At 47.6% G+C, this 116,191-nt stretch overlaps 3 protein-coding genes and 1 long non-coding RNA gene across 12 annotated transcripts; 2 read left to right on the plus strand and 2 right to left on the minus strand.

Moving 5' to 3' along the window:
* Positions 1–242: 242 nt before the first annotated feature.
* NME9 (NME/NM23 family member 9) lies at positions 243–15,448 on the plus strand. The gene is made up of 11 exons (XM_041003802.1): positions 243–275; positions 2,807–2,864; positions 4,056–4,159; positions 4,471–4,542; positions 5,149–5,265; positions 6,092–6,167; positions 7,885–7,967; positions 8,232–8,324; positions 9,462–9,616; positions 10,970–11,100; positions 15,324–15,448. The coding sequence occupies exons 1-11, from the start codon at positions 243–245 to the stop codon at positions 15,446–15,448; spliced, it is 1,047 nt and encodes a 348-aa protein (XP_040859736.1).
* On the minus strand, positions 14,785–93,592 carry ARMC8 (armadillo repeat containing 8). 8 transcript variants are annotated; one of them, XM_041004409.1, is made up of 23 exons: positions 88,459–88,465; positions 76,970–76,974; positions 76,287–76,363; positions 75,503–75,574; positions 72,861–73,030; positions 72,681–72,778; positions 67,450–67,542; positions 65,309–65,389; positions 64,172–64,247; positions 63,983–64,073; positions 62,031–62,091; positions 59,686–59,886; positions 57,354–57,449; positions 42,997–43,079; positions 42,654–42,735; positions 37,699–37,785; positions 34,609–34,701; positions 31,155–31,304; positions 30,169–30,264; positions 27,024–27,119; positions 22,387–22,468; positions 20,609–20,702; positions 14,785–16,715 (listed from the first exon to the last, which is right to left on the minus strand). In XM_041004409.1, the coding sequence occupies exons 4-23, from the start codon at positions 75,568–75,570 to the stop codon at positions 16,682–16,684; spliced, it is 1,932 nt and encodes a 643-aa protein (XP_040860343.1). In that variant the 5' UTR covers positions 75,571–75,574; positions 76,287–76,363; positions 76,970–76,974; positions 88,459–88,465; the 3' UTR covers positions 14,785–16,681. The 8 variants fall into 8 exon arrangements, with proteins under 8 accessions (XP_040860343.1, XP_040860333.1, XP_040860322.1 ...); XM_041004399.1 differs by lacking the exons at positions 76,970–76,974; positions 88,459–88,465 and adding an exon at positions 93,294–93,592 and having other exon boundaries at positions 22,396–22,468; positions 72,861–73,003; XM_041004388.1 differs by lacking the exons at positions 76,970–76,974; positions 88,459–88,465 and adding an exon at positions 93,294–93,568 and having other exon boundaries at positions 72,861–73,003.
* Positions 39,213–39,561, minus strand: LOC121172462. Its single transcript, XR_005886220.1, has 2 exons — positions 39,518–39,561; positions 39,213–39,433 (listed from the first exon to the last, which is right to left on the minus strand). It is a non-coding gene; the product is annotated as an uncharacterized LOC121172462 (long non-coding RNA).
* A 7,408-nt stretch (positions 93,593–101,000) lies between the features above and the next one.
* On the plus strand, positions 101,001–109,407 carry DBR1 (debranching RNA lariats 1). Of its 2 annotated transcripts, XM_041004460.1 has the most exons (8): positions 101,001–101,273; positions 101,708–101,832; positions 102,842–102,922; positions 104,364–104,449; positions 105,454–105,678; positions 107,259–107,339; positions 107,584–107,729; positions 108,527–109,407. In XM_041004460.1, the coding sequence occupies exons 1-8, from the start codon at positions 101,077–101,079 to the stop codon at positions 109,227–109,229; spliced, it is 1,644 nt and encodes a 547-aa protein (XP_040860394.1). In that variant the 5' UTR covers positions 101,001–101,076; the 3' UTR covers positions 109,230–109,407. The 2 variants fall into 2 exon arrangements, with proteins under 2 accessions (XP_040860394.1, XP_040860403.1); XM_041004469.1 differs by lacking the exon at positions 102,842–102,922.
* Positions 109,408–116,191: the final 6,784 nt, after the last annotated feature.

Raw genomic sequence — 116,191 nt, forward strand, 5'->3', positions numbered from 1 at the left:
AGATGTGGGAATGGCAGGGTTTATTGGGTCTCCTGGGCACGCAGGGCTGCTCTGGCCTGCACGCACCCTAGGAGACCACGCGGGGAGCCACGAGCTCACGGGCTTTGCACGCTTCACCATGCGCCGTGGGGTGTTCATTCTGTGGCAGAACAATGGGGGTGGGGGAGGGAGTTGGTGGGCGCCAGGCCGCGGGAGCGAGGGCGCAGGCTGCGTGATCAGGGCTTTGGTTCCCTTGCAGAGCCATGGGCAGCAAGAAGAAGGACGCTGGCCTGCAGGTAAGCCTCCCGAGGCGCCCCTATCCCCCCGCCTCTCCGGAGGAGCCCGCAGTGTGTGCGAGTCCTCCTCGCGCGCTTCTCTTGGTGTATGTGCTGCCGAAGCGAGCGCGTGCCCTTCTGTTTCAAAGGCAGAATGCATCCAGGACCTCTAGGGAGCTCGGAAAAGAAGTGCCTGCTGCCTGGATTATAGAACCATGTCACCTAGCTGTGCATGAGAATAAAGTAAAACGGAGTGTTGGGGGCAGGGCCACGAAGGCAAGAAAGCCCCAACTCAGCCAAAGCGGCTGCCTTTTGGGGTTGAAGCACGGAGCTTGGGGGCAGATCTGCAAGTGCTCCGTTATGCTCGGATCCTTGCTGAAAGCAAGGCTGACCCAAAGGTGCCACAGGCCCCGCTCACACCTTCTGCCCGGTAGGGCGTGGCGTAGTCCAGCGTTTGCAGTGCTGGTCCACCACCGTGCTTAGGGCCCCGGACCCCGCACCCCGCTGCCCGGCTTGCCTGTTACGTTCCTCACAAGGAGGGTGTGCGTCCGGATGACAACACACTCCGTACATCCTGGAAGGCGATGTGAAGACTTTCCCACTTCTGAGAGAGAGAGAAAGTGCTTGCCTTCTTACAAAGAGGGGTTGCAACTGTCGTAGGTTTGTTACAGATGCACTATCGTCTTAAAGGGATACAAACCTTACAACCTTAGAAGACCCGAATTAGGAGCAAGCCATTTTCCTAGTCTTTTTTGAAAGACTTTTAGAATTTTTATTGGAAAGTCAAATATACAGAGGAGGAGGAGAGACAGAGAGGAAGATATTCCATCTGTTGATTCACTCCCCAAGCGACTGCAATGGCTGGGTCAGGAACTTCCTCCAGGTCTCCCACACGGGTGCAGGTCCCAAGGCTTTGGGCCTTCCTCCACTGCTTTCCCAGGCCACAGGCAGGGAGCTGGAAGGGAAGATGGAGCCGCTGGGATACAAACCAGAGCCCATGTGGGATCCTGGTGGATGCAAGGCAAGGACTTTAGCCGCTAGCTTACCGTGCTGGGCCCTTCCTAGTATTTTGAGGGTCATAGTTCCAAACCAGTTTCTCCTGTAAAATAAATAAATAAAAATAAAAATAAACAAAGGAGCATATTAATTAGACAGGTGCAGAGGGTTTGCAGTGCGGCTGCCTGCCAAGTGCCCAGATGCAGGGCTCGGAGGGCCCTTGTCAGCCGTGAGCAGGTGGGATTTGCATGTCAGCTGATGGGATGTGATGGGAGGAGGTCTTAAGGCGCCATCTGGATCTCCTGGGAGGAAATGCCACACGCAGCCACGGGGGCGTTCCCCAGAGTGACCAGCGTGTAGTCTGGGCAAGTGTTAAGGACACAGAAGTAGCTGAAAACTAACCTGATCCACACTGGGCAGACCGCGGGGCTGCGGGGTCCACACTGGGCAGACCGCGGGGCTGCGGGGTCCACACTGGGCAGATCGCGGGGCTCCGAGGAGACCCACACTGGGCAGACCGCGGGGCTGCGGGGTCCACACTGGGCAGACCGCGGGGCTCCGCCCAGAAATCCAGCCCGTGGTCCAGGCTGCTCTGTGACCCAGGCTGGCCTGGTTGGCAGGTTGGCCACGATCTAAGAATTGAGCAGTCAGAATGTCAGTGACTGTAGCTATGTGGAATAATGTACGCAGGTGTCATGGGATAGCAGGTTGGTAAATTACTTTGGATTAACAAAAAAACATCCTTTAGGCTTACAAGTTTTCCACATATTTTAAGTTGTTTCAAAGTAAAAGAAATTACAGAAAATAGAGTGTTTTAAAACTTTTTTGCCTTTATTGAGAGTTAGAGCTTCAGAGAAAGAGGAGAGATATATAGAGAGAGTTTTGCATTGTTGTTCACTCCCTAAATGGCCAGAATGGCAGGGCTGGACCACGCTGAAGCCAGGAGCCAGGAGGCTTCTCTGCTCTCCCGCAGGGCGAGACGAGGGCCTGTCACTTCAGCCATCCTCTGCTGCTTACACAGGCACATTTGGGAGCCAGCCTGGACTCAAAGCAGCATCCTCACGGCATGCTGGCATTGCAGGCAAGGCCTTAGCCTAACACAGAGAGCGGTAATAAGCATTTCTTCCTGTATGTCATATCCAGTACAAACTAGAACTCTTCACAGATAAGAGGAAAAATGAAAAAAAGAAAAAAAGATTTCATTCAACTCATTTCTAATACTGAGTGAAAACACGAATGGTAAAAGGAAACCTACAGCGTAATATCACTTATGTACTTCAAGGACACAAAGCAATTATACACTTTTTCTGGCTAAATAACAGGTAAAATGAGCTTTTCAATGCCTGAAGATAGTTGATATTGACCTTAGGAGGGGAGGTGTTCCTGGGGGTCGGTGGGGGGCAGCAGGAATAAAGAGAAGGCAGAGGAATGTGGAGGGGAAGGACCAGCTGAGCTGTTTGTCTTCGAGAAAGGCAGCGGGAGAGAGATCGTGGGCGGGCGTATCCCTGTGCACGCGTGCGTCCACTGACACAGCCTTTGGTCCTCTGTGGCTCCAGGTGAGCGTCAGCAGCCAGGAGCTCTGGGAGGAGCTGCTCAGTGCCCGGGGACTGACTGGTAAGTGAGAGGGGGGCGTTTTGCAGAGCCGTTCTTTTAAAGCTGTCTTGTGTTGTGCTGACACACGGAGAGGGCCTGAGCAGGTGGTCCTGTGTGTGAGCAGTCACCTTGCTTATCCGTGCTCCTACCGTCCAGTCTCCATCATCTGCAGCTGGTCATGTTCCAAACATACCATGTGAAACTGTCCAGAAAGAGACAACTTGTGAGTCATACATGGCGGCACCCCGAGGCCCATGAGATCTCGCACTGCCTGTCCAGCATCTCACGCCGTGTCTGCTGCCTGCCTGAGGCTCGCGCACCGCCGCATCGGCCCTTCACACGGTGCTGTGCGCGCTGCCGTCCTCACTCCCTGGGGGCCCCCAGAGGTGACCTCCACAGATGAGGTCTGGCTTGAGCTCAGGAAATGGTGATTTGTAATTTAAGTCAGAGCGCTGTTTCCAAAGCTGGTGGCTGTGTAATTCCCCAGGGGTAAAGGCAGAGGCTGTGCTGGAGCAGACCTTATGATGTGTGCGCCTTCAGTGGCCTCGTGCAGGCTCAGTCCTGTTCAAAAACCCACACAGAACAATCTCGGCCCCAGGCCAGACCTTGTGTGTGGCTTGGAAAACCTTTCAAGAAAAGAAAGCATGTGAAGAAAGTGAGTTTGGGGCCCTGTGTGGTGGTTTAACAGGCTATTCCTCTGCCTGCAATTGCCAGCATTCTATATAGGCTTTGGTTTATGTCCTGGCTGCTCCACCTTCCATCCAGCTCCCTTCTTGTGGCCTGGGAAGGTGGTGGAAGACGTTCCAGGGCCCTGGAACCCTGTAACCATGTGGGAGACCCGGAAGAGGCTTCTGGCTCCTGGCTTCAGATCAGCTTAACTCCGGCCATTGTGGTCATTTTGGGAGGGAACCAGTGGAAAGAAGATCTTTCTCTGTCTCTCCTCTCTGTATGTCTGCCTTTCAAATGAAAATAAATCTTAGAACAATAGTAAAGTGGTTTTTTGCTGTATTCACGCCATTGTATTTAGAACTCACAACAGAGAGTTTGTACCATTAAAGGGCGACTGTCTCTGTGCTCAAACATCAGCTGCTGGGCTCCGAGACCCCTGCAGCTGTCACAGACCTCTGGTGGGGGCAGCAGGGCAGGAGCAGGTGCGGGCCCGTGTGGGCGGCTCAGGGCTCTGCTGCCCATATCTCGTTTGCTTCCCTGCAGTGGTGGAAGTCTATCAAGGCTGGTGCGGCCCCTGCAGGCCTGTGGTGAGCCTTTTTCAGAAGCTGAGGCTGCAGCTCGGCCCCGACCTCCTGCACTTCGTGTTGGTAAGGTCCCGTGGTGCTGCTGAACACATTTGAAGATTGAAAACAGTGAGGACCAGGCAGGGCGAGCTGATTTTTGCAGATTGTTGCAAAAGCATCGACTGTGGTGTTTGTTCAGATCCATCAGGACACTGTGCCAGGTTTGGGCAGTGGCTCCAGGTGAGGATGTGAGAGACACCAAGGGCAAGAGGCTCCCAGGCCACAAGCAGAGATGCTGAGACTTGACCGCCCAGTCCAAGGGACTACAGGGGGGACTACAGAGCTTGCTCTGGAAAAGCTGTCCCAAGCACCTGCTAACACCTTATTTTCTGTAGGCTGAGGCCGACTGTCTTGATGTCCTGGAAAAATACCGAGGAAAGTGTGAGCCCACCTTTCTGTTTTATGCAGTAAGTACCTTTCCTGAAGGCAGCTGTCAGACACACATCATTCTAGTCCAGACGCCTCTCGCCAGGGGATCTGCACGGGCCTCCCTCTGATGCCCACGGGGGAGGCTGCGGCTGGGACCCCTCCCTCTGACGCCCACGGGGGAGGCTGCGGCTGGGACCCTCCTCCTGCACTGTTTGCTCCATGAGCTGCAACAGGCCCTCCCTAAGAGGTGCTGCAGCACCCTGCCCTGGATGGGCTCTTCCCTCTGGGAACGGAACTGGGTCCCCTCTTAGCAGACACCAGGGATTCCATTCGTTGTCCTTGCCTTAGTGCTGGGCTTAGCTCATGCTCTAAGTGTGTGTTGAGTGAATAAGCTAACCACAAGCCACACTTGGCCACTCATGCATTGCTTCGCCACTAACTGGTGGCTGCCCCAAGGGAATGTTTGCAAGAAGGGTCTGGTTAGCATGAAGAGCAGAGCTGAGGGCACACTGCCATGGGTGAGACCCTGGCAGGCGGCAGCAGAGGTGCGCCCCACAGAACAGGCTGGTGGAGGCTTTGGGCCACTCCTCCCAGCTGGCTGTTTCCTGCAAGGGGTTAACGTGTGTGCTTGTGCCACATCCCAGGGAGGAGAGCTGGTGGCTGTGGTTCGGGGGGCTGATGCCCCACTGCTGCAGAAAACCATCCTGGACCAGCTGGAGGCAGAGAAGAAGGTTCTGGCTGGAGGCGCAGCCCGGAAAGTGGTAACCAGGGAGGGCACTGCATATGGCAGCCCGCTCACCTGCACTCTGCCCAGTCCCTCAGTCCCCCTCACCAGTGCCCTGCCCGGACCAGGCCGTTGCTCCAGAAGCCGTCCTGCTGCGGGGAGGCATCCCCTCCCCCAGCGTCCTGTAGCTCCTTTATCCACTTCTGTTCCAGTCCCTGTGTCAGCTTTTTTCCACACAGTTGAAGCCGAAGCAAAGCCACAGTATCTGAAGGGGTGGGGTCAGCCCTGGGCTCCCTGCGGCCTCTGGGGGAGGGTCTCATTAGGATGACAACAGGCCCATTCCTGTCATCCTTGTCATCCTGAGAAAGAGCCAGGCTCTAGGCTCTTCCAGGCAAGCAGTAGTTGCTTGCAAGTCCACACCCGCAGCTGGACGGCAGCATCTCCAGGGCCTTGCGTATCTTAACCCTGCTCACTGTACGGACACTCAGATTCAAGGCCAGTAGCCAAGCCCTCTCTCTTTACAATGGAGTATTATCAATTTTTCTTTTTCAAGAAAACTAGAAGTTCCTTCCCATATGAGAAACACCTATTAGAAACACTAACACTTCCTAGCCCTCTGTGATATCTGCGCTGTACGGCTGAGCAGTGTCTTGATTTCACCTCTGTCTTCCTGCCCCTTGCCATGTCTTCTTACTCCTTTCCCAAGGAGGTGGGATCCGAAACAGATTCTCTTCCTCCTTGCCCTCCCTCCCACTTTTTCTGGTGGACTCTGGTCTTTCCCACTTAGTTTCTGCAGGATTGCAAGGTCGTGGTGGTCACTTTGAGCCACTAACTGCACTCTTGTTCATGACCGTTTGTCCTAGATTCAAGATGAGGCTGTTTCTGATGAAGCTGGGGGTTCTCGCCGTGACAAGGACAGTGATGGAGACAAGGACGTGGGTGAGTGCAGACGCGGCCAGCAGGCCGTGAAGGCCAGGCCACCTGAGCGCTCCGGTGTGGTGGCTGCGTCAGTCAGCAGCGTGTTGACAATCTGCAAGGCTGGCAGCTGAGCGTCAGCTGTTCTGTCTGCACTTGGAGACACGCTGCAGCCCCAGCTTGGGCACGTTCCACTGACCAGGCTCAGAACCGGGTGGCTCTTTCACGGCAGTTACCACGCAGCAGGGAAAGCTCCCCTAGCACAACAGAAGGTGGTCACAGTAATGACTTAAAGCAGTGATACTGGCCTTGCCTTGTCCTTAGTGGAGCTAACAAAGCAAGTTGTTCAAGAACTCAGTATTTGGTGTATCATTCAGGTGCCTCTTGGGATGCCTGCACCTGCAGTGGAGTGCTCTGATCCAGGGTTCATTCTGGAAGGCAGACATCAGACTTCCTACAGGGAAGGAGCACCAGCAGTCTGCCTGTTGCTGGAGCCATCCATGGTGTCCCTTGCCATCATGGCCTCTCTTCCCTCTTTCATCACTTCCTGCCAAGCCAAGTCTCCTGCCTGGCAAGCAATAGGAACTCCCTCCCTTGGCCTTGGCTCCGGGAAATTGGCCCTGTGCTGGATGGCTCCTCATCCGTGGTCCATGACCCGCTCTGCTGCAGCCCGGCTGCTGCCCACTGATGTGTGCTCCCTGGTGCCATCTGACCTTTCTGGTGCCCAGGCCAGTGGTTCCAGTTCCTGGCCTGTGGCACAGTTTGACTGAAGATGATGATGTCATGTGTCCCTTCTCAAAACCCCCTGCTGCTCCTTTCTCTCTCCCTGGCTTCTCCTTTTTAAGTTGGAGCTCTGCAGTTCCCTGCTTTGGCCTTTTTTCCTCCATGAACCCACTAAGCAGTACATTAATAATGGGATTTACTGCAACCATCTCTTAAACTCTAAGTGGTAGCAGCATGTTCAAAATCATCATCCCAGGAAAATTTACAGGTTTGTTGCTTAAAATGTTTTATGATCTTGCATGCCTTGGGGGTTGTGAGTGTGTAGGTGTGAGAAAAATGCTCCTTCCATGCTCATAATGTCTTGTTTCATTGCAACACAACCAACACAGAAGGTGAGAAGCAGCAAGCAGGTGCTGGCTCCGGGGGTGGACTGGCCAGGGAGGCATGACCACTACCTTGGCTAGAAATGAGCTGGTCAGCCACACCTTGTCCTAGGACTGAGACAGCAAGGGCTGGGGCTGAAAAGTCGTGTGGACTCAGGGCCTGAGGCAGCCAGCATTGGCCACCTGGCAGGAATTAAGTGAATGGCAGCAGAGGCAGGGAAGCCAAAGAGGGGAGATGGCCCAGGCAGTCGGTTAGGCTGCGCAGTGTGGGAGTGAAGGCAGAGGAGGGCAGCTCAGTGCAGCTACCAGCTCAGCCTCGCCCATCGCCAGCTAGTTCGTGGCTGTGCTCCTCACTTCCTGTTCTTGAGCAGCCTTCAGCAAGCCCCCCTCAGGTGTTTCCCTTCGGCCCCTGTTTGCGGGACTGGTCTCTGTTCCTTGCAGCCAGCTTGAGGTTGGGGTGTGGAGCCAGACTGGGGCATGCTCCAGGTTTGCAGAGGCACAGCGAAAGGGCTGGGGAGAGCAGCCCGGTGCCCAGTGTGCTGGCACCTTGTGTAGCAGTGCACAGTCCCTGCAGATGTCCCCATGCAATCCCCCAACACCAGCACCTCGCAGCTCCATCCTTCGGCTTATTTCAGTGTCGTCAGAGAAGAACTGCACCTTGGCCATCATTAAGCCAGACGCGGTGGTCCATGGCAAGGCAGAGGAGATCGTGATAAAGGTAAGAGGGCACCCACGCCATCGTCCTCGCATCCTGTCTGGGGCACAGACGGGGATCAGACATCCTCCTGATGAAAGAAGGCTGCTGAGAAGCCAGCACTCGAGTTCCGTTCCACTGAGTGATACACATTGGATCTGCTGCAGACGGGAGCTGTGGGGAGCAGCACCCCATGGCACCGTGTTTAGCTGTTACATGTTAGCCACCGATGGGACCTGGGCTTCATGTTCTCTTTCAGAGTATTATATACACGACTATGTCCTATAGATCCAGGAAGCCGGCTTTGACATCCTAACGAGCGAGGAGAGGACCCTGACAGAGGCAGAGATGAGGCTCTTCTATCAGCACCGAGCTGGAGAGGTCAGCCCCTCGCCGCCATGCGTCCTGCTCACTCCCTTCTCTTCCCCTGCCTCTGGCGCAGGCTCACCCAATGCTGGGAGGCTGGGGAGCAGCAAGAGCGTGAGCAGTGGGTCAGGAGTCTGCCCACACCGAGGACAGCTGCGGGCTTCTGTGGTCACGAGGAAATGGTACTGTCTCTAAGCAGTGAGGAGGGCGTTTGTGCATGGGCTCTGGGCACTGCCGAGCTGAGGGAACAGGCCTGCAGGAAGAGCGTCCCAACAGGACGAGGAACCCAGGGAGGCCTGGAGTGTCAGGAGCCAGGCAGCAGATAACAGCAGCCGGAGCCATGCTGCTGGCTAGCGCAAAGCATGCTCCGGCTGCTAGCATCTCACCTGCGGGGGTGGCCGCCACCGCTGCGTCATGGCCTCGGATCTCAGGTTAGGGACCTGTGTGTTGGAGGAAATATGTGTTGGTGTTTTCACACCAGGAACATGGGGGAAGGGCAGCGCGCTGTTTCGTGGAGGAGAAAGGTTGCAAGGTGTCACCAAAGAGAAAGCAAACCAACCAATACTTCCACTGTATTCCAGCCCTTAGTTAAACCATCCAGCAACCACACATCCCAGTGTCCACACACACGCTCTTTAAGGACTCATTTGATTTACTTAAGGAGAGGGTGGGTGAGGAGAGTGAGGAAGGGGGAGAAAGGAAGATTTGCCCATGGATTCGCTTACCAAATGTCTTGAACAGCTTGCTCTGGGGACAGGAACCAGGAGGGGACTGCAGGTCTCCCACGTGAGACACAGACCCACACACTTGAGGCATCACTGCTCTCCCTTGGGGTTCACATTAGCAGGAAGTCAGTTAGGAACTGGAGCTGGGAGTTGAAAGTATGGGACACAGATGTCTGCACTACGATGCTGAAAGCTCACTCCTCATGGATATTTATGGCCTTTGAAATGCCTCTACCTCTTAGAATTTTCTCATCTTTAGTCCCAAGTTGCCTCAAATTGCAGCCTTGCCTATTTGGATTCTGTGGGTGTGGTTGGTCACCAGCACACCTTCCTGACCCACGGCCCAGCTGGCAGAGGTGGCCAGGTGTGCTGCCCAGGGACACCAGAGGCCCCCTCCCTGGGTGACGGTCTCCCCTCTCTTGCCCAGGAGGCATTTGAGAAGCTGGTTTACCACATGTGTAGCGGACCGAGTCATCTGCTGATCCTCGCCGGGCCTGAGGGCAAGGAGGACGTGGTCACCGCCTGGAGAAACTTCATGGGGCCCAGTGACCCCCAGGTGGCCAGGAGGGAGCAGCCTGAAAGGTGACATCAGCAGCTGGAGACCTGACACCCATCTCCTGAATCCAGAAAACTCGGAATGCCCCAGGGTGCTCAGCCCAGAATTGCGGGTAACCAAGAAGAGGGATGGCCAAGTGGCCCCTCACTCCCCGAGGGACACAGCTCCCAGGGGCAGTGCCCAGCCTTGGCCAGGCACCTCCAGGGAGCTGCCTCTGCTGCCCTGTGCAGAGGGCGGCTGCTGCGTTTACCCTAGCTTCGTCAGGGAATCCCCAAGGCGCTCCTAGAAGATAGAAACGCACATGGGCAAGTCTGCTCGGCCTGTTCTGTGCTAGGCTGGGTGGCTGGCTCCTCGGCTGTTAGTATTTGACACACGCCAAATGCCAAACCCATTGAAGACCCACAGGAAGCAAACTGGCACAAAAGGCCATGGCACTGCAGTTGTACCCTGGTGGTTGTTTGGGGCCAGGGGCCTTCGTGAGGGAGGCAGCCCGCTCAGGGCTCAGCTTGCAGGCCACATTCTCTGCAAGTCCCTTCTCAGCCTCAGTTCTCAGTAAAATGGGCATGTGTCTGTTTATACACACATTCGAGTGTACGCACACACCAGCACATACACGTGCGTACTTGAAAAGGCTCATGGAAAACATGTAACATCCAAAAAATCCATGCATGGACTTAAATTTTTTTTTCACCCTAATAAACTTATCCACAAATTCCACTTCCTCCAAAAAATGCCTGAAGTTATATACATATACATACATATATATATGTACACACACGCACAGAGAGAGAGAGGGAGAGAGAGAGGGAGAGCAAGCACGTTTGTAGTGCTTAGAACGACACTTGATACACAGCCAACTCATGAGGCTGTATTAACAATGTTACTGTTGTACCGTTGACAGCAAAGATGACAAAATTGCATTTCCTGTTTGCCCAATTGTTGATACAGCTTTAAAATGGGGACAACAGTCTCCCTCACAGGGCAGTGACCCAAATGCAATGGGAGCACGTTGGAAAAGCACTGGGCTGCGCACACAGGCTGCTGCAGCGGCTGAGAACACACCAGCCCGCCCGCCCGCCCGCCCTCCCTCCTGCCCTGCCTGCCCACCTGCCCTCCCTCCCTGCCTGCCCACCCACCTGCCTGCCTGCCCACCCACCTGCCTGCCTGCCTGCCTTCCCTCCCTGCCTGCCCACCCACCTGCCTGCCTGGCGCGGGCAGTGGCACTGCTGGCCTTTCCCTGGTGTTTCCCACAAAAGAGAAAGCAACTGCTCGGGACTGCAGAGTGCTGATTGGTGGTCAGTGGTCATGTTGCCAGAAAGCAAGACATTTTTTTTTACAAATGAAACAATTGCTGCTTTTCATGTCGCCAATCCTTGCAGTCTCCGGGCCCAGTACGGCACAGAAACGCCCTTTAACGCCGTGCACGGGAGCCGGGACAGGGAGGAAGCTGACCGGGAGCTGGCCCTGCTCTTCCCCGGCCTTCACCTTCCAGACAGCGATGCCCCTCAGGGTAAGTCTCTCCTCTGGGTTCTTATTAAAAAGGCGTTTGTTTGTGTGCTCAGAAGTGGGGAAAGGGGAGGAGCCTTGGTGATCATTACCTGGCAATTAAATCCTCCAAGGCAGGAAGCCCCTTTCCTCAGGTCCCGGGGCTGCTGCTGCCTCTGTCCCGCCCCACTTTCACCTCAAAGGTCCTTCTTGCCACTTCCCTGGGGAAGCCCCATTGTCCAGAGGCTGCTTCAGGGCAAGTCCCCCGCCAGGCCCCTTGTGTCCCTGTGCCCACCTCTGACCTTCCTGGGGCAGCGCCCACAGCCCCTGGATCTGGGTAAGAAGCCCAGAGGATCCCGGCCTCAAAGGACCCAGGCCATCCCCTGACCAGCAGGCTGAGGCAAAGCCCAGAGCTGGACATGCCGGAGCAGCCCAAGCACAGCCCTGCGTGGGGTCTACACGCCTGCCTCAGCGCTGTGTGTGCTGTGGTCTCCAGGTGTGGCTGGGGAAAGGCGAAGGTAGACAGCAGCTGAGCTGTGCTGGCCTGCTGCAGCCCTGCTGCTGATGTGTGGTCTGTTCCCGCTGTCAGCTGAGGAACCAGCTGAGCTGAGCTGGCAGAGTTAGGAACTCCTGAGAAGTAGGGCTGGCAAAGCAGTCAGAGTCGGCACCCCCAGGTACCTGTGTTACGCTGCTGCCAGGCCTCACGTTGTGGCCCAGCAGCCCTGCCAGGGGCGGCTTTCCTCCTTGCCACCTGCCCTGACAGCACGGGTTCCAGTCCCAATGTTTTCAGGATCATAGGAGTCTTCATCCTTTTCAAGGGTGCTGCGCCCTGACTGCCAGCAGCCCCTCTGGGTGCTGACGCTCTGTTCCTGACACCTGCTTCGTGCTGGGCAGTGGCACGGATGTCCACCTAAGCAGGGCACAGTGGTCCATGGCTCTAGCAACTCACAGTCCTGGGTTTGATTCCTGACTCTGGCCTCTCCACCTGCTGAATAACCCCGTAACTTTTTTTTCCCCCGGGCCTCAGTTCATCTGTGAAATCACAGATGCAAGGTAACCTCATGCTGCTTCCTCAGCGCTCTCCACCTGCTGTCTGCCACACTTCAATCACCGAGAACAACATTCCTCCTCCCCAACCCCTACCTTCCCGAGCTCCCTTCCCCCGTCTCGCTCTGGGCCGGAAGTCCTGCAGAACCTGCTGTCCCACACGTGGTGAGGCCGGAGGAGCGGCAGGCACCCCCACGGCTTCACTTCCCTGAGGACGAGGCCTGAGCCGGCTCTGCTGCTCCTTGGAGGGGTGGGGGCACAGGTCGGGTGGGCCGCCAGAGCAGGGCTGAGGTCACTGTGCTGGGGCCTGCTGCACTTAAGGCACCCTCAGACCCACCACACTGTTGGGCACCTCCTGCTGCCCCGCTCCCTTGGGGGACGATGAAAGCCAGGCGTGTGCAACTGCCTGCAGTATTAAAGAGTACACGCGGGACACACAGATTCATGCTCTGTCTCTGGGATTTTACAAAGTAGCATGCTGTGGCCTTCTGCTGCGGCCTGGTGGCAGCCGAGGGGACAGGCATCATGTTGCAGCTGACCCTGGTAACCGGGAATGTGCACCAGTGCAGCTTGGTTGTGACCAACACCTCCAGGCCCTCTGGTGAGGAGGCCAAGGGGGTGGGCACGCAGCGCCTCCCTGCACTGCCTGCCCTGCTCTGCTGCCCTGCCCCACTTCCTGCTGCCATCTCTGCCCGTCGAAGCAGGGTATCAAGCCAGGGCAGGCTCACAAGCAATGCTTGGGTTACATCTGGAACCAGAATTCACCTGGTTTCACTGACCCTGCTCTCCTGCCTTTGGGTAGTGTCCAGTTTTGGAAGTGGAGAACTGGGGCCAGGAGGCTTGCAGCTTTCACTGAGTGGCCTGGCTTGGCAGCCCATGCTTCTTCCCTGGAGGGATACAAGGAGAAAGTGACGGCTCCAGCTCCCTCGGAGGCACGTCAGGCTCCCGGGCCCAGGAATACTGTCCTCTGATGAAGCAGGAAGAAGCCTTGCTCCTTACCTCTGTACTGAGCCCATGCTGGCAGCATGTGTCAGCAGAGCACCCTCACTGCTCCTTGGCCCCGGGTGCCCAGCTCACCTGTAGGCAGTGTCATTCCCTTTCCGAGTGGGTCTCATTTGGTCTGCCGAGTGATGGGCAGGAACCCCAGGCCCTCTGGAGTTGCCCTGCAGGCATGGAGTGTGGCTCTCAGTGAGCTACTTGGAGAAATGGGTGCGCCTAGCTTGCAGCTAGCTCATCTCTCCAGAGGCCAGAAAGGCAAGGATCCTCCTCCTGCCCCAGTCCCTGCAAGGTAAGAGCTGCAGTCAGGGCTCCAGAACGCACAGAGGAGGTTGGGGGAGAAGGGAGCCTGTGGCGGGCTGGGTGGGTGAGGCATGCAGGGCAGGGGGAAGCCGGAGCAGCACTCGGTGACAGAGTAGGAGGGGTAACAACAGCTGCCTCCTTTAGCACAGTGGGGTATCCAGAAGGCCCAGGGCAGAAGCACTGAGGAAAGGGGAGGGCTCCAGAGAGAGGTTCAAAGGTCGGTCCCTCCCAAAGGCTAGGCTAGCTTGGCAGAGCCCCTGCACCTGGCTTTCTACAGAGAAGCCAGCCAAGGCTGCAGGGACTGCCTGGCAGGAACAGGACAGGCTCAGCTCCAGGAAGCTGATGCAGGCAGCTCCACCATAATGCCAGTTTTGGCTGTCCACTGTGAGATGGCTGACCACGTGGTAAAGCCAAACCTAGGCGCTGGGAGCTGCAGCAATGATGCACAGAAGTGGCTCAGCAGCCCTCCACAGTCACTGGGAGTCCCCCACCTGAAGCCAGGCCCTGGGCCGGATGTGCCTCCTCCTGCCAGTGGGTGCGCCTCCGCACAGCACCCTGCTGGTCTCCACCAGCACATGGTGCAGCAAGGCTCTTTCCTCTCCATTCTCTTCGCTTCACCTTGGGTCAACTCACCATCGCCCCGCTCCCCTGCCTCCCCACCTGTGCCTGGTTTCTGTCTGCAGCCCTCAGGGAGGGAGCCGAGAGCCCCTGGGTGTCCTCAGAGGGCACAGCAGTTGCTTGTGTACCACTCGGGTCTGTGTTGGCAGCAGAGGTGTGGCACACCTCAGGGGAGAGAGGATGCAAGTGGACATGGTGACTGGGAGTGGCCACATGTAACGGGCCTCTGGGCTCCCAGCAGCCAGCAGGACAGCGTCCCCACACTGCTGCGGATGGCTGAGTCATGATCGCCAAGCTGTGCACACTGGGAAATGCGCGCCCACCTCCCTGCACTGCAGGTTCCAAAAGCCGGGACACATTATCGTCCAATGTTTCCTAATGTTCTAGACATCTGGAAAACAGACTCCTTTTTAGAAGTTGCCAGGATTTTTCTTGGCTTTTATTAACATGTGTTAAAATCAAATTATCCAAACACTACCAGAAGAACATGTATTGTTCTGAATAAAGTGCTTAAGGAAAAAAAATGCAACTTGTTAAACTGGACATTCTTTTCTAGTTTATAAGATTCTGGGTTACAATCAGGGCACAAAGGAGAAACAACCAGCAGCAGACAGCAGGAAGTCAGTTAAGCTTGGGTGCAGACACAGGCTGCGGCCCACTCCGCCCACCTGCTGACTGGCCACTGCCCCTGCAGAAAGCAGCAAATAGCTTTGTTTTCATAAATACATTTCTCTTCAATCAAATCAGTTCATTCTAGTGACGACTGTTCACACCCACTGAGCTGAAGTGTGAAGTGTGATCTCACTGGGCCTTCTAGTGCTGTGTGAGTTCAGGATTGTCTCAGCGATTCGTTACTGGTTTTTACTGACCAGTGTATTTCGATGCCAACACTATCTATGGTGTTCTGGGTTACAAGTGCCAACGAGGATATCTTCTCAGGAATAGAAACAACAATAAGTGGACCTAACTGAACAACACTTTATTCCAAATAAACTTTTTCTTTAAACTGGTCTTCCCATATTAGCATCCTCACATGTGCACAAAGTCCCTGCTGTGACAGATTTTTAAAATCAGTGATGTTCTGAAAAAATAACTTGGAAAACTCTGGGTTTGAATCTTGAGTTATCATATTGGAAAACAGGAACTGCAGTTAAATACATTTAAAAACGTTCATTCACAATCCAACACTGAAATCTTGTGAGGAAGTTGTGGCTGGTGGCAGGCCAGCCACGCTGCCAGCAGCCCCGTCAGGAGGGGCCCTGTCCGCGCACACTCACCCCAGAGCTCGCATCCTGGCCGAGGAGCCTCCGGCCTTCGTCAGCAAAGGGAAGAGGCGGGCTGCTCCTACCGTCACGCAGTCAGGAACCTTGGGCGAGTTCGTCCTGGAGCTGGAGCAGGTGCCACGCTAAGGGTTGAGCGAGGGCTGGGCAGTGCTCGCTGTGAGGAGTCCTCCGCGGTCAGCCTGGGCCCGATCTGTTCCTTCTCTCAGCCCGAGGGTTCCGCTCCAGCGGGAAGGACCTCGGCCACACTTTACAGGAGCACACCGACCTGCAGTCCTGAGGGCCTAGAGTCAGCTGAATGTAGCCAAGAGTTCTACACCGAGCTGTCCTTCACTTCTCTCCACAGGAGTGTCTGTAGACGTTTTTTGGTTTCACAGTGGTATGTGCCGTTTCAGGAAGCACAGTGATCTGACCAGGTTCCTAGGAGGGACGCCCTGCTTCTAGTCTGAGCACAGGGCTCCAGGCCTGGCTGAGGGCAGCGGGAGGCTCCGGGTGCCCAGGTCCTGCAGTGTCTGCAGTCAGTAGTTGTACTTCCCTCTCTCGTCTCAGTGAGGAGCTCTCACATTCCTGCACTCTGCCCTTCTCACTCACGGAGTTGGGCTGAACAAAGGCTCTGCACCTGCTAACGCTGACGGCAGTAAGATGCTAGCTTACAATGCTGCACAGCACCATGTATAACGCCTGTTATCCAGGCCAACGAGAGCCAACTTTTTTTTTGTTTTTGTTTTTATAAAGAAAATCTATGTAAGCTGAGGTTCAGAAATGCATATATATATATTTTTTTACTTACAAATATTCATCTGACCAAAATTCAACATAACTTTTATGGAACACTAAACAATTGTTTTGTCTTTAAAATAACATTTCATTCAAACTGTATATAATTCAGTAAAGTTTTTTACACAGCAAGCAATGCTTAAACCCTGGGAAGTCTGTAGAAAAGATCTTCACACAAAATAAGAAAAGAAAAATCTGAGGTATCCCTCACGCACATCCATTCACACACACACTCACACGCTCAGCCCTGCATGTCCCCCACTCATTCTCTCACAAAGTGGCTGCAGCATAGGCAAAAAATTGTAGGTCCAAAGAAAAACGATTGATTGTTCTAATAAAGAGTCCAGGTAGCTCAGAAAAAAACAAAACAAAACACAACAGAACACAACAGTCCTCTGAGGAAATTACTACCTCAAAAAATGTTCTCAAGATGAATCTGAGATCTAAGCCTATGAAATTGCTTTTGAAAAACAGCTCCCTGCAGTCCAAGGTGACGTGTGCAAATAGAAGGAATCAACTGAGGCTAGTTCCTGTATTTCCCTTACACAAGGGCGCGGGTGCTCGCAGGTGCCCAGGGTGTGCCCGTCATGCCAGGTACTGCTGCAGTGCCATCTTTGCCCTGGAATTACAAAGTTCCCGTTAGTCGGCATTTCAGAATTGTTGACAGCCAGGACTGGGGGACCAGTGTGGTCACTGAGGTCCACAAGGCAGATGCTCGAAGAACTGGGGGATCCCCTGAGGGACCAAGCTCCCGGCAGAGGAGCTTCAGCCCATGCTGCCTCTGCACCTGGAGTTCTCTTTTTTTTCCCTCCTCATTTTATTTGAAATGCAGAGAGAGACCGACCTCTGGTCACACCAGCTAGGGTTAGTCCAGGGTGAGATGAGGGCCCAGGGTCGCCTAAGTGGGTGCAGGGGCCCGAGCACCTGCACCACCCTCCCTGCCTTCCCAGGCACATGAGGAGCTGAGCAGGCCGAGGAGAAGCTCGACATGGGATACTGGCACAGCAGGCAGCAGCTTAGCTCCCGGAGCCACGTGTCAGTTCCCAGAGGGGCTGTGTTTGCGCCGCAGTCTGTGGCAGCTCACTGACGTGGCACTTTCCTTTGTAGGTGGTCATGTCTAGTTTTCCTTTGTCACTGGCACGCACTTGTGAGCAATCTGGAAATTTGGACTTTCTCTAACTGCCACGGAGGCTGTATGTACACATGAGCACATCACGAAGCAGGATTCAGGCTCTGGGAAGGCAGGACGGCGACTACGGAAAGGCAGTAAGGTACTGACGAGGAGGTGCAAGAACCCGTGGGGTTCCTGCCGCATGGACCACACCTTGGAGCTGTGCACGAAAGCTTGTATTTCCTCTCAGTTCTCACTGCACCTGACAGTAACAGCAGTGACCAACTGGGATGCATACTGTTAAGGTGACTGGGGAAGGAGGATGGTGTAATGAGGAGAGCGACTTAATCTCGCCTGATCTTTGGAAAGTGGCCTCCTTTTCTAAAAATAAAATTAATTTGGGAGGCAGAAAGATGGCTCTTGTCCACTGCTTCACTCTCCAAATGCCTGTAGTGACTGGGGAAACTGGAAGCCAGACCCTCATCTGTGCAGCAGGATCCAATCATCTGAACCATCGCCACTGCCTCAAGGGTCTAGACTGGCAGGAGGCTGCAGCCAGGAACTGCAGGTTAGCAACGAACCGATGTGTCCCACAGGAAGCGCAGGCATTTCTGCAGCCAGGCCAAATGCCTGCCCCAAAGCGACTTCCTTTGGGCAAGGCCTGAGGAGGCCACCTTCTTTAAAGACTTACTTATTTACTTGAAAGGTAGAGTTACAGCGAAAGAGATCTTCTATCTGCTGGTTCATCCCTCCGATGGCTGGGCCAGGCCAAAGCCAGGAATGGCTTCCCAGGTCTCCCAGGTGGTGGCGAGGGCCCAAATGCTTGGCAAATCTTCTGTTGTTTCTTGGGCCCACTAGTAGGGAACTGAGTAGGGAAGTGGAGTATCTGGGACATGAACTGGCACCCATGTTGGATCCTGGTGATGCTATTCCTCTTTGCCACAGTACCGGCCCGAGAGAAGGTCTGCACGACTCCCATCACAGCTTTCTGAAAAGCTCAGTTGTGGGAGTTAGAAACTCAGGGCTTATTGACGGGCTCTCCTTCCAAGTTAGAGAGAGGCTAAACTTCTTAGTTGTTACTAGCTGATGAAAGTTATAGCAAGGAAACTGGGCACGTGACAAGTTGGATTCCAGTGCAATCTACACAATCTATAATTACAGTGTTGAGAAGATGTATCAAGGTGCATTCTTACAGTTACAGAAAACTCCATAAAGTCTAATCCATCAAAAAGAAAGTTCTAGTCTGGATGTTCCAAACTGGGTTCCTGAGGGTATTCTGACACACAGGCTCCGGACGGCATCGTCCGTCTCACCCCGTCAGTCTACAGAGAGGCTGAGCCGAGCAGTGCTGACAGGGAGGGCGGTGTGTGGGGGGGTCCCGTCCCTGAACACCTGAAGCCCCCGGGCCCAGCAATGTCTCTTCTCCACTGAAGGGGCAATTAGAAATGGCCCCTCGTGAATGACAATCCCAGGTCTGTGGAGTCCAGAGACAGCACGGGCCTCTGCCACCCTGAAGCTTAGCATCTGAGGCTTGTGGAAGACGAGTCTCCAAAACACTGCTCTGGGCTGCTGATCTGTCAGTGGCTCTGCGCCAGAAAGATATGGCTGACAAATCAGTTATGCCAGCAGCTATGGGGCTGGAAACAGAAGTTCGAGTCCTCAAGGTACAAGCTCAAATCCAGCCTTCGGCCCATGGCTGCCCTTGATCTATGCTCCTCTCATCTGACCAGCAGCCCAGGGCAATGGAGACACTGCTGCCAGCCCACAGTGCCAGTGTGTCATGGATGCTGAGCACAGAAGGCACGGGTAGGAGAGGGGGTAAGGCGGCCTTTCACAGGAAGCAATGGCTGATAGGGATTTTGAAGGCTAACCAGCCACTGAGCAGGTACCTCGCTCCCCTGCTCACGGCCTTCGCATACCCGGGCCTTCCCCTCTATCCTGCTCACCGCCCTGGCCCTTTGCTGTCTGTATTAGCTGTCCCTGAACACTGAAGGCCCAGGGGGCTTCACCTAGTCCCACGGCTCTGACCACCATCTACATCTCTACCCCCTTCGTTGTTCCCCAGTCCCATGGTCCTCTGGCTGTTGCTTTAATCTGCCTGGGAGCCTCAGGACTCCCTGTTCCTGGGCCTCGAACACTCATCCTCGCAACACCAGCCGCCTCACTCCCTCTGGTCCTGATCAGACGTCACCTGCTCACAGAGGTGTTACTGACTACATGGAAAGTTACTCAGCTCTCCATCCTCACTTGCTTTTTCTTTACAGTGCCTCTTACTATGTTACATGCTCATTCGGCTATTGGCTATCTCTTGAGCTAGAGTGTTAAGTTCAAGGACTTCATTAATCTTATTCCTCATTATATCTCCAATGACTAACACGGGCCTGGTAGAAGGTAGGTCTGTCAAAAACCATCACTGAATGAATGTCTGTGAAAAGGACAGAGAACAGGGATGGCAATTCAGATGGAACAGAATATGTAAATACAGAAAAGCGTAAGGCTGTAAGTGAGCGGGTACGGTTGCAGTGCAGGCGAGGAGGGGTGTGTGTGTGTGTGTGTGTGTGTACACCAAGACGAGCAGGTCAGACGTGCAGACAGGAGCAGGGCACAGCGGGGAAGAGCTCCGCTCCTCCGAGGTCAGGGCATCTCTGAAACGGGGGCTCTCAGAGTACCTGCCACCTTATCACGGCTGGCACGTGGCAGGTGCGAGTGACAGTGAGGTGCTGAACTAAAGAAGGTTTCCCAATTGTTCCTTCAGTTTTCCAGAAGGCCAATTACCTAGGGGACGTAAGGGAGGAGTTTTCTGGTTCTAGCTAGATGTCCACTAGGGCAGCCCAGACTTAGGTTACTTCAGAGTGAAACAAGGCTCTAATAATTTCATAATTATCATGTTTTACTCCGATGTTATCAGTTGGCTTGCAAGAAATTAAAAAGAAAAATCTGAAACTCTAAATGTGAATCTAGGGCCCGGAGCAATAGCCTAGCAGCTAAGGTCCTTGTCTTGTGTGCACCCAGCATCCCCTATGGCACTGGTTCTAATCCCGGTGGCCCCGCTTCCCATCCAGCTCCCTGCCTGTGGCCTGGGAAAGCAGTCAAGGACGGCCCAAAGCCTTGGGACCCTACATCCACGTGGGAGACCTAGAAGAGGCTCCAGGCTCCTGGCTTTGGATCAGCACAGCTCCGGCTGTTGCAGCTGCTTGGGGAGTGAATCACCAGACAGAGGATCTTCTTCTCTGTCTCTCCTTCTCTCTGTAAATCTGACTTTACAATAAAAATAAAATAAATCTTTAAAACAATCTGAATCTAAATTTAGAAAGTTCGCTTTTTGGATTACTAATATTCAAACCTTTTACTAAAAGAATCCGACAGCAGCCACAGCAAGGCCTGTTTATGCTGATACTTACTTGTCACAAAGGTTTGAGTCTGGTGACTGACTCAGTTTGTGTAGAATATCTACAATGCCCATGTCTCGTAATTTATCTTGGCGTTCCTGTGAACCTAAAAGATAAAAGCCCAGCTGGTCACTGGGAATGTGAGCCGATGCGCAGTCTCCCAGCTACAGCCTGCCACCGTCCTCCACGGCTCAGCCGACTGTCCCTCCTGGCGCCTCTCCCCCAGTGCAGCTGAGGTTCGCTGACTGCCCTCGCTGCCCTCTGACTGCCCTCACTGCCTCCTGACTGCCCTCGCTGCCCTCCGACTGCCCTCGCTGCCTCCTGACTGCCCTCGCTGTCCTCCAACTGCCCTCGCTGCCCTCCTGACTGCCCTCGCTGCCCTCCTGACTGCCCTCACTGCCACCTGACTGCCCTCGCTGTCCTCCGACTGCCCTCGCTGTCCTCCGACTGCCCTCGCTGCCCTCTGACTGCCCTCACTGCCTCCTGACTGCCCTTGCTGCCCTCCGACTGCCCTCGCTGCCTCCTGACTGCCTTCGCTGCCCTCCTGACTGCCCTCGCTGCCCTCCTGACTGCCCTCGCTGCCCTCCTGACTGCCCTCACTGCCACCTGACTGCCCTCGCTGTCCTCCGACTGCCCTCGCTGTCCTCCGACTGCCCTCACTGCCTTCTGACTGCCCTCGCTGCCCTCCGACTGCCCTCACTGCCTTCTGACTGCCCTCGCTGCCCTCCGACTGCCCTCACTGCCCTCCGACTGCATCAGGGCTCTCCAATGGACTAAATCCTCCACAGATGATAGGGTCAAGGTCGCATTCTTTAGCCTGACACAAAGACCTTGTCCCTGGATGCAGATCTGTCCCATTTTCAGAACATGCCTACGGCCCTGGCCAGTCCAGTCCTTTCCCTGACCTCCCATACTTGTTAGTGCCTCCTGGCCGGCACAACTGCCAGTCGCAATTTTACAGGGCTCTGTCTTTCTACTGAATCGAGACTTGTTCAGGGTAGTGCCGTCCCCTGCCCGACAGAAGCAGGCAGCCAGGCTGTGGAGCTGAATCAGTCTCACCTTTGCTTTGCTCAGCACCCAGCTTCTAAGCACAGCAATCCTCCTGGAATCTCCCTCCACCGAAGGGCTTGGCTCATGCACTGAAACCTCTAAGCTCAGTGAAGACTCGAAGGATGGAGGCCACTGATCTGCAGTTAGAAAAGCTCCTCATGGCATTCTAACGCAGCCAATCAGCACTGACACCTAGTCCTCGCCTGAAGCTGCCGGCCACCTTGGCTGCACTTTGCCATCACCCGAGGGGCCTGTGGAACAGGCTTTGAGCCCATCCAGGCGGATTTTGCTGGCTCAGTGTCAGATCCCCACGGTGGAGAACCTCTGAGGGACCCTCCTGCGGCTGCCACTGATGGACTCCTGTTCCAAGGCCAACGCCCCTCTTTTCCATGTGCCTCTCTGTCTGGAGTCTTTACATATGCCACCTGCCCACCTGCCCGACCTACTCAAGTGCATCTCACCATCCTCCTTATCAGTTCTTTCAAGGGCTGGCACTGCCACTTCCTTCTCACACTGAGTGCCAAGTAATCTGGCATGTGTTGGTTTCCCGGAAAGAGGTGAGTGCTGACTGTCCAGGCAGCTCAGGCCGGTCCCACTAAGGCTCTTAGCAAGGCAGCTGTGTGGGGCACTTGGGGTCAGCAGTCCGACGAGTGGGCGCCTCTGCCTAGGACTCAAGGGCCACTTACTGCCTTCCCTGTGTGGGACTCTCGTCCCAGAATTTTCTTCACAACAAATCTCACCAATCTCACCTTCCTCTTCATTCCAAATGAGGTTTGATATACAAAACATGGCAGCAAGCTGTAGTTTGACATGTGAGTGACCCTAATGACGCAGAAAAGAAAGAAAAATCAAAATGGAGGTGATCCTATTTTTAGATCCAACAGCCTGAAAGTCTGAAAGTTAACATTAATGATGCAAGGCTTAGCTAAGACAACAGGAAGTGCCGGAAAATCGGGTAAATTGCGGAGTGCAAGTCTTGCCGAAAGACATTCAAACAAGAATTTCAAACCCATCTGACAAACCCAACAAAACTCCAGGACCATGAATACAGCACGGTCTCCAATTTATGACTGAGCCCTGCACACAGAGCTGCTGGCACATGGCAATTCTACGTTTCTGACTTAAGCTTTTACTTTCTAGAGGCCAATAAATTGGGTGGATATGCATCTGGTATTTTTCACTTCAGCTACTAATTTTCCTATTCAAATGGTGCAATAATTCCTTTAGAGAAGATAGAATCAAGGAATTCTACAACAATTGGATATTCACATACAAACAACTTTTTAAAACAGATTATTACTATTATAATTTTAATCAGAAAGACAGGTATCCAGAGAGAGGCAGAAAGGGGGATCTTCCATCTGCTGATTCACTCCCCAAGTAGCTGCAATGTGTGGAGCTGAGCTAATCTGAAGCCAGGAGATTCTTCGGGGTCTCCCACGCAGGTGCAAGGTCCCAAGGCTCTGTGCCATCCTCGACTACTTTCCCAGGCCACAAGCAGGGAGCTGGATGGGAAGCAAAGCACATGGGACACGAACCAGTGACCATATGGGATCCTGGTGCATGCAGGGCGAGGACTTTAGCCGCTAGGCCACCATGCCAGGCCCACAACCAACTTTTAAAATGATTTACTACTGATACAAATTCACCCTCAGAAATAAATTGCTTTTATTTCTACAGGAGTGAGTGAGTGTGTGTGTGTGTGTGTGTGTGTGTATATGTGTGCGCGTGTGTGTGTGTGTTTATATGCCCTGGATCAAATCTCCATTTGATTTTATAAAATGCCTCTACCACAGCTGAGGAACTTTCTAAAAAAACGTTTTGTTTTTTGAAAGAGTTACAGAGAGGGAGAGGGAAATTTTCGGTCTGTTAGTTCATTCTTTAGCTTGCCACCATGGCCAACGCTGGGCCAGGTCGTCTTCCACTGCTTTTACAGGCCATTAGCAATTAGCAGAGAGCAGGATCAGAAGTGGATTGTGGGCTCTGTAGAGTAGCCTAGTGGCTGCATCTTCACCTTGCATGCATTGGGATCCCATGTAGGCACCGGTTCACGTCGTGACTGCTCTACTTCTCATCCAGCTCCCTTCCCTGCTTGTGGCGTGGAAGGCGGTGGAGGATGGCCCAGGGCCTTGGGACCCTGCGCCCACATAGGAGACCTGGAAGAGGCTTCTGACTCCTGGCTTTGGATCGGCTCAGCTCCAGCCATTGCGTCCACTTGCGGAGTGAACCGGCAGTTGGGAGCTCCTTCTCTGTCTCTCCTCTCTGTAGGTCTGACTTGCCAATAAAAATAAAATGAATGCTTTAAAAAAAAAAAAAGCAGAGCCGTCACAACAGGACCAGCCTCTATATGGAATGAGGAGCTGCAGGGAGCAGCTTTTGACTGCGTGGTAACTGGACCTCAGGAATCTCCTTTTAAAAAACAACTGTTGTGGCTTTTTCTTTAGGTGCTGAAAGCACAACCACTTCTGCTCACTCTGGAGAGCTGATCCGTACAGTGTCTTCTCCTGAACGCCAGAAAACCTACTAGTAATAGAATCTTTATCAGCCAATCAAAAAGTATTCCCAGCACATTCAAATCGTTCACGCATAATGGCATGACAAGTTTAAAGGTTTCCCTCCAACGTATAAAAATGCAAATTTGAATGCTGAAACAGACTTATCTTTTCATGTAGGGCCATACCTGAACCAAACAGAAACAGAGATGGCCACAGCCTCTTCCATCAGAATCCTATGGTGTCACTCTTCCTCCTACCTTCAGCATTTTTAAGCAAATTCCCAAGGAGCCAGCATTATTGTTAAGGGGTAAAGCCATCACCTGCAATGTTAGCATCGCATCTGGGGGCCAGTTTACGTCCAAGCTGCTCTACTTCTGATCCAGCTCCCTGCTAATGACCTGGGAAAGCTGCAGAGGATGGACCAAATACTTGAAACCTTACACTCTCGGGGGAGACCCAGAAGAAGCTCCTGACTCCTGCCTTTGGCCTGGATCCATCCTGGGCGTTGTGGCCATCTGGGGAATGAACCAGGAGATGGCAGACTGTCTCTCCCTTTAGAACGCTGACTTTCACGGCCTCAGGTCATCAGGTAGTATCTGTAGACACTACAACAAATAAGCCTTTATCGTGCATATGCAGATGCGTCCAGTACCTTTAAAAAGTTATTTCTGGAAAGCAGAGCAATTGAGGGGGAGAGTGAAGTAGACAGCAGGAGGGGGAGCGGTCTTCATGTGCTGTTTCACCCCCAGAAGGCTACAATGCTCACGAGAGTGGCACAGCCCCACGCACTTGGCTTACCTTTTCTGTGGTGTGCTAGCAGGGAACTGGATTGGAAACAAGCAACCAGGACTGTTCTGAAACACCATTCCAATGTGGAATGCTGGTGTCACAAACACTGGTTTCATTTTCTATGTCACAACACTGAGCCCTATTAAATATATACATACTTTTTTTTTTTGATGAGCAGGACAAACTGCTATGATAGAAAAAACTGGAGGGCAGATGAGTTGCTATTTAGTTCTAGGAAAATGTCTGATGGAAGCAACATTTAAACAGACTTAAAGAATACAAAGTGCTCAGTGTGCAAGTGCAAAGAGCAAGGGGTCATGAGTTCCAAAAAGGAAAAAATCCTGGAAAGGTCTGAAATTAGATGTGCTTTGAAAGAGGTAGGCAGGGCCAAGTGCTGGGTCCTTGTGGGACAGAGTCAGTGGCCTGAACCTCATTATGAGTTGAAAGAAAGCCGCTGAAGGATGTAAGCATTTCAGAGGACCACTCATGCTTGCAGGGAGAGGGTAAAAGGACAGGAGCATCTAGGAAGGTATTCTATCACCCCACTTGTGGCTTGGGTTAGGGGGACAGTGGTGACAGAAAACAGTGAAGATTGTTGACATGGCAGCTCAACAGCTGCCAGCGTCAGAATCCCATGGGTGTGACTCTAGCTGCTCCATTTCTGATCCAGCTCCCCGATTAAGGCTTGGGAAAGCAATGGAGGACTGCTTAGATCATTAGGCCCCTGCACCCTTGTGGCAAACCAAAAGAGGATCCTGGCTTCAGATCAGCTCAGCTCTGGTCGTTGTAGCCATTTGGTGAATGAACTGACAGGTAGAGCATCTCTCTGTGTGCCTCTTATTCTCTCTGTAATCCGCCTTCCAACGAAAAGAAATAATCTTAAAAAAATGGTGAAAGACCGAAGACAAGTTTTGGAAGCAAAGGGACACAGGACACAGGCACCCCAAGGATCACACTGTAACCCACGGCAACACAATGTTGGCTGAGTTGGCAGGCAGCTACATGCAGACACTGAGCAGAGCAGGCTGCAGGATACATTCCCCAGCACTCCAAAGCCAAGTGTCGGCTGGAGCCATGCACTCAGGACCATGAGCACAGGGGGGATGATGAGACTCCTTTAGGCCTCAACCTCACGTAACAAACACCAATCAGTTGACAGCCCACACCTACTGACTCAGAGCCTTGGGAGGGGGCGAGAGACTTCCTCCAGCCAACTCCACCAGGCCAAGGGGGAGGTGTAAATGTGAGCCCTCAGCTCAGTTGTGTCTTTCCTGCAGCTGGTAACTAACTGGCAAGAAGACAGGTTAATGACAGAGGTGAGCAAGAGAGGGCTGCCCCATAAGCAGAACTCTGCTAAGACTGCATGGCACTGCCAGGATGAAGAGAGCTGTGTCTGATGCCCAGATTTGGTCTTGGTGATAAGACGCAGGCTGTGGCTATGACAGCAGGTGGCAGACTATATTTGGAAATGAACAAGTCCAGAAACCAGGACCCCAGAGGGCTAGCAGGCCTGTCCAGCCCGAGATGGAAACCTTAGAGGGAGACAGCATCAGCAGGCCGTGGAGCTGAGTGTCGCTGGTAATATTATCAAACAGCATAAGCTTCCAGGAGTTGGTCTTTTCTTCAACATTGTAGGAGTGGACCTGGCGTGATAGCCTAGTGGCTAAATCCTCGCCTTGCATGCACCAGGATCCCACAAGGACATGAGTTCATGTCTCGATCACCTCACTTCCCATCCAGCTCTCTGGGAAAGTAGTCAAGGATAGCGCCAGGCCTTGAGACCCTGCACCCATGTGGGAGACCTGGAAGAAGCTCCTGACTTCTGGCTTCGGATCGGCTCAGCTTATGGTCATTGTGGCCATTGTGGGGAATAAACCAGCAGATGGAAGATCTTTCTGTCTCTCCTTCTCTCTGTAAATCTGCCTTTCCAATCAAAATAAAATAAACGTTTAAAAAAAAAAATTGGAAAGTGTCCCTTGAATCTGTCACAAATGAGTTCATTCTCTTTTTTAAAAACTCCTTATAATTTGTGTTGAGCTAGAACGCTCCAGTCTGATTTCCAACACTGCACAGTGAGGGGGACAAAGGCTTACCATGTAATACTTGATTTTCTGCAGGATGTCGTCATTGGTCATGATAAGCTCCTTTGCTGTTGTTCCATCTGCTATGTTGGCTAGGATGCACAGTGTCTGCAAAAGAACAGAGGCAGCAGTCACAGGGACAGGGCACCCCAAAGTCCTGAGTCACGCTTCCTCACGCTGTCATCTCCCACCTGCAGGCGCGCAGCCCCCAAGCATCACGCTCAGTTCCTGACATCTGATACCATTAATCACACCCGAGCGAGATCTGCCTTGGAGAAGCCACTCTGGTGGTTTTGCAGGGCACAAAACCATAGCTAGGCAAAGGCAGCCATGATTTACAGGGGACACTATGACAAATCAAAAGGAAATGTGCTTTATTTGTGAAGTTTTGCAGAATTTCACCTTTATGGCAAGCTCTTGTAACTAATGCACAGGCTTATCAGACGTAGACTCAGTTCCGGAAGCTTGACCGCTAGAGCAAGTCCACTCCCTTCCCTGGCCTCCACTTGCCAACTCCCCGGCCATGATGTCCTGCTCACCAGCCTCACTGCACGTGTAGGTTGAACTGACTCATTTGGCAGGCAGAGAAAGGGGAGCACGTGTGTGAAGAGGCCTGGGACCTGGAAGGAGCCAGCGCCTCCGTGCCGATGAACACAGTCTGTTCTTGGTCAGCTGTTCCATGCTCAGGCTGAGGGCCAGAGGGCAAGGGCCAGGGGGCAAGGGCCAGGAGAAAGGAGGAAGCAGTGCGGGGCAGGGACGGCGAGCCAAGCCAGACCCAGCAATTTCGCACTTCCTGGGTACCTTTCATGGGCATGTTCTCTGTAGGGAAGCAGGACACGCGTCCTGATTTTGAGGTTAACTACCTCACTGTGGAGCGACTCTGAAAACAGAGAATGGGAAAGCACTAGAAGTATTGTTGGACACTGCAAGGATGTGAGCAGGGACCGAGCACAGACTCAATCTCCAATTTGTGAGAGTCAACCCATTTCTTTGTGAGTAACACTAATCAGTTAGATAAGGAAGCCCTTTGCTGTCCATGGCCCAACTTCCTAAATGCCCTAACAAGTGTGTGAGAATACTGCGTGTGAATCCTGAGGTGTGAACAGAAAACACTGCCTCAAGAGGAGGGGAAAAGGCCTAAACAGTGACTAGAAGACTCGATCCCAGGCCAGTTAGACCATAATGAGAAGAGAGCCCTAAAGTGGAGGAGTTGCCAAAGCAGGGCCACTGTAGTGGGGAAGGGGTAAAGTTGCTGTCTGCAGGGCTGGCATCCCATGTGGGCACCAGTTTGTGTCCCGGCTGCCCCACTTCCAATCCAGCTCCTGGAATGGCCTGGAAAGGCAGGGGAGACGGCCCACGTCCTTAAGCCCCTGCTATCCACGCGTGCAGACCTGGAAGAAGCCCAGGCCTCTGCAGCCATCCGGGAAGCGAGAGTGGATGGAGTCCCGTCTGCCTTTCTGTAACTCCTTCAAGGCAACAGATGAATTTTTAAAAATTTCTTTAAAATTTAATTTTTAGAAAAGATTTTATTTAAAAAAACAGAGCTTCAGAGAGCTGTCTTCCATCTGCCTGTTTACTTCCCAGTGGTCACAGCAGGAGAGCTGAAGCAACCAAAGGCAGGGACCGTTAGCTTCCCCTGGGCCTCCAGGACGGTGCAGACCCAAGAACTTGAGTGATCCTCGCTGTTTCTCAGGCCACAAGCAGGGAGCTAGATCGGCAGAAAGGCAGCTGGGACACAAACCGGCACCCACATGAGAAGAGTTGCCACAGATAGAGGCCAGCCAAATAAACGAATCCAAGAAAAAGGAGCTAGCAAAGCGATGCTTCACATAAACACTGGTACATGGTGACTCTATAACTCCTATTCATATGTTATAAAAAGTCCATACTCTTCTGGGTAGTCTCTAGTGGGAAAGATCCTACGCAGGGACAGACCGAAGCACGACAAATGTCATGAACAGTAGTGAACTGGTTTGGGAAGGAGTTGACAGCCAAGTTCAAGGTGACTACAATCATGTGAGCTTGTTCACCAGACGTGAAATGAGCACAATACCCAGAGCTGAGCCATCCGAGGCCAGGAGCCAGGAGCTTCTTCCTGATCTCCACATGCACACAGGGTCACAAGGTCTTGGCTCGTGCTCTGCTGCTGTCCCAGGCCGCAGACGGCAAGCTGGTCGGGAAACGGAGCAGCCAACAAGCCCTGCGGGATGCTGTGCTCAGACGGGAGGTTTAACCAGGCGAGTGATCTGCTTTTGGCACTACCAGCACAGACACACGCACAGCAGGCTTGAGAAGTACCAGAGAGCTACAGTCCGACACCCACACAAGTCTAATGTTTCTATGGAGACAAGTCACCAAATCTTAAAGAGATCAACCAATTTGTATGTTAAATCAATTAGCTCAACACCTGAAATTCAATCAATGAAACTGACCATACTAATCAGACTGAAGAAAGATTTCTACTGACACAGAAAATGTAACTGCCAAAAGTGTAATATATAATCATGATTAAAAATTCAATCATTGGGCCCAATGCAGTAGCCTAGTGGCTGAAGTCCTTGCCTTGCACGCAACAGGATTCTATGTGGGTGCCGGTTTGTGTCCAAGCTGTCTACTTCCCTTCCAGCTCCCTGCCTGTGGCCTGGGAAAGCAGTTGAGAACGGCCCAAAGCTTTGGGACCCTGCACCCGCATGGGAGACCTGAGGAGGCTCCTGGCTTCGGATCAGCTCAGCTCCACCTGTTGCAGCCACTTGATGAGTGAACCAGCGATTGAAGATCTTTCTGTCTTTCCTCCTCCCTGTAAATCTGACTTCCCAATAAAAATAAACAAACTTTTAAAGAAAATAAAAATGAAACCCAGTCATTGAGACAGGCACCTGAAGTAGCCAAGATGCTGCTCGTGATGCCCCATCGCAGAGTGCCGGGTTCAAGCCCCAGTCCCCCTGGCAGCACCCGCTTCTTGCTGTCCTGAGCAGGAGGCAGCAGAGGAATGATGGGAGGTGGCTCACGCAGTGCGTGACAACGGCTCCACTCTGCACTGCTCCCCGCCTTTACCCCACAAGACTAAGCCCGAGGAGTGCTGAAGGAGCTGTCCTGTGCAGCTCTGGGTATTTCAGGAGGCTCCTAAGACTTCTCCCCACGGAGAGACAGCACGTACCTGCTCTTTGACCTCGATGTTGTGCTCCCCTTCCAGGATAAGGGTCACAGCTTGCATGATCTGTTTCCCATGAGTACTCATTATTTTATCTATGTGCTGTAAAACAATGGGAAACCCACAATTATCCTCCGGAAACAAAGCGAAGGACCACGGCACAGAAAGCTTCTAAAAGTTAAATACTGAAGGGATGTAACTGTTTTAAATAGAACAAGATGGGAAAGAACAGTGTATACTGTGTTCGGAAGCTGCATTTTGCCTTCAAAAACATCTTTATAATTACTTGAACACAGAGCTGGTCTGAGGAACACTGGGTTGTACTTGCTGGGAGTCTTCAAGCCCAAAGACACTAAAGAACAGCAAAGCCCGTATGCGCCTGCTCTTCCTCCTTGAAGGAATGACTGAAGAAAAGCTAGAGACATGGAAAATACCATGCAGATTTACTACACTGCCTGGGAGCCCAAACGCAGACAACTCAAGAGACAGGTGAGTCACAGAGAGGCCCCCCACGGCTCCTCGTCATCCTGAAGGCCACTGCCACTGTCGGAACGGCAGAGGACACCACTGAGTGAGTCTGTCAGCAAGACTCAGCCTTACTCGGCCATGTTGCACTGCTCTGCACACCGACCTCTTCAGAGGCCAGGCCTAGAGAAGTGCATGCAGGGGCGGGGGAGACAAACAAGTTAAGGAATGACACTAAGAATTCTCTAAAAGTAACATGGCGAGGATTCTCAAAGAAATGATTAAGGCCAACGAGAAGAGCCACTGTGGCCAGCAAGCCCGGCAAGAACAGAGTAAGACACCCAGAAGGCACAGGCGCGGCACACCGTGGCTCAGGGACACAGTGGTGCAAGGAGGGCAGGGGAGGAGGCCCTGGCGTCCACTCCCGGCTTCTGCAGGGCAGCCCACACTCACAGGGGCAGCACACAGCGACTCTGCAACTCAGCCACAGGGCCACCTTTTCTGGAAGACTGAGTGATTCAACTTACAGGCCGAGTAGAGAGGAGATTCCTTAGAAGGCCCAAAGTCTTCATCAGCACGTTCAAATCTGAATCTGATAACAACCGGAATAGCTGTTCAGTACTCAAGCTTCGCAAAATATCCGCTTTAATTTTTTGTTCAGCCTGAAATGCCATATTCTGAAAGGATTAAAGAAGTTGGAAGTTGTTTTATTATATTTGAACAGTAACTGATACTGTTGAAGAACAGATAGTAACGGGAGAAAATTCTTAAATAAAAGCCACGCTGTTTTTGTTTGTCAAAACAAAGGGAACTCTCCCTTGTAAACATACAACCGGAACAGGCACATGCCCGCTTTCTAACAGGGAAGTCTGGAAAGACTTCTCAAATGAATACAAAATTGATGTATGACTTGAGAATATTTTAATGGTTATCAAGTTCTGTTTTACATACTTTATAACTAGTACAGCATGCATTTTAACAAAAGATTCATCTATTTTTCAATGGAAAGGCAGATTTATAGGAGGACAGAAAGATCTTCTTTCCACTTGTTAACTCCGCAAGCAGCCTCAATGAGCACAGTGGGGACAACCCAAAGCAGGAGCCAGGAGCTTCCTCAGGGTCTCCCACGCAGGTGCAGGGTCCCAAGGCCTTGGGCCGTCCTTGGCTGCTTTCCCAGGCCACAGGCAGGGAGCTGGATGGGAAGTGGAGCAGCTGGGACATGAACCAGCTCCCACATGGGATCCTGGTGCATGCAGAGTGAAGGATTAAGCCACTGAGCCATCACACCAGGCCCTATGCCATGCACCTGAGAATGATTTCAAAGTGCTCATTTTATGAATGAAAATAAGCAGTATGTTTGTGAACTCTACTTGACTGGAAACATCTACTGTTTGTAACACTATGCCAGCTGTTGTCTGAAACCACAGAGGTCAGCAGCTGTTTTGCTACTTTTTCCCTAGCGCACTTATGGATCAGCTCAACTTCATCCCAAGAGCTGTAATAACACGGAAGAAGACAAAAGTGGAAAATGTGGCAGATTCCAAATAAAAAATAAATCAACTTCTGGGATAAAGATCTATAAACTACAGACTATAATAGTTGTTACTACCTTCCAGGAACTGATTTCGATTGTTGTAAGACACGAGGGATCAAGGTACTGAACAATGCAAGGCAGAACTGTGGTGTCTGCTAGTGTGGTACAGCTAAGCTGGTATCCCATATTGGAGAAATGGTTCAGGTCCTGGCTACTCCACTTCCAGTCCAGCTCCTTGCTAACATTCTTGGGAAGGCAGTGGAGGAGAGTCCAAGTAGTTGGGCCCCTGTACGCCATGTGAGACCCAGAGGGTGTCCAAGATTCCTCCCTTCAGCCTGCCGCAGTCCCGGCCACTGCAGCTATTGTAGAGCGGCTCACAAGATGGAAGCTCTTTTCCTCTCCATCACTCTATCTTCCAAGCAAATTAATAATTAAAAAAAAAAAATGTTGAAGTGCTTCAAGGCAATGATGGTCCCAAGGACACAGAACACAGCAGCTGCTAAGAGGGAGGCTGATGAGAGTAGGATGTCCGTGGGGATCTGAGGCCTGGATGTTAAGCAGCTTTCAGATCCAAGGCCCACGGCCACGGAGGCGGAAGATCTCAGGGCAAGGCAACAGTTAGGGCTGTGTCTGTAGAGATGAAAATAATCGCCTTCATCAGGTCAGGATGAAACTGTGACAGACCAGCACTGTGGCTGATAAAGCCACTATTTACGGTGCTGGCGCCTCATTTGGGAACGGATTTGTGTTCCAGCTGCAGGAGATGGCCCAAGTATTAGGTCCATGCAGCCATCCAGGAGAATGGCTGAGGCTCCTAGCTCCTGGCTTCCAGCTGGCTCAGCTCTGGCAGCCATCTGAGGAGTGAACCAGCAAATGGAAGATCTCTCTCTCTCTCTGTGTCTCTCTTTCTCTAACTCTGACTTGCAAATAAACTCTTTTTATAAAAGGGAATGGAAGCAAGGAACTGAGGGCTCATCTCCCGAGAAGGTCAAAAAGGATTCTAGGTACAAAGTGGTTTAAAAAAAAAGGTCCTGGGTCCGGCACAGTGGCCTAGCGGCTAAAGTCCTCGCCTTGAATGTGCCGGGATCCCATATGGGCACCGGTTCTAATCCCGACAGCTCCACTTCCTATCCAGCTCCCTGCTTGTGGCCTGGAAAAGCAGTCGAGGACGGCCCAGACTTGGGACCCTGCACCCATGGGGGAGACCTGGAGGAGGTTCCTGGTTCCTGGCTCTGGATCAGCATAGCACCAGCCGTTGCGGTCACTTGGAGAGTGAATCAACAGATGGAAGATCTTCCTCTCTGTCTCTCCTCCTCTCTGTATATCCGACTTTATAATAAAAATAACTAAATCTTAAAAAAAGAAAAAGGTCCTAGGAAAAGTTCTGTTAAAAGCTATGAAAAATTACAGGTAAAGGATGTGAAACTATCAGATCTAATGCTTTCTGACTACTACTTCTATCCAAAAGTTCATGTGAAAACACAGCAGACAGGGAACAGCACGAGGAGAGCACACCGGAGCAGGTGGAGAGCCCCGGGCGTCACTGTGGGCCAGAAAGTCCTTGCGAATCCCTGTCCCGAATCCCAGATTCCTATTTAGAGCATCAGCATATACCTGCATAATAAATGTAATAACATGTAGCTTGGTGTCCAGCATACAGCAATTAAGCACTAACTACTTTAACTACATTGAAAAATTCTACATAGGATTTTACTTTCTAATTTCAATACAATTCATTTTCATAATATGAAAGAAAATGGTTTTCTCACTGAAATTTTAGAATCTAGATTATTATAATTATTTACTATAAACTATTAGGAATTACTAAACATTTATACCTGAATCTGGTCATCTTAGGCAATTAATCATTTTGCAAAAATGTTAACAATATGAGATGACAGAGATGGTAGGTATCTCACTTAGCCACTCAATAACACCTGCGTGGACCAAAACATCACGCTGCAAACCCTAACTACGTGACTTAGACTTGTCAATTAAAAAATAGAATCTGCCTTAATTTACTTATCTGTAAAAGTGGATAAGAACACATTTCAGCTTCTTTCATAAATTGGTTCTAAGAGCAAAGGAGAGATGAAAGTGCTTCTTAGAGTGGGTGGTCTACACATGTCAATAAGCTTATTACAAGGAGAATATGTTCCGCCCAAATCAGACAAAGTAAGCTTAAAAATCTGTTCACTTCCCAAATAATAAATATGACAATCATGGCATATAGTAGCTAAATAATCTGCTGTAAACTGACTCTGAAATCTGAATACTGAGTCTTCTAGTTTCTAAAAATTAGATCATAAGAAAACAGGGTTTAGAAGAGCAAGATTTTTCAAAATGAAAATGCCAGACATTTCAAATAACACGGTCTTTAGTTCTCGTGTTGCTAACAGCTCTGCTTTATTTGTGAATTACAAAATACATAAAAGGGTGAAACATACCATTAAGGCCCAAATCCCATTCACTCGTAAAGCAGGATTTTCACTTTGGGTTAATCCGCAAAGCAGCTCTACTGCTCCTGATTCCAAAATAGGCTGTGATTGGAAAGAAAAAAAAAATAAGCTGTTTCCAAGTCAAATTTGCAACCTCATATGCTTGCACTTATTGCCAGATATATCTTCTTTACACTTTCACAAAATGATAAATTATTTTCACAAAGCAGGAAGTGATCAGGCCAGAAAAACTACCTTGAGATAGAAACGATTTCTCACAAATCAAAGAACAAAATAATTTCTGTCATTTTATTTGTAGGCCTGGACAGTATCCTAATTATATATTTCACACACATGCAGCTGCTTAAAAATTTTTTGCAAATATGGAATTAAAAGATAAATTTTGATAGTTTTTAAAAAGTACATTCACATAAAGGGATCTTCAAAAGGCCCATCAGAAAAATGTACATTATTAAAAAATTATTCATAGTTTTCAAAAATTTTTGCACACCAAAATAAATGTTTTCATTGTATTTCCACAACTTTGTCCATGTACCCCCACACTCATGTGGTCTTCTCAATTCTCACCCCCCTGAAGTTCTGTTTTGCTAACATACGAGTTGTGTGTACTTTCTGTGTCCACGGAACAATCTGCTTTATTTTAAAGAAAAAGAAATTTCACAACCAGATCTTTTTTTCAAACTGTAGATCTTATTTTAGTCACATTACAGAACACATCATTTAGGACGATTTTCAGAACTATTTATCAATCACTTCAGGAAAACATTCTACTTTTGTACATTACATGTATTGTTCTGCAGCTTGTCTTATTTATAACACTTGGCTAACAGCAGATTTTTGTTAATTTCTTAGAAGAAAAATGAGTCTCTCAGGGTAAAATTTATGCTTCCCAACAAGTGTTTAAAAGCTATCTGACAAGTAGGTGCTAAAAAATGTCTTACATAATAAACATGATGGTTAATACCAGGTGTCATCATCAGCAGACTGAAAACTACCCAGGAACCTGGAAAAGCCTAATTTTGTGAGACTGTTTCCAGAACAAGTCGGCTAGCAAATCGGAATGGACACAGTGAGGCAGACTCACGTGCGTGGGGACAGGCAGCCCCGGGGGAGGCCTTTGGATCTGCACTGAGCCACACGAGCAGCACAGCGCAGTGTCACACCCCGTTCTGAAGACGACATTCTGAATAGGGATAATTGTAATATTTTCTAGACTTTATCTTGAAATTGTGATGTTTTCTAAAACTTTATTTTATTTGAATAAGTTCAAACTTGAAAGTAGGAAGAACAACAGAAGGAACTCCCACATTTTCTGTTCCCAGAGGAACTTCCTTTCAAGACTTTGACACACTCTTCAATTCATGACTTCATGGTTCACTCTGCACCCTTGCACCTACATTATTTACTGCTGTCGAATCACTAAAAACTAGTGTGCACACATCATGTCCTGTTGTCCTTAACACCCCAATGTATATTTCTTTAAAAATACTATTTCAACAGTAGGATTAACAGAATGGAGGGCAGGGAGAGAAGAGTGAGACACACACAGAGACGGAAGGGGTAGGCAAGAAGACTTACAACCACTGGCTCAGTCCCCAGTGGCCACAACAGCTGGGCCTGGGCCAGTCCAGGAGCCTGGAATTCCACTCAGGTCTCCCACACAGGCAGCAGGAGCCCAGACACTTGGGCTCTCGTCTGTTTGTCCCGACACATTAGCAGGGAGTTGGAGTGAAGTGGCATAAATACTGCAGGAGTGGCTTAACCAACTGTCTCACGATACCAGCCCCAAAACAAGGACACTCCTTTGAGATTATCATAGCCTAGCAATCAAGTTCAACATCAAGCCAAAACAACATTTTTCTCTGGAGTTCATATTTCAATTTTTTTCAATTGACACCAAATGTTCCTTAATCGTATTTCCATCTTTTCCACTTTATTTTGAATAAAAGAAAAAATATCAAACATATTAATGGTTCTATGTCTGAGCACAACTATTTCCTCACCAGGCTCTGCACATTCTGCAGCAGAACTGAGGCAACAAGAGTTTGAGGACTGCTGACGGCAGTGTGCCGCCGTACCAAAGCACCGGCAAGCGAGCAGCTCAGGGAACACGTGGAAGCCCTGCATTCTGCCTTACCTCTCTTTTCCTTACAAATACTTGCCAGTTTTCCTGTTTTTGTGCCAAGATCTCTGCTTGTTGAATAACCATCTCTGACTCTCCATGCTTTATTAACACTGCCTTCCTAATCAGTCAAGGCCTACATGTATCACAACACAGAAAATAAATTCAATAAAAATGAAACTACTAAATGCGCAGTAAACCTGAGCTCACGTTTGGGCAGACCACAGACATTAAAGACATTAACTTTACCAGGTTTTTCCCTTCTTAATAAAAGTTTATCTTAATTTTCCCACTTAGCAAAGTAACACAGGAACAAATAACTTATAAACAGCAGAAATGGGGAAAAAAGGTTCGTACAGGCAACTCCTCCACAAACACCCATTAACACCAAACATCAAAGACCTGCTGCCTGCTGCCGGCAGCCACCTCCCTGAAATGACCTAGACTGAGGCTGAACTGACCCTCTCCTGAATACAGCTTTCCAACAGTCTATTACTTAGGCCATTACGTTCCACATCTGCAGTTTTAGAGTTTAGATGGACTACAAGCTCTCTCTAAAACAGGTGGACTCTGTGAGGTGGAATAAATCATACTTAAGAACTAATTACTGGGCCCGGCGCAGTGGCGCAGTGGTTAAGGTCCTCGCCTTGCATGCCCAGGATCCCATATGGGCGCCAGTTCTATTCCGGCAGCCCCAGAAAGCAGTCGAGGACAGCCCAAAGCTTTGGGACCTTGCACCTGTGTGGGAGACCCGGAAGAGGCTCCTGGCTTCGGACTGGCATAGCATCGGCCGTTGCGCTCACTTGGGGAGTGAATCATCGGACGGAAGATCTTCCTCTCTGTCTCTCCTCTCTGTTTATCCGCCTTTCCAATAAAAAAATAATTAAAAAAAAAAAAACTAATTACTTACTTGCTGCTTCTCTTTCCTCAGAATAAATTATTCATTTTGTACTAACCTCTTTGCTTGGAGAAAACTCAAGAAGAAGATTGCATAGCATGGAAGATGCTACCACAAGGATTTCATCAGGTGCATTTTGTAAAACCTACAGAATTAAAACAGGGATATCATCATTAGTTTGAAATCATGGGAGTTAGGATCACAGAAGACTAAATAAAAACATAAACTATCACCTTTCAAGCAACTTCTTATTTTGGAGATGGTTATGACAAAAATCACTTGGAACTGGGTCAAAGTTGACCTATGATGATGACTAAAGCCTCATGCTGCTCCTGGTTGGAGCAGCTACAGCCTCACTGCAGGTGTTACGCAAGGAGACAGACCCGTCATGGAGGGGTACGGTAGGTTAAAAGCTTGAAGGTCACGGTGTTTTTGGTCGCAAGTTAACTGACTCTACTTCATCACAACTGGCCACTTCTCAATCTGCAGAATTGTCCGAGTCTGATTTTTCGGAACCATGTCCCCAAGAGGTTGTCTGATGGAGACCTTGGGCAGGGCAATGCAGGGGGCAAGGCGCCAACACTAGGATCACACAGACTCACTAGCTAGACGTGAGAACCAAACAGACACATCTTAATCTCTCCAAGTCTTTGTTTCATATCTAAAAATTAAGGAAAGTAGTATCTCCTTGATTAGACTACCAAGGATTAAATGCAGTATGAATAACAATAACAGAAGTATCATAGCATGGGAATTAAAAACAGACTAGGTATACAAAGTTAAGCTCAACAACCTCAGACACCAGAATCTGCTTCGCAATGTGGACGTTAATATGAAAAAAGATTTTAGAACATTAACCAGCACAGAGTAATAACTTTGTTAATTTTTTTTAAACAAGGTAAGTTACTGCCAGAACTGCAGTTGTTGTCAGGCGTAGCATCAGGCACACAGCAGGTGTACAATAAACTAACAGCATGGTGATAAACGTTAGCTGCTACTAGCTGCTATCGGAATCTATTCTTCATAAACTCTAACACAGAAAGTTTCATAAACACTGTCACTTAGCAACAACCTCTTCAGTTACTGTGTACAGTGCAGATCAAACTGGGCTCAGGCTTATGATGGTAAAAGAAGTCCTGGGAACTGGTGCACAGGTTCAAACGCCTAATCTTGTGCCTACAAGTACCAGCATCCCACGTGGATGCTAGTTCGTGTCCTGGATGCTCTGCTTCCTATTCAGCTCCCTGCTTGTGGCCTGGAAAAGCAGCAGAGGATGGCTCAAAGCCTTGGCCCCTGCACCTGTGTGGGAGACCACCTGGGAGAAGCGTCTGGGTTTTGGCTTCAGATCAACTCAGTTCCAGCCACTGTGGCCATTTGAGTAAGGACTAGCAGATGGAAGATTTCTTTCTCTCTCTCTCTCCTCTGTAAATCTCTTTCCAATAAAAACAAATAAATCTTTTTTGTTTTTTAAGTTGTTCTTAGGAGCTCCAGCTCTACAAACTAGAAATGGATAATCCCAAACACTTTGAGTTATGTATATTTCCTGCTTTCTTCAGTCAAACCAAGTCTGAATTTCCAAACTTAAAAATAAGTAAGAAAGTAGAAACAATTATTCAAAAATACTGTTTTAATCCTCTTGTTTACGATTAGTTGGTAAGACCAAAACTTTCATGTCTTTCACATGGTAATCAGGGTCTTCACACCTCACCAGTCTCCCAAGCTCCCTTTGCCAACCCAAGTCCTCTACCTATTGTGTGGTTCTGACAACCTGCTCTTTTACCAACACAGTCAAGCTTCATGAAGGACCCTTCCACATTCGTGAAGGACCCTTCCACGTTCATGAAGGACCCTTCCACGTTCATGAAGGACCCTTCCACGTTCATGAAGGACCCTTCCACGTTCATAGGCTTCAGGGCCAGGGTCACTTACAATGCCAGGATCTCGTATCAGGCTGCCAGGTTGAGTTCTGCCTGCTCAGGTTCAGATCCAGCTCCCAGCTAACGCACTTGGGAAAACAACAGGAAGAGGGACAAGTACATGGGCCCCACCCACTCATGTGGGAGATCCAATGGGGTTCCCAGCTCCTGGCTTTGGACTGCTCCAAATATGGCTGCTGCAGCCATGTGGGGAGTGAGCTAGCAGACACAAGATTTCTCTCTGTCGCTCTCCTTTCAAGCCATGTTCAATGGCATTGAACAAACTCTTCCATATGGCTGGTGTGTGTCACTTTGAAAAAACAGAAAGCAGCAATAAAAGCACAATTTTGACTATTTACATGGTCAATATTGTGGCACAGTACATAAGGCCATTGCCTGCTGTGCTGGCATTCCATATGGGCTTCTCTGCTTCCCACCTTGCTCCCTGCTCATGTCTCGTGAAAGCAGCAGCTAATGGTCAAAGTGCTTGGGCTGACCCGCGTGGGAGAGCCATATGAAGCCCCTGGCTCCTTGCTTTTGTCTAAGTCCAGCCTGGTCATTGCAGCCATCTGGAGCACACACCACAGGAAAGATGATCTTTCTCCATGTCACTCTGCCTTTTGAATAAATCATTTAAAAAATTTATTTACTTGAAAGGCAGAGAGAGGGAGAGACAGAGATCTTCCAGCTGTGGGTTCACTCTCTAGATGGCTGCAATGGCCAGGGCTAGGTGAGGCCCAAGCCAGGAGCCTGGAACTTGCTCTGCATCTCCCACATGGGTGGACAGGCTCAAGCATTTGGGTCATTTTCTCAGGTACATCAGCAGGGAGCTGGATCAGAAACAAAGAAGCTGGGGCTGAAAGTGGCACTCAGATATGGCATGTAAGCACTGCAGGCAGTAGCTTAAACCACTGCTCAACAACGCCAGCCTCCTGGGAAGCCTCATATTAAATCCCACCTGTACTAGCAAAGATGTCTGTGCCGTCTGCCACACATACTACATGTAACATGTTTTTATCCTTGTTCTTCTTCTCGCTGGGCAATCTTCCTGCCTTCCTTTTGCCTTCAGCACCATGTCATATTCCTGGTGCTGGAAGCTTTTCTGTTTCTAACACAGCAACAGTTCCACTCTCACCTAAAGCCTTAGCGCACAGCTCTGCAGTGAAAAACCACAGCAGCCGGCTACACCTCAAACATTTCCCTAGAACACAGAATGCACTCAAAATAAAACAAAAACTCAAAAATTGTGTGGATTGAAGCCAGCACAGTGACTCAACCGGCTAATCCCCCACCCACAAGCCATCCCATGGGCACCAGTTCATGTCCTGGTTGCTACCCTTCCCATTCGTTTCCCTGCTTATGGCCTGGAAAAGTAGCAGAGGATGGCTCAAGTTCCTGGGACCCTGCACCTACATGGGAAACCTGGAAGAAACTCCTGACTCCTGGCTTTGGATTGGCTCAGCTCCAGCTGTTACAACCACTGGGAAATGAACCAGCAGATGGAAGATCTTTATCTCTCTTTTGCTCTGTAAATCTGCCTTTCCAATAAAAACAAATAAATATTGGAATTTTTTTTTTATGGACTAACTATAAGATATAAGGCCACTTAAGAAAAAAGACAAGACCAATTTGACCAGTGGGTCTGTAAGGCAACAGAGGATTTACTCTTGCAGTAACTGCCTGTAAAACCTTAAGTCTTCACTCAGACTCATTCACCCTGAATTTATTTCTTGATGTGCATATGGGGAAAACTCCTCAAGAGAATATCTAATTCAGAAAGTTACACTAAAAAATATCTGGGCTGGCCTGGCACAATAGTCTAGATGCTAAAGTCCTTGCTTTGCACATGCCAGGATCCCATATGGGCGCTGGTTCGCGTCCCAGCTGCTCCACTTCCCATCCAGCTCCCTGCTTGTGGCCTGGGAAAAGTAGTTGAGAATGGCTCAAAGCCTCGGGACCCTACTCCCGCTTGGGAGACCTAGAGGAAGCTTCTGGCTCCTGGCTCCTGGCTTGAGGTCAGCTCAGATTCAGCCATTGTGGCTATTTGGGGAGTAAATCAGTGGACAGAAGAGCTTTCTTTCCTTTTCTCTATAAATCTGCCTTTCCAATAAAAATAAATAACTCTTTTTTTTTTTAAGATTTATTTTTATTATTTTTTTATTGGAAAGGCGGATATACAGAGAGAAGGAGAGACAGAGAGGAAGATCCTCCGTCCTTTGATTCACTCCCCAAGTGAGCGCAACGGGTCGATACTATGCCGATCCGAAGCCAGGAGCCTCTTCCGGGTCTCCCACACGGGTGCAGGTTCCCAAAGCTTTGGGCTGTCCTCGACTGCTTTCCCAGGCCACAGGCAGGGAGCTGGAAGGGAAGCGGGGCTGCCGGGATTAGAACCAGCGCCCATGTGGGATCCCGGGCGTGCAAGGCGAGGACCTTTAACCACTTGCGCCACCGCGCCGGGCCCAAATAAATAACTCTTTAAAAAAATATCTGGGCTGATGCAGTAGTGTAGCAAGCTAATTCCCGATCTATGATCTCAGTATCCCATGTGACTGCTGGTTCAAGTCCCAGCTGCTCTACTTCCTGATGCCTGGGAATACAGTGGAAGATGACTCAACATCTTGGGCCCCTGAACTCATGTGGGAGATCCAGTAGAAGCTCCTGGCTCCTGACTCTGGACCAGCTTAACTTGCAACCATTTGGGGATTGAACTAGTGGCGGAAAATCTCTCTTTCTCCCTCTCTCTTTAATACTTTCAATTAAATAAATGAAATCTAAAACATAAATAAAAACAAAATCAGGCATTACCAAGATTACGTGTTCTATCTACATTACACATGTTATCTATACATAGTTGTATTTTTCTGCCTTTCCAATACTGAACATTGCCACGACCACTCTGGATACAACTTGAACATGGCATATGAAACACACAGGAAGGCAAGTAATTGAAGCTTTAATGAAGAAAAAACCAAGCAGGTACTTTCCCTTAAACTCACTACGCACAAAACCAGACATACACCTGGGACCAGGAGGATGCCTGCCGGCTCCACCCAGTGCAGGCTCTCTGGGGCTGCCTCTGCCCTGGTGACTGTCTTACCTTCATTAAAGGTTTCCACACGGCATGATCCTGGAAACTGGTTCGAAGCTGCTGCACAGATCTGGACAGACTGTGCAAACATCTACAAAGAATAATCAGAATTAGCTTCACAAGAAGGTCCAAACAAACTGTGTGGCATTTCACAATTACTAATAAACACGTCAAGTGTATCTACAGGCATGGTCAAGTCATCCACGTCAGGACTCTGGAGGCCTGTTCTGTTAATGCCACACACTGTGAATGCACTTGAGCGTGCTTCCCAGTAACACACGAGGAAGAAGCAGAGAGGAAGCAGGCTGAACACGGGGCAAAGCGTTTTACTGAGACCATGTAAAGCTCATACCTGACGGCAGCTAACCGCACCTTGACACTAGACTCAGACAAGCCAGTCACAATCCGGTCCATCATATTCTCAGTCTCAATGATCTGGAGAAAAAGGTTAATGCTGCATAAATAACAACAGGAAGGTGACAAAGTTCACTGATTGCAAATGCAAGAATGTTAATGGCCACTAAGAGTTTGATGCTGCTTGTGGTACGAGGTTTTACCTCTTGAGCAATGGTCTTGTGGGAAGAGTAGGCGGCTCTCACAAAGGTAGGACCCGCCCACTGAAGGGGTCCTACCACAGGTGGAAGGGAAAGGGTATGTCTGTTTATTTCTAAGACATTTTAAGCAAAGAGAGCAGTAAGTATTAGAGATGCTGCATAAACAACTTGGAGAAAAAGTTAGAGAAACAAGGTGGATTCGCACTGGTAACTTCCTGCTGGAGCGACATTCTGAAAAGTCGACACTTATCCTTCGCGATACAAAACCTGCGGGTTTCTCAGTCGCACTGTGGGTATTTTCTTACTAGGAAAGTTGAAAATAATCCAAATATTTAAACAAAACCCTTGCTGCATCTTATTATGGTACTCCTGCTACATGTATGTAATCACCAGTCATGAAGCTTGTACTTTTAACTTAGGACAGCCTATAGTTTTCTTATAGTAAGCAATGTACAGACATAAAGTACAGAGCGTATGGAAGAAATTCAGGGTAAGTTGTATGGGCCTGGGCCTATAATATAATAAAATGGTAAATGCAACATTATTATTAACAAAAATTGAATACTTTGTCAAATTCTATGTGTCATTAATTGTTAAAAAATGGTATCTGCTTTAACTCTCATTCTCTAACATTATTACGATTATTCTCACTGACATTATTAGGACATTTACAACCTTCTTGGTGTCACAAAGCTGAACCCAAATGATCTGACTGCATAGTCCATATCCATAGTCACACTGATAACACAACTCTAGTTCAAGTGTTTCGAGTACAAGCTGTTCATCCAGCAGTCACTGCTCTCACGTTAAAGAACAGCCAGACAGAAAGAGCTTGATATTCAGGCGAAAAAGGAAAAATAGAAAATAAGGTTTTGAAATTCACAATGACCAGGGAAGAGTGTCAACCACTCAGAGGGAAGCACACTGAACTGTAGGTTACAGTCATTCCTATAAACTATACAGTGGCCAAAACCATCTGGGTGCTGAGCTCCTCACCCCAAAGCAGGCCTGGTCTCAGCCTGGCACATACATGTCCTAACACTTCTAACCCCTAAATGCCTTTCTTGCTCTCCCTACCATCTCAACACTCCCTTCTCTTTTTCCTTGACCTGTATACTCTGCTGAGACATGGCACTCGGCATACTGAGCCCCTTCTCCCGCAGTCCTCCTACACTATCCCTGCTCCAAGTCCTAGCTGTGGTCCCTTCTCCCTGATGCCTCAGCCCCTTTGCCAACCTCTTTTTTTTTGGGGGGGGGGGCGGGAATCTTCCTTTCTGGACACAGGTGACTTAATGTTCTCATTTCCTATTCAAGTGTTTCCAACACTTTTTTGTGCTTCTTTATTCTTTATGATGGAAGCTCAAAGCCCCTTCTTTTACCTTGACCCTAAACTACCTTCCCAAACTTGTCTTGCATTTTTACTCTGCCCTATCCTATTAGATTCTTTCCTCTCAGCCTGCCTTATCTTCCCCAATAGACAGTGTCCAAATTTTAACATCTTGAAGCTACAGCCCTCTCTTCCCTTCCCATTCTTAAACGGATTATTTGTCCCAAAAGTTCTGTCCATGTCTAAACATATGACAATGTTGCAGCTTTAAGGCAAGCTCAGTAGAGGTAATTTCTTAATCTAAAATTCCATCCCAGAGTTCTTTTTCCTGGTCTCAATTTCCATACTCCCTGTTTCTTGACACAAAGTAGACATTAAATGGAACTGTGTATGTCCCATGCTGTATTTATCATTCCCCTTACTCCAGTCCTGGCTAAACCTGCTTTTCTCCAGTTTTCCTATCTTGCTGCTAATGGTATACTCATTTTCCCAGCCACTAAATTCGTACTAAATTTTAAAAATTTTTTCACGCAGTTGAAAAGCAGAAAACAATTGACTGACCCTCTATCGACTGGCTAGCCAATGCCCAGGGCTGGGCCAGGCAGAAGCATGACGCCTGGAATTCTACTTGTTCCCCCATCCCCACTTAAGTGTCTTCTAGCGCCTTACACGATGCATCAGCTGGATGGTAAGTGGACAAATCGGAACTCAAACCAGCATTCCAATATGGGATGTGAGCAGCCCAACCAGTAGCTCAACCCACTGTGCCACAGCAACCACCGCTGTATTAATTCCTTAATAATTGTTTGCCACTGTAAACTATATTCATCCCATCATTATTCCATTCCATTAAAGTCATTAGGACTTTGTTATATTTTCTTGGTGCAACAGCATCGTATTTTCTTAACTACCCAATCTTCTGTGCTACATCAATGTATAAAATGACTGGATAGCTGATAGTTTCCCTCAAGCAAGCGTTAGTCACTGTTCTGAAAACAGACAAGGATGAGTCAAGACTTTTAGCGCAGAAAGCAAACTAGATGCTGGGGCAAAAGTCCTTGGCACTGTAGGGCTAGATGCCTCAAAGTTCCAGGAAGCATGTGAAATCATTTTTGCTTAGGAATAAGAAGCAATAACCTGGGAAGTTATCTATGCTGGATATAGTGAGATAATCAGAAAATAAGGTGGTGATGGTAGGAAACATGGATGGGAAACCTGCTTACTCTCAGTATGGGTAACATGGGCCCAAGCAAAATGTCAAAGAGGCTCCCGGTATGTTCACTGACCACAATCATCCAAAGATAAACGTTTACCAAAAGACAGGACTATTGAAACAATAACGTAGGCATTTTAATAAAGTGTATCAGAGTATAGCTATAGACTGCAAATCCCTGAAATTGCATAGCACTATAAAACTTCTGATTTTACACAACCGATAGGCCAGAAGATTCTGCAAGCTGAGTACGGGCTCCTTTCCAAAGTTAGGCTGATGCTACAAAGACGTAGGGAGAGGGAAGTCTGGTGATTCGAAACAAAATGAGCAGGAAAAGCAGGACAATCCAATGTCACTTCATCCCTCTCTAGCATCCAGTATAATGAAAGCATACGGCAATGATGACTTTACCTCCAACTGTTCGCAATCATCAGTGACCAAAACTCTGTCTGGATAAAACTATCAAGCTGTTCAGAAGCAAAAGGGAAGGAAGGTAGAAGCAGGGACCATAGACGGCACAGGTAAGTCAGGGTGCTTTGCTGCTTGATCTGATGGCAGCAGGAGTCCTTGAGGAATGAGTGCAGCCATGGGAAGGTAGGGGGCAACCACTGCCAAAAACAAGAGTTTACTACTGATCGGGAAAGGATCACTGTTGACATACTCAGGCCAGAGGACGCAACGGAACCGTTACTGCCCTTCACTCCAACACAGTGTGCAGCTCCGAGCTTTCCCTTCAGTCTCCTGAAACCTTGGGAATGGGAAGATAGCTGTAAGACGCCTGGCAAATTCTCCCCAAGTCAAAATAGAAAACAGCAGGGCTTCAGGCACAAGCTGCCCCTTCTTAGACCAGTCTATGATGTCTGCAATAGCAAGCTGCGGTTTCTAAATGAGCTTTTAAGGAAAGAAGTTAGGGTTCTAGAAAGCATACTAAACTGTCTGATTCATCTATTCCATCAAGAACCTCAGCCTGGCTATGAGAATGAAAATAAAATTTAGAACATGAACCCCATACTTCAGTCCAAAAGGGCATGCTGAGACCAAGTGCACGAGTACTATGATCTATGATCTAAGCAGGCTTTGCCAGCCTTGAGGATCGTGATTCCATCTGCTATGTGGATAAAAAAGCTATTACACTGAATGCACTGATAAAATGAGGCAAGAAATGTGATAAGACAGGAAAAGGTTCCAAAATGACTTCACAGAAGTTTTCAGATCAGCACGGAGCAATGTGGTTGTGGTTACTGCCACGGTGCTTTGACACCACAACCATCGAACACAGCACCAAACAGCTCTGCAGGCCTGGGGCTGGAAAGTCAAAGCATTAAGATGTGGGTCCAAGATGCCTTTAACGACTGCCTGTGCCATGCTCTAAAGCCTTTCGACGGAGTGTGCCAAGTCCTAGTCATGCAGAAGCATCTCAGACCGTCCCAGGAGTAGCAGCAAAGCAAACTGCAATTAGAGTTGCTTGTTACTTGGTTCTTTGTTGGAGGTTTCCCAACCAAAGTTCAGCAAATGCACCTTGTGGCAAAGCTGGTGGGATATGCTTTAAAACTGCCCAGCCAGAAGGGGTCCTGATGATGAGCTCAAACCTGAATGGCGAGGCCACCCCTTTCACTGCTTTACGGCAGGCATGGGTTGTGAAGTTAAGTACAGAATTACACCGCAGCGTTGGGCAGGCATTTGGTAAAGCAGTTGGGACATTTCCTGAGCACCCACATCTCCAAACAGTATAAGGCTCCAGCCTTGGCTGTGCCTCTGGACCCCAGTTTCCTGTTCACTAACGAGCACTCTGGGAGTCTTAGGCACCTCAGGTGATGGGTCAAGAGTTTTGGCTTCCGCTACCCACACAGGAGACCTCGACTAAGCTCCCAGCTCTTGGTTTCCAGCCCTAGTTTTGCTGGTGTTTGGGCTGTGATCTGTGGATGGAAAACTTCTGTGTCCCTCTGCCTTTCAAATAAAAATGCTTTAAAATAGATTTTATCTTAAAATGGTCTTTTAAGGTCAGTGGATGGTGTATTACATATCTTCCTGCTAGACCTTCAGTCTTCATGACTAAACGCTTTGACTAAGATTTTTTAAGACTTATTTATGTGTTTTTTTTTTTATTGGAAAGGGAGATTTGCAGAGAGAAGAGGAGACAGAAAGGTCTTCTGTCTGTTGGTTCACTACCCAAGTGGCGACAGCTGGAGCTGAGCAAATCCAAAGCCAGGAGCCAAGAGCTTCTTCCGGGTCTCCCATGCAGGTGCAGGATCCCAAGACTTCGGCCATCCCCTATTGCTTTCCCAGGCCACAAGCAGGGAGCTGGATGGGAAATGGAGCAGCTGGGAAACGAATCGGCACCCACATGGGATTCCAGATCATGCAACGCGAGGATTTAGCCACTAGGCTATTGCACAGGGCCCTTTTGCTAAGATTTCTGTCTCTGCTATTACAGTTTTTGATGAGGACCATCAAAACAGGATCTGGGCACCCTGCCACTACGATGAGACTCCCATGGCCTATGTGGGAGGGGCATGCCCGGCTCGGACAGATCACTGAGCAATGTGTCATTCCAGAATTTCATTAAGTATTTACAAAACGTCTTCCCTTCTCTTATTCTTCAATTCATATCACTTCTATGTTCACACAAAATTTTTCCAGTGCCTTGAGCTTGTTTCTACAGAACATCTAGAGGCATGGAATTGGGTGAAATGACCTCTCTCCTTTCAGTCACAGAACTTAAAGAAAAAAAGCAGTTAGAGCTGATCGCTTTGGAGGAGGAAGATTGCTTACGCTGGGCCCACTCTCAGGCATCTATAGTTCACTGTTGGTTGTAAGTGTCTTTAAATGATTATTTTTCTAATAGTTGGAAACTTCACTTATGTTAAATGTTACAAAGAAACATTCAAATAAGTACCCCCCCCCCAGGAAAACTTGTGTTGAGTTCTCTTTCCACTCCCATAATCACACTATGTCAGAAATATTTATGTTGTGTAAAAATATAACAGTGCTACTATCAGAAAAATCTGTCTACATGTAAGAGTTGAACTTTTAAAGTTCAATCATTAGATCACTGGCAGAACACACTGCAGCTGCTGGCTGACTTTTCATCGTTCATGTACTATCTTCTGTTTGCCATCCCAGGGTTACGAATGATGCAGTGCCCAGGAACTGTGCACCACAAAGACCCTGCTAGTTCCTGTTCACCTAAACACAGCCACACATACCACAGTCATTATCTTACAGGTCGCCAGCTAAATTTTTAGATCCAGACTTGTAAAATTTGCTCAGGATACACAAGTAAAACACCTATTATATGCAAACATTCTTTCAGTGCCGAGTATCTTAGGTTGACACAAGAACAGCCATTATACAGAGATGCAAAGATTCCAAAGTGTGGTTTCAATTCCAAAAACTGAGGCTTGTAAAAATTAAACACTGAATCTACAAGTCTATATAGTAGACTTAAAAAAAATCACTGGAAAGTGGAATTATAAAATATTTTGACATCACAAAGTAACTCTACTTTCATGGCGTTCTTGAAATACTTGTGCGATGACGTCATTCTGGCTACCCGCCCTCTGATAATACAGATCACACCCAGGCAGTGCCTGCAGAGAAACACTTCCGCTTGACACAGAAGAGATGCAGATGTAAACAGTCTTTATTCCATGGGTCAAAACTTCGGAAACAACCACTTTTAGTATTATGGAAGAAAAAGATGAGAATGCTTTCAAGTAAATATTTTCTTATGAGCAACTTCTCCAGGTTCGTTCATAAAAGGCTAATTTATCACATCTGGATGTAATTACCAGGGCCAAATTCACTTTCAGTGTGCGTGAAACTTTTTTTTTACACATATGAAGCCCCTGGGATTACTAAAACTGCAATTTAGAAGGTATTTACAAGCTTCACAGGGTACAATAGTCTATTTTATTCCTGGGCATACAAGGAGATATACCATCAATATTACAAGACAAATGAATGAAAGTATCTCATTACCCACTTTGGCACCACAAACCCCAAGAGAAACGATGCATTTTCTAAACACAATCACAACCCACTAGTGCAGACTGCTAATGTATTTAAGTTCTTTTTTTCCACTCATTTTAGAGTAATTACACATTCAATGAAATTTCTCACTACTGTATATCCCAAGTTGGGTATAATACGGATAGGTAACTCTATATGACTGGAGTGACAATGGTTAGGAGCCCAGGCTATGGAGTGACACTGGGCTAAGACTTACACAGGGTTCAGGACTTCATAGCTGGGTGGTCCTGGTCAATTTACTTGTTCTATAATCTTCAACAGCTATCTCACAGACTGGAATGTGGCTTAGTGGTGATACTAGTCCAGCATAAATTGAGCACTTTAACAAACAGCAGTAGCAATAACTGGTTTCCTCAACAGATCATTTAAGATGAATCACATGAGTTTTGCACATCCCTGTACCACTTAAAATATCTGGCAAAGCTTGCTTAATCCAATCTTGCCTAAGAAATGAACAGTAGGGGCTGGTGCTGTAGCATACAAGATTAAGTTTCTGCCTATGGTGCTGGTATCCCATTCAGGCACCAGTTCAAGTCTTGCCTGCTCCACTTTCAATTGAGTCCCCTGCTAATATGCTTGGGAGAACAGTGATTGACGCCCACATGCTTGGGTCACTGCACCTGTGTGGGAGACCTGGTGGAAGCTCCAGGTTCCTGGCTTTGGATTCACTCGCTTCAGCCACTGTAATCACTTGAGAAGTGAACTAGCAGATGGAAGAGCTCCAACTCTGCTGCTTCTTTCTCTGTAAATCTGTTTTTCAAATAAATAAATCTTTCAAGACAAGGGTTCATGACTGTACTTTTGGGTTTGCCTTGCTTCCTTTAAAAAACAAGTAAACAAATGAATAAATGAACTGTATCCATTATTCTCGGGCAGAGCATCTTATTCAGGCATCTTTGGTCATCAACATGTAGAATATAATACTAAACCTTATCCTATTAAAACGTCAGCTTTCATCTAATTTGTTCAGGGACAATCACATGCTATAACCATTCAAAAGGATCGGCATGTGGGAAGCATCTAGAGACGTGCCGTGGAGCAGGCGCTGAGTTCTGCCTTTTTGAACTCACTAAAGCCGCTCACCCAGCCTCTGTCTCTCACTCTCCCGGCACTGGCAGGGCCCTGTACCGTCCTGTATTTCAGCACACTGAGGCAAATGGGCAGTCGACATAACCACACAGGATTAACAATGTCTTGTGAAAAGGACAGACAGAAAGCATTTCAGGTTTTGTGAGCCACCAAACTCTGTGAAAACTACTTAACCTGCTGCTGTAGTGCAGAACAAAGGCAACACAGAAACAGACAAAATCTCTGAGCTGCAATGTGGCTTCAGAGATGGAACTTTGAATGAACTATCTGTACAGTGAAAATATTACTCTTTTTAAAATTTCTCCTAATCATTCAAATGCAAAATCATTATTATTTCATGAGGCAAACAATTCTATGGGTAACACGTACTTCCAGGTATACAATCTGCCTACCCTGTGCTACCATCTTTAATTATAGGAAAGAACGTAGCAACAGTTCTGATTTAAGGTCAGGGACTCTGAAAACACTTCATTATACCAAGCATTTCATTTAGTTCCAGACAGAACATCCTTGAAAATCCAACAAACTCATTTTAGCTTTATGGATCTAAGAACGACCATGTTTTACCCATTTTTTAGTTTATAAGACATCTATTATTTTAAATAGGTTACAAACAACTAATAAAATAATCTGTATTTTATACTTGAAAAAAACTAAAACTTAAGCAGTAACAAGACTACAAACACTACAGCCTTCTATTTTATATCTACATTTAATGAAAGTTCAAAATAAAAATGATTTACCAAATGTTTCTATTGTTTATATAGCATTATCACGCCCAGGTTGCTTCTCTCAGCTGCTGACGGTCAAGGGTATCACTTCTGGAGACAGTGGCGACACCCCGCCTGTCCGCGTCGTCGCTCAGGATACTTACCGCTGTGCGTGCATGCGGCGGCGTGCCTTTACAACGCTTTGGAGAGTTAGCCTTAGGAAGATGCCTGACGTTCAACCACACAGGAGGTCAAGGACTGTGCCTGTGGGTGAGCATGCCACTATGGGGAGCTACCCGTGGGGAACCACGGAGAACGCCCCCAACTCCCAAGGTCTTGTTCCACATGCAGCCTACAGCTTAGACACAGCTCTTTGGGTCATCTGATTTCATGGCAGAGGCAACTACGGATCTCTGACATGGTGACCACTCAGAATGATTGAGCTGCAAACATATTTTTAAAATTGTGTTAATGAAACACTTATATCATTACTCAGAACAACTAAAAGCAAAATCACATGATAAAAAACAAAGCAATGCTATTAAGCTTTGGAGACAGCAAAAAGAAAAACTAAAAGTTTCAAAATACACCTTAAAGCCCCACAGCATTCACATATAGAAAAAAGTTTCATTTGTTTAAAACATGAGCATAGGGCCTGGTGCAGTAGCCTAGCAGCTAAAGTCCTCGCCTTGAATGAGCCGGGATCCCATATGGGTGCCGGTTCTAATCCCGGCAGCTCCGCTTCCCATCCAGCTCCCTGCTTGTGGCGAGGGAAAACAGTCGAGGACAGCCCAGAGCCTTGGGACCCTGCACCCACATGGGAGACCCAGAAGACGCTCGAGGCTCCTGGCTTTCGGTGGCACAGCTCGGGCCATTGCGGCCACTTGGGGAGTAAATCAGCAGATGAAAGATCTTCCTCTCTGGTTCTCTTCCTCCTTGTATATCTGACTTTCTAATAAAAATAAACAAATTAAAAACAAAAACAAAAACATATTTGGAATCCAGTTTCATAAAAATGATGATCCTTTAGAGAAATGACAACCATGGACAGTTACACTGGATAACTAAAGCAGAGTACGAGACGGAATCCGGCCTCCTGAAGACATGTTACCCACGTCTCAGCTACTTACTGATATGCACTGTATATTTATGTAAAATCCCTTCTTTGCAATCCTATGTACATCTCCAAAGTTGTTCCCTTTTTCTTCTAGTATGTAAAAATATAAGGTAGCAATTTATATCTGTTGAATAAATTCACTTAAGGCATTCTAATAAGTGCTTCCATTTATTAAGCAAGTTTAATGCGGCAAACACTGTCATAAACTATATTAAATACATCACATCTTATGTTTACAATGATTTCAGTTGTTACTTTTGCTAGGACAAAGAAGCAACAGAACAGACTGTTAGTATTCACTATGCCTTTGTTATTTTTCTCTGCTTATTTGTCTCCTGAGGGGAGAAAAGCTGGACTCTGAAAAGCAGTCCATCTCGTTCCTTCTGCATCCTGTCACTAAGCCATCTCACTGCCGTCCCCACACAGAAGACAAACAAAACCTTTAAAGACTTCATGTTTTCAATTGTTAAAAATGTAAAACAAAAGGCATTTTAAAAGCATTAAAATGGCAAAAATTAAGCTATTGAATTTCAAGTTAATTGAAGGATAAGCACCATAACTGTTACCAATAATTCTTTGAGTCTCAGTAAATTCTCTCCAGCCATTTCAGTCTTTCCTCTGACTTCCTGAGGTTTTATTTTAAATGAAGAGGTTCTGCGGTTACATCATCTCCTACCTACTCAGTGGGCAGCTTAGAGAACACAAAGTTCGATCAGTGTATGTAGAACTCAGTGTAATAGTGGTCTTAAAAACCAGACATCAGTAAGTGGGAAGATAACATTCTTCACAGTCATAAAAACCACTATACAAAGTAGGTTGTGACTAAGAATCAAGTCAATTTCTGTAAACCAAACCATTTTTTTTCGTGCCTAGAAAATGTGGTCAGGGTCAAGCCAGACATGACGTGCATGTTCTCTGCCCTACAGTGAAGTCAGCAGAAGACACAGCCTGAGACAACCTGCCTCTTTCCACACGGGAGTGGCCTGCACGCTGTGCTGAAACAGGGCACCCCTTGCTGCATGAGCAGATGAGGAACGCTCCGCTTCGCATTTCTCCTCATCTCCATCTTTCTCTCTCTCTCACACACACTTGTCAGCGAGGTTAAGACAGTACTTAATACAGACAAGACTATCTATAATTTGGTTTGAGTAGTTAATACTATAATCTGGCAATAAGGCTCATCCATTTTCTTTGTTTACTTTCCAGATTCTACCAATTGTAGATGCTGGAAACTACAGTAATGAAAAAAAAAGATCACATTCTAGTTCCTCAAAAGGGGTCTCGTATTACAGTGTCAGTACTGATCATTTAGGAGGAAAGCTTTCTGAAAGCATCTATTAGTTAGTAAATACAGTAAGTAATTAACATTTGGACTGTGTTTTTATAAAAAATAAACACATCCCAGTTTATTCATTTTCTTGAATTTTAACTTATGATGAGTAGGTAACAACCAAGGCCTTGATAACAGTAGATCCTGGCTATGAAGCAGCACATTCGAAATTACAGAATTATTTGCCACGGCCGTGTCTGCATTGCTCCACCACTGCTGGTGGTGTCAGTACTCTACACATAGTTCGATCGATTTACCTGATATCTTCTTTTCACTGTCCCACTGAATCTCGGCTTGCTCACCAGTACTAAAAAACCACAAATGTGGAATGTTTTCACCATAAACTAGACTTCCCCTGCTGGCACTGCTAGTGGTTCAGTTATTGCTAGCATAATACTTTCTCCACTGAACTCTCAGTTCCTGCCTCCACCATCACCGCTCCAACCATAACCCAATCAGGGTCAGTTACTGCAGGTGGTTTGATGTGGCCAGACTACAACTGTTACCCAATTCAATGAGCCTCCATTCTTCCTGAGGATTCTTTTCCCTTTTCACTTCACAAACAATTGTAGTGTTTTTCTTTCTCACCTGCAGAATTCCTTGCACTAGCACCTTCCTCTTTTATTCCAGCTGACAAGACACCAAAGGAAAAAAATATGCCAACAGAATGATGAGAGGATGTAAATGTAGGACCAGAATATCAATGTTGCACAGGGTTCACGCAGATACAGGCATGTTAACAGGGAATGTCTCTCTACATGTGGCCATCTCTGTGCTTAACAGATGGGCTCCAGGAAGTGTGCTACGGTGCTTTCATCTGAGGGGAGGACACTACACTGCCCCAGGTAGGATGGTCAATCTGTCACCTGCAGGTCAGTCAGTCTTCAACTGAATTTTGTCTGGTTAGAGAGAAGGCATCAAGAAACAACAGAACAGGCCCTTAGAAGTCTCTGGAAGCAGAAAGAGACATTTTCTGGAAGAAAGCAGGCAGGTCTCATTCCCTGGACTTCTCAGTGTAATTGCCTTCACTCCCTGCTCTTGCTTTCTCTCCTTCCTTCTGCCTCCTTTGCTTACTGGGATAGAAAGTGTTTGCTGTATTTACTCATTTATGTTTCCCATTTTAAACTTAAAATAGGGTCTCCTGAAACAAGAAAACATTTTTGTAATTTTAGCGGGGAGTTGGAAGAGGTAGGAAAGACAGTGAAAGTTCTTGAAATTTCTTTCAGAGATTCTCCACTCTTCAATTCAGTGAAATGAAATTCCATCTTGACAAGTACAAACATTGTACTCCCAAAAAATTACATATTGAAGTTTAAATCTTGACACACACAAAAAGAATACAAAGTTCACCGGGTGTAAGTATAAATCCGAAAGTGTTTAAGTATAAAATTCAAAGTTTTTGATGTAGAAAGCAAATAAAAATCTATGCAAACAATTATTTCAACAAAAAACAGAAATAAATGCATTCAAAGGAAGAGTCTGCCATTTTTATACACTGCAAACAAGGATTTTCCATCCCTAGAGCCAGTCTTCAAACTCATTCTTACCACAAAATTTTGTGTTTCCCATTTTACAATCTTTTTGGTAGTTTCTATGTATTATAATCAATTCTCCAGAAGTAAAATCTCTTCCTAAAGGATCTATATAAACCCCATCATATAAAAATGTCACAGCATCTTTTCTTCACCACACAGAAAAACTGTAATTAATAATTATAACTTATTCTTTATTAGTCATCTTTCTACAGAAAAGATCAGAAATTAACCTTATCAGAAAAGTATACATATTAAATTACAAGTTTTAATAAATTACTGATTAGACGATTGCAAGTTATTTCTAGCACATATCACAAATAATTCCAAAACAATGATTTATTAACAAAAAAAAAATACAAAGTAATACAAATGGGCATCCTATTTCCCGCATTATGGACCATCTGTCTATCTCCCTTACAGTCCAAGACATGGCCGTTGGAGCTGTGAAAATAGGACATCTGTTTTCAAAGGGCTTTCATAACCATGCCCAAACTGCTGCATATTTAAGCTACACAGGCCATGTTTATTTAAAAAAGAACTCTTTAATCTACATGAGTCTCCATACAAGCCTCTCCCCTTGCAATACACCATGTGCTGAAAAGTCAATCAAACACAAGAGAGCCAATGAGTACACACCATGTTAAGTCTTGAAAAAAGTTTACAAGTGAAAACTTTTGTTTTTAGAAAACAAAATTATTTTTATAGCTATGTACTAAAAACACTTAAGGTTTAAAATATCTTGCCAAATAAACTAAACTGAGACAACCTGGAAAATATTCAGCTTATGAACTAAAGCTACTTACATATCTATTATTTCAATTTCTTCAAGGATGGTTCTTTTCCAATTCATTTCAACAAACTTAAAAGTTCTTCCATCTTTCTCTTTCTACGGGCCTGAAATATTCTCTGAAATCATGGTAAACTTTAACACTTTGTGATTGTTCTTACAGAGCTCCTTAAAATGCCAACACAGATGGGGAAATTTCATAAACCATTATGCTCAGTAAATAATGCCCTATTTGTAATTTCTACTATGGCTAGTCAAGACAAAACAAGTAGTTTTGCCTGCTAATGATCCTAAAAGCTCTGTTTTGAATTTTCTACATTATTTATGTTCCTGAAAGGTTTTGTTGAGGGACCCCACTCAGAGCCTAGAACTACACTCTACCTCTTACTTACAATTATTCTGATAAAGACACGAGTACAGTGTTAGACTAGGCAGCAGTAACCTAAGGGTGCTAGACCAGTAACACATTTTTTTGGGAGCTGGAAAATTCAGATGACCATTCACTAAACATAAAATCATCATTCCACAAAAATTTTATTCACATTAAAACTTGCACAGTAGCAAAAAAAAAAAAAAAATCAAAACATAAGACTAAGCCACATATCCAAGAACAATATACAATAGAGATTTGAAGTTCTCAGCCGCATTGGAAGATATTTATATAAATAACATATACAATTCTAGTGTTAGATCTTTCAAGGTGTCTGAAGCTTCACAGTGCTAAAATTGATTTTTATCAGAACACATGCAAAGTGTGCAACACAATAATTCATATTAATGACACACACACAAAAAAGCACGCCAGTTATTTGTCATTCCAGCACGGCCATGCCACTCCATTTCTAAAAGCAAACAACCCCAGATCCGGGTCCCATTCATTCTTCAATTCTGCCTTTAGTCACTCTGCTTTAGAATATGCAGTCACTGTCAGTGCTCTTCAGCACGCCTTTCAGGTGGACGCCACTCCCTGCCTGCTGGCTGCCAGGACTGGGGGACGCCCCTCTCCCAGACTCACCTTCTTCCGGATGTCTTCATCATTCGCTCCCAGAGAGGCATAGAGCTTGAACGCGGCCTGGCGGAGTTCATGGGCATGCTTTAAGTCATGGTCAAGCTGCAGAAAGGAAGCAAAGATTATGTTCCAAATCAGTCTACAGATTAAATCTTGAACAAAATACCTGAGTGGTGCCGCTGACAACTGTTGCTGCCACTGAATTCTTCAGTTATTTCTGGGTTCTGTTCATGCATGACTGTGACCGCGCTGGCTGTCTCTGTCCAGATCTGAAACGCAGTCTGCTTCTATTTGGAAGTGAACCCCACAACAATTCACACTAAATCAAAAACTGCTTTATGAATGTCTGAACCCTACAAGTTCCATGCTCCCAGATGGTAACTCCAGTGCCATGGGGCTTAGTTACTCAAACGAGTAGCTTCTTTTTTTCCAAAGGAGTTACGTGGGAAAGGCACCCTCTTACCCAATGATGCAGATACTGTTTCTAATATTCCAAGATTTTATTTTGTAAATGTTTTCAAAGCACCAACTGACATACCAGCTAGAAAGTGTTGAGACTTGGTATTGTTTTATCAATGAACAGTTTTAAGTTAAATGTCACTGTGGTTTTTAAAGACGAGAAAATTTAAGTAGGAAACATACTTTACGCTAACAAGAAACCACACACACACCAAAATTTTAAAAAAAAAGCCATTTAAAGTAGTTCTGAAGGCAATTCTTAAAACTGTTCCAAAATGGATTTCACAGAGCTTTTTTTTTTTTAAAATCTATCAAGGCCAATTATAAAGATGGATCACTGGAGGAACATTCCAACACACAATATCAGTTCTGTAAGCCTCTAAACTATACTCCAGTTATAATTTACATATAGCCATAATGTGAGAATTTCTATGAATCTAGTACGTATACTTTCATAGTCAGAAACCTTTAGACAATCCATCACCATAATTAAAGGTGACAAAATCAACTCAAATGTTGCATTGGGAGAGCATTATAAAAATATTATTCCAGTTTTTCTGTGATGAAAATGAAATATAAACATTCTAAGACATAATCTACAGATTAAATAATTTTCACATACTTAAGTTAGTAGTCTTTAAAACCATGTTTCCTCGCTCTCTGGCTCATCACAGCATCTGCTGCCTTGCTGGCATGACCACTCCAAGGTGTGTGGGAGGCCATGGCAGGGCTTAGTCATGGGTTCTCGAACTTCTGTCAGAGCTGGCAAAGAGCCAGTGTATCTAATTAATGTAACTACCAATGCAGGTTCTTTTCAGGTACTTCCTAACAGAAGAGACATATCCTTAGCAGTTTGTTTTCTCTTCAACATTAATTGCCAAGTAAACAACTGTCTTCTGAATGAGAATCTTGCAACTCAGAATTCAGAAACATAGGGGAAGCCATAAGAACTATTACCATGGGAATAAGGGTGTTGCAAGCAGTCACGTTCAGGAAACAGTACTAGCTACTGGTTAAGAGGCAATGCTCTCCATCATGACCTTACAGAATACTTTATGCTTAAGAAAAATGGATGACAAACAGGCCGAGAAGTAACAAGTTAAAAGAATACTGACGTACTCTAAGGAAGTTAAATTTTCAGAAAGCATAATTTAGTCATCAACAGTCCCCAGATACTAAATCACAATACTATGAAATCCCAAAATCAAGAAAAAGACAGGAATAGGTAGCAGGAAAAAATTGTTTTGATGGAGAATAAAGTTTGATCATTCAGTCTGTAACGAAAAGATCACAGATGCTGAGTCACTGCTTGGGCTGCCCCAGACCACGGGGGAGCACCTGGGCCGCTCTTGGCCTCCATTCCGCTCCAGCTCCCGTTTCTCAACATCCCAGATGGCAACAGGTGATGGTTCAACTGAATCCCTGCCACTGACACGGCAGACCTGGACTGAGTGTCAGCCTCCAGGCCAGGGCCCGACTCCACTGACTGGCGCAGCTTAGGAGAGTGAACAAGTGGCTGGGAGCTGTCTCTTTGCCTTGCAACACACACACAGATTTTCCTTGATATCATGAATGAGAATACAGCAACAGAGATGATTCTGTGGCCTTGACTAGGATTAGATAATGTGATAAAATTGCAATACTCAACTTAAAGACTGTGCTATCTGGAGGTTTAAGTGAGTGTTAAATATGTAATTTTCTCCTTTCCTGCTTACCTGCTTAGCAAAAACCCTACAAACAATACTAGTTATATAATCAAAGATAAATGACTCTCCTATTTAAAATGGTTTTGTGCTGTAATTGCTAATCGGTTCAAAGTTGTGAGCAGTGAAGAAGACACTAACAATCCTCCTGAGTGGCGGAGGAGGAGATGACATACCCTCTTGATGTCAGTGATGGCGCTCACGGAGCTGGGGTACTTGAAGTAGTCGGCAAGCATGGCGATGAGGTGGTCCGTCACGCTGGCGATCCTCTGCAGCTCGACATCGGGCTCAATGAGATAGGCGAGGGTCTCGGCTCCCTCAACTCGCTCCTCCAGCAGTCTCTCCTTACTGCACATCCGAACCAAGCACGGCAGTGTCTGAAAGGCAGTGAGATCAATCACTGGGTTTTTGGTGAAGGTAAAATCTTGATGCGTATATCATAACTCAGTCAACTCAGAGGTTTTCTATGGGGAGTTATGTCTGCCACCAGTACCCCCTCTACTACTTTTCAACAAAAGATTCTTCAAAAAGGAAAACCAAAATTCAGTACCAATTAATCATCTGTGCCAACATTCTTAACCATACACTGAAGTATGTCGACAGACTCTTAACATTTGTGATGTTAAGACTGAAACTTAAATCTTAAAAACCAACATTCAAGAATCCCTAGCAAATCATGTGCGATGGCTTTATTCACCTACATATTTATTTACCTAAAAGAGATCCAGCATTGAGTCAGGAATGATTTTGCCATAAAAGCATGCAATCTTTTCCTTAGTAATATGGTTGGGATGCCTTTTTTGGCTTGGGAATTTGTATGTATAGTTGCAAAAACAAAACACAGCCTTAACAATTCAGTGTCTTCACCACTTCTCATAGTCCACTACTTGTCCCAAAACGGGAGTGACGTGTCTGAGTAACAGCTAGCGTTTTCCAAGAACGCGCTGGAATGATATGATAGCTAATAATCCAAGTTTCCATCTGAGGCTTTTCAAAGCTCTTGACAGCGGTTCTGGTAATTTATCTACATTTGGGCTGAATAAAAACATGTATTTACTATTTTTAAGGCTTTAATGAATAATATGAAAATACATATTACAGCAGAATTGTATGAAGCTTTGCTCAGTGATCACAGTAAACTGTGTTTTCTTCCATTGTTTAGTTCCTACTACATGTTTACCAGAGTTAACACTTTCTTGCTGACTAATGATTTCCCATTAGGCTAGTTTAGGTTTTCTACTTCAACCCTAGGCTTTGAATGGGGAGGGCCTTCTCTTTTTGTCCCAATAGTACTATTTATCAAAATCATAAACTGATGCTTACTGAATTTAATGCCCCCCAACTACATCATGAAGGATACCACTGGGCTGAGGTAGTGGCTCAGGAGGCTAGTCCTCTCCCTGCAGCACTGTCACCCCACATGGATGTGGGTTTGAGTCCTGGCTACTTCGTGTCTGACCCAGCTCCATGTCAATGGTCTGGGAAGGCACTGGAGGACAGTCCAAGTCCTCGGGCTGCTGCATCCACAGGGGAGACCTGGGAGAAGCTCCTAGCTTCAGCCGTAACAGCCATCTGGGAAGCAAACCAGTAATAGAAGACCGCTCTCTCCCTAGCTTTCCTTCTTCCCTCTGTAAATCTGCCTCTCAAAGAAGCATCAAAAACAAAACTAACTTATTACCATTGAGGAATAAAAGGAGAGCAAGAGAAGTCAGTAAGCCAGGCTCACCTGCAGGAAAGCCCTTAGCACTCCAGGCTGAGCTGCTCACTTAGAGACGTCCTGACATCTGCTTACATGAAGTACTTACCAACAACTAAAATATTTGTTCGTTTTCCTAAGGCTCTTTTATCTTTTCCCTTTATCTAACATTTGCAAAATAACACATAATTAATCATGTATACTTGTTTTGCTCTTTATAGATATAGAACATTTTAATATACTCAATATATTATTATCTTCATAACATCCTTTGGGACAGACGAGCAAGAATTACTGCCTCTGTTTTCCTAATGAGGCACCAGAAGAGTCAGGGGCGTTGAGCAGGACAGTAGGGACGGAGCAAAGCCAGAGGTGGGTCTCAGGACACGTAGGGCGGTTCAGGTTGCCTCTGACATCCCACAATGACAACAACTTTCATGTGCACCTGGTTAGTCCCTCATTCTTGGTTTTGAGAATGATACAGTGTTTAGATGTATAGCTGGTAAACTGCCTACAAAACCATACTGCAAACCCAATAACAAACAGATATTAAAATGCATTTTTTATTTCACTTGAATTTCATATACTCTCATGGTTTCTACATTTCCTTAATTATCGTAAGATGAAAAAGTTGTGACAAGAAACAAAATATTCTGCTTTGCTATTGAAAACACATCTAGAATTAATTTTTAAAAACTATAAGGCAGGCATATTTTATGCCACATCTACATTTAAAAATACATAAAAAGCAGAAATGCTGTTAGACATACTTAATATTTATATAACTGTAATTTCCAGGTTTTCAGAGGGAATTTATTAGTTTACCTTTAATACAATACAGCCGTCATCTGTCCGGATCGCTCCCGCTCTGCACATGTAAGTTAAACTGCAATGAGATGACAAAAAGTAAGTTTTAACTCAAATTTTAAAGATTTAAAAATTATCTGCCTTTGAAATTTTAATTAAAAAAAACTATCATTTACTTTTATGCCCCATCCCCAATTTATTTATTTTTGAAGTTTCTGTTACAGGGCAGGGAAGAGAGGAGAGAAACACAATCTTTCATTCTCTGGTTCACTCTCCAGGTAATTCCAAAAGCCAGTGCTAGACAAGGCTGCAGCCAGGAGCTTTTCCGGGTCTCCCCCAGGGGTGGCAGATACCCAAATACTTCCTTTTTCTGTCACTTTTCCAAGGCTGCCTGCTGGGAGCTGGATCAGGAGTGCAGCATGCCAGCCACAACTTGCACCCATGCATGTGATGCTGGCATCACAGGCAGGCAGTAGCTTTACTCACTATGCCACAATGCCATCCCCTACTGTCACATAGCTTGAGCAAGATTTTGACATTTCCTTATCTGAAGTTCAATCTAATAATGGAGGAAAACTCACATACATAAATAGATACTGAGGCAAATATTAACAACAAAAAACACAACAAATTATTTTAAAAATTAGTAACCTAACAAATGAAGACATTTTGAAGCTTGGACACTAAATACATGTGAATTCTTTATGCTTTTCTCCATACCATACATTTCAAATTTTCTATAATAAAGAGAGGATTGTTACAAATAAAAGACCAAAACAGTAGCTCAATTTATAAATGAAGTTGAACAGAAGTAGTACAGAATACATTTACAGTATTATACAACCGTCCATCAAAAGCTATGCTGGCACGGGCATTGGCCTGTCGGATCAAAGGCCAGCTAAGACATGCACATCTACCGCAGCCGCCATCTGACACCAGCCTTGGCTCTGCAAACAGATGCCGAGAGGCAGTGATGACAGCTCAACAGCCCGAGTCCCTGACACCCAGGCTGCGACCTGGTGCACTGTGGGTATCTGGAGAGTAAGCTAGTGGTGGAAAGTCCCCAGCAAAAAACTAGAACACTGTTTTGGTTTTTGAAAAAACTATACAAAAACAGGAAAATCTCTTACTTACATTGTAGAAGGCTGAGATTTTTGTGCCTGTTACTATTCACGGGTAATTCACTGAGAATCTCCAATTCTCTTGGAGAACCACAGTTGCACTTAGCACACAACCATATAGAACAGGTACTCATGAACATGTATGTTAACATACTGGTAATTACCAAACATACATGAGCCAGGAATGTAAATTTTACATTATCTTACAGCATATCACGCATCTAAGACTGATTTTTGCTTGTTGCTTATCTAAACATAAAAAAGACATTCTCAGAAACCATCCCCTGCTTATTAATTTTCATTAATTCTAAATAAAGGATACAACAATTTTCTGTAGATGGGTCTCTGAAAAGATGAGAACTCCTGTTTTGCATACCATAAGTAACAGTAATCAATTCTGCAGCAATCCTTTGCAAAGAGTGAATGCCCCGAGCCACCTGCCTTCCACTGTCCCCGAGCCTGCGTTCAGGCTGGGCTCTACTTCCAACTGGACTTTCCTGCTACTGCGCGCCGTGGAGCAGCAGGCGGCGGCCCAGGCACTTAAGTTCCTTCCAGTGACATGGGAGACCTGGATGGAGCGCCAGGTTCTTGGCATTAGCCCTCCTCTGTCTTGGCTGCTGTCACATGTGGGGAGTGAACCAGTAGATGCAAGATTTTTGTCTGGTTCTCTGCCTTTCAAATGAGAAATTTAAAAACAGACTTCCATTTAGCAAGAAATGAGACAACCACATGACTTTCAAATTTCAAAACCACAGAACAAGAAGAACTGATGGTAAACAAATGGGCCATCCAGGAATTGTCCAAACTGGATGAAGCACTGCCCTCCTTCTGGACAGACTTGACCTGTACCATTTGGCTGCAGTGAGCTGCATCTCGATCGGCTTGTCCCTCTGCAACATCTTCACAAAGATCTGCGGCAGTAATTCTCCATCAACCAGCACTACAAGCAAGCACACAGACAGCAGGATCACACAGATGCTCTACATCGAGGAAGTTCCTAAATTCAATCTTGTAGCTGCATGGAACGTCTCCGCCTACCGTTAACCAGGGTCATCGACACCTGGGGGTTTTCAAAGGCTAAAACAGAGAAGCACTTCAATGCCTGCATTCGAACCTGTAACAATAAAAGGAAAACGCACTTATTTAATTTTCAAATGTAATTTTAATGTCTCAGAATCTAAACTCTTCCCCTGAAAAAATAACCATGTAAATCTGCTTAAAATGCTAAAAAGAAGGATCAACAAAACAATAATATTTGTGTTATGTGAAGAGTACAGTGTAAAGAATTATACAAAAATTAAAATCAATTCTGAAGTAATAGAAAAGAAAAAAAGGGGCCCAGCACGATAGTCTAATGGCTAAAGTCTTCACCTTCCACACGCCGGGATCCCATATGGACACCAGTTCTAGTCCAGCTGCTCTACTTCCTGTCCAGCTCCCTGCCTGTGGCCTGGGAAAGCAGTCAAGGACAGCCCAAAGCCTTGGGACCCTGCACCTGTGTGGGAGACCCGGAAGAAGTTCCTGGCTCCTGGCTTTGGATCGGCTCAGATCCACCTGTTGCAACTACTTGGGGAGTGAATCCACAGACAGATCTTTCTTTCTGTCTCTACTCTGCAAATCTGACTTTCCAATTTAAAAAAATAAATCTTAAAAAAGAAAAAGAAAAAGAAAAGAAAAAAGTAGCAAAAAAAAGAAAGAAAGAAAGAAAGAAAAAAGAAGTACAGTGCTTCAGTGTTGCTGGGGGTGTGGTACTCAGTCACTGTGGAGGTCAGTATGGAGAGTGCTAAGACAGCCCAGCTGGGTCAGTGACCTAGCATATGACCCAGCCATCCCTCTTCCGGGACTACATCCACAGGCAGTGGAATGTGCACCTGAGAAAGTGACCCGCAATCCTACAATGGTGAAGACCCGGAGACAACCCACCAAAAGGACAGCTAAAGAAACTGTGGTACTCAGCCATCAGAAAGAATGAAATTCTATTTGTAACAAAATGGTTCCAACTAGAGACCATTATGCTCAGAGAAATAAGTCAAACCCAAAAGAACAAATATATATCGTCTCTGAAATTGGGCAACCTTCACGTAAACTACAAGATCAACAGATAGGTATATAAAAATGTATATACGTATACTCACCTAGGAAGCACACTATGAAGCCATAGTCACAACATCTTACCTTATAGGAGAGTGAGGTTAGCAGGTGAGCGATATTCTGAACTGCACCATGGTTAAATAAAATTGTTTGATGATCTGGCCCCTGTAGGAAAAGAGAATACAAGAATACATTAACAACAATAAAGATTAATCTCAATAAAACTGTACTGGGGCTGGAAACATGGCTTAAAGGGTTAAGCCACTGCCTATGACAGCAAACTATAAGGGTACCACTTTGATGACCAGCTGCTCCACTTCTGATCCAGATCACTGCTAGCGTGCCTGGGAAAGCAGCACAGGAGGGCCCTACACCCATGTAGGAGCCCAGGATAAAATTACTAGTTTCTGGTTTAGTCCTGATACAGTCCCAGCCATTGCAGCCATTTGAGAAGTGAACCAACAGATGGAAGATCTCTGGTTCTGGGGCCCAAGCAGCCCTCTCTTCAGGAGGATAACAGCCAGGCTAATCACAAATGAGCAGTCTTAGGGTAAGAGCCCCTAAACATTCTATGTACCATGAACTGTTCCTTAACACTAAGTAAGCAATGTTTCTCTTAATTTCCATGTTTTTCATGTTTTTTTAAATGATTTGCTTTATTTTGATTTGTGAGTTTTTCTTTATTATTTTCCATTATACATTTTTATAGAACAGCCAACTCCCTTTTTTTCCTCCCTCCCTCTTCCAGTTATTTTTAAAGTTACAGAGACAGAAGGAGAGAAAGAAATCTACCTGCTGTTTACTCATGAATGGGGCTGGGCTAGCCCAAACCCAGCATCTTCGCACAGGTCTCATCGTGGGTGTGGTGGCCCAAGCACTGGACCATTCTCCACTGCTTTCTCAGATCATTAGCAGGGAACTAGATCAGAAGTGGAGCAGCCGGGACTCAAACTGGCACCCTCACGAGATGCTGGCACCACAGGTAGAGGCTTCATACATTATGCCATGGAATGGGTCCTTAATTTTTTATTATTCAAAGAGTTACAGACAGACAAGGAGATACAGGGATTCTCCATCCACTGGTTCACTTCTCAGATAACTACAGTGGCCAGTGCTGGACCAGCTGAAGCCAAGAACGTCATTCTGGTCTCTGATGGGGAGCAGGGGCCAAACAATTGGGCCGTCTTATGCCATTTTCCCTAGGCCATTGGCAGTGAGCTGGACTGCTAGTGAAGCAGCTGGCTACAACTGTACCCATAAGGAATGCCAGAGTTACAGGAAGTGGCTTTACATGCCATGCCACAATTTTAGTCCTTAATTTATTTTTAATCACTATAAAGTAGTTCAGAGTTGAATGATTCAAACCTATCTATTTTAGAGTTTTTAATGTCTGTTATAAACAATGTCTAGCTGGACATATCTGAAGCTGCAGCCCAGTGCAGATCCCCACTATCAGCCTACGTTCCCAGTACACAACGGCTCAATGTACTACTGCATGCCTACTCAAAATGGTAGAAACCATATGAAGAACTATACTTTAGTAATGATATAAAGGAATTAGGCGGGGGTGGGGGGGAATTGGGGAGGGGATAAGGGAAATCCCAGGAGCCTATGGAACTGTATCATAAAATGATAATAGTAATAACAAATATAAATGTTAAAAAAAAACAAAATGGTAGAAATCAATCTTTGCATCTTGATATTAATTAAAAATACTGAAGTTCTCAGAGCAAAGGTATGTTTTGTTTTTGTTTTGTTCTTTTAAGGGCAGGTGGGAGGGAGGAGAGAAAGAGAGAGTGAGAGAGAGAGCGAGATTCCCAGGAATTCAAACCAGATTCCCCAATGACATGAGTGATCAGTGCTGCCTTCCAACGTCCACGTTAGGAGGCAGCGGAATTCGGGAGCCAGAGTTGGGTACCAAACCCAGGCTTTCCAATGCGGCTGACCATCCACACCAGACACTGATTTTAGGCCTTTTCCTCTCAACTCATCCAGGAACCTTCAGTTATACATGCTTGCTATGGGCACGCAGCAGGCACTGCCCTAAAGGCTGCAGGATCCCTGGCTTAGTCATCGCTAAGGCAGTGACGAAGCCAGGAATGTGGGAGCCAAGATAAAGCGTGGTCTCCCGCACTCGGACCCAGTGGGTGGAAATTCTCTCTCAAATAAACCAAGGCTTTTTTTTAAATGGATTTGAGAATATAAAGATTCGCTCTGGTTCTTACTTTGCAGCAGTGTGAGAAGATCTGACAGATGTACTCCTGGGTGTAGCGAGACCTGCTGAGCAGAGCCATGAGGTGTGGTATCACTGTGGCATCCTGCAGGGGGAGAGAAGGAAAGCACAGCAACGGACACTTAGGTACCACTTGCACAGCTGACAACAACACCATAAGCAGGTGCACAGTCGCTCATCACAAGGACAGCATGTCGGGTCTCTCTGAGGAATAGAAAAAAACAAAAGCAACCTGGCCAACCAAATCATCTAGACAAGGAGAGGGAAGTGGTTTCAGTTTTCATCCTTCATAACAAAATGAGGGCAAAAATTCTCAAAGTAGCATATTTCCACAATACAAACATTTCAATAGGAATTGACAGAAACTAGTTCTAAAATCAAAATATGACTAGTACAATGCACAATAAGTAGCTGAAAAGGAAGAATTCTTACATAAAAATACACTTGGTGATTTTCATCTATGAGATATCACTGTAGCCATCAATAACTATTACAATCATTGATGACTGAAGTCAGCTGTCTCCGTCTGCACTAATCCAACATGGTTAGCCACTGAGCCAGAGCCCCCTCGGCGGGGCTTTCTGGTGGGTAACTCTACCAGAGCCTACTGCTGACACTTGGCAACATACATGACAGTTCAGGAAAAAACAATCAACCCACCCTGCTAGAGTTTGTCAAGAAGAGTATTTAGAAGACAAAAGAAATTAAAGTTGAAAGGAAATTTGGCATGCACCATAAATGGAAAAGGAGACAGTTCAAGTTTCTTAGTCTATCCCAAATGCTATCATAAATCCGACCACAAATCCTAGACTTGCCTTCTCAAACAGGTGTGTGTGTGCACATTCTTGCAACTTCAGGATAGAACCTAAGGGCCCATTGTGGTAGCCCAGAGGCTAAGCCCTTGCTTTGCACCCACTGGGATCCCATGTGGTACCCTAGCTGCTCGACATCACATCCAGCTCCGTTTGTGGCCTGTGAAAGCAGCAGAGGATGTCCAAGGCCTTGGGACCATGTACCTGCGTGGGAGACCCAGAGGATGCTCCTAGTGTGTGGCTTTGGATTGGCTCAGCTCCAGCCATTGTGGCCACTTGGGGAGTGAACCAGCAGACAGAAGATCTTTCTGTCTCTCCTCTTAGGATAGGACCCAAGAGCCTGCCTTCTAATCAGCTCCCCAAAGGGGTTGATGCTAGCTCACTGTGCTACTTCCCTCACAGAAGGTGATGGGGGCAAGGAAGGAAATTAGAACAACTTAGAAAACCTCAAAGAATGTCATTACTAAACGCGTAAGGTAAAACAAGATAAGGGATGAGAACGTCAACTGAGGGCAGCGTAGTTTCACCAGCAGACAACAGAGAATCCTGGAGAAGCTAAGGGAATAGCAAGTAAAAAGGCCAGTTTAAAAAGGCTTCCATTTTGCTGTTCTCCACTCTTCCCTCATTCTCAATCTTTATCAATTCTTTTCACAATGTCCCCTTCTCAGCTATGTCTCTATGTCTGCACTCACAGATGATTGCACTAGGCAAAGAACGGTTACATAACTGCCCAAACTTACCAACTGGAAACCCCACCCTCCTCTGCCTGGACCACTCTGTCCCTGTTCCAGTACCAGAGCTACTGTCAACGTATGACCTCTACACAGCTCAACTGGAGTCAGTTAATTACAATGAAACATTATTTTTTTCTCTCAGTTAGACCCCTCCATCCAACATTCTACCTCCAGTGCCTCTAAGGTATAAATGTTTCAAGGCACAAAAATGGCATGTTTCGTAATCTAGATGATTTCACTGTCTAAATGTAACCTCGTTTTCCTAATGTAACAGGACTAGGGTGAGCATAGGACAGGTGCTTGAGGGTGGAGTCACCCAGGCAGGCAGCATGTGCTGGCCCGGGCACATGGGTAGAGATTCCCAGGGGCAGGCCCAGACTGAGTCCCAGCTGCAGGCATGTGTGCTATAAACCAGTGCAGAGAAGATCTCTTTATCTGTTTGGCTAGTCTTCAAATAAACATTTTTAAGTTGGCCAAAACCAAAGTTTTCCAAACTGTGTACCATGATCCAGTAGAGGGACATGGGCCAGGCTGGGAACTAAGGAGGCAGGAATTAAAACAGCTACTAGCGTCAATTTCCCCCAGTCCAACAGAAGTGGGGGGGGGGGGGACTTCCAGGGGAAAGACAGGGGACTGATTGGTTTAATCCCTATTAACATGAAAACATGACTGACCGAAAAAACAGACTATTATTTTTTTTCTTTTAAAAAAAATTAATTTTTATTGGAAAGTCAGATGTGCAGAGAGGAAGATCTTCTGTCTGCTGGTTCACTCCCCAACTGGTCACAATGGCTGGAGCTGAGCTGATCCAAAGCCAGGAACCAGGAGCTCTTCCGGGTCTCCCACACAGGTGCAGGTTCCCAACGCCATGGGCCGTCCTTGACTGCTTTCCCAGGCCACAAGCAGGGAGCCGGAGGGAAGTGGGGCTGCAGGGATTAGAACCGGTGCCCAAATGGGATCCCAGTGTGTGCAAGGCGAGGAATTTAACTGCTAGGCTATGCACTGAGCCCCAGACTATTATTTTCTAAAAGTGCTACAGAATTCTTAGACCAAGATAACTAGTTTTAAATAAGCAGTTCTCAAACCAGAAGGATCTGAGTTACCCAGAAACTTGCTAAAAATGCATATTCTCGGCGCCACCCCATAATCAGTGCATCAGCATCTTAAAAGTGCCCAGGTAACGGACACACGCTGAGGTCTGAGCATGCAGTCTGTGCATTCATGAGGCATCACTCCCTGAAAAATGGCTCATGCAATTCTGAAGTATAAAGTCCACAGAGCTCATGTCTTCCCTGCCATGGGCTTATGTATCTGTGTAGGAAGCAGAGGCCATTCTCTATGCTTTCTTGCCTGCGCCTCCCAACTACTTAACTACAGTTTGATTTGGGATCAGAGCCCTGATTCATGTGGATCCGATCTGGCAGGTTTTTTCAGAGTGTGTTTGTGACCTCAGAGAAGCACAGCCAGCATTAGAGTGAGACAAGAGAATAAAATCAGAGGGGATCATGCCTGCGCAATTGTGCTTTGGGTCTTCTGCAGGACTTACATTCAATCACACATGTAGATACTAAAGCAATGTACAGTTCTTACAGTAAAAGCAGATAACATTGTTTCAAAAATATTAGCTTAGATAATTTTCATTAAGAAAATTCTATGTAATCAACAGAAAAAAAAAAATCCTTCATAATCCCTGAGGCCTAAAAAAATTTGAGACAAAGAGAAAGGAGACAGCAAGAGGCAGCCAAAGCTGTACCTGCTAGACTACTTTTCAGTGCCCATCAGGACTGGCTGAGGATGGAGCAGCGAGGGGAGCCAGGGCCATCCACGTACCCCAAAGCAGGGACACCACCTTCACTACCTGAGCCATCACCGCAATCTCCCAGGCTTCAAACTGGTGGGAAGCTGGAATCACAAGCTTAAACTGGGAATCCAATCCAGGCATTTCCACACAGGCAACCTAACTGTGAGGTGGAAAGTGCTCACACTGCTGAGGCTTTGAAAACCACTGGTTGGTGCTGACACAGCCAGTTAATCTTCCACCTGTGGTGCTAGTGTACCATGTGGGTACCAGGAGTGCCAGCTGCTTCACTTCCAAGCCAACTCCCTGACCATGTGCCTGGGAAAGCAGCAATAGATGCGCCCCTGCACCCGCCTGGGAGACCTAAAGGAAGCACCTGGCTTCTGGCTTTGGATTGGCCATTGGAGAATGACCAAGTGGATGGAAGATCCGTCTCTCTCTCTGTCACACACACACACACACACACACACCTGCTTGGTGTTGTAATTAAGTCCCTGCTTGGGACACTGGCATCCCTTTGCCTGCAATTTCAAGCTCCTTCTAACGCACACTTTAGGAACAAGCGGAGAGATGACAGTCCAGGGACTAAGCCCCGCCCCCTCCAGCAGAGCCCCAGCTGGAGCTCCAGGCGACTCCACTCCACGTAACCAGCCCTGGCCGCTGCGGGCCTCTGGACAGTGAACCAGCAGATTAAAAATCTTCCACTCTCTCTCTGTCGCTCCCTTTCTTTCTGTCAATGTGCCTTTCAAATAAAGACATAAATAAATCTTAAAAACACAACGCTGCTATTGGTAGCATTATCTAAAAAGCAAAGGAAAACAAAAGAAGAGAGAAAACTACGGACTGGTTCCAAGCATCTTTGGTTTTGCATAGATGCTAGGCTGCCCTGAGCCCCAGCAGCTACTTCAGCTCCAGCAGCGACTCTCAGCTGCAGTTCCAAAGGCTGTGGTCCTCACGACACTGGCTCCTCCTCGGGCACTGCGGCCCTTCACATACATCCTTCCTAGAACAGCTGTCTCCATTCCTACTTCACAAAATAGGATCCATTTTTCAAGACCCAAACCAAATTCTAGCTTCTCTACGGTTTATTCTGCTCACCTTTAACCTAAAGTGAGCAGACTGTCTCACCTGTTCAGCCCAGATCTTCATCCCTGACTTGCACATATAAAGGAAGTGACCATAAATTCCTCAAGATCTGACATGACACTTAGAAAATCTGATATATGTCAATAAGCAAGAAAATATGAGGACATTTTAAAAACTCAATGGAAAATGGAACTGAAAATTAATTTATTCTGGAGGAAAAAGTTTGTGGAATCCATGCCGTTTTCTTTTTTTTTTTTTTTTTTAACTTTTACTGGGAAGGTCAGATATATAGAGAGGAGGACAGAGAGGAAGATCTTCCATCTGCTGATTCACTCTCCACGCAGTTGCAACAGCTAGAGCTGAGCCGATCTGAAGCCAGGAGCCAGGAGCCTCTGCTATGTCTCCTACACGGGTGCAGGGTCCCAAGGCTTTGGGCCATCCTCGACTGACTTCCCAGGCCACGAGCAGAGAGCATGATGGGAAGCAGGGCTGCAGGGATTAGAAATGGCAGCCATATGAGATCCCGGGTGTACAAGGCAAGGACTTGCACCACTAGGCTACTGTGCTGGGCCCTGCAGTTTTCTCCTAAGAAAAATTTTCCAGGACCTTTTTGAAACCTCCTCCATGCACTGATGGTGAACATTTTTGCACGAAAGGCAAACTTATTTTTTACTACATTTCCCATGACTTTTTGAAATGTCCACTTCTTGAGACTCGTCTATACAACAGTACAATGAGTTGGAGAGGCTGAGCGAGTCAGGGTAGCTTGCGACCCCGACCCCCGCCAACTCACAGTGTACAGGAGCTCCTCGGGAGTGACGGCGCTGGTGAGGATGGTGCGCAGGCATCGCAGGCAAGCTTCGATGAACTTCAGGTCAGGCGACAGCAGGCCTAGCAACAGAGACTAGATCTGAGATTCAGCGCTCCAACCACTCCCCTTAACTGCCTGAGCTACAAAGGCTTCCCCACGTACCTTGCAGTAGGGCGGGGATAATGTGGCAGTCCAGGAGAGACTTGACATTGTTTTCAGTACCCATGGCGAGGCTTCCCAACACCACTGCACATTCTGTTTTCAGTTCTGTGCTGGAGGCTTCTTGCTGAAGCAAGTACAACAATCTAAAAGGAAGGGGCTTGATGAACAGACTACAACACAACAGTGAGTTAGTGTGACAAAGCCACCGGATGCAAAATGGTTATCAATACACCCCATGTGCAACAAGTAAGGCTGCAGAGCTGGCCCCATGGCACAGTGCATTAAGCCTCCGCCTGCGATGCTGGCAATCCACATGGGCAGTGCTTCATGTCTGATCCAGCTCATGCTCATATGCCTAGGAAAGCAGCAGAATGTGGCCCAAATGCTTGTGCCTCTGTGCTCCCACTGGAGACCAGGAAGAAGCTCCAGGCTCATGGCTCCAGCCTAGCTTGGCTGAAGCCCTCTGGGAGTGAACCAGCACGTGGTTCACAATCTCTGTCTTTCTCTCTCTCTTTCTTTGTAAATCCACCTCTCTCCTTCTCTCTCTGTCAATCTGCCTTTTAAATAAAAATATTTTTTTTAAATTCAGGTTGGGGTCAGTGCTGTGGCATAGCCAGCTAATCCTCCGTCTGCAGCACCAGCACCCCAAATGAACACGGGTTCAAGTCCCAGCTACTCCACTTCTAATCCAGCTCCCTGCTTATGACCTGGGAAAGCACCAGAGAACAGCCCAAGTCCTTGGGACCCTGCACCTACATGGGAGACGTGAAAAGCTCCTGGCTTCAGATCAGCTCAGTGCCAATGCTGCAGTCATTTGGGGAGCTAACCAGCTAACCAGCTGAAGGAAGACAGTTCTCTTTCCTTTCCTTCCCATCTAGCTCCCTGCCTGTGGCCCGGGAAAGCAGTCGAGGATGGCCCAAAGCCTTGGGACCCTGCACCCATGAAGGAGACCTGGAAGAAGTTCCTGGCTCCTGGCTTCAGATCAGCTCTGGCCATTGTGGCCACCTGGGGAGTGAATCAGCAGATGGAAGATCTTTCTGTCTCTCCTTCTCTCTGTAAATCTGACTTTGTAATAAAAATAAACAAATCTTTTTAAAAATTTTTTAAAAAGGACTAATGTGAATGATTTGGGGAAATGATTGTTCATGTCACATACAAATTCAAAGAAGAAACAATGAAAGGGAAATCCGGGAAAGATTTTTTCATATTGAACAAAGAGAGCAGAATCTCAGAGCTTATGAAAGCTCTCAGGCTGCAGGCTGTCCGCACAGAGCAGAAACAGCAGTCTATGCCACGCCCCGGGTCTCCTCAGCAGGCAAGTGCTGACGGCTTGTTTCTCAATCTGTATTCACCTTACTGATTTGAAAGGCAGAGTGAGGGCAAGAGAGAGCTCTCCACCAGCCACTTCACATGTGCCACAGCTGTGACTGAGCAAGGCCAGAGCTAGCAGCTGAGAACTTAATCCAGGCCTTGTGTGTGGAAGGATGGCAGGGACCCAAGGGCGCGAGCCATGGCTTGCTGCCTCCATGTGAGCAGGAAGCTGCAACTAAGGGTAGAACTAGCATTGAAGCCAGGCCTGGACACGGACACCTCAGCAGTGTTCACACTAGCACTGAAGCCAGGCCTGGACACAGACACCTCAGCAGTGTTCAGACCAGGAGGCCAATGCGTGCTCCGCTCCCAGAGCCTAACCAACTAGCAAGGGACACTGCATCCTCACCAGGAATGCTCCCAGTGCAGAGCCCAGCCTGGACGCATTCCTTAGATTCCTTGTGCAGTTCTTCAACCAAGGGCAGCTGCTCTTCTACAGGCCACTTGAGCGATCAGATAATCCCATTTCCACTCCACTCAGCTAACACCCTAACCCTGCACAATGTACGACCATCTCCCTTTAGGTTCCGTGAAGCACTATCAAATACTGAATGCCAATTTCCTAAGAAATGTTGGTGAGCAGAACTAGCACTGTGGCATGAAGGGTCAAGCAGCTGCTTGGGTAACACATGCCCCTGTCCGGGCTCCCTGCAGGGCGCGTGGAGAGCAGCAAGCCATGGTCGGAGGCTCGGCCCACTACGCACACAGATCTGGATGGAGGGCCTGGTGCCTTGGCCTGTCCAGCCCCGGCTGCTGCACCCACTGCAGGGGGAACTAGCAGATGCAAAACCATCCTTCTCTCCCTGCCTATCAACTAAAATAGTCTTTTAAGAGAAAAAAAGGCTTGTGAGAGAAGTATGGTTACTGAATATATATTCAAGGTCATGATGTCAAAAACATTAAAACCTTCAATCCAATGTCAAGAAATTAAGTTACAATGTTAATTTTAAAAACATCAAACCCTAAAAATCAGTTATTTTTAGTAAGAACTAAAAGCCAAACATAATTTTTTTTCTTTAAACTCTTAAAATTTAAACACAAAACTTAAAACCTTAAAACAAAACTGGAAAGGTTCTAAGGAGATGTGGAAGAAGTGTCAGACTTCTTGCAGGGCAAGCGAGCTGAATCTAAAAAGCACTAACATATCCACACCCTCATTTAGAAAACATTTCAAAGACAGGATAAACAACATGGAAAAACCACAACGTGTGCGTGAGGACAAAGCGCCCAGGGCAGCCTGGCTGGCACAGCAAGGAGGGGTCATCGCACACCTGGGAACGGCTCCCAGCACGATGAGGTTGGCTTTCTGCTTGTTGTTCCCAATGACAGCATTCTTCATGTCTCTGAATGAGAAAAGAGATAAAGGTAAAAACACGTGGCGACAACACTGGGAAAAAGTCAAAGATCAACCAACTGCACCTTCTAATGTAACACCTTAGACTGGCATGTTAGTGACAACGTAAAAAAATTCTTTTGCATCTGAGGTTCTAAGTAACACGTGGACTATAGAACAGGGCAATGTAAAGGACTGGCCAGACGACCAATACGCTCAAGGGGAGGCAACTCCTCTACAATGGGTCTGAGTTCTGCATGTCCGAAGGAATACAGCCCCCCTGGCACTCCACCTGGCACGGGGAGTATAACCAACCCAGCCTGAGAACACATCTAACAAGATCACACTGCTCATTTTTCCCTTTTTCTCATTCCCTCAGGACTATCACCTTTTTAGATTTATTTATTTTTATTTGAACGACAGATTTACAGAAAGAAAGACAAAGATCTTTCTTCCTCCAGCTCACTCCCCAAATGGCTGCAACACTGAGCCGATCTGGAGACAGGAACCAACCCTGGAGAACGAAGCACGGCTCGCCAACAGGCAACTCGTTACAGGAAAACATTACAAGTCATGAATGTCAAATAGTTTTTTCAAAAAAAAAAAAAACAAATGAGAGAAAAAAGTTGTAATCCTACATTTCCTGAATTGCAGCATTTGGAAAATTAAAACATGAAAACAAACAAGATTTTCTAGGAGACCTCTGAACACACGCTACTTACATGACACCTTGTAGCACTTTCTGGGGATCAGGGTCAAATAGCCTGTCAACATAGTGGCGACTGCTCGCTGTCACTTCCTAGAGTGGGAGAGAAATGAGGACATGTGAAGCCACCTAAGTCACAGGCTCACAGCATCACCCACAGTCTCAAGCAACAATATGATTCAGATTTCTACAAATACTTGCTATTTGCCTCCTCAGAACACGGGACACTTAAGCAGGTGATTTTTCTCACACACACCAGAACAACCGCAAACTCAATGTCCAGTGTAAGACACCCCAAATCAGTATTTTTCTAATAATACCTGATTTTGAAGGTAAAAATGTCCATGGGACACTCTTCAAATTGCAGTGTGTTGAAACTGACAGGATTTACAAAATTCAAATCATTGCCTAAGCACAGGATAACTGTGCTAGCTAGCAGTGAGAACCAGGGCCCATGAGCCTCCGTCAGGAGCACTCTGTGCAGCCATTCTGAGGACGGCTGGGATGTGCTGCAGTTAACGCGGACCTCACCAGTTCTCCACCAGTAACTGGCCAGTGGGACCTTCGTGGTGAGCTGTAAGAATTATCTCAACAGATTAACTGAGTATATGTGCTAAGAAGGAAGCTTGGGGTCCAGCACAATAGCCTAGAAATGGGACGTTTTCTGCCTATGACAGGTTAGTTACAATTCTTGCTAACAGGGTCTGCTTCCCACAATCTAATGCAATTATGTGTCCTAACCTCTTACTTCAACAAGTGAGGCTTAGGATCTTTACCCAGGCACTAGATCACCAAATATTAAGCATTCTACAAATGCATCATGAAATAATACATCAACATTGAAGAAAGTGGCGTCATCATACAAACACACATGAACACATGTGCTGTCTGGTGACATCAGACCCTCAGCCTCCTCTGCGGCTCTGTCCCGTGGGTCCCTAGGGTCCTACAGCCCCTGAATGTAGCTTACTCCACTGCTTTTGGTTTAAGGTGTATATCTTAATCAACATGAACCTCCCCATTAGTAACAACTCCTTGCTGTTCTGCGGCTGGTTCAGTCACTACAACAAGCACTAAGTACCGAGAGCAAGGTGCTAAGGAAACACGGATGATTCTAAATCCTATTGCAATTGTGTTCACATTTTGTCTTCCCCACTAGAATACAAGTGCACGATGTGAAAGCAGCACTGAGGACTGAGAAGGGGCGGATGAGCTCAGAGTCAGGACAGGCTTCCTCGAGATGGTGTTAGAACACGGGCACATGCATCTCCACCAGAGCCAGCGAGAACGTGAAGTCACCGTATCCGAGTCAACAGCAGGAACCCCAGCTGGGGGCGCTGAAACAGAAAGGAAGGAAGTGACCACTGAATGTGCAACACAGCAAGCTGACCAACAGGTAGCCCATAACTGAGAATTTCAGGTGGCCTTTTGGCCAAGTTCCATGCTAGCTGGCAGAGAAGGTGCAACAGGATATTAAGGCAGAGCCCCGTGCTTGAGGAGCTTACAGTCTGTATGGTATCACACAGCTCCCTAAGCCAGCTGGGCCAGCCAGCTGGAGCTATACAGTCACTCAGTCCGTCTTATTCACTCTGGGCCTCTGCCTACCACGACCATCCATGCCCGTGGCTCTAAGGGACCTCTCCATTTCACTGCTTCCCTTGACAGCTTGGCTCACTTCTCAACTCTCAGCTCTCTTGTCTTTCAGAGGGAAACCTGAAAATGTAAGACAGAGACACAAAGGAACCGGTGTGGATATTAAACAGGCTAGTCAGGAAAGCAGCTGAGAAAGGCCCAAAGCCTTGGGACCCTGCACCCCTCTAGGAGACCTGGAGGAAGTTCCTGGCTCCTGGCTCCGAATCGGCACAGCACTGGCCGTTGCGCTCACTATGGAAGTGAATCATCAGATGGAAGATCTTCCTCTCTGTCTCTCCTCCTCTCTGTATATCTGACTTTCCAAAAAAAAAAAAAAAAAAAAAGACCCTGAACCAGTAACGAAAACGTACAACTGCAGGGAGTCCAAAGGACCTCTAGAGCTTTGCCATTACAAACTTAAAGTGAGGTGGTCAGCATGGACGTTTCTCTTAGTTACATTTACAGGAACAGAAGCAAGCAAGATCTTGCTTGCTTAAGATCTAGCAGAGTTGATCTTAAACTTGGAATTTAACCAGCAAAGATGATGAAGCTAGAGGGGAGAGTGCAGTAAAGGCAGACTTACTCAGGTAATGATAAAGACCAAAGAACCAGAGGGCCTGGCGTGGTGGCACAGTGGTTAAGGTCCTCGCCTTGCACGCCCGGGATCCCATATGGGCGCTGGTTCTAATCCCAGCAGCCCCGCTTCCCTTCCAGCTCCCTGCCTGTGGCCTGGGAAAGCAGTCGAGGACGGCCCAAAGCTTTGGGACCCTGCACCCGCGTGGGAGACCCGGAAGAGGCTCCTGGCTTCGGATCGGCATAGTATCGGCCCATTGCGCTCACTTGGGGAGTGAATCATCAGACGGAAGATCTTCCTCTCTGTCTCTCCTCTCTGTATATCTGCCTTTCCAATAAAAAAAATAATAATAAAAATAAATCTTTAAAAAAAAAAAAAAAAAAGACCAAAGAACCAGAGCCAAGAGGCCATGAGCAACAGCCTGGCACCGGGGAGTAGCAGAGGTTTGGGCAGACAGCGCTCCAGCTCAGATGCTTCAAGTGGAGATTATAGAGGGATTTTGGTCTTCGGTAATATGCCCACGATAGGATGGTGGAGTTGACCACTGATGAAGTCTAAAGTTTGAGAAAATATTTATTTAATGAAATTTCCATAAATTATCACAAGAGTGCTTGATTGAGTATGGGACAGCAGACAAAACCTCAATGAGGCAGATCAAGGGGTCCACAGGAACTACGCCAAAACACAATCTGTTGAGATTCAAGGTTAGAAATGTCAGGGGTGGGTGCCAGGCCACACCAAGTCAAGCTGGGTCAAACCCTGGCTATTCCTCACCTCCCACCTGGCTTCCTGCTAATGTGCCTGGGAGACAGAATTTGGTTTCCCACATAGCAACGCAGTGTTCCAAGGCTCCTGACGTCAGCCTGGCCTGTCCCCAGCTGTGAGCATCTGGTAAGGAAACCTGCAGATAACAGACCTCACGCTCTCTTGGTCTCTTCCTGTAACTTTGCCTTTCAACACACACAGAGCTGGAGTTTTCAGGGCAGAGGTGAAGAGAAGGGTCTGCAGGCAGCAAAGAGGAGAGAGGTCGTCTGCCCAGCCAAGCGACTGGAAAGACACGGGAAGAAGAGACCAAGCAGCCGAGAAGACTCTAGGATACGGTCTGGAAGTGTGTCAGCACAGGCCAGAAAGCTAGTTCCAAAGCCGACGAGAGGAGAAAGGAACTATGACGAGGTCGAGGATAAAGTTCACTAAAAGACACACCAGAAAGGGGTCTGGAGAGAACAGCGAGAGTGAGACAGAGGACAGGACCCCACGTGCGTCCCAAGGAGAGCGGGGGGGAGGATCCAAGCCCCGGGAGAGGGGAAGGCTGCAGGATGCTGGGAGCCTGTCCTCTGCTGGCCACGCAGTGTGGACAGAGCCCGCGGACACACTGCTTGCCAGGGGCATTTCTTATTCACTCCAGAACTACTGGGGACACTGCACTTCCTTCTTCCTCCCCGCCCACAGAAGCAGAAATGTGCGTGGGTTCTCATATTCTGCCCTTTCACTTTATGCTCCTTTGAGGTTCCTTCCAGGGCTTCCAGTAGCTCAAAGAGGTTTGTCCACAAGGTAATTCCTCCATCGTCCAAACGTGCCAGGCAACTTGAGCTCCAGGGTAGCTGTGTCCATGAGGGACAGCACAGGCAGCCAGAAAGCTGGAAGCATGAGCGTGCAGGCCCTCCAAATCTCTTAAAATTTTTACATATTCAAAACTGCAAAAGCCAACACAAACATTTACATAAAAAAAACCTGTTACAAATGCAGATGTCTGGCACAGCAGCTCAGGCCTGGTGTGTATGGCTACATCCCAGAAGCTAAGTCTGCCACCCAGCTCTGCTTTAAATCCCACCTTCCTGTGAATGCACTCTGGGAAGGCAGCCAGCGACAGGTCAAGTGCTTGGGTCCCTCCACCTACAGGGGACACCTGCCTGGAGTTCCAGTTTGTCGCTGTCTCAGCTGTTGGGACATTTGGATACTGAACTGGTGAATGAAAGATCTTTATGTGCCTTTCAAATACATGAAAATTTGAAAATAACCCTTTACATTTTAGGTTTAACAATATTCCATCCAAAATATTATATGAAAATCGCATGGCCTTTTCTTTTCTTTGGGTACCCATGTATAACAGGCAGCCACTAGCAAGCTCCCCCATGCTCCTCGCCCCGAGGATTGGAACCTGGCAAACAGACCACCAGAGAGGCGACAGGAAGTCATTTCAGACACATCAAGGTTCTCCTGCCCACACTCCCCGTTCTCTCTGGTAGAAGCCAGTTGCTAGGCTAGTTCCCCTACAGAGAGGCCAGATGGCAGAGCACCGCATCCTGCCAGCAACACACACGTGAGCTTGGAACCAGGTTTTCCCCAAACGTAGCCTTCCGATTAGATTGCAGTTCCTGCTAGCACCTTTACTGTCACCTCATAAGGGACCCTGGGCCAGAGAAGTGCAGCTTAATTCACACCTTTATTCCTGAAACTCTAAGACAGCAAGTGTTGTTTTAAGTAAACAGGTTTCACTGCAGTAGATAACTAAAAGACTTTGGAATTTATCATCCAAATTAGGATAATTTTAAGGAAAAAAAAAAGAGTATTAACAATTGCCACAGAATAGCTATCTATAAACCAGGAACGCTGCAGATAGGCCAGACTGTATCATCACCTCTTATTCATCTGTAATGCAAAAAAAAAACAGAGGAAGAAGCACACAACCCAGCACATGGATGGGACATCCTGGAAAGGCCAACTGAAACAGGCTTAACTGCTCCCTGCGACAGAACTACCCATGACTACACTGAATTTAAGTCACTGGTTTTGCTTTGTTTCGGAAAAAAACATTTTTAGGAGGGTTTCATATTAAAAAAAAGAATCTGAGTTGGAGGCCAGTGCTACGGCACAGTAACTTACATATAAGATGACACGACGTGCTGGCTGCCTGGGACACAGCACCAGTGAGTCCAGCTGTTCACTTTGCAGTCCAGCTCCCTGCTAACGTGCCTGGGAAGCCGCGAGAGACAGTGCCGGAGTCGGCCGCGCCCGGCCCACTCACTGTGGCTATCTGGGGCGTAAACCAAAGGAGAGAGCTCTTTCTCTCCTTTTGTCATTCTGTCTTTCAAATGAATACTTTTGAATTGAGTCTTCTTCAAAAATTTTTATTTTTTACTTTATTTGAAAGACAGAGACAAGACATATCTTCCAAACGCTGTAGTGGCCAAGGTTGAGCCAACAGATCACTTATCTGTTACAGCCAAAACTACCTCCCCTACCAACTTCAGAAGGGTTTTAAATGATAATGGTTAAAAAAAATGATAATGGTTAACACCCAGACTTGCCCAAAGAAAGGTTTCAAGAAAGAAAAAAGTATTCAACTCAAGTTATCAGCTTGAAACTGTAAGACCTGGGGTATTACAGCTTAAAGACTAATAAGAAATTATCAAACTTATTTCACTGAACTCTTGTTATAATGTGCATTTAATAACAATATAATGCCATAATTTTAACATATTAATCCATCATACGATAGAATGGACAAAAGGCTGACGTTTAACACCTGAACCTGAGTCCTAGATTTAACACTGTGTAGGCCGGGCAGCCAGTGTTGTGCCCAGCAGAGCAAGCTATCACTTGTAACACCAACCTGGACCAGAGTGCTCCCTGCGGCTGCTCCCCACTGAGCCCCCACTGAGCCCCGCTCCCTGCTAAGGCACCTGCAGGGCAGCAGCAGATGGCCACTCACTGGGGAACCCCTGGCCTCCCCTCGCCCAGCCCTGGCCATTTCAGCCTTGTGGGGAGTGAACCAGCCAGCACATGGCTTACTCTGTCTCTCCGCCTTTCCATGTCACTCTGCCTTTCAAACACATAAATTTAAAAAACGTTATCTCTAGATTGCTAACTTCATAAAATAGTAATGTTATCACACAGCTTTGAGTGTGGCTCAAATAAGAAAACACACAGGAAAATTCCCTTGTAAAAGGTAAAAATACCCTTCAAAAGCTGATTCTATTTTGAGAATTCTATTTTGTTAAAAAAAAAATGCTTTGACAAGTGTATGGTGGGTATTCCTTAATTATATTTATGGTTAAAACCTAATTATTCACTCCATTTGGGAAGGGAACCAAAAACCTGAAGGTATCTATCACTCCCTTTCAAATAAATAAATATTTGAAAAAAAAAACAAAACTTAGTGTGTTACAGTTTACAATATTTTGCATCTAATTTCTCATTTAATCCATGTGCTCCTCATCAATTAAAATCTCCCAATTCCTAGGGGAAATTCTGACCAGAAAAGAACTCTGAATCAGTGATCAGGAAACAAAATGCAATGTTAGTCATTCAACAAACTACCGAGAATGGCAACAACAAAACTGCTGGTGATGCTCAGCACGCAGTATTGTCAGGGAGAGAAGGCAGAGAAGCCGGCAAAGACATGGGCTGCCGAACGCCTCCAGACTCCATGTCAACCCTCTGTGAGACTCATGTTCTTTATGTGCGCATCTTTAATTAACCAGGTATTATCCTAAGTGCTGGAAACAGGTAAGACAGACCCTTACAGAAGTACATAATACAAAAAGGAAATAATTAAGTAATTTACACATGTAACTTGCAACAAGTGGTTAGTGCCACTATAAAAATGAATACAAAGTGACAAGCAAACCAAAGATACAATGAACCAAAGTCTGGAGCAGGCGAGCAGGCGGGGGCTAAGGAGGAGGGAGCATGGATAGCACACTAGTGTGAATTCCACAGGTGAGAAACAGGGAGCAAAAAAAGCAAAATGAGAGCACAGCACATGCAAAGGGAGTTGTGAGCAGAATATTCTCGAGAAAGAAAATGCAATCACAATTGACAGGGTATACAGATGGGAATACAGAACAATGTTCAAGTTACCTTCTTTAATTCCGTCAGTCAACAGATATTTAAACAGACAAACAAGCACTGTCCTAAGCAATGAAAGACATTCACCCGCCCTCTTCGCACGTGCACACACACACATCTGCAGAACTTAATATTTCGGCAAAGGAAGACAAAAAAGGAATAAATGCAGAGGTATATTGGAGGGTTATACACAAGCTGAAGAAAGTGTTTAATAATGCATTTGTTTCCAAGTCTGTGTAGCACAGCCACACTGGCCATGAGCGAGGTGGAGGAGGAACTGGAGATAACAGAGAAATACACACAGGGCACTCAAGCGGCCCAGACCTCAGCGCCAACAGGCAGCACTGCCCAGCAGACATTCTGTGAAACCATCGGAGTGACTCTGGGTAGGCACAATGACAGCAGATTGCTACTGGTATCAAGAGATGTGAACTAAAAATGCTACAGGCCCATGCCCCACCACTTTCCACTACCCATCCAGTCATGAAAAACCCCATTTATAATCATCTGAGTGTAGAACCTACTATATTACACAGATCAAGACCAAAAAAGTATTGTATTGTTTTAATGTATACTTTCCCAAGGATGCAACTCCTGTCTGAGCTAAAATTAAAAAGTACTTTGTCTTGCTAGTCAAAAGCTGTGTATTTTCAGAAAGTTACATAAATAAAATATGAGTAAAAATTACAAAGCACATGTATCAGTGTGAATTGCGGCTCCACGGTCACAGCCAAATGGTGAGCCTCTGGTAATACCTGTCTCCAGCCACACAACCCTGAACGCGCCCGATCTCACGGGATCTCGGAAGCTCAGCAGGTCGGGCTTGGTCAGTACCTGGATGGGAGAGCATTTGTAAATATTTCATCATTTCACTGCCTCTTTCTGATATCTTAGTACCTGAGTGCACGCTCACTGCAAGGAGACTACTTTTTCTGTCTTTCTCAGTTATTAGCAGCTGAGGTATCATGCCAAGTGTATAAAAGTTGCATGTGAGTATAGCTCACTTATCCACGAATATCACTTCAGGACAGCCAAGGAGGTGCTACAAAATATCTACTCTGGGAAGAATGTGTGAGTCTGATAGGGCTGAACTATGAACTGCAACAGCTCTTTATGCGTGTTCCAGGGTACTTCCCTATGCCCAGAACAGTATGAAACCTAAATCTGACTTCCTAATGTCTCCAAAAAATACTTATTTTTCTCATTTTGATAATTGTTTGAAATGCCCAACCAACACACTACTCAGATTGCATTTATTTGAAAGGCAGAGTGAGGGTGAGAATCTGTCTCCCACTGGCTGGTTCAACTGCACAAATGGCTAGAACAGCCAGGGCTGGGTCAGTGCAGCAGCTGGACCTCAAACCAGCCTTATGGGATGCTGGCACCACAGACAACAGGCTAACCTTCTATCCCATAAAGCCATCCCTCACAATTATCATATGAAAGCCTGTGGACATTTAATGTGGTTTGTACCTGACCCTAGAGTGAGCAGGACTGCCACAATCCTGTGAAAGCAGCTTTCTAAACTGTACCTTGAGTTCATGTCACACAGCTCTCCCACTGATGTGGCAATGTTCTCTTGAGGTCAAGAGAGACACACAACCTTAAAAAGTGGTTCACTGCTGCTGAAGCAGTTGACTTCCCCATTAAACAAAACAAAGTAATTACTAGACCATTCTTTCCTCATTTTTGAGGGGAAAAAAAAAAAACTACACTATTGGGCCCAGTGCGATAGCAGTTAAAGTCCTTGCCTTGAACGTGCCAGAGTCCCATAGGGGCGCCGGTTCTAATCCTGGTGGCCCTGCTTCCCAATCAGCTCCCTGCCTGTGGCCTGGGAAAGCTTAAGGCCCAAAGCCTTGGGACCCTGCACCCCTCTAGGAGACCTGGGGGAGGCTCCTGGCTTTGGATCGGCTCAGCTCTGGCCATTGCGCTCACTTGGGGAGTGAACCATTGGACGGAAGATCTTCCTCTCTATCTCTCCTCCTCTCTGTATATCTGCTTTTCCAATAAAAATAAAATAAATTTTAAAAAAATCTACAATATCCACAAAAACATTTACTTGTAGACAGCTTTCATGACCTTCTATATGTTCTAATATTCCTAAGGTAAAAAATACAAGGAAGAACCCAAACTTCAGAGAGCCTGAACTCTGGCGTGCTTCTTCTTCCCGTGTGTGTGCAGGCGCGTCTGAGCTGTCCTTGCTCTTTGTGTTCTGATCAACTTCTGGCCCACGACAACTCAAACTGATTTAAAGTCTCGTTCTTTTTAACTCCCTTATATAGTATATTTTATTCATTTGAAAGGCAGGGTGTCCGAGAAAGAAGAAAGAAGGGAGGCAGGGCGGAAAGCAAGCAAGGAGGAAAGGTGGCAGGGAGTGAGGGTGAGAGGGTGGTTCACCCGCTGGTTCATTGCCCAAACGGTCACCAATGGCCAGGTGAATCCAGGAGCCTGGAACTCCATCTGGGTCTCCCACATGGGCGGCAGAACCCCAGCATTTGGACCACTTGCTGTCCTCCTGGGCACAGCAGCAGTGAGCTAGATGGGAAGTGGAGTAGTTGGTAATCAAGCTGGAATCTACTTGGGATGTCAACATTATAGTCACGATGCCAGTCCCCACAACTAGATTCATTTTTGGTAGTTGTGGGGTTTCACAGCACCCTCCTTATCAAGTTAATCAAACTCTGGCAACTTTGCAAAGTTTCTAACAAGTCACTTCACAGTTCAACTAGGTCCCATCAATGTAGAGGGATGATTTGTTTTCATTATTCTCATTTACCGTCCCCACCCCACTCACCCCCAATTGCTCTGCTTGTCAAATGAACACTCAAGAGGAAGTGGAGAAAGAGCTGGGGTTCAGTGACATTCTTCATCCAATGACAAAGGGCTGGGCCCTCAGCCCAGCAGCTAAGGCACCTGCACTCCACACCTGAATGCCTGTTGGACACTGGAGCTGCTCTTGATGCCAACTTGCTACTCACGTGCTCCCTGAGAGGACACAGGTGAATCTTGGAGTGGCTGGGGTTCTTACCTCCCAGGTAGGATTAAGTTCCTGGCTTCCAGGTTTAGTGACAGGCATGTCAGGCTTTAGGGAGGTGAATAAGCAGATGGGAGAGCTATGTGGGTTTCCAATGTAATCATACAGTTAGAGCCTGTGTATACTATTAAAATCACTATTAACATCCTTTGGTGATCCCAAGAACCAAAAGCTATTTAGCATTCACATTTCTAATCAAGTGCTGTGTTTATCCTTGTTTTAAAGTATGCTGCAAGTCACAGAGTTACCTAGGCCTACAAGGTCTTTAAAGCTGTTTCCCATTATTAAACACTAGTCATTGCTGCTGCCTCTGAGACACGCTCACCTCGTCGGCCCCGCCTCCTGTCACACCAGGTCCGCTGTCACCACCAACTGCTCACCTGCCCATGTCTTCTGACTTCTCTGACAGGTGACTAGCTCTGCAGACGCCTCCACCTTCAACCCGAGGGACTTCCAGATTAGCAAGGGATGCTACTGTTTAATTCAGCGACTTGATCTTTTTAATGTTCAATCCATTTCTTACTGATGCCTAATAAATGTGCTAAATGATGTTCCCTTGTTTTTTGGCCAAAGGCTTAGTTATAAAATATATACCTGCAATTTTTAAACTACATATTCAAGATAATGGCATGATAAAACATCACTGAATAATTTTTCAGCTACTAACACCCTTTATGTTTCACTAAACAAGGGCTGTGAGCTTTACAAATACGAAGATTTTCTGAGGGTTGACCAAGTCATTTAGAGGTCTCCCAAGAAAAGAAAGCCTAGGAAGTCCATTACGATGTATTCAAATGCTTACTTTTCAATCGTGTCACAATAACATGAGGCTGCTCAGAGCTGCGGTGTTGTGCTGGACCAGAAGAACAATTTAAATTATTATGCAAGATTGCAATCACATAATGACATGATGGTATCCTGGTACCATCTTTCATAGTGCAGATCAGCACAGTAGGGTTCAGACAGGCAGATGCTTCTTGAAACACTGAGCTGGGGCCAAGTGGCCGTGGAGCTATCCATGGTGCTCGACTCTGACTCAGCCTATCACCTCCAGCAGTTCTCGGCAGGAGCTGTCCTATCAAAAGAATCATTCCACATCTCTATCCACACTGAGGCCTATGACAATCATGTGGATATTATTATTATCTTTGTCTATTTCACTTTGCCCGTGCCTCAATCCACAAACGCCTTACTTCTTCTGCAGATCTCGAAGTGCCTTAGTGGTGCATCCCGCCTGCTACACACGCCTTTTCTGTGGACACAGCACTGCTCATGGAAGATCACTAGTAAACACTTGGCAAGACCCACATACGACATCTGAACATGAGTTTTAAACTAAAATGTTGCAATCTTTAAGCAGTCTAAAATGATTTAAAGTGACCTTTAAATTCTGCTACATGCTTATGACTGCTTTGGGACAAGCAGCACTAAGTACCAATGTGCTGCTTTCAGAACCTACAAACCTCTTGCAATTACTTCTTGGTCATATTTATGTTTTTCTGGGAAAAGCAGGTATGAAGAGAATTATCCTTAACAGGCTGAGAATGAATGATGAATACACTGCCTCCTCCCAAGGAATGATCACAGCCCAGACGTGAGCACTCAGCCTTTACACCGACAGACTCCGAGCCGAGGCGGAGCTCCTGAAAACGCTGCAAACTCAGCCAACAGTGAAAATGAAGTCCGTCTCCCTAACACTCTTCTTTTAGTCCTAGCCTTCACAGATGACACCACCTGGCTGGAAAGGGATCAAGATGACCACGTGACCATCAGCGCTCTTTCCCAGTCCTCTTACTCCTTCCATCATGTCCATCGTGTTCTGGTCCCCTCCCCACCGCAACACTGAAGCAGCACATGTTCTAGAATCACTTCCCGGAGTTGGGTGACCTCCAAATATTAAAATATCCTCTGGGCTGGAAACTCTTTCTGTGGATCACATTTTTAAAAATTTTAATATGAAACAACAGTCTCATCATCTTACTCCCCCCAAATATGAATATGCCAAAGAATAAAATGAATTCTTTGTTCTGATGGAGTCATATCAAAGCGACAAGGGGAGACAGGCTGGTTTTGCCTCCATAAACAGCGCCAGAGAACACAGGAGCGCCGCTCCACCGAGGCAGCTATTCTCCAATCAGCAAAAAGATCAAGGAGTTACCACACTTTACCCAGATAAAAACATGACAGACAGCACTGACACAATTACCAAATCAGAAATCAAAATGATGCAAGTGAGAATAACCGAAATTCCTGTTCCCTGGCATTTTAAAGTTTAATGAAAACAAAGGAAACAGGCTAGCTGCCCAGGTAAAATCAGAAAACTATACATGAAGGTGTTTCTGATGCTTTCTGGTTTAACGGACTCCTTGACTACCTGCTGTCTGATTTCTTAAAGAGACAGCAGAATGTTGAAAGCACAAAGTGAGCACCAACTGTGTTTTTCATCCACGAACTCCTGCTGGAGGTGAGGGGCTTACATCGACAAACTCTTGCTGAAGACCACCTCCCCCGCACTGTGTCTGTAGCCCAGTGTCAGAATTTCAACATGCTCAACAGATTTCAATTTATATTTACAACTGCAAACCAACGGCAGGCAGAGTGATGCTGACAGTACGGTCGGGTTGAACTTCACAAAGTTTTTTCTAGTTACTATTACTTCCCATGCTCAGAGACGCAGGCAAGGTCAACAAAAATGCTGAGAACTATCAAGAACAGAACCAAATCAAGGACTAGCCAGACTTGGAGCACCCTCTCCACTCCTAACAAGGCCTTGTCCAAAAACACGCACGATGACACTGGGGAGACTGTACTGGCAGGAATCAGAGACAAGTTCTACAGCCGCCTGTACCAGCACATAGCGTGAATGAAGGCATCTGATTAACCTTGCCTTTCTTGATCCATTACAAAGTGACCAAATTAAAATGCAACAACCCTCATAAGAACGTCTCCTGTAGACCATAAAACTACATTTTTATTAAATTCAATTTACTGGGTTTTTTTTTGATGGGTCGAGTTTTTGGTGTTTCACCAAGCCCATGAAGTAAGATTTTGGGTGAAGAGGAAGCTCAAGATCAAGGTTTATTTTTCAACCTGTGGTTAAGAGGATGAAAGACAAGCTGAAAGACGTTACGAGAAAACAGAGTCCATGTGATGAAGGACTCGTCCCTGAAACTCAACCAACAACCGGGCCTGCGTTAGGCTTCCTCCCCACGAGCCACCAGAGGATCTGACTGCTGGATGCTGTGCTCCCTCCCCATCACCTGGGAAAGCAAGAGAAGATGGCTCAAGTGCCTGGTCCCTGACAAAGGGCAGACCTGGACCTGGTGGCAGGGAACAGCACCCGGATTCAACCTAGCCCAATCCCAACCTTTGTGGCAATTTGGGTAGTGACCTAGAGAATGCAAGTTCTTTCTCTTTCTTTCTGTCTCTCTTTCAAACAAATCAAAAAGTCTTAAAAAATAATAATAATAAACAACCAAAAGCAAATGATTAGCTCCAAAATAAAATTGAGTAAAATGACATGAAATATTGCAGCCAGAGTATATATGGGAGGCAAATATGCAATTACAAGATTTCCAACATTGCAAATCATTAGGAAAAATGCAAATTAAGACAATGATATCACTATGCATTTATCAGAGTGGTTAATATAAAAACATAATAATGTTAAATGCTGGTAACAAGGCAAGAAATTGGATTTCCTATACAATTCTGACAGTCATGAAACAGTGGTACTGTCACTCCAGAGAAGCTTGTCAGTCGCCTTAAAACCAGACACACATTTACCTCACGATCTGCAACTGGACTCCAGCGCTCTAATCTCAATGACATGAAACGTTACTGCCACACAAAGACCTGTCCAGAACTGCTCACAACAGCTTACAAAAGTCAAACACTAGGAACAATCAAATGTCCAATAAATGAATGACTAAATCATGGTATAGCTACAGAATGGTAATACTACACAGTAACAAATAATAAACCAACAAGACATTTAACAATTCAGATCCCCCCAAAAAGCACAAAGTTTTGCCTTACAAAAGCCAACCCCCAAAAGTCACAGACTGTACAATTCTATTTATGTAACATTACAGAAAATGACAAAACTGCTGAGATGAACAGAATGATTTCCAAGCATCAGGAATAGTGATGGGAAGGGAACACAGGAGTCATTATTAAAATACAGAATGAGGGAGATCATTACGGTAATAAAATAGTTCCATATCTTGACAGAAGAGATGATAACACAACATACAAGTGACAAAATGACACAGAAATATTTATACCAATATCAATTTCCTGGTTCTGATAACAGCACAGTAATTATGCAGGATGCTAAGGAAAGGGAAGGGCCATGCACACGCAGGCACCAGAATGGGCTACCTTCGCAAGCGTCCTGCCAATCTACAATGCAACACAAAGCACGGTCACAAACCCAGTGCTTGAAAAACACAGGAGAGATGCATAAACTTACTGAAAAGGATAGGGGTGCCCAGGGTGTGACCCAAAGAGAGAGCTAGAAAATTTGGTCAGCTTCTCAAAATGGGTAGTTTAGTCAAACCCTGACTGAGTCCCTAGCACTTGCAAGATTGTCCTGAGTGCCAGCGGCAGATGAACAGGATGACAAGGCCAAGCACTTCCTGGGAATATACCCCTTAAGAAAGCGAAGGAATCACTACTAAAGACCTCAGTGCCTCTGCAAAAACCAACTCCCTCTGCTTGGAACGCCCCTTTCCTGTCACTTTTTCTAGCTGCTCTATCCTTGAACTCTCACTTTGGTCATTTCCTCAGGGAAACCCTCCCTACCTCTGGTCACTGCCTTCTACATTAGGCAACTGTTCCTCCATGACACGCCTGAACAGTGCTCTGCACTTGTCATTCATAACCAACTGTCATTACTTCACATCCACTTTCCCAAGCAGGCTAGAATCTCCTAAAGCAGACAGGACTGTATAGCGCACCACTACATTCCAACGCCCAGTGACAGAAGTTCAGAATAGGTTACACTCCACACTAGGCAAAAATTCATACCTACAAAGCGAAAGTGAGCAGTAAGAACCACTGGGATCGGGAAGAAGCGAGCTATCACTTCCATCTGAGAAAGCCTGCAAGAGCTGGAAGGTTCATGCAGAGTCTAAACAATTTTAAATCCAAAGCTGCTCTTGAACTTCAGCCAGAAAAAACTAAAACAGAGGAGTGGTTAACCCAACTATCCTTTAAGAAAATTAATGTGGAAGTGGATTTGAACTAAGAGGGCAAGACACCAGAGACAGCAAAAATAATTCAAATGATATCACGGCAGTACAGGCACAAACCTAAAGATCCTGAATGAGCTGTCCCAACGGCAAGATGTGACGTCACTCGGCTTAAGGACCGACTACATCCAGGGACACGAGAGGGGAAAGGCCAGGATGGCTCAGGGGTCTCCCAGCGAAGCACCGCATCAGACACTGGCAAGCCATGAGGACCCGGGCAGGAGGAACGTGTCACGAGGCAGTGACGGGGAGCCACAGGTGAGCGACAGCCCCACAACCTGGGAGTATGCGGGAGGGAGCGTGGAGAGGGACGAAGCTACCTCCAGGGATCGGTCAGAGTGAATGAGGCACTGCAAGCAGACACCAAGAGCCTACCAAGGAAATCTTTAAAACAAGCCGACTTCCCCTCAGTCCAGCTACGCCCACCAAGCCACCGTCCCTCAGCCTAAGTTCATCAGGCACTTCCAGTCTCATCCTTGTGGACTTTAACACACACAACACGGGGCTCTGCGTGTAACTGGTACACGGTAAGAAATTCCACAGAGGACTCAACCACTCAAGATCATCTCTGATTGCCGTCTCCTGTTCCTCCTGCAGGGAAGTACCAAGAAGGGGACAGCCGTCACCGATGGGAAGGTAGCCTAAATCATTTATCCAAGTCCAAGGCTCTTGGACTGAGAAAACCCTGAGTAGGGCAGAAGCAAATCCCAACTAGTCAAGTGAGCAGGAAACCTTGACTGAGGAAGTGAAACAAATGAAACATCCCGATAGTATGCATATGCAAGTTGATAATTTACATAAAGAAGCTTCAAGTGAACTGACTTAACGACGTAAATGAGATCATTAAAGAGGAATTAACAAGCAAGACCAACTTAGCACACAGGCAACGAGGCCGGTCGCCGACCCGCCTGGTCTTACAGTCGAGCAGTCCTAACAGGCTGATGGATTCAGGCCTCGGGTTGACCGCACTGCCAATGTCAGAGCTGCTGGACGGTCCAGCCTCCACACTGCTGACCGCCTCCAAACACTGTCAGACCCTGCGCTGCAGGCGCCCACGTGGCTGTGACCCGAACTCAAGGAAATGTTTCAGCGGTTCTGAGAAAGGCGAGTGGGGCGAAGCTGGGGAGACAAGAGGAACTCCCTGGCCCTCGCAGGCCCCGGTGGACTGCGGCGGGCGGCCCTGGCCCGCGCTGCCCCGCACTCGGCCCCAGCCAGGCAGCTGAGACACGCCGCAAGCCGCGAGGTCCTCTCCCATCGTGGTCCTTGCGAGGACACGGGAACGGAACACATAAAGCCGTCTCTCTAATTCCACAACAGAACGGGCAGGTCGCCCCCTCCGACAGCTGAGCCCCGAGAGCGGACAGGTGCGGGACGCCGCGCTCGGCCCGGGGCCGGCCGCAGAACGCCGAGCTCCGCCCACGGCGGGGTCGCCACGGCCAGCCCCGACCTGGAGCGCGGCCGGCCCGGGGTGGACGCGCCCCGGCCCGGGGCCCCGCGGGCCTGCACGCCGGCGACGGAGCGGCCGCGGGCGGCAGGCGTCTCGGGGGGCTCGGCCGGCGCCCGCGGCGGAGCGGGCGGCCCCTCGGCGGCTGGTGCCCGGGGCCCACGCGGCGCGGGTGGAGGGACCGTGCGGGCCGGGCAGCCGGGCGGCGGCCGCAGCGCCTCTCACGCACTCACCGAGAGGACGCTCATGCGGATTGGGGTCTCTAACAGGCACGCCATCTTGAGCCTTCCCACCCGGCGGCTGCCGGCGCCGGCGCGGGGGCCGGCACTTTCGACAGCCAACTGGCGGCCGCCGCGGGCCCCTCCGCACACCGTCGGGCAGCAAGACGGGACTGGGCCGCGCTCCGGACGCCGCTCGAGCGCGAGAAGGACCCGCACCGAGGACTGCCCGCGGGGAACCGTGCCAGGGCCCGCCTTGCGAATCGTCCTCTCAGAAACACCAGCTACTCCCCGCCAGGCGGAGAGCTGGGAGCCGGCGGCCGCTTCCGCATGCGCAGAGCGGCCACCGGCGCCACGGCCTGGCGCGGTGGGCGGGGCGGGGCGGGGCGCGGTGGGCGGGGCAGTGAGCGGTGGGCGGGGCGGGGCGCGGTGGGCGGGGCTCCCCGGCCGGGAACCTGGCAGTTCACCGTGGGGAGCCTCGCGTGCAGCAGACTCCCCGCTTGGCCGTGATCGCTACAGGCGGAGAGGGTGTCGTCTTAGAACCAAAATCTTCCATGAAGAGCAAATGTTCCGCACTTAAGCGTGAAGCATGACCTGCTTTAGCGTTGTGTGTTCGACCTTTTTATTCTGGTAGAGGGTTAAGAATAGTCCAAAGCCTTGGGATCCTGCACCCACATGGGAGACATGGAAGAAGCTCCTGGCTCCTGGCTTCAGATCGCTCGGCTCTGGCCATTGCAGCTGCTTGGGGAGTGAAGAGGAAGATCTTCCTCTCTGTCTCTCCTCCCCTCTGTATGTCTAATTTTCCAATAATAAATAAATAAATCTTTAAAAATAAATAAAAATGAACTTTTCAATTTAAAACAAAAAGAATAGGTTAAATTTAAAAAAACAGTAAGTTATAATAAGTGAGTGAAGTGGAAATAAGCACTTAAGAAGGGAATAGGTAAGTAGACCCAGAGCCCCAGGGTGTAGTCCTGCCTCTTATCAGCTAGCTGCATTGCCTCTGGCAAGTTGCTTAACCTTGGGTTTCGGTTTCCTTGGTGGGAAATAAAGCTTCACAACAAGGGGTCAATAAACTTAGAGTACTTAGGACTTGGCTGAGACTTAGAAAGCTTTATACAGTCACCTGGTAACTTTCTCCCATTTTTAAAGTGGGAGAAAGGGCGCAGCTAACTACCAGAAGATTCCATGCTGACGCTCCCTGGTCATTGGGGCTCCTGGTTGTCCTTTATGAGGATTTCTGCTTTCCTTCCCCAGCTGTGTTAGCTCGCCTGGCGGCTGCCTGTTTACACCACCACCCTCCACGGCCAGTTTCACCTTCGTGTTACTCTTCAACAGCCACACTTAAACAAGATGGTTTCAAGCAGCCTGTTACATTATCTGTCCTCCTTCCATTTCTTCAGGGATTCAGGCTGTTACTTCCTGCCCCCTGGACCAGAGCAAAAGCTTTACAGCTGGGACTTGCAGCTGGGACTTCTCCACCTTGCTCCTCTCTGCTGTCCTTCCTCCACCTTGCCCCTCTCTGCCGTCCTTCCTCCACCTTGCCCCTCTCTGCTGTCCTTCCTCCTGTCCCTGGATTCTAAGCTTATGGTCGCCTATACCACCCCTGTTTATGCGTTTGTGTTCCTGCATGGAATGTCGAGTTGCTAGGAGGCAAGAGTCTCAGTCACTCCCCAAGCTTCAGTAGTCTGCAACCACTTCATGCAGTTGTCACCCGTCTACATTCAGGTATTATTATTCAATCAGTGTCAGGGAATGGCACAATGGCGCAACTGAGTAATCCTCTGCCTACAAGTGATAGCATCCTATATGGGTGCCAGTTCGTGTCCTGCGCCCACGTGGAAGACCCTGAAGAAGCTCCGGGATCCTGGCTTCGAATCAACTCAACTCTGGCCCTTTGCAGCCACTTGGGGAGTGAATCAGCGGATAGAAGATCTTCCTCTCTGCCTCTAATCTCTGTATAATATAGCTCACTTTTCAATATAAATAAATCCTTAAAAAAAGAGTACAACCAATTTGATTTAACAGGAATATTATAATTTAGAATGAGGATAAACTTTTTTAATGGGTTAACACTGCCACATAGGACCCCCCCCCCCCCCGTGTGTAGACTGCAATTTGCAAGGTTGGTTTTCTGGTGTGTGTGACTTTGTTTGTTTCATCATGCACTTCAGGGCAGGTACTAGTAATATATGACTCATTTTGTTTGGTTTTGGTTTTGGTTTTTCTTCTCAGTGCCCACCTAGCACAGTCACTTAGGGAGTGACTGCGGCTTGGATGAAGATGGGAGTACCCGTAGTTACTCAGGAAGTTCCTGCTGGGAACAACAAGGGTAGGTCAGGAGGAGAGAAAAGAGGCAACACCAGTGAGTGTCCCTGATGGAGGTCGCCTCTGGGGGACATTGAGAAAGCATCTCATTATCTCCATCTGTGACTGGCGCTTTAGGCCACCACTCCCAGCCCGGCTGAGGCTTTCCCAAAGCTCCGGCCAGGTGAACCAGCGGGTGGAAGATCTCCCCGTGTCTCACCTCCTCTCTCTGCAATTTTGTCCTTTCACATAAAAATAAAACCTATGTTTTTAAAACTTAGTTTTAAAAAGGCAATTTGACACTGTTTTGAGGAGAGGGAACATCGTGGCCTAGGAAGGAGAGCTGTAAGTGCCTTGGGGCAGCATTCATTAAAAAACAAAACAAACCTGAAAGGCATGCTAGTTGTCATGTAGAATTGCCAGAAGTGGGGAGCAGGGAGCCATATTATTTTAATGCAAACATGTCTATGCAAAGCAGCTTAATGTGTAGAAATACAGGTGTAACTCAAAATCTGAATGCTCCCCCCCAAAACTTGGAAGAATGTTTTAAAAGTAAGAAAATAGAAGAAAGACATTAAAGGAAAAGAAAATGCACTGAAAGCATGTAGAGTTGACCTAGTGCGGTTGGACCAGCGGTGACTGCGCGCACACGCTGAGCCAGGGCGGTAAAGCGCAGTCAACATCGCCCCCTGCTGTCAGCGGACAGGAAGAGAAGACAGACGGCGAGAGGGTCAACCATTTCTTTACAGGGCTTGGGGAGTGAGAGGCTGACTCAGCTCTAGCACCGCTCTTTGGTTCCAAAGTCCTTTCCACCTCTTCGAGGGCCCCAGGGGGCCTGGCAGGCTTCTCCCTGGCTGATCACTTAGCAATCAGCTAAGCTTTTACCTAAGCAACCAGTCAACTGGGGGAAGTGCAGGGCTTTGCAATGGGAAACAATTCGTCAGTAACCCAGCAGGTGTACAGAGGGTAAAAACTCATATATGTACAAAGCAGAAATAGGCAGATGTTGAAAAAATGTTTTTATTTATTTATTTATTAAGATTTCTTTATTTATTGGAAAGTCAGATATACAGAGAGGAGGAGAGACAGAGAGGAAGATCTTTCGTCCAATGAGTCACTCCCCAAACAAGCGCAACAGCCGATGCTATGCCGATCTGAAGCCAGGATCCAGGAATTTCTTCTGAGTCTCCCGCGCAGGTGCAGGGTCCCAAGGCTTTGGATTGTCCTCGACTGCTTTCCCGGGGCCACAGGCAGGGAGCTGGATGGGAAGTGGAGCAGCCAGGACACAAACCAGCGCCCATATGGATCCCTGTGGGTGAAAGGCAAGGACTTTAGCCACTAGGCTACTTGTGCCAGGCCCGGATCTGCTATTTTTTCCACAGACTTTTCAGACAAGAGTTTAAGAGAGAAGTGAATAAGTCATTGCAATGTGGGTGATAAACGAGTTGGTTTGTGGTCCCAAGAGCACTTGGGGAAAAAGCCTCACAAGATTGGGGTCTTAAAAAGTTCTGGTGGGCTGACACTCAGCTCTGATTTGAAACATCAAAACAGACAAAAGCCTAAGTGTGATGCCACACCGAGCCCGACATACTCTCAAATGGATCCATGCAGATACCACATCTCCAGACTTAGAAACACTGGCAGGAATTGCAAAACCATCACTGAGACAAAAATGACCCTCCGGAATCAGCTGGTCTTCAGATGACTCCAGTGTCTTCTGGATAGCTCAGGCGGTAAAGCCTGTCTCACACTGACCCCCTGTGGATGGGGGAACCACATCAGGCATTTTTTTTTTTCAAAATGGGGAAACTGGGCCCAGCGTGGTAGCCTAGTGGCATAGATTTCAGGAGTCACAAACCTGTAAAGTGATATTACTTGATTTTTCCCCCGCTGATGAAATAAAAAATTTTTACGAGGTGTGGAGTGTGCTAAGTTTAAAATTCAGAGATGAGATGGACCACAGCAGTCTGAACCCTCAAGCACACCTGCTCAGCACCTCGGGGTTTGCGTGGCTCTTGCCTCCCAGCTCCCTTGCAGTGTGTGCTGCCCCGCACTGGCTGTAGGAGCCAGGAGCACGTGGATCGAAGACGGATGATAAATAACGAGAATGAATGTCTCACTCGATGTTTGTAACAATTAAAAATGAACGTAAATGCCGCAATGCTTGGGTCTTCCCGTTGCTCACTCCCTTGCTTTTATAAAAATATGTTTTCTTCTGAAAAGATGTCAGTTTGGCTTTCAGAGAAACACAGGAAGAAAATAATACACATACCTGAGTTATGTCAAAACAAAACCCAATTAACAGATTTCAGTCACATTCCCTGTCTTCGCCTGGATAAAAAACAGTTAACTACAAATCAATCAATATTTATCCCTTTGAAGAAACCTTAGTTAAAAAATAAAAATAGAGCCCAGCATGGTAGCCTCGTGGCTAAAGTCCTCACCTTGCACGTGCTGGGATCCCATACGGCTGCTGGATCATAACCCGGTGGCTCCACTGCATTTCAGAAAATCAGAGTTTGTTGAGTTTGTTGAGTTACTGATCCAGCCTGTGGCACTGGGGTTTGGAATGGGAATATATTTAGGAACTGAGCCATGATACATTACTGTACCCCTGTTAATAATGTCGGGCAATTAATTTTCAGTATTTGATTATATTTCAGTATTTCAGTATTTTCCTAGTGGTCACAAAAATTCAAACTAGCAGATAAGTAAAACATCAATTATAAAACCTGGCTGGGAATCACAAGACTCTGTCATCACCCACGCAACAGAGTGAGTAAAATCAGACGACATCTAATGTTCTTGAGCGTGTGTCTGGGAGGACCCTGTGACCCTAGAAGGTCAGCGCGCACAGGATCACAGCTGATTGGCTAACATTGGCACGAGAACAACCGGATGGCCACCTTTCGTGTAACTGACTGGATATCATTGGTATAAGAACAGTTGGACGGACAGTATGTGTGTGAGAACACTCGGTGGAATATACGAGACAAAAGGAGTTCCAGACAAGCATAGGCACTGTTACTGGGCTCTGCTGATGCTCAGTGCTTCCTCCCTTACCCCACAGGCCCTCGTGCACAAAGTCTGACGCCACTAATAGACTTCGGCTTTGACACGCGTCAGGGTCCACGCGTGTCATTCTCGGCTCCGTGCACCAAGTCCGCCGCTGCGGGACAGCGACAGTATGGAGATGGCTCCATCCCCACCTGATGTCTGCCACCCAGCAAAGCTGCCCACAGCGACCGAGCTGCCGACAACGCTTTGGTGTTGAGCAGTGCCGTCAGGAAGCCCGAGGCAGTCTGAGCTGTGGATGTAGTTCATGTCTTCCCAGGGAAGATCTGACGGGTGATCACACGTATCCACCAAACCGCACACGTAAGATGTGTTTCCACTGCTCTGTGTTACGACTCAATGACTTTTTTTTACACAAAAAATCCAGGAGAAAATAATTCTTGTAAAGTAAAAACGAAGTGAGAAATGTTAAATTTAACAATACTGTAATAAAACAATTTTGTTCTGATGCCATTAAAAAATCTAGTGAGAAAGTGATTAAAAACTGATGGGGAAATAGTAATTTCTATTTTTCTACTTTCTTGATCTATTTAAATATCACAGAGATCATTGTGGTGAGGCAGGCGGCCAGTTCAGGGTCAGGAGCTTGGAAGTCACTCCCCCACACCTGCTCCCTCCTGCCCACCTGTGACTCAACTGGCCCCTGAGAGACAGTGGTATTGCACTGGAGGGCTAATGCTAGAGAAGGGCTTGCCTCTCGCCCCTGCTCCATCGCTCTGGCTTTCCGACCCTTGGCCTCGCCAGTGCCTGCTTGCTCTCTGGCTTCCCACGGACAGATGTGAGGTCAGGCATCCCCTGAGCGTGGCCCGTGGGTCTGTATTCCCCTGTGTTCACTGCTTGGGCGGGACAGTGAAGACAGCAATGCTAAGCTGCTTTATTTCTGGTTTGCGGCTCTCAGGAGTCCCAGGAGAGGGGCGGCCTGGCAGGAGTGGAGTGTGGGCAGAGAAGCCAGGGAAAGGTGAATGTCTGCAGCGTGGGAAGTGTGTCCGGGTTATTCATTACACGTCTCTCAGGATGACTTGCATTCTGGGGAAGCTGGGACGTAGGTCTTCGGAGTAACGGATGGACTTGGGGGTATGACCGTTTGTTCCTCTTGGGGTGACGACCGACTGGCTGGCCGAGTGGACCTGTGCTTTGCTGCTTCTAGTGTGCTCTGTGGTCACCAAGCTTGGTTAATGGACTCCTTAATAAACCTTAGGCATGTCTGGTGTGATCTTGCTCGCACCTTGCAACAATTAGATCTTGTAAGTTTGAGAGAATTTGCTCAAAAAATCACTTCGTGCAATGTCCTATCTTGGACAACGTCCCCAGTGCCATCTACTGTCGCCGTTTTGTTTACAGGTTTGCTTCAATGTCTTCATTCCTTGAACACCGTTTATCGAGGTTTTAAAAGATATGCCTTTTATTATTCTCTGTATTGTCTTAGTTCGATCATCTTTTTAAAGTATTTTTTTAAAGATTCATTTATTTTTATTGGAAAGGCAGGTTTTTAAAAAAAGATTTATTTTTATTATTTTTTATTGGAAAGGCAGATATGCAGAGAGGAGAGACAGAGAGGAAGATCTTCCGTCCGATGATTCACTCCCTAAGTGAGCGCAAAGGGCCAATACTATGCCGATCCGAAGCCAGGAGCCTCTTCCGGGTCTCCCACGCGGGTGCAGGGTCCCAAAGCTTTGGGCCATCCTCGACTGCTTTCCCAGGCCACAGGCAGGGAGCTGGAAGGGGAGCGGGGCCGCCGGGACACTAGCCAGCACCCACATGGGACCCCGGCAGTCGCAAGGCGAGGATTTAGCCATGAGGACATCGCACCGGGCTCAAGATCTTTAATTTCTTTTGCTCATATTCAGGCACTAGTTCTGCCAGGAGAGGCTCGCCCTGGGAAGTCAGCTCCACCCATCTGTTCGCCTCAGCTTAAACTGCGGAAGGTGCATCCCTATGTCAGGCGACTGACTGTCCCGCCTTCCCAGCCTGTTGTCCGACTGAGACAGGCCCGGCTGACAGGCTGCGGCTGACAGGCCCGGCTGACGGGATCCGGCTGACAGCGGCTGACGGGATCCGGCTGACAGGCCCGGCTGACGGGATCCGGCTGACGGGATCCGGCTGGGCTGACGGGATCCGGCTGACGGGATCTGGCTGGGCTGACGGGATCCGGCTGACGGGATCTGGCTGGGCTGACGGGATCCGGCTGGGCTGACGGGATCCTGCTGACAGGAAGGCTGCGGCTGACAGGCCCGGCTGACAGCGGCTGACAGGATCCGACTGACAGGCTCTGAGCAGGCGCCCGGGCGGGAAGGCCGCGTCCCGCGCGTCCCAGCCCGCTCTCGCGAGACTCGGGAAGCGGAAGTGTGGCGGGCGCTGCGGCCTCGGGGCGGCGGGAGCCGAGCGGGCGGGCGGCGGAGCGCGGCCCGGAGTCAGCATGCGGGTGGCCGTGGCCGGCTGCTGCCACGGCGAGCTGGACAAGATCTACGAGACGCTGGCGCTGGCCGAGCGGCGCGGCCCGGGGCCCGTCGACCTGCTGCTGTGCTGCGGCGACTTCCAGGCGGTGCGCAACGAGGCCGACCTGCGCTGCATGGCGGTGCCGCCCAAGTACCGCCACATGCAGACCTTCTACAGGTGAGAGCGGCCGAGCCGCGGCTTCCCCGCCCGGGCGCCTGGGAAATGTCTTTGCTGCTTTGCATGCGCCTGCCCGGTCGGGTTCCTGGGGGTGGAGGTGCGGCGGCAGCCGAGGGCAACCCTGCAGGAAGACGCCCCCCTAGGCTGAGATACCCACTTGCTCTGGGCGGCAGGGTTAGCCCCCTAAATCATGCACAGGTCTTCCTGGGCGTCTGGTGTGTGCGAGCTGCTTCTAGAAAGAACAGAACTCCGAGTCCGAAGTGGCCGAGCCCCTCCCTCGTGTTTGGCTTGCGTGTCTGTTTAGAGCATCTGCCTCTTCAGGACCGGAGTGCGTTTGGGGCAGTGGCTCCAGCAGGTGCTTTCAACGCATCCGGAGCCTTTTCCCTCGCGGCGTTGTCACTATGGTAACACACAACTCCGCCCTTGCACTCTAGGTATTACTCGGGAGAGAAGAAGGCCCCAGTTCTCACGATTTTCATCGGGGGTAACCATGAGGCCTCCAATCATTTGCAGGAGTTACCCTATGGCGGCTGGGTGGCGCCCAACATTTATTACTTGGGTAAGTGCTTCTGGGTGATGCTGCTTTTTTTTTCGTGAGATGAAAAGTCCTTGAGGATTTGTGTTGGGCAGTAGCTTTTGGAATGTTGTTAACTGGAGTAGCTAAATATGAAGACTGGAAGTCACTAGTAACTAGTTAGTTATTGAAACTATTATACTTAATGAAAGTAACAATGTTTCCTTATTCTGGTGTTTACGTTCAAATTTCCCTGTTACAAAAACGTAGACGGCTCAGACAGGACCCAGCTGAGGTCCTCACATTGCACCTGCTGGCCGGCACGCTGATGTCTCAGACTGTATTGGTCTCTTTTTAACTTCATGTATTTGATGAACAAATGAGAAGTCTGTGGTGTGTGGCCCTGTGGAAAGGTTCCCTTGTGCCCCTTCACATCCTGCCAGCTGCGTTTGGGGTTAGGAGCCCGATTAGCCTTCCCAAACTGCCCGCTCCTTTTCTCCTTTTGGAACCATTTATAGATTTTTTTCAATGTGAAGTAACTACTTTAAAATTTAGTTCCTTTGTTTCATTGCTGATGGGTTGCTGTGGGACAAGTACAACACTATGAAAAGAAAATTGTCACAAAATAATCGGGGAAGAAATCAAGGAAAACTCCCGCGTGCTTCATGCTTACTGACAAATTGCTCATGTACACTTCCGTTCTAGAACACTGGCCCCAGCTCTGCTCCCGCACTGCCTGGCTCCCGCACTGCCTGGCTCCCGCACTGCCTGGCTCCCGGTCTAACCGGATGCAGTGTGTCTGCTTACCTTTCCATGTTTTAGTTCTTGGTTCTTCCGGAATCCAGCTGACCTCTTAGCTGATCTGCGTGCATTTTTGTCTGCTTCACCTATTGTTAGCATATTACTGTGCTTAAGGAAAAAGAATGTAACTCTATTGTGAAACCTGGTTTTCACATAATTCTAGCAGTACGTGGGAATCCGGGATCCAGTGGTTTATTCAGTAAGGAGATTGCTTCAGCCTGTGGTCATTTTATTTTCTGGTGTGATTGCTCAGGTCTGGCTGGTGTGGTGAAGTACCGAGGGGTGCGGATTGGTGGACTCTCAGGAATCTTCAAATCTCATGACTATCGCAAAGGTATTGTCTAGCTTTACCTTTTTTTTTCTTGTTTTATTTATTTATTTACAAGTCAGAGTTACCCAGAGTGAGGGGGAGACAGACTCTTCCACGCACTGGTTCGTTCCCTGAGTGGCAGTAACAGCCAGCAGCAGGTCGGGCTGCGGCCCGGGGGTCTGGGAATTCATCCCTCACCCTGGTCGGGGCAGGGTCCCAGGCCTCCCCAGCACGTTGGCAGGGAGCTGGAGAAGAAGCGGAGCAGCTGCTGTGTGAGCCGGCCCCCAGGAGGGTGGGAGGCTGACCTGCAGTGGCTGCACCCCGCGGACCACTGCACCTCCTCGAGAGCTGAATGTCTCGGAGTAACAAGTGTGTAATGCAAGTCTGACTTTTTTTCAGCGAGTTCTTCTGTGGGCTATTTCACTGTTAATTTTATTACAAAATATTTTAAGCATGTGGAAATACAGAGAATATTATGTATATTCTGCTTTTTTTAATTTTGAATTTTTTTAAAAAGTATTTGTTGATTTTTATTGGAAAGACAGATTTTCAGAGAGAAGAAAAGATAGAAGGGGAGATCTTCCACCTGCTGGTTCACTCCCCAAGTGGCTGCAGTGCCAGAGCTGAGCTGATCTGAAGAAGGAGCTTCTTTCTTGTCCCCTTGTGAGTGTAGGGTGCAAAGCCATGAACCCTTGCACGTGCCGGGGTCGTTCCCACAGGTGCCGGTTCGTGTCCCAGCTGCTCCATTCCCCATCTGGGCTCTGGGTTTCTTGCTTCGCATCAGCGCAGCTCTGGCCATTGTGGCTGCAAGGGGAGTGAACCATCGGCCAGAAGATCTTCCTCTCTGTCTTTCCTCCTGTCTGTATATATGGCTTCCCAATAAAAGTGAAATAAATCTTTCTAAAAACATTGTAGGAAGTGTTTTACACAGCCGGTAAAAGGATATGGGGGATGCCACAGCTGTTTGGCAACAACAGCCAGAGCTAGGCTAATCCAAAGCCAAGAGCCAGGAGCTTCTTCCAGGTCTCCCATGTGGGTACAAGGTCCCAAGGCTTTGGGCTGTCCTCCACTGCTTTCCCAGGCCACAAGCAGGGAGCTGGATCGGAAGCAGGGCTGCCAGCCAGCGCCCATGTGGGCTCCCAGCGTGTGCAAAGCAAGGAGTTTAGTCACTAGGCTACCACACTGAATCCCCTACTTCTTAAAATTTTTAAATCATATGAAATATAGCATATTTCAATATTTGATAAGATTTAATTTTCAAAATAACCTCTTGATTATTTAAAGTTTATGATCTCTTATCAGGAGAAAATATTATTATCTCCAGGGCAGTAGTTTTATAAAACTTTTAAGAGCCAAAACCTTGATGATAAACTTTAATTTGTATTTTGCACTGTGTATTTTGTGTATTTACACATACAATATTTAAGGAAGTAAGTATAACCTGTTTTCTCTTTCTCTATTTAAGGTCATTTTGAATGCCCCCCTTATAATTCATCTACGATAAGAAGTATATATCACGTGAGAAATATTGAAGTCTATAAATTGAAACAGGTATATTACTGCTGACTCGAACATTGGGCCGTATGCCTTCTCCATGAGTTTATTTTATTGAGTAATAAATGCTTAATTTGTGATTTCCAATATTATTGCTTAGGGTAAAGCTAATGTTTCCAATATTATTGTTTAGGGTATATTGAAATAAAGGATACTTTCAAGAAAATATGAAAGATGTTTTAAATGCTAGTAGAAACCAATCTTAAGTAGAAAGCTGATGGCGGGTGTGGGGACTATGGCAGCGGTGTTGGTACACCGGCAGGATTATGGAGCAGGTGAGCTAGCTTTGGGCTTGAGGACCCACACGTTGCTGACACAGAGCCAAGATGTCCTCCCACATGTTTTATGTAATTCCCACCAAGTCTGCAAGCTAGGTCTTCCGGTAATGTCACACTTGCAGGCTGAGAAGCTGGTGGTCACACAAGGTCTCCACCTGCCTAGGGCAGGGTCGATGGCGGAGGCACCAGGAGGGACTCCGGGTGCAGCCCCGTCCTCCGTGTGTGCTGTGGACATGCCAGGAGGGACTCCGGGTGCAGCCCGGTCGTCTGTGTGTGCTGTGGACATCCCAGGATGCACGGCTGAAGTCCTGTGCCAAACAGCGTCCCTGTTGAAATGTTCATTATGTAAACTCATTCGAATTAATATTTTCTCTAAATCTTTGAGTTTACAAATATTAGAAACCTCATAAAACCTGATATTCTCAATCTTTGGGGTAGTCGTTTCTTTACCAAGCGTGCTCCTGAAGGTCCTGGCTGATGGCGTTCTGATTCACTGTGCCGCCGTGGTCCTGCCTTGACGCAGACAGCACGGATGATTGCTAAGACAGAGAGCCGCTGCTTTGTCTGCGTCGTGGACAGCCTGGCGTTGTTTATGATAGAGTACCCTTAGAATGAATGACCGGGAATCTGGAAGTCTGGGGGAGTGACTAGTTGTTTAGCAGTGGAGATGAGGGGGAAGGAGTTGCTCTGGTTAACAGGTTTGTTCTCCTGTTTGGTTTTAAGCTAAAGCAGCCTGTGGATATATTCTTATCTCATGACTGGCCAAGAAGTATATATCATTATGGAAATAAGAAGCAACTTCTTAAGGCTAAATCATTTTTCCGGCAAGAAGTAGAAAATAACACGCTGGGGAGCCCCGCCGCGTCTGAGCTCCTGGAGCACCTGAAGCCCGCGTACTGGTTCTCCGCGCACCTGCACGTGAAGTTCGCCGCCGTGATGCTGCACAAGGTAGAAAGCAAGGTGACACCAGGGGCTGGGCGTGTCTGGCTCAGTTCTCGAGTTAGATGACCCTTCCGAGCGGCTCGGTGGGCAGCGCCAGGTTGGGGGCAAACAGCTGCTGAACAGTGCTGGGATGTGCTGGGCACCAAAGTCAGGCTGCTTGGATGGGGATGCAGGCAGAGGAGTAGAGAGAGGGCAGCTTTTCCAAAGGAATACATGGCTAAACTGAGTCTTGTCTTGAAGTGTCAGAATGATATTTGAGGTGAGATGAGCCTTTCAAAGGCTAGAGGCCAGAGAGTGTGCATCCGGGGAACTGTGCTGAGCCTTGGGGACAGGAAGCTAAAGATTGTAACTGCCTGCTGGGCCTTTGCCTGCAGTTTGGTTGTTACTTTGTGAGAGGTGAAGCCAAGTGAAAGGGACATAGCAGAGGAGACTGATGAGGCCAGAGAGGGTCCACACTAAAGCAGAAAGAACACAGAGAACGAAGTAGGACCTGTGGAAGCATTGGGAGCGGATTAGTCAGGTCTCAGCGAGTTCAGGGATGGGTGGGGTGCAGGATAAGTTCCAGGAACATCTTGGGGGCAGGTGCATGAAGGAAGGTAGGGAGTGTTCTTGGGTACTAAGTCTTCTGTTGGAACATGAAGTTCTTTCCTCTCTAACATTGGCTGATCTCTGACTTTCCCGTGAAGTATTCGTAGGGGAACGTGTAGGAAAAGCTGGGTTCACAAAATGAAGAGCTTTCTCCTTGGACACATTGGTAGAATTCCTGGGAATCATGCATGCCTTCCTCAGGTGTGGGAGGAGATAGGCAGCGCCTGCAGCCCCCTTGAGCGAGCGCTGCCGTGCATGGTCCTCACGCACCCCCCTCTGGCTTTGTCCGTGCGCTGTTTCAGTCCCCTGTGCTAACAGCGCTTCTCCGTTTTCCTCTGACCCTCCCCGGGCCTCCGCTGGGAGTGCGGCCTCAGCACGGCCAGCCTAGCTTTGCCCTCCAGGAGCCTCCCTGTTTTCCAGGAGTTTTTGGTCACTCCTTCCATTGGCTTGTATTTGTGATCTCTCTCCTTGTGTTTGTCAGTTCAGTGAAGTTGTGTAGTGAAGTTTTGGAACAGGTCCACCCCAGACATGTGCTTTGTGGGTTTGCAGTTAACCTTGTTCAGCCCCAGGCCACCACTGATGGGCTCCGTGTGTGTATAGATTCGCCCTTTATGCATGTGCATAGAAGAGAAACAACAAATCATAGAGTCTTCTCTGTCTGATTTATTTCATTCCCTTGTTTTTGACGTTTGCTCATGTGGTGTTCAGGGTCCATGTCTCATTCTTTTTGTTGCTGGATAGGATTTTGTTTCAAGGGTAAGTCGTGTTGACTCCTGGTGACGTGGCAGGAAGTGCTTGCCCAGTAGAGAAGTTTAAGCCTGGAGAGGCTGAGTGCTTTACTCGTTGCACAAATAGGTTTGGAACCAACCCACTGAGGAAATGGAACACTCAGGCCTGTGTCCTTAGGACATGTGCAGGGGGCATTGCTTCTGCCCTCTTCAGGATAGAGATGACCTGTACTGTTATAACAGTCTTAAATCCTTGTTCATGTTGTGTAGGCCAAGGATCAAGGACAGCCAGCCAGATCGACCAGATTTTTAGCCTTGGACAAATGCTTACCACATAGAGACTTTCTCCAGGTAAATCAGAAATGAAACAGCTTTGCAATGCAGTTCTATCTCTCGTAGATTAAAAATGTGTTTTCAGTGTTTCATAATTTGCATGTCCTTCGTAATTTTTGTATTTTGACAGTCTTTTGGGGATGCTTGAGTTGTAGCAATGTTTCAAAATTCATTTAAAATTAAGTTGGAATTTCTGCTTTTATTATGTTAAATTTTTAACCTGTTAGACATATTTCTTTAAGATGCTGTCCTCTTGCTGTAGGTCTTGGAGATAGAGCATGACCCGAGCGCGGCTCCTGTCTTGGAGTATGACGTCGAGTGGCTGGCTGTGCTCAGGGCCACCGATGAGCTCGTGAACGTGACTGGAAGGCAGTGGAACATGCCTCAGGATAACGGCCTGCATGCGAGGTGTGTGGCGTGTGGGCTTGTCCTCGAGTTGTGAAGTACACACCTGCGCACTTTTGGCTCCAGCCTTTTCTTGCAGATGTGGGAGTTGACTTGTGCAGACCCGGGTGGGAGGGTCCTGCAGGTAGACACCGCCTCCTGCTGCTGAAGTTAGCTTACCCTGCTGGTACGGACCCCGGGAGGGCAGTGGGATCGACCGACCTTCCTTCCTTCCTTCCTTTTCACTTTTTAAAAGTCATTTTAAAGTTATTATTTTATGATACAGTTCCATAGGAACTTGGATTTCCCCTCTTCCTTTCCCAAATTCCCTCCCAACACCCTTTATTGTTACAATGTGTAGTCCTTGATGAACAGTCATAAGTCCATCCTTCCGCTGTTTTAGTGTATCCTGACACTGTGGGTGTGGATAATGGCAGAGTCCAGCATCCTGTTGTCAAGATACATTCAGTAGTCCCATTGGGAGTCCATCTTTGATCTGGAAGCAGAGACGCATACTGCATTGTAGCCTCACATCTGGATATGACAGTCTCCATGACACAGTTACTATACATTCCCTGAAATGAAAAGCCACAATACAAAATTAACAACAGAAAAAAAAAATAGAAATTTACAGCGCCGTGAAGTTCTCAAGAGGTTTTGATAGCTCAGCAGTTCTGAATTGCTGTTGTTCCCTCCACTCCAACCGCGATGAAATCTCCCCAGAATCCACTGGCTGCTATGGTTCACCTTAGAATATAGAATATTTCTTTATTTCCTGTGTGAGGGTGACAAAACGTAAGAAGTGTTTTGGATTTTTACAGGTGGGATTATAGTGCGACAGACGAGGCTATGAAGGAAGTATTGAAGAAACTGAATCATGACCTCAAAGTTCCGTACAACTTCAGTGTCACCGCTGCTTGCTACGACCCTGGCAAGCCCCACGCTCCAGCGCAGCTGCTCCACAGGATCAGTCCGCAGACCACAGAGTTCTGTGCCCAGCTGGGCATCACAGACATTAACGTCAGGCTGCAGAAGGCCCGGGAAGAGCACCCCTCGGGCGGGGAGTGTGACGAGCAGGGCGTGGACAGTGACGCCTCCGGCGAGGACCGGAGTGAGTGTCACACGGACGTGTCGGCCTTGTCCTCTGTCAATCCAGACGAAATCATGTTGGACGACGAGGACGAGGAGGGGGAGGAGAGTATTGTGAGTGCACACAGTAACGTGGATACGCTGTCTACGGAGCATTCTTCTGACCAAGCATCTGACTTTTCTACGAGCTTCTCTGGCATCAGGAGCTTGCCCGGATCCATGGCTGTATCTTCTGATGACACGCTGAATTCCCTCACTGGTGGAGAGGGGAAGCTTGAGGAGGCTGAGGAGCCCGAGGATGGAAAGGACTCACCTGAACGGCCATTGAAGCGACTGAGTGATGAACACGAGCCTGAACAAAGAAAGAAAATCAAGAGGCGAAATCAAGCCATCTATTCTGCGGACGGCGAAGACGCGGCGACGGGCGACAGTTAACGCCCAGTGCTCCATCGAGTCCATACGGGATTTTAGAGCCCATTTTTAAAGTTGAATTTTTGACTCAAGAACTTAACTTTGTAATAATGAAGTTATTCCAGAAAATTTGCAATAGAGATTGACTTTGTCTTTAGGCCTCTGTACATATTGGACGTGTGCATTAAAATGTCATATGTACTGTGGTTGGTCCCCTTGTTTTGGTAGACAAGTGTGTATTCATTTCATTTCTTCCTGTGCTACTCTGAGAGATGAATCTATCAAAATGAGTAAGGAATTTTTATCTTCAAGGAGTTAAGTGCTAATATAAATATTTTTGATGTATAAAATACAATATATTTTGTTTTAGGAAATCACATTGTGTAAATAACTGTATGTGGTATTCTTTCTTTTCACTCATCACAAATATTGCCTTGCTAGCTCCTAATAAATTAAAGACGGTAGGTAAGATTTCAGGAAGTATAAACATAAAAGATTACACTGAGATTAATATCCTATTGACATTTTTAACTTTTTTTTTTTAAGATTTATTTATTGCAAAGGCAGATTTACAGAGAAGAGAGAAACAGTTCTTTCAAATGTGCGGGTTCACTCTCCAAATGGCTGCAAAAGCTGCAGTGGAGCCGATCCGAAACCAGGAGCTTCTTTCAGGTCTCTCATGCAGGTGCAGGGTCCCAAGGCTTTGGACCATCCACTGCCCTGCCAGGCCACAAGCAGGAGCTGGATGGGAAGGGGAACAGCTGAACATGAACTGGCACCCATATGGGATGCTAATTGAGCCGTTAGGTCAGGTCCTGTATTTTGATTTAATGGAACCATCATAAGTACATACAGAAGGAGTTGGCCCAGTTCAGTTCAGGATTAATTACTACGCAAGGATCCAGTTGCTCGTGCTTGGTGATGGGATGGTAGCATTAAAGTGTTCTTGAACATTCCTGTAGAAAACTACCCCCTGCTGTGTCTAGGTCAGGTTCCTGGACCACCACAGGTGGAAGTGGTCACTCTTCCATGTGGGCTCCTTCCCTCCTTCCCTCCTTCCTCCCTTCCTCCCTTCCTCCCTTCCTTCCTTCCTTTCTCCCTTCCTTCCTTCCTTCCTCCCTTCCTCCCTTCCTCCCTTCCTCCCTTCCTCCCTTCCTCCCTCCCTTCCTTCCTTCCTTCCTTCCTTCCTTCTATTTGAGCAGAGTAACAGAAAGAGCCAGCAAACAAGAAGAGCTCCCATGCATTAGTTCACTTCCTGAATGCGCACACAGGAACTGGGGCCAGATGGAGGAGCTGGCACTCACTCGGGCCTTGTGTGGGTGGCAGGGAGTCAGCTGCCTGAGCGGTACTACCGTCTCATGCGTCCACATTAGCAGGAAGCCGGAGTGCCAGATGGGAGCCAGGTGTTACGGCAGGCGCTCCGACGCAGGGCAGCTCAACTTGCAGTGTAAAAGCCTACTCCCTTATCAGTTTTTAGGAGAGTGACGTACGTTTTTATCTCAATCTCATACTGGCCAATTAAAAAAAAAGATTATTTATGTTAAAGGCAGAATTCTGGAGAGGAAAGGAAGGGTGGGAGGGAGACAGAATATTCCATCCTCCAGTTCACTCCCCAAATGACAGCAACAGCTAGGGCTGCGCCAGACTGCAGCCAGGAGCCGGCAGCTCATCCAGGTCCCCATCATGTGTGCAGGGGTCTGAGCACGGGGGCCTCTTCACTGCGTTTCCAGGCCCGTTAGCAGGGAGCTGGATTGGAATTGGAGTTACTGAGATTTGAACCACTGCCCACATGGGGGACAGGTGCTCCGGGTATCAGCTGTGCTCGTTAAGCTGCTGTGCAGGCCCTCAATTGTTGCTGTTTTGTAAATATAACGCTGTAAGTCTATGACTTTAAGTACATGTGAGAGAAACAGAGAGAAAAGTCTTCCATCCTCTGGCTCACTCCCCAAGTGGCTGATCCGAAGCCAGGAGCCAGGAGCCTCCTCTGTGTCTCTCACATGGGTGCAGGGTCCCAAGGCCTTGAGCTGTCCTCAACTGCTTTCCCAGGCCATAAGCATGGAGCTGGATGGGAAGTGGAGCAGCTGGGATTAGAACCGGTGCCCATATGGGATTCTGGCAGCTGCAAGGCGAGGAATTTAGCCACTATGCTACTGCGCCGGGCCCCATCTGAAGAATTTTTATCTCTTGCAATTTTTATGCCTTGTAAAGCTGAAAGTGTTCAGCAGAACCCGACTCAGTTGGGTTTTGAATCATTTGCTGCGACTCTAAGGGTTTTCTTGCTGTGGCCTGAAAATGTCCTCTAGGTTCCTCTTGTACATTTCCAGCACTGGCCCCGGTGAACCTCTGATTCTCTCAGCTGTGTGATTCTGAGACCACACTCTGTCCTTTACTGGTCATTGGTTAAATCTTCTTCAATGGAGACAGGAAATGTTCACACACACACTCACACACATTCACACACTCACATTTATACTCTCACACACACACACACATATTCTCAAGTTCATATTGATATTTTCAAGTCAGTTCACAACTACAGCCTGTTTCACTGCTAACTGTATTCCTCTCTTGGAAAGTGGAGATTTTTCAAGGATCCGCAGTGATTAACCACCCTGTTGCTCGCCCCTGTGTCTCCAGTGTCTGGGATGCTCCTGGCTTGCTAGGTGTGTTCTATTGCCTCTGCACTTAATTGCCACCTTCTGTTTTATCTACAAGTGAGTTTAAAACGGGACAATATGACATGTGTGAACAAACCCAGAGACATATTCCTGATGCTGACGAAAGCAGGGTCATGTGGGCTGGCAGTGCTGAGTGAAGCAGGCAGAAAGCATTGGGACATCAGACCACTACTGACCGCTTTCTTGGAACTGCAGGACAATTTCAAATCCTCCTGCCGGGCCAGGGGACGTCCTCTGAGAGTAATTCAGTGACTTCCTTTTGCGGGGTCGAGTGCGAGTCATGTCCTGCTTCCCGTGTCTCCCCTCCTTTCATGGGAACCCAACACTCTGGTCTTTGTTCTGGGCTCAGAACAGTGGGGAAAGGAATTGGCAATGCTGATAAGATATCTCGTCGTGTATTGGTTTTGTCCCGTTAATAGCTCAATGCTTTCACAAGTTATCAATCCCACTTGCTTGACAACTACATTCCAAACCGGAACTGCTGACTCCAAGGGCTCCAAGGTAAACAGGACAAGTATTGCCTGAACATTTCCTCCTTATATTAAATCCTTGTTCAAAGAAGGTACAGAATTAAGAGGTGTGTTTTTCATATGCAGTTCAAGTCAACAAACATTTCTTGTTAAAAATTTCTTGAACTTTGCCTTCTTAGTACAGTGGGTCCTTTATAGGAGTGAGTGCTTAGTCCCACACACTGAACTCCTGGAGGTTGTCAGAGGCCGAAGACTTGGGGAGATCTCATGCCCAGTTTTGTGGTTTGCCTCCTTGCTCTGCCTTTTCTTTATCCTAGTCCTAGATACCTGAGAAATGGCATTGAAAATGAAAGAACACTGGATTCAGAAATTTTTTTTCCTTCATCCTGTCTATTCCTTATTTGGGATTCGTGCATCCTGACTTTCCTCAGCTGTCTCATCAGTGCTAACTAGCCAGGCTCCCTAGTTCGTTGGGTTGGCCAAGTCTGGCATATATTATAATGGGGGAAGAACTCTGTAATCTAAAGGCCAAGTTCCCAGGAAAGTAGATAATACCTGGATGGATATGTGACATTGTCATTGATGTTCAGGCCCCTACGGCCGAAAGACAAGGGGCTCTTTGCACATGTCTGCTCAGGTTGTCATCCCGAGGGCCGGGGCTCGTTGGAGGAGGTCTGAGACTATGAAGACAGCCAAAGAAAAATTTTTGAGAAACAGAGAGCTCACATCCACAATTTCACCCTGGAAATGCCCTTGATGACTGAGCCTGGGAGCCCCATCTGTGGCTCCCCTGTGGATGACAGGGTTCTAAGGATGTGACCATCACTGCCGTGTCCCAGGGTCTGCATGCGTAGGAAGCTGAAGTCAGGAACTAGAGCAGAGACTTAAACCCGGGCAGTTTAATATGGGATACAGGTATGTTAACTGCTAAGCTGAAGAATCTGGGGCCAAGTTTATGTCGTGGAAGGTCCAGTGCATTCCTTCTAGATGGTGTTGATGTATGGCTAAGTGGCATCCAGGTTGGAGCAGTCATGGCAGGTGGGGCTCCATCCTTGGTCAAGGGACCTCTGGAGTCTAAGTTAATGCTGCTGCTGTGGCACCTGCCTGAACTTACTAGCATGGGTTAGGTCAGATGAGCCGGGATGGAGAGCAGCAGGAGGGATGGAGGCCCGCCTGTTACACTAAAAGGAAGACTGAAGGATGGGTCTGGGAGTACTGCAGTGTTCTAGGCTGAGTGGCTCACATGATAGGAGGCTGTCTTGGGAAGACTTGGGAGCTATAGCAACTGGCAAGCTAGGAACCTGGCTTGTGCCTACACCTTGTGGACTCTCACTCAGGGTTTATGGGTTTCTTCCTAAATAGTCGTTGGGTGGTAGATCCTGCTCATCTGAGAAAAGACGTCCAATGACCTGAGTTTCTTGTCAGCGAGTCCGAATACCACACACGTCAGTAACATTCCACATTTCTCCTTTCTCCCTCGCTGCTGTGGTTTACAGACCCTTTTCATGCTCACAGTGAGCCTGAAGGTGGCTAGTTTCCAAGCTTGGCAGGGCCTGGGCTCCTGGGATGGCCCAGAATGGGTGCTGGTGCCCTTGCCCTGTGGTGGCTGGAGGCAGAGCTGCACGCCCAAGGCAGTGTCCACTGCGCCCACTACTTGCTTCTCTGCCAGAGAGGGCCTACGTTGTGTTTGTAGGGTTTCACTGTGTGGCTTCTGCTCATATTCCTTCCTACCTAAGACCGTTCATCCCTTCCCTGCTCGCTGCCAGAACCCCTTGTTCAACCATGTTTGTCATTGTGCAAGCACCTGGAAAGTACTAAGCTATGCGTCCCCCTTGAGACCCAGGCACCAGAAATGCCTTACTCCACAATAAGCGCTCTAGAAGTCCCAGAAGACGAAGCGGGACACTCCAAACTCTCAGCCCTTTCTAGGGATAAACACTGAAGCTATTCAACGTCAGAAATCTTCAGAAGATGCTAGGCATTCTGAGCACGGAATCAAGACGATCTGGAGCGGTTCAGTTGCAAAAGGGATAGGTGCGTGCAAGCAGGTGTTTGCCACAGACATGCCCAGATTAGCATGCTTGGGTTGGAGTCCTAGCTTCAATTGCAACTTCTTGCTAAGTACATTCTGCAAGGCGGTCCAAGTTCTTGGGTCCCTGCCACCCACACAGCAGGTCTGGATCTAGCCCTGCTTGCTCACTTCAGCCTGGCCCTGGCCCAGCTATTGCAGACATTCGGAGAGCAAGCCAGCAGATAGGAGGTCTTTCTCTGTCACTGTCTCTTCCCGCCTTCCAAATAAATGCTAGGGGGAGGAAAGGAAGGGGCGTGTGGAGACGCCGGACAGCTGTTGCGAGGGACCTCAGGCACAAAGGAAATTAGGGCCATCAAGTGGAACAGCTTTAACTTCCTGCGTGTACGTCACTGCTACTTCAGGACCCAAGTGTGCTCAGGAGGTGACTTACCTGGTACGGAGTTGGGTGGCTAATATGCAGTTAGGGTCACGCCTCTGTTAGAATGAGAAAAGGGGGAGTCTATTCAAAAGTGTACAAAGGGCTGGCTTCTGTCCAAAAGGCACCTTCGGCAACATCAAAGTGACAGCTCACCCTTCTGCCTTTATTGTGAGGATAGAAGAAGTTCCCGGTCACACCCTTCTGATGACTTCTCTGTTTTATGATGAGCAAACTAGACAGCATTACAGTTCTGGCCTTCCGATGGGTTTGACTTTGCTGTCTTATAATTGTAAGCTGTTATTCTGCTAGTATCTGATTTGTTCTTGAAAGAGGCCACTCACGCCATTTTCTGGGTTCGTCTCTTGGAGCCCTCCCAAGGCTGCGGCCGGGGGTTTTGTCTTTGATACATTTCACTTTGCTCACTGAAATTGTCCCCATGAAAACTGTTCTTTGGGTGTGAGACAAGAACTGGGGTACCTCCATCTTTTGCATCGATTTCTCAGTAACAGCTGTTGGCATGGAGGCGTCCAGGGAGAAGTGTGCATTGCTGGTTTGTGGCTGAGAGAGGCCCTGACTGCACTCAGCTGGCGCTCTGATCCAGAACAGCCCCAAAGAGGATCACTGCGTGTTCCTTCAGGGGTGCTGAGAAACAGCCTGCAGGAGGGTGCAAGTGCAAGCACACACCGGGATTACCACCACAAACAGGCCAAGGAAGCCGACGCTGTGAGGCAAAAGGAGCCTTCCTGCAGCCACTTTAACTGACTGCGAGGAGTCAGGTTTTTTTCTTTTGGTAAGATTTATTTATTTTTATTGGAAAGGCAGATCAGATTCACAGAGAGAATGAGAAAGAGCCCCAAGTGGCTGCAACAGCCGGAGCTGAGCCATTCTGAAGCTAGGAGCTTCCTCTGCGTCTTTCTTTTTAAAGATTTATTTTTATTATTTTTTTATTGGAAAGGCAGACACACAGAGAGGAGAGACAGAGAGGAAGATCCTCCGTCCGATGATTCACTCCCCAAGTGAGCGCAACGGCCAATGCCATGCCGATCCGAAGCCAGGAGCCTCCTCCAGGTTTCCCATGCGGGTGCAGGGTCCCAAAGCCCTGGGCCGTCCTCGACTGCTCTCCCGGGCCACAGGCAGGGAGCTGGAAGGGAAGCGGGGCTGCCGGGATAGAACCAGTGCCCATATGGGATCCCGGGCATGCAAGGCAAGGACCCCAACCACTGCGCCACCGCGCCGGGCCCTCCTCTGCGTCTTTCACGCAGGTGCAGGGTTCCAGGGTTTTGGGCCATCCTCAGCTGCTCTCCCAGGGCCACCAGCAAGGAGATGGATGGGAAATGGAGCAGCTGAGACACGGACTGGCGCCCATATGAGATCCTGGCATGTGCAAG

Source organism: Ochotona curzoniae, unplaced genomic scaffold, assembly GCF_017591425.1.
Source record: "Ochotona curzoniae isolate NIBS_2020 unplaced genomic scaffold, NIBS_Ocur_1.0 contig_1302, whole genome shotgun sequence".
Classification (NCBI taxonomy): domain Eukaryota; kingdom Metazoa; phylum Chordata; class Mammalia; order Lagomorpha; family Ochotonidae; genus Ochotona; species Ochotona curzoniae.

Excerpts from the sequence above, each read along its gene's own strand:
- ARMC8 (XM_041004368.1), bottom strand. The coding sequence starts at position 93,338 with ATGGCGTGCCTGTTAGAGACCCCAATCCGCATGAGCGTCCTCTCG. Across the intron at positions 31,305-34,608 it reads ATGGGATTTGGGCCTTAATG|AATATGGCATTTCAGGCTGA; the intron begins GTATGTTTCACC and ends TAATCCTTTCAG. Across the intron at positions 22,469-27,023 it reads AGAAAATCAAGTATTACATG|GGTCACTCACATGTCAAACT; the intron begins GTAAGCCTTTGT and ends CTGCGTCATTAG.
- NME9 (XM_041003802.1), top strand. The coding sequence starts at position 243 with ATGGGCAGCAAGAAGAAGGACGCTGGCCTGCAG. Across the intron at positions 276-2,806 it reads AGAAGGACGCTGGCCTGCAG|GTGAGCGTCAGCAGCCAGGA; the intron begins GTAAGCCTCCCG and ends CTGTGGCTCCAG. Across the intron at positions 11,101-15,323 it reads AGACAGCGATGCCCCTCAGG|CTCGCATCCTGGCCGAGGAG; the intron begins GTAAGTCTCTCC and ends CTCACCCCAGAG.
- DBR1 (XM_041004460.1), top strand. The coding sequence starts at position 101,077 with ATGCGGGTGGCCGTGGCCGGCTGCTGCCACGGCGAGCTGGACAAGATC. Across the intron at positions 101,833-102,841 it reads GCCCAACATTTATTACTTGG|GTCTGGCTGGTGTGGTGAAG; the intron begins GTAAGTGCTTCT and ends GTGATTGCTCAG. Across the intron at positions 107,730-108,526 it reads GATAACGGCCTGCATGCGAG|GTGGGATTATAGTGCGACAG; the intron begins GTGTGTGGCGTG and ends GGATTTTTACAG.